We start from the raw sequence: 144,179 nt of genomic DNA on the forward strand, positions 1-144,179 counted from the left end.
TGTATTACATATCATTCACCCATTCACACACTGATGACAGGCTACCATGCAAGGTGCCACCATCAGACTCTAACTAACATTCATGCAACATCCAGTCCACACCGATGGCAAGCCTTCAGGAGCAACTTGGGGTTAAGTGTCTTGCCCAAGGACACATCGACTGCATGAATGTCGAACCACCGACCTTCTAGATTGGAGAACTACCTTGCTCTCCACTACGCCACAGCCGCCCCATTGTATTGGTTTATACTTTCATAAGTAATAGTTAACAATATCTGGGGAATTCCATCATAGGGATATAATAATAATAATAATAATAATAATAATTCATTTTATTTGAGGGCGCCTTTCAAAGCACCCAAGGTCACCTTACAGGGCAGTTTAAAAACAGAAAACATAATCAACAATCATAAAAAACACAAGAACAAGATACATTGTTCTTATACAAGATTATACAAGATAATTGTCATTATACAAGATAATTGGTATGCAAATTATAAAAATGGCAACTATAACTATACAAATCACTGTACAAGAGAGACACAGTTTAAAAATCCCATACAACATGGAGCAGCAGAGATGATTTTTTTCATGAGGCTATACATGATGCAGATGTGGATCCACTGTGCTCTCATCACCACCACCACCACCACATCTGTCCGTCTCTGACGCAGACAGACAGGAACATGCTCATCACACAGAGAGCTCATTGACAGACGATGCAAATGGCAAACTTGGCATCTCTTCCCGTTTCAACGTGACTCTGGTGTCTGCTAGAGGTCCGCCTGCTTTATACAGCGTTTTAAGCTGCAGCTTAGTTTTAAACACCGTCGTGGAAGCAATGCGTGCTGCTCCTTTAGGACTTTTTATGTTGAAGAACTTGGTGAAATAATACCAACAGCCGCCACCAGTGAGAAGAAGGGATTCATTTATATATTTATTTATTTAAAAAGCAAACTGTGGATGTGTAACAGTGCAGTCAGATAGGGTCGAGTGTGTCTCCTCCCCATGCACACCGCGGCTAACCTGGAGACAGGATTAGGACTAATGATCCGGGGGTAAATAATCCCCACGGGACCGTTTGCGGGACGCTAAACCGACTCGTTGTCTCGCTGTGGGATTTGTCCCCCCCCCATCCACCTCTCGGCTGAAGAAGACCATGTCTGTCCGGGGACACTTTGTCGCTCTTTCCAAATGCACACTTCTTCTCTCTCTGAGGATGTTGCTTCTTGTGCCCGCAGGGTTGCCGGTCCGCAGCCAAGGGGACCCTCAATCCGACAACAAAGTGATGGACAACATCACCGTCCGACAAGGAGAGACGGTCTTTCTCAGGTGAGTACCACTGCTTTTTTATTTCATCTCATCTTCTCAGGCTTGTGTCATTGCAATGTTTTTAGTGAGAGACAGAGAGGTTGGATGAAGTGTTGTCTGTTTCATCATCCCGTTGGAATAAAAAGAAGGATGATGGGGGGGGGGGGGTGGATTTCAGAGGATTAGTCTGTGGGAAAACACTCATTTCAGGAGCGATACTCTGTTAATCTTTAACAGCTGTTCACGTGGGATTTGGCGGTTGTAATTGTTGTGTGACGGTGCAGAACTAAAGGTGGAGGAGAGGGAGAGGAGGAAGAGTGGAGGCGGTTTGGTGCTGAGGAATGAAGGGGGGGGGGGGGGGGGGGGGGGGGGGGGGTTTGCGAGGTTCAGTTTTCAATTCAATTCAGTTTATTTTTTGTATAGCCCAGAATCACAAATTACAAATTTGCCTCAGAGGGCTTTACAATCTGTACACATGTGACATCCTCTGTCCTTCCCTCACATCGGCACAGGAAAAACTCCCCTAAAAAAAACCCCTTTAACAGGGAGAAAAAAAGGAAGAAACCTATGGGAGAACGACAGAGGAGGGATCCTTCTCCCAGGATGGACAGAATGCAATAGATGTCGTGTGTACAGAATGAGCAAAGGTGAAAAAAAAAAACCCCAAAATAAAAAGAAATCACACATACTATAAATACTGAGGCCTTTTGAGATGGAAGGACCAGCGATGCCTCAGAATGGGGGATTGTCTGCGGTGACCTTTCCCCTCCTTGCGCCCTCAGAGGCTTACTGGACATAGACGGATTTATGTTGCTTTTAAGCGAAAGAAAATGTTCAGCAATAATCACAACGGCCGAAGGAAGGGGTTTTCTCTGACTCCAGAGTTGGTAAGATGTGCTGTGTGGGAGGCGGAGGGCATGGGAGCAGCGTTAACAGTTAAAGTGTTGCTTTTTCCTTTCAAGGGGTTTATTTTTTGCCTCAAGTCCAACATTTTTGACCATAGGATTCTAAATGTGAGGTTGAGGCCCAATGAATAGAAACAGAATCACTGTGGTCAGCACTGCAGTCAATGTCAGTATGAAACAGACAGTAAAGATATGTTTTGAGAAGACCTCCTGTTGTGTCACCACAACAACAGGAAGTCCTTCAGCATGCAGCCATAACTGGACACCCAAAAATATTATGCATCTTGCTTCAGCAGAATGCCAGATTAGCAGTGGACAGACACAGAGGTGCACGCTCACTCGCTCACAGATGCACGCATAGGGTTATATAAAATAACTTATTGATGATAAAAAAAAACATCAGTAATCTTTGGGTAACATCTAAATCAACTACATTTCTCTTTCACGCTTCTGCAAAAATCAAAAATCAAAAACCTGTCAAAAGCTACACTTGACACAAGGTCTTATTTGACACAATTTACCACCACATTTTCTATTATAATCAAATGCAATTTGTTATATCATGAAAGTGGGCATTTGGGATTGCTTTGTCATAGAAATGCTGATTCATGAATCAGAGTCCAGGGACTCCCATGGTCCTTTGTGTTCCAGCAGGTCATCAGTAAGGTGAGGAGGAGCTCAGTTTGGCAGTAGCTTCATTTACTGGGAGTTCACTCAGTGAGGGGATGAGACAGGGTGGCTGCTTAGGATTCCAACAACAGGACAGCAACACTAAACCAGACCAAGGTCAATATGGTGCTCATCGGGGTTCTTTTATACATAATAAATATAACACTCCCTGTCCTGTGTCAGTTTTACAAGTCTAATGCATAGCAATGCTCCTCACTTTAAACATGGTTAAGGGCCAACTGGGAACAAAACTAATATATAGAAAGTTTGGTGGATGATAACTTCACATGTCCTCTCAAAAGGAACTTCTGTATTTTTCAACCTGGAACCTATCTTCCCAGGTTTTTGAGTCTTAGTGACTAATGGGGACAACAGTTTTTTTAATTGTTCCAGTATTGAGAGAGAGCGCTGCAGACGCTGAACGGGCTGCAATAATATCCTTTGGGGGAATTCTAATGGTCGTCCACTCAAAGTGCTTTATTTCCACTGACAGGCTCAGATTGTTATTTTAAGTGTCCAACAACATTATGGAAATAACCCTTACAGAGAAATACATACAATCAAAAAAAAAATAATAATTCTGTACCTCTCTCTAGATCTAGTCTGTTTATTATTGTGCTGAACTCATGGGCTAGTCTCTTTCTCAAATCTCACTGGAGGTGGGTTGATTTGGAGTGCAGAAAGAATAGCTTAGTGTTATCAAAAATTTAAAATGTTATGGCTGAATATTTAGATGATTCGACAATGTGGATGAGTCCAAATCCTCTTGAGAGATTTGAGAATGAGACTTAAATTCCCCCAAAGTCGCTTAGACTGAAAAACAAGGGAAAATAGAGTTTAGACTGAAAAACACAGCATTTGCCCTCTAAGATCCATCCTCTTGGATTAAAATGTGTATAATCAATACTCACCTGTCATCTTAAGCTAGACTTTATATTTCTTATAAACTCATCATTAACCAAGAACCATAGCACTAGGCTCCTGTAGAAGTACTTGACATTTCCAGTCGAGTACTGTGCTGTCCTGACTTTCAGCCGTCACTGCTGTCCTCCTTCAGGACCATGGACAGCACACTGATGTCCTCTTTCAGGACCATGGACAGCACACTGCTGTCCTCCTTCAGGACCATGGACAGCACACTGATGTCCTCTTTCAGGACCATGGACAGCACACTGATGTCCTCTTTCAGGGCCATGGACAGCACACTGCTGTCCTCATTCAGGTCCATGGACAGCACACTGCTGTCCTCATTCAGGTCCATGGACAGCACACTGCTGTCCTCATTCAGGTCCATGGACAGCACACTGCTGTCCTCATCCAGGGCCATGGACAGCAGACAGCCATGTCCGCGGCAGCAGGCTTTAAGCGTTAGCAGAGGACGAACCAACAATCCCATGTGTCTGCTGTATATCACTCTGTCAAAGCTCATTATATTTTCTGATCAGTTACATATTACTACTGTGTATGTAAGCCGGCCTGCATCATAGAGCTCTTATTGTAGATGGAAGACTCATCACAGTTTTGCTCCAATCCCTATTGGCATGGATTGTTCAGCCATATTCAGGTCAATGGGACAGGTCTCAACATCAATCCTCCAGGCTGAGTAGTAATGGCCGTTTCAGTCTACATTGATGGCTGTACTTTGCTTTCATCTTGTCGGTGAGTGCCCACTCATCCCATCACGTAGGTTGAAAAGAAATTTGAATCTAAAGCGCATGCTGTTATGAGGCTGGATGCTCAACTTGCAATTCTGTCCAGCTGTCTAGTCGCTGAGGATTTGCCCATAAAGTCAGGCTCTTTTTATTTCCAAAGACAAAGGGGATCTTGACAATTGATAACAACTGTAGTTGTTGAGTTAGTAGGGGATTTAAATGGCTTAACTGTTTTTATTTTACCGTTTGTCTAATGTTGATGTCAATAAATTGTACGGATCATGTTTGCAAGCCATTTCCACGTTATGTAATGTTTGTTTGATCCGTAAGACTATTGGCATTTTCAGCAACACTGATATGTTGAAAACTCAAAAGATCATACATTGCACTCAAATATTTGTTGTCCCTTTGTCCAAATTATACCATATGCTCCTGAGAGCTACTGAAGCCAGGACAGTGGACTATCCAGTAGGGGTGATCAGGCTGCCTGCCAGCAAGTCAAGACTCGGTTCTGTTCCAGTTCCCCCACCCAGGACAGCTTCTAATACATCACTGCAGACTCCTTTTCACTCTGTTAATATATAGTCAACTGACACGCTGAGTGATGCCCACAATGACCTTTAGGTCAGCTGTATTTAGAGCACACATAACTGAGTGTTTTTCTACAGGGTAGAGGAGAGACAGCATGACAATTCAACAGCACATATGAAGTACATGGAGTATAAGAGCAAGGTTAAAAGCAGTAGCATACGTGATGCAGGTACAGGCCACCCTCAGTTAGCCCACTGAGCCAATTTCTATTAGCTTTATAGTCCCTGGACAATTTGGATGTATTGCATTTCTCTGTCACACATGGTGTTATAGACGTGAGTGTCACCACCGCTGCTGTGCTCTTTGCTAACAAGCTCCCCGTGCCCTTTTTCCACAACTACCAAAACTGAGGGTGGTATCATTTAAATGAAAGAGAGTCAGAGCTGCCTTTTTCCTTCCTGTTTTTGTTGTTTTCAGGTCTGGGGCCTAATTTGTGGAGTTGATGAATAAATATCACTAATTATCACTTCATCTCTATGTGATCTGAGCTCTCACTCCCCACCTGATCCGCTGCTGAGACCTCCTGTGGAGAGATAACAGCACAACGACAGCATCACAACATGGGCACGTACTGTACATATACAGGGTGCCATATTTGTTGGGGTGTGCGGGGGGTATACATCCTTGCATCCTCTGAATTGTTTTCATCCCCTCCTCAATCGCAATGAGGAGGGGATGAAAATAGGTCATACATAATACCTTAAATAAAATGTATTTTTTAAATGTATATTAATAAACGAGGCAACTTGTAAAAAGTTGCACCCTTTATTTATTTATGTAAAAAATAGGAATTCTAGGCATAAGCAAGATGAAAGTTTGTTGTAGCATTTTCTGACAGGACTTGGCAAAAATTCAACTGTATTCCCTTTTGTTGATTACAAGCTGCACAGCCAGAAGTAGAGAGTGTCTGGAGAAGATGATTTTTTAACTGTGATTCTGTTTGATTGCACCCAGAACTAGATGAGGGTAGTGTTTCTGTCTGATTGATCGAGCTGCAGCTCGCATGACAAAGACCACACCACCACCGCGAAAGCAAATTATGAACTATTTTTCTAAGTAGTGACTGTAAATCTATATCCATAATAAATTGTCTACTATAAAGCACTGTGCTTGAAATAAAACTGACTCTGACTGGACTCAATGAGAAGCACGTTAATTTCCCAAGACTCTGTCCATTCAAATGGATTTGAAAAAGACACATGCTGCCTCTTGAGACTGCGATTAATGAATGTCACCAGAGTGGCCGAGGTGAACCACCAACCTTCTGAGACGCTTATCTACCTGCACAGACTGTGCTGGTCCCAGAACCACACCATGTTAACATTTATTCCTTTCTCTCCTTGTCGCCTGATGAGTACATTAAGGATTCAGGTTAAATGTTTCACGAAAGCGTCTTTGTTCCAAATGGGGACACACTTTTAAAATGCTGTGATATTTGGTTTGCATGTAGAAATGTTATCGCTGTATTCTCACATGTGGTACATCAGTGTTGTGAATGGAACAATTAGGATTTTTCCATCCAGTCCATGTATGGAGCTGAAGCTGCTCTCTAGGGGACATTCATTTTACTCCTTGGATGCCTTGGGCCGAGATTGGAAAGTGGATAATTTGATTTCACAGAGGGATGCTAACGATTCTTTCTGTAATTCCATTTTCTTTCACCTTGCACCGTCTGGCCGAGCTGCCATCCATCAGTCCCACGTTTTCACTTATTGTCTTCACGTTACTGTCCCAGAAAGGGTTTTTCACCGTCAAAATAAAAAGGCTCTGATAGCTAGAATTGCAGCAGAATAGTTATAAAGTCCATTCTAATAGAGCTGTAATATAGCTGAAAGCATGTTTCTCATTTGATTAAACACTGGTAGATGTGTTTTTTTCCCCTTTTCCTTCTTCTCTTAGTGTTTATCACTTAGCCTAAATGGCAAAGAGGGACAGAAGTCAGTCTGAAAAATCATAAATTGCTATCATTCAATATGAAGGATATTGTAGCACATTGCAATGTTGTTCTTATGATTGTTTTCCTACGGTATGTGGATTTCACCATGATTTAGGTGTGGTGCAACTATTTGGGTAGTTTTTACCTCTTTTCTTGCTTTTGTCATCAGCAAAATGGCACAGATCTATTATGAAAGGCAATAGGTTCAGATACAGATGGCTGACATGTAAGCTGTGTTTATTCTTTCAGTCAGTCACACAAAGCAATCTCTAGAATTGATAAGGATATCGCTAAGTAGAACCTTATCATTGAATACATTTTGGGCAACTTTGGTGCTGTAGAAACAAATTGTTAACACGATCATTTTTAAAGGAGCAGTGTGTAGGATTAAGTGTCAAATAGTTGCAACTAACTGACTAAGAAAGTCAACATGATGTATTTGTCACGTAACATATGCACTTAAGTAATACCACTTGCATAGTCATTTTTATCCCAAACCTCGACCTTTTCCTAAACTAAAATTTTGTACTGTGTGCATGTAACAGGCATAATGTTTGTATACTTATTTGGAGATGGTTTATAACGTGACCACGATTAAAGGTACAGTTTTGTAATTTAAGCACGGTAAATCCATGTGAAGCCAGTTGTAAAGGTCAATCATTTCAGTGTGATTTGAAGTACCAAGTCAAACTTCATCTACAAATCTTTATCAAAAAGACAGAGGAGTTGTTTGGTGTTGTATTTCGTGACATTGACTTGTGCAGATGCTCTGGGAAAGAGCTTGGCCTACATTTACAGCCTCTCCGTATTGTTGATGAGAATAATCCCATATCTCCAGTGGATTATAGAGCAAAGACTCGCTGAACTGTGTAACAGTGGCGCTTCATCGTTAGTCATTTCTGGAAGATATCTTTCTTTTCTTTTCGTTTTTCTCTCTGTCTACCCTCTCACACTTGTCTTGCTTTGAAGTGATTTAATTCTGCCTTGAATGCTGTCCAGGAAATTACAAAGCTTCTGTAATGAAGTGTGACTGATTGGACAAGTGCCCTTGTGTGAGCATTCATTTTTCGGCTATCCAGGAAGTTTGAAATGAGTGCTGGGAAGGTTGGATTGCGCAGATTGATTTTCAGAGCCTAAATGGCCAGCAATTTGATGCTTTCTGGTACCCATTCTGTAAAGTTGATAATCCTCTGATAGAGCTGTTGCCCAAATAACCAAGATGTTCCAGTCTTTTCAAACAGCTCGATTTTGCAATTTTGCCACAAATAAACTGCGGGAGGGAGAGAGAGGGAGAGAGAAAGAGAGAGAGGGAGAGAGAGAGAGAGAGAGAGTATAAAATATAGGAATATAAGTAAGAATCATTGTAATTGTGTTATATTTTTACAAAGTATTAGAAATTGTCATAAAAAAACGTAACCAATAACTATATTAATTGTAATTTCACTTGAATGTCCGTTTTCAAAAAAGTTTTTTAATTGAATGCCTTTGTTCACAATGAAACCTTTAATTCATGTATCTTATATGATAATTAATATCACCTATTATTTCATTTTGTTGTTCATGAAGTTGTCACCAGTGCCCGCCCCCTCACCTTTCAGCCAATCACATGTGCTCTTAGCCTCACAGCAGGGTACTGATTTGCTGCTAGCTCCTGTAAGTAATTCTGAATAAGCCAACTAGAGGCTGCAGCCGTAAGAAACAGAGTACAGTCACAGTTATTAACTCCTTTTATTTACTCTCCATCAGGGGTAGGCAACCATTTATATGTGAGGGGCCTTTTTTTAATTCTCTAGTTAAACAGTGTGCCATATCGACATTAAGGTTAACATTAAGTTTAATTATGATACAACATCCACATTTAAATCCCCTACGGATCTGTAATTATATTCCATCCATATAAATTGGTTATATGGATGGAATATAATTACATAGCAACATGAAAAAAAAAAAGACAAACATAAGTAACTTTGTTCAAAATCATTTCAACCATAATCAGGTTTGTAACTATATGCAAGATGGTTGCCATATGGTCTGCACAGTGGTGTGGTTGCTAGCACTGTCTCCTCACAGCAAGAGGGGCCCGGGTTCAGTTCCCGGACTAGACGGCCTCCTGTGTGGAGTTTGCATGTTCTCCCCGTGTCAGCGTGGGTTCTCTCCGGGTTCTCCGGCTTCCTCCCACAGTCCAAAGACATGCAGCTTAGGTTAATTGAAGACTGTAAATTGCCCGTAGGTGTGGATGTGAGGGTGAATGGTTGTCTGTCTCTATTTGTCAGCCCTGTGATAGTCTGGTTACCTGTCCAGGTGAACCGTACCTTCAACCAATGACAGCTGGGATCGGCTCCATCCCCCCAACGGCCCTTAACAGGATCAGCGGTTACGGATAATGAATGAATGAATGAATGGTTGCCATATGAAAATAGCCATATCTTAGTTGAAATGATTAACCCTACCAACTGTCTTTTCTTTGGTTGTTGTAGCCAACATGAGCAGCTCCACACCTTTCAAATAAAGGTGCCGTTGTGAGAAATGCAAATACACTATAACTGAGTTTCTCCACATAGAATCACAAACAATTTTGTATTAACCAGAGATTTGGCCCACATTTTTGGGGGAATCGTAGTCTACTAAAACCAAAACGACGGATAGTCAGTAAGTCTTTATATGTCAAATATTTAAAAAAAATGATCATAAAAATGAACAGATATATATTGTTTTGACTTATTATAGCCATTTATGAAGTTGTTGTATTTCATTGTTATATATTAAACAGCCACCAGCGTGTTTAAATTACTTAAATAATGTGATGGTAGTAAACAGACTGACCCGTGGGCAGCACGAGCGGAAATCTGCTGCAGCATGGCGTCGATTTCAGGAGGACTCCAGTCCTGTCTGGGTATTAGAGGAGGAGACGGGTGGGAGAGAGGTGGAGAGCTCGGGATTATGTGCTTAAGAGATTCTCAGCTCCACCTCCCCTTCAGCGCCAAGATATCAATACTGCAGGGCACCGTGCTCATGCACACACATAGACATAGACATAGACATACACACACACACACACGTACACACTGTTTACCAACACAGAGGTTTATTAGTTATGGACATTCCTCACCATTGCTGTGGGGGATCAGACGCAGGCACAGTGCAATATACAGCTCTCCCACAGAGGTCAGATAATCTGCAAAGGTATGAAAATAATCCATGTCCTTTAAAGAATGAACAAACAAAGTTGGTTTGGGAAAAGGCAAAACAGAGTTTGATCAATAGTGTGAAAACACTGGGACAGAATCCACATTAAATGCAAAAATACCAATAATTCCTTTGTTTCAGCGTTTCAGTTGTGCGGGTTTTCATCTTTTCTATGTCTTTACAGATAGTAAATTCAATATCAGAATCAGAATCAGAATCAGCTTTATTTGCCAAGTATGCGTATCTGGTGTCTGGTTATCTTGGCGTACAGTGTTCTGTAGCGCCTATCAGAGGGGACGAGTTGGAAGTGGTTGTGTCCGGGGGGTCCAATATGTGGCTTTTGGACTGTTGGTGGGACATAACAAGCTATTTGAAGACATCAACTTTAGCTAAAGGAATTGTAACTTGCATTTTGGCTGTTTTTGAGATTCTACGCGCAAAGATTAATCAATTAATCAAGAAAATAATGAGGTCATCTACAGTGAAAATGAATGATTGTTGTTGCCACAATTAAGTTTGAAAATTAAGTTTTTGGGGTATAAACTAAGCAGGTTGTGCTTCTGTTCTACTACACAGAGTAATAGACTGCGGATCATCAGGGATGAGATAAAATCAGATCCATTATCATCCAACTAATATTTTACATTATACACTCTATGTCGCTCAGATAGGGCTAGATATAGAACCTCAATACAAACCAACTGATTTTCTTTTGTATTCACTTAAATAATTAATAATAAAAAGAATAAATAATATATTATTATTATTATTTGCTAATTTTAGACTTTATTTCATTCACTTTGGGATGCATTATATTTTACTATTTATTTTAGGCAATAATTTCTTTCTAGACAAACACATTTCAGTTTAAAATTTAAAGTTAAAGTTAAAATTTCTTTGAAAAATACCTCAAGTTAACTCAGGTGTCAAACAGGCACCAATTTCACAACAATAACATCATACAATCATGCAGTCTATGTCCATTCATGTTTTTTTCTTCTTTGCGCTATTAGTTTTGTTTACAACTGACAGACCACTTGACTTGTATAAAAATACTTTATTTTTGTTTTATTGATGTCATTGGTGTTTTTTATTTATATTTATATCATATTTATATTTACACATATTTTGTCACTACTTCTGTACATTACAGTCCTGTCTATTCTTTACCTTTATCTGTCCAGCTGTGTTGGCATACCAGTTTTAATTATCCTAGTATATTGAATAATAAAGCATACTTTCTTTTGCAGTTGGTCAACAGTGAATTTGCTATATTTCTCTCATATAAAGACATTATATGATGGGCTCTGTCAGTCTGTGTGTCCTGTCCAGAGTCTCCCAGACAACAGCAGCCTGCAGCAGACAAAGCTGAACAGGGCAGGCAGAATAATTAGGATGCAGTTTAACTGGCCTTTACTACGGCTTCACCACCGTGAAATGTCACAGACGGACCATGCAAGGCATTAAAGCACACAGTAATCTGACACGCGGCAACATCGACATCACTTCAGTCCCAAGAAGAGCGCACAGATCAGACTTCCAGCACAAAAATACCATCCTCTCTGACATCAGTTTTACTACAATATGAGTATCTTATCCTGTACGCTAAGATTAGCAGAACAGTCTGCAGCCACAAACACAAACACAAATATATATTTTACCTATCCAGCTCTATGTTTCACAAAGACTCCTGGTTCTTTGACAACATATTTAATCATTTGGTTTAAAGCTTTAGATCCTCCTGTGGTTTGTACTGGTTAACCTGACAATGACACAGCAGGATAAGTAAGAATATTTTGTCAACCTATAAAACAGACATTGGCAGCTGTGTGTCAGTAGAGAGCAATCTAAGGATCGGTGATTCGCTCCCCGGATCCTCTAGTCCATGTTGATGTGTCTTTGGGCAAGACACTTAACCCCAAATTGCTCCCGAAGGCTGTGCCATCGGTGTGTGAATGTTGTATGAATGTTAGATAGTCCTGATGAGCAGGTGACACCTTGCATAGTAGCTCCTGTCATCAGTGTATGAATGGGTGTGAATGGGTGAATGATGACATGTAGTGTTAAAGCGCTTTGAGTGGTCATAGGACTAGAAAAGCACTATACAAATACAGTCCATTTACCATTTACCATTATATATAAAACTAGATGAATCAATATTAACCATTTTTGAATACATATTTCACTCAATGTTTTAAAAAATAATTTAAGGACACTTTATTCAAGTCCACCAAAACAGCAGAGCAAAAAAAAAAAAGGTCCCAGGTCGCCATTGAGGGGTTCCGGACTCAAAACACTGTATGAAGACAGCAGATGCATGGCCCACTGCATGATATTAAATGTTGCCCTAAAAGATAGTGGTGAGTGTTTCAAATCAGTATAAGCAGTTCATGGTAGGACAAGTAAAGTAGGGTGCGATCTTATTGTCTCCTCTATGGGGCCTTTAGTGAGTGTGGGCTCACAGAATGTGTACCATTTTATATCTATATACACAGGGTTTGATGCCAAAAGTACTGCAAGTTCAGAAAAAGAAAAGTGTGCCAGATACACTGTAAAAAGAAAAAGGGTTGCTCTTCCAGGTGCATATGTACTTGCATCTGTGAAGGTTTCCATAAAACGTGTCATTGGATGATAAAGTGCAGCATCAGCAGTAAACATACAATGTAGCTGCAGGATCTGGCATCTCTGTCCCATGAGCGACTGGTGAGAAGGAATGAACGAGCAAATGGGCACATCCGATCGATGCAAACACCTTACCTCTGTTTCCACTCCAAAAAACAGCTGGCGTTTAGGTGGAAAACAAACAGCTTTATTTATTTCCAACCGTAATTGTGCCCAAGAAACTTCTCCTCTGGCTAAAATAAGTTTTTTTACTGACTTTACACTTCAAAGTGGAGAGATGGCAGAGTGCAGTTAGAACAGGCAGGGCTCCGGGCTAAAACTCCAACACACCCTTCATGGCTGATCAGAGACGGCCTTCCTGTCTCTGTGTGTGTGTTTGTGTGTGTGTGTGTGTGTGTGTGTGTGTGTGTGTGTGTGTGTGTGTGTGTGTGTGTGTGTGTGTGTGTGTGTGTGTGTGTGTGTGTGTGTGTGCTGATGGTTATATATCTTTGCCTACGCAGAGTGTGCAAGAAAGTCTACTTTATCTTAAAGGGCCAGTGTTCAGCACTTCCGTGTTCCCTTATCAGAAATGAACTATAGTATTCATAAATGTTTTCATAATCACCTAAAACTAGGAATTGTTTTGTCTTTTTTTAGCATAGAATGATTCCTTCATATCTGCATAGGGAGCTCTTTACTGAGTCCGCCATGTTGCACCGCCATGTTTCTACAGCAGCCCAGAATGGACAAACCAAACAGTGGCTCTAAAGAAAGGCTTTTAAGTTTTGTATGTCACCTGAAGGTCACCATAGTTCTCTGGAAACTGCGAGGAAGTTTGCAAAACATGGTATTGCCATAGACTGTATATAAGAGGTGGACGTATTCTTCATGACGTCACCCATTGGTTTGTGGACTGCCATTTGAAGCCACCATTGTCATTGAGGCTATTGCGACCTTGGATTGGAACCGTGGTAGAGACGCCATATACTACTCTGGTAGAGACCTGTCAATCAGAAGGTAGCCCCGCCCTAAAGCATACTCTGCTTTATGGTCTGTTTGACTCTAAATGGACCATCATTTACTAAATGAACATCATGCTGTATTGAAGAAGACTTGAAACTAGAGATTGAGACCATAAACTCATGTTTACAATGTTTACTGAGGGAATAAATCAAGAGAGAAGTAGAGTCATTTTCTCATAGACTTCTTCTATACAATAGGACTTATTTTTGCAGTTGGAATAATAGCCCCCTGCTGGTCAGGAGAAGGAATGCATGTTTAAGACAGTTCATCAGTGGTTTCACTTTTCATAACGAGATGTTGCCTCCTGGGTGGTAGCTGGCGTCTGCCCTTCGTGGCTCCTGCTGTGGCGCTATTATGGTAAAGTCGCCTCTAAACAAGGCTCCAAGATGCCACCAAAATCCAACACAAAATAATCTATTTTTCCTTAATAATCAGCATGTCCCCTCATACTCATCCTTGCAGGGGTAGACTGTTATGACTGATTAGTTACATTTTAATGAGAGGAAATGTGACTAATATGAGTGTCCTTTCTGTTTGAGTGCCTCCTGTTTAATTTAACTATAAAGTCAATAGAGAAATGGATGTGATGAACACACACTCTGTTGAGGGTTATGGGTGATGGGGAGAGTGGTTAGGAGTGTGTGTTGGGGGAGTGTGGCAAGGTCAACAACAGGCAGTGTTATTTACCATTAGAAAAGAGCAAGATTTATTTGACAGGCAATTTAACCATGGGTGCATAAATATGCAATACACTCAGTGGGTTCTAAATCACACTTATTCAGGTGTAGGGTGAAGGCTGGAGAACATGGTTGTGGGGGATTTACCCCATCACAGAAATGTTTTTACACTGCCTTTGTCTGTTTCAGCCTCACATGTGACTGAATGGAAATGACTCTGATACTGTAGATGGTTGAGATGTGTCTCCTCTAGCTGACTCTCATATTAGGTATGGGTCACACTGCCTGTGTGAGCAGTGCGTGACAACTGCCTCTCCAAACTGCTGCGTCTCTCACGCGGGTCCACAAAGACATGCTGCTGCTGCCAGCCCTTCTTCTACATAGACTTTGCCTTTCATAATGGCCCAAAAGTTTCATTTATTTTAATTATAAATGTAATTTATATTTATTTTAGACAGAAAAAGGTGAAGAAGCGTGTGCTCATTCGTAAATAATAACAACAAACCACAACTAAAAGCTGGCCCTCTATTCACTTATGGAGCTGTGTGCGACTCACTGCATTTTTCCACAAAACTGCACTGTAAATATTTCAGAATAAAACCCTTTTGTCCACAGAACTATGGCAGATGCTTTAATTTTGAAATCAGTAACAGGAAGTGAAGAGTTAAAGGTGACATGACTTGTCGTGGAAATAGAAAAACAACATAGATGAAGGTTGTTCATGTTTCCCCATTTCCTTTTCAGTTTCCATGTAACCTACACCAAGTTAACACATCCATTTTTGTCTCCTAAAACAGACGTTGCCTAAACATAACCCAGTAGAGTTCTTTTAAAGCTAACAAACTAGTTTTGTAGCATTTTTTTCCCTTTCAATTCACAATGTAAACAACCTGATCCAAATTGCAAAAAATACATTTCCCCTCGAGGAGTAATTAAGACTGCAGCTTAGCTGTATCGGAACGGAATTTTGAAACCTATACAAACAAGCTGGAGTCTGTTATTTGTTAGTACAAAGCTGTGTTGTTGTAGCTGCAGGGAAGTCACATCAGCTATGGCTTCCAATAACCAGATCTCCTCTTAAGGTTCATGTCGGTCCATTGAAAGTTTTCATTCAGATGGTCTCGTGTATCTCTCGTGTAGATTCCTCCTCCGTCCTTGCTCCTCAGAGCAGGAATAAGAGCATTGGAACGGCCTTCATCATGGTGCACAGGATAGCCAATTTCCAGGTCAAGCAAGTAGCCGGGCACGATCAAATAAGGGAGTTGGCACGTAACCATGGATACTCATGGTCACATCCTGATCTTTTCTCTTGTGCCATCATCGGACCGTACAAGAAAGCACATAACAAGAACAACATCCACAATTTCTCCTCTTGCTCGGCTCTCTGGTCAAAATGTTTACTCTGCAGAGAAAATAACCCACACACAAGATTATGAATGTGCCATTACATTCGCTGAGCAAGTTCAAGATCGAGCTTATAACGTTAATATTTGAATCATCCTAAGCCTTTCCTGTAGTAACAAACATTTGTCTTTGTCTCTACCATCGCTTTTTTTTTATTCAACACAGTGCGGTCTAATGAACATTACACAAATAGTATGCATGTATTTCTGTCAATGTAAAGTGTGACTTGTCTATGATTAGACAATATCATTAGAATGTTCCTGAATCACCTGTGTTTTTAATCTTTTACTTACAGGTCAAACAATTTTGTGTTTCTGTTAATTTGCTCCTCTCATATTAGTTGTAATTGTTCCTTTTGGCTTCAAATATGAGAGTTATCTTCCATGAGTACTAGATGCTAGTGCACTTGGGTAATATGAAGTGTAGATAGGCGTATGAGTGCGGTATTACTCAATGCTCAACGGAAAATGACCTAAAAATATGCGTTTTACGTCCTCTTTTTAAATTGATGTTTACCAAATGCCAAGCCTGTCGCAGATGAAACCATGCACACATACCTTATATTAACAATGCCCTGGGTGCTTTGTTACAATTAGGGCAGTTCATAAGTTGATGATTTGTTTCCAAATGTAATACAGAATGAAATGAAATGCAGGGAGTCCTAGAGTGCAGCATTTAGTTCAGCTTGCTTCCTTAAAAAGTATCTACAGCCAAAGTAAAAATACGGCAGCCATGAAAAAGTTACCACAGCATGACAAAGAATATAGTTCTCTGAACATAATTTAAAAAGGATTAGGGGTTGTCATTACATCAAGTCTTTAGATAAACACAACTGGTTATTGATGCAGTCAAATCTTTTAGATCAAATCAAATTTTCACAGGTTAACTCATTGCAGGACTTACTACTACTACTACTACTAGTAATGATAATACATTTTATTTATAGAGCATATTTTATAGAAATCAGAAACATTTTAAACAAGTGTAAATTATCACAATTTACAACACACAACATCTATTTTACTTAGAGAGATCTGCGAAGTTAAGTTCTGATTTGGGATTTGAACATGGACATGTTGGTTCAGTTTGGATGCTTGGGGAATGAGTTTCAGAGGGAGGAGGAAGCTATGGATAAGACTCTGTCACTATTATGTTCTCATGTTGCCATCTGTCTGTCACTGTATAACTAAAAATAATGCAGATTGTTGAAACTATTGTATCACATGTTCCTCCTGTAGAGTAATGGATCCCATTAGAGTTAGGGACACTGTAGGGCTGCAGCTAATGATTACTTTTGAGACTCTCCCCATCTTAAGCTCATCAGTTTTCTATCCGCTGTCAAGTCACCAAGGTCCCAGGCTTCACTATAAGTGGCTGAGGGCATAGAGCAAGTCGTACAGGTTTCACAAGGTTGGCAGTATGATCCTTAGCATCCCCTGTCCAGGTGATGAAGTGTCTTTGAGCAATACACTGAAGCCTTAATGGAACCTTGCAATGTGCTGGCTTAACTATTTGGCTCACTGCCATCAGTGTGTGTTAATGGTAAATGAGAGGCAACATTCTAAAGTGCTTAGGATGAGGTGCTACATAAATGCAGACAATCTACCACTCTATGACAGATCAAGAGGAAAAAATAAACCTGTTATGTCCTGCATGGCACCGAATGCTGACACAGCAACCTGTGTCTTCAGTTCTCAGTGCTTCAATAACTGGATTCTAACTGGAGGGAACACATTTGGTATTTTGCGATCATGACCTGTGGATTTTTAATGACTGGTTTCTGCTAACAAATTCTATCCAAAAATGTACTCCTGATTCCAGCCTAACTCTGTAGCTTTGATGGAGTCAACAAAACTTACTTTCAATCAACACATTTTTGATTTGGTGGCACAAAAGGCGACTGTAATTGAAATCTTCACACGTTAAACAGACATGAAATGAAAAGTGCAGGATGATACATGTTGGTAGAGGCACTGGGGCATGCAGTTCTTCATATTTCTAATAAATATTAATAATTAATAACGTCCACAGGGTAGATTAGGGACCAGGTCTATTTCTCTGTCAGTGCTGTATCCCATAATGCATTTTGATTCACCACTTCTGCATGCTGGGCTGATTGCAAAGTGTGTCCTCTCAGACCTGGTCCACAGTTTGACAAGCTGTCAATGTCAATGGAGGAGAGGCATGTCTCTGATGGCTGTACCTGTCTGTCAGAGAGTGTGTGAGTGTGTGGGTGTTTGTGTGTGTGATAGAGAGAGAGACAGGAAGAGCCTGAGAGAAGTTGACTTTGAAATGTTGATTCCTTTTTTTCTATGCACCTATTTGAATGCCACTTGTGAGTGCTATGGAGATCTGTTTGAGAGGACAGGATTTTTATTTCTTTGCCAAAGTCCGGTTTGTAATTTTTGCACGTAAGAAAATGTGCTGTAATTGTTTTGTTATTTATGGCAACCTACAGTTTGTTGCAACATACGATACTTAAATGTGACATAAGGAGTTAACTGTGACATGATTTTAAATGAATTCAAAAGAAAGATTCATACCTATTTTGTCATTATAAGTGGTAAATCTGAAGGTGGCCACTTGAAAGATTGAAAACTAATTTTAAATGTTGTTTTAATTTATTTTCAATAACTTTACAATTCACAGCCTTATATTTTTTTAATTTCCATTTTGAATGACTTTGCTTCCTTGATCAAACCTGAACATGTCATACAACCTGTTTAAAGGCTTCTAAATATATCACTAACAATGTCTGACCCCTACTTTAGCTAGTTAGCACTAGCAGTAAAAAGCATAATTTATACTGTAAGCATGCTGAGCTTCAGGTTGTTCTGACCCCACCAGAGGGCCAGCTGCACACTCATCACCATCCCGGATGAGACTGATGACAAACATCTGGAGTTGTAGAGACGGGTCCCTTGAGGTGGAGTCCTTGGTGTAGAGGGATAAGAGCAGTGGGAAGAGCACACATCCCTGGGGTATGCCAGTGACTGACGGTCCAGGTGCTGGATGGGATTTTTCCAAGCCTCACCATCCATCCACCAGATAACTTACCCTACTTTCTCCATCACCAGATACCCCATCCATCTACATACCTGTTCACTTCCCTTGCCTGGTCATCCACACTAACATCCTCACCTGCATCACATTCACTCAGTCTTTCACAACACATACCGATACAGTTCCATTCAATCCCTACAATCAAAGTTGCCATGTGAAGCACATGCCTTTGTTTTCAAGCCACCAGAACCTGAACCTGACTCATACTTGGACCCTTTACCTCTACCTGCTTGTCTACCTGTCTTTTCCCTGCTCCATTCCTGCTGTACTGTAGACCAGTGCTTTTGTAGCCTCTAACTGAATCACTGTGGTATGAGGTTTAGTTTCTCTCCTGCGTCCCTGTTTGTAATTTCAGATATCTGCCTTGTTTTACTGGATCACTTTCAGCTGCATATGAGCCTTGTTACGTTGCTGCTGAAGAAAACCTAACATTTCTCATAAGAATCCACCTCCCCTCCTTTTCCCCCCGATAGCTTAGGTACGTGGTCTGCTCGGAGGAGTTAGAAGCCCCGGAAGATGTAGTGAAGTGCCTGGGATGTGCTCACGAAACCAGGTTTAAGTGAAGCATGCAGTTTTTGGAAAAGTCTATGTTTTATCTGCCAGAGAGCAAACATTGGCCAGATTTAGACAGACATTAACAGCAGTGTAGTTTGAAATCCCTAAAATGTTTCAACAGCACTCTGGTGAGTTTCCCCTCAGGCAAATCTCATAGTGACAATCAAACTTGGTGTTAGTAGTCCAGGCTACCATTGGCTCCTTAGAGCTGGGGGCAGGGGATAGGGAGGCAACTGCGGGTGAAAAGTTATTGTAACATTCCTTAGCAATTCATTATGCTGACAGAATGCCTAACCTAGCAAGACTGAAGTCACTGCTAGTGGACACTCTGTGATGTTTAATCGCCCTTGCCAAAATGCTGCCCTGGCTAATTAGCTTGTTTGCCTTTATGGAAAGGCCTTTGCAGTGTACCACAGTATAATGTGTGCATATTAAGCTGACATACATTCATGGTTAATAAGTGTACATGGATGTCAGTAAAGTTTGTGAAGAGCGATGACACTTCAGATTGACTCAATGATCCCCAACACAATTGGTTAAGAACATCTTTATTGACACTCTGCAAAAGAGGCACTCAGCTCTAAAGGACCATGCACGTCTTTTGTTGAGTCAAGCAATCTCTCGAGAAGGTGGCGGTGAAAAGGAAGTGATTTGTTTATTTTTATAAATAGAAATCTAGGCATTTCCATATCACAGACGCTCTTGAGACAGCAACTTAACACACTGAGTGCGGCTAGGGTGGGGTGGTGCAAGGGAGTGAACAAAAAAACAGGCAAAAAGCAAAAGCTCTTTTATCCGAACAAAAGTGCAAAAAGCGCTCCTTCCAGCGCTCCTTCCAGCGCTCCTTCCAGTCATGTGCTCTCTCCCTCTCTTTCCCCCTCGTCTGCTTGCTGCAGCCCTTAAGGTCTTCCTCAATCAGGTGGCTTGAACACTCACACCTGGGGGGAGTGGTGAGGAATTCTGGGAGCTGCAGTTTGTAGATCGGCGGCCATTTTGTGGTGTGGCTGCCAATCTCCAAAGGGGATGTAGCACCCATCCACCACCTGGCCGCTTGTGATGCCATAGTGTCTGAGGAAGCTGATGCCCCAGCAGAAACCTTTTCATCATTAATGCCCTCACTGGAGAAGCATTCCGTCCTGCTACTCACACATTTTCACATTACACATATCACTGATATTTTATGGTAAAAATCACAAATAAATGACAAAACATTAATTTGAAGAAAGTTGATCTGGACCTGTTCCTATTGTAGGAAGGGGTGGGTAAATGAGAGTGTATCAAGCCAGGGGGGAAAGACACTGAAGTTTAGCCTAAGCAGCTACAATGTATGCCCACCTACCAAGCTCATAATGTTCTGTTTCTGTTCACATTGTCAAAAGTATGAAAAAACAACATTATGTTAATGTCCGAGGTCATAGTTGAATGTGGTGTTGTACTGGACTACATTATCGAGGTATTTCTAATATTTGGTCTTCCCTATTTACCAACATAATGGGGTTCAGAGGATAAGAAACACCTCTCAATATAATGTAGTCCAATACAACACCATAGGATTGTCAAAAATATAGATTTTAGACACAACTATAGATTCTGATTCCTTGTATTCTATTGAGGAAGGCCAGCCATGGGTTTTGTTGTTGCTCTCTAACCGCTCCTCCCCGTTCTCTGCATGTTTCATTATCTAAATATTTTCTGAGCAGGAGTCTCTTATTTGGTATCATTTGGGATCCACCAGAGGCTTAGCTCTCACCTCTTGTTCTCTCTGTTCTACCTGTATTTAAATATGTATGAGGCATCCATCTTTGTAGAGAATAGTTTTTTCTCCATCTGCCTCACCAAGGTACAGCTTGCAGTTCTTTGAACCATTTATCTGTTGGAAAGTGTAATTCAGGCACACAAGCTCCAAGTGTACATCTTGCACCCCGGTGAGAAAGACCTATTGTCAGGAGGACTGTTGTTGGCGGGCAACAAAGTCAAACCATTTTCATGTTAGAAATAGAGCTTCATCCTCCCGTTGCTCACTGTTGCATTAAAAACAAGCTGGAGACCACCAAAATGCCCAATTTTGAGGCTTCAAAACCATAGTTCACAAACCAATGGGTGACCAATGGTTCAGGGTTACTACGGCCACTTCTTTTTTAAAGTCTAATGATTTGAACTGAGGTCTTGTTCCGGTAGCCAGCTAAAATGATGCATCAGCCCACTTCTATGTGGGGTGTCAGAGACACCAGCTGTACAACATGGTTATCATCACTGGATGTTCATATTTTATCTGTGATTGGAGTTAGTTAGCTGGGAAAGCTAATACGCCTTAGTAATACATGAATGAATTTAATGAAATTAAAAAAACACATGAATAATGATTTCACAGTGATACAAATCTATCAATGTAGATGTGCAGCCTCTAATATGGTAGACCTGACACAAAGGAATGAGCCTATGATAATTTAGACTCAAATATTTACACTGACAAAGGTGTCTTTACCTTTGAAACTGCTTTGATATAATGTTTCTCCTCTCTGGGATTTGGGAGATGAATTCATTAATAGATCCTTCAGTGTCCACTGATGCTACATCTGAGTGGGTTTGTATCAGGCACGCTGTTCATCTACTTTGAGCTGCTGCTTCCAGGTGTGCGATTCCAGAAACGACCACTTACCCGTGAATGCAGTGACTAGAGATAAAAACAGTCTTATATATCTAGAATGCTTGGAACATGAAAGAACAATGAACACATTGTCATTTGTTAAGGCTGCCAGAATGACCATTTGGCATTAAGTTTCCATTAGGCACCAATGTTAAAATCACTTATTATACACTATAATTTTGCAATGGTTTCAGTATTAATTCTATACACCTAATAATTGTTATTCTATTGTTCATATATGTTTATATTTTTATCCTTTTGTATTTTGCTGTTTTTCTCTTGTAATCTTAATGCAACTCTGGCACAAGTATTTCCTTCAAGATTAACAAAGTTCTATCTTATCTTATCTGTTAAAGAAGCCTTTAAATAAGGCTCTTCCATCTATGAAGGGATACAGGTATGAAGACTCATGAGGGTAGAAATCATTCAACTGAACTCAGCCATATGCAGAACGCTGCTCCTGCTCTCACACACTGAAATTGTTTGGCAAACACATTCACAAATTTATGATAACCACTCATAGTCCTCTATACATATGTTTTTTCCATCATTGCTTTGTTGTCCCTACATGTACTACATTCTGTTCTGTGTGCTATCTTGTGTATACATACCTCAGAGTATACTGCTGATGTTTTTTATACTTTGTACTTTACACTGCTGCTGTATTACTGCATATTGGCTCAGGTTATTTTTTTATTCTTATTTGTTTCTATTAGTTCTTGCATTTTGAGGTTGGCATTTAATAATGGCTGGGCAATATGGGCAGAATTTTAAATGTAAAATTTGCATATGCTAAGATGTCATTGACTCAACTTCAAAACATCTGAGCAAGAATAATACAATAAAATCCACCATCTGCAAGGGTGACATTTTCAAAAAAGCAATACAGGGGCTTTCAGGTCCACATGTTTCAACTAAATAGATCACGGTTAGTTTCAGCAGAGAGAGCAGGAACATCTGCACCTGATGTTTGTGGTTCTTGATGAGACATGAGTCCGATATCTGCAAACAGTAGGTTAGCTAGCGTTAACTAGCTGTCATGTGTGTGTTGTATGTGAGTGACACATTTGTGTCTGTCCATGGTTAATCTCACATTCTGCACAGCAAACTGCAACATATTTGGGGTGTCCAATTATGGCTGCATGGTCATAAGATAAGATAAAATAATCCTTTATTAGTCCCGCAGCGGGGAAATTTACAGGATTACAGTTGCATAGGTTTTAGTGCAAACAAGAGACATAGTAAAAGAAAAACAAGATAAAAGAAATTAAAAACAATTATTATAAATAAGCAATAAAAACAATAAAGAATCCACAATAACTGAAATATTGTATGTACAGACAGAAAAACTATTACATAATTGCACAGTGTATTGTATTGCACAGGTTTTTAGTGTCATGTGTCATGTGGTCTACTGGGAGCAGAGTTGGTTGTGCAACCTGACAGCAGCCGGAAGAAAAGACCTGCGATACCTCTCCTTCACACACCGGGGGTGAAGCAGCTAGTGGATGAAGGAGCTGTACAGAGCTGCCAGAGTGTCCTGCATGGGGTGGGAGGTGTTGTCCATCAGGGATGATAGCTTAGCCATCATCCTCCTGTCTCCCACCACTTCCACCATATCCAGTGGACACCCCAGCACACTGCTGGCCTTCCTGACAAGTTTGTTGAGTCTCTTCTTGTCAGCTGTCGAAATGCTGCTGCTCCAGCAGACCACTGCATAAAAAATGGCTGATGCCACCACAGAGTCGAAAAAGGTCCTCAGGAGTGCTCCCTGCACTCCAAAAGACCTCAGTCTCCTCAGCAGATACAGTCTGCTCTGGCCCTTTTTATACAGTGCATTTGTATGATTAGTCCAGTCCAGTTTATTGTTCAAGTGAACACCCAGGTACTTATAAGATTTCACAATCTCAATGTCCTGTCCCTGGATGTTCACTGGTTCCGGAGAACTGTGATTACCCCGGCGGAAGTCCAACACCAGCTCTTTGGTTTTCCCAAAGTTGATCTGGAGGCGGTTCCGCCGGCACCATCCTATGAAGTCCTGGTTCAGTTCCCTGTATTCCCTGTCATCACCGGCGGAAATGAGGCCGACGATTGCAGAGTCATCAGAGAACTTTTGCAGGTGGCAGGTAGCAGAGTTGTACTTGAAGTCCGATGTGTATATGGAGAAGAGGAATGGAGCCAGAACGGTTCCTTGTGGGGCCCCCATGCTGCAGGACACCAGGTCTGATTCACACTCCCGTATCTGCACATACTGTGGACAGTTGGTGAGGTAGTCCAGGATCCATGCAGTGAGGTGGTAGTCCACCCCAGTCTGCTCCAGCTTGTCCCTCAGAAGCAAAGGCTGGATGGTGTTGAAGGCACTGGAGAACATGACTCTCACAGTGCTTCCAGCCTTTTCCAGGTGAGAAAGGCATCTTTGTAGCAGGTAGATGACAGCCCGATGCCAGATTGGTAGGCGAACTGAAGAGGGTCCAAAGATGAGCTCACCAGGGGGCGGAGGTGAACAAGGACCAGCCTCTCCAGGGTCTTCATCAGGTGGGATGTCAAAGCCACCGGCCTGAAGCTGTTGAAGTCCTTGGCCCTCAGGGTCTTTGGGACTGGTACCACGCAGGACGTCTTCCATAGCTGTGGTACCCTCCCCAGCTTCAAGCTCAAGTTGAAGACGTGCTCCACTATCCCGCACAGCTGGTCTGCGCAGGATTTGAGGAGCCTTGAGCTGATGCCATCTGGACTCGTGGCTTTTCTCACCTTTATTTTCTTCAGTTCTTTTCTCACCTGGTTATTTGTGAGGGACAAGTTGGGGGGTGGGGGCTGTGTGCTGTAGGTTGTTGGAGTGGAGGTGGGGTTCTGGTGGAGTGCAGTGTTTTGAGGAGTGTGGAGGGGTCATGAACTCGATCCCTTCAGCATAAAAATAGATAGAAAATCAAGCATGTAACTTAAATGGAGAACAAAACCCAGTACAATAGATCAACCAGACTGACAGTAAAAAGTTGCTCTTCAGTTGCTCCTCCTCAGGTTTCTTCAATTGTTCGCAGGGTAGTTTTTCCTTATCCAAAGCGAGGAACAAAGTCTAGTCACTTTTATATATATAGCACCAAATCATAACAGAGGTTACCTCATGACACTAATAGATAGGGTTTAGACCGTACTGTTTAATTCACAGAGACCCAACATTCCCCAATGAGCAAGCACTAGAGCGACAGAGCGTGAATTGTGATTTGTGATATTGGGCTGTAGAAATAAAATTGACTTCACTTCATTTCTCTGAGCAACAGTTCAATATGAATTGAAGTCATCACCATTCATCGGTAAAAGAAAAACCTGAGTACTCTTTGAATCTACGCTGAAAATCTTGCACAAAGCAAAGATTTGGCATTTGCATTACTCTTGTACATCACAGACTTGAGTGTGTGGGAATTATAAGGTGCACAATGACTCCAGATGCATTTATTTTTGCCTCCTGTCTTTGTGTCAGTGAGCCAGGTCACCATCATGTCTGAAGACAACCATTGGAATGTTCACGATTGCTTTGTAAGCAAAATTGAATACTTTGGAAAATCCTCTAAATCTTCATATATTCTAGACGCCGTGTTTGTGTTTGCTAAACATATATTGTCATGTTATCAGAATGCTGTACACTCACAAGACCGTGGGTGAATTTGATTTGTCATGATGTGTGGATGTGGAAAAAAAAGACTTTGCAAGACCCATTCATGGATCATTATCTTTGAATAGGAGTATAAAAAGACCGCCGGCTCTGACTCATTTGTTTTTCTCTCGACACTCTCTATGTTGAAATAGAGAGTGCTTTATTGCTCTAGTTGTCTCATGAGAGCAGTTGTTAGTTGGAGCAGGCGTTGACTAAATGAGGAATTAACGTAGTGTTATTCCATCACCATTATGTGTTTGTCTTCCCTTTGAAGTTATTTAGGGCCTCTGCGTGTGTGTATTCAAAGCTGTAAGCTGACATCAGGTAAAGGGATCTCTGTCATCCCATTGTCTCCTCTGTAGCATTTCTGTAAAATAACCTTATAGATAACTCGATTTCCTGAACTTTTTCCTTTTTTTGTTTTCAAGTGGCCTACTTTAAGAAGCACTGTTACAATTATGGATAATTGGTATTCATGTCAAGATTAAAATTATTTAATTAAAAATGGTCTGTCGAAAGGAAACTTTATTTTGTTTGTTAATCAAATCTAGTTGGAGGTTGAATTCTTAATTTGGGTGAAACAGTCGGTACCTCAGGCTAGACAAGACATAAAGCAGCCCATACACATTTACCTCAGAAATATGAACATCTTGAACAGTACACAAAGGTTGCTTGGGCCTCATTCACCAATACCTTTAGAAGTTTGTCCTTGTGGATGTGTTTTTAAGAAAGATCTAACAAAAATCTAAATCTTAAACCACAGGATTAAAGGTGTGTGCCACTTTACCCTAGTTAACCGGTTATCACCCTGTCATCCCCATCAAAGGGCCGAGGATTGTGGGGCAATGTGCACACAGAACATGAAAAGAAAAGTTGAGAAAATAGAGTCAAGAATGACCAGATGGAAGTTAAGAGAGGATGGAGCTCCAGACCAAAGTTTATAATATTTAATAACAGCTTAATCAATAATCAAATACAACTATGATAAATTATGTTGAGATAGAAAGAGTGTTTCAGAATACATTTCTGGGAATGATAATTGATCATAAATTATATTGGAAACCACTCATAAATAATGTTAAAACACAAAAGTCTCAAACCATTACTTTATAATATAAAACTAAAGACATGTTGAATCAGAACTCACTGTATCTACTGTATCTTTCTCGTAGTTCCAAACATTGGTGAATATCAGAATCTTTGTTAAAACAGTAGTCGGCAGTATACAGTAGTATTTCCGATAACCAGGCTTGGTTCATGTTCTCTGTGTGGAGCTGCTGGTCTGCTGTTTCTGCTTTCATAGTATACTCATGATGACCTCATGCGGGCGGCTGTGCTTTTAGAGGCAGAGCTGGTTCTCCAGCAGATCAGGAGTTCAATCCTCCAGTCTTCATGTTCTTGGGCAATATACTAAACGATGAATTGCCTCCTGAATTGTGCTGTTGACGTGGGAATGTGAGAGACTAAGCAGTTAGGTTTAGATGAGTGAATGAGCATCTTAGTTTGGAACCTGATCCTGGGCAGGTAGCAGCTTCTGTCGCAGCCTCCGCCATCAGTGTATGAATGTGTGTGTGAATTGGTGAAAGGTGACATGTGTAAATTGCTTTGAGTAAGCGAAAGACTAGGTATAATATATAAATAAATGTGCTATTTATATATGCTATACATATGCAGGCTATTTATCATTGTCCATGAATGACAGTTCTCTTAATTCTGTGCCTCTGTAGAAATAGCCAGTTCTCCAAGTCCTCCAGCTAGCAAAAATAATCAATCAGACTGATGGAAACACTTCGATGCGAGGGTTGAAGGACAGAGGGTGTTGTATGCTCTGTAGAATGTGAAGCCCCCTGAGACAAAATTGTGATGTGTGATATTGGGTTATATAAGTAAAATTGACTGTGATGTGAGTCGCATATGGACTACTACCTCCATCTCTGTGTGACTCTCACAGCTGCTCTGGGGTCAGGGGCGACACTGTAAAATGAATGGGTGGTCTAAGTTGCTTGGATTCTATTTTAATTTTGTTTCATGAATACCCAAGATCACTTTTACGTGTGAGGACTGCAGCCGGAGTCCTTTATTTTTTGTTAAAAGAAAAAATGTGAAATGCAACACCTTTAGTATGACAAATTATTTTAATAAACAAGCCATTTAAAACCATCACACACAATGTCAAGCTAGTACAGTATAGTGCACCAAACAGTGCACCTCTTACAAAAAAACACGCATTAGTTAACTTCAAAAATTGTCCGACCTTGCCCTTCCTAATGCTCTCACCTCTGGTCTACTGCATTGCTCTTTTAATATTACTACCATAGAACTGTGGACAGACCTCAGAAGATACAAAACGCAGCTGCCAGAGTTTTAATAAGAGCAAGTAAAAGAGAGCAACCTCGGACCTATGTTAGCATTGTTGCATTGGCTTTCTGTCTCTTCTAGCATTGATCGTAAATTGTTGTTGGTTTTTAAGGCTCTGTATGGTTTAGCACCTCCAAACCAGGTGGACTGTATGGTAACAGTATGGAGAGGCTGCCTTCTCTTATTATGGATCAGAAATGTGAAACAGCCTGTCCATAACAACATCTGTGAATTGAAAGAAAATCTCAAGACGCACCTGTTTTATGTTGCTTTTAAAAATGTAACTTAATTAAGGTTATTTTTTCTATTCTTTTCATTCCTGCCTGTTTTATGTATTTTAATGCTTTACTACCTACACCCTTCAAAACCCTAGCTGTTATAAATCACCTACATCAATCAATATAGAGTAAATCACTCACTGAAAAAAATCTCACTATCCTAATGTAATACTGACATCATATATGCCAGTGCTTTACTGTTTTTAACCATTCTGTGATATATTTTAACAGCATATTACTGTATATTGGATCACAGTACATGACAGTAGGATGACCAGATTTTAGGGTCATTTTACTGTTTATGCCAGCATGTTACTGTTTATTGCATTTTTTTCCATACATTAAAAAGTTTAAAAACACACATTAAAACAATATTGCTGTCGTTTATTCCAAGTCCTCAGTAATTTATGCTCCTGACTTTGTAAAACAAACAATATTTGGAACATTTGTATTACAAAACTGACAAAGTACTGCATGTTTGGAAGAAACAGTCAATGAAATCATGAATGACCCTGAACTCATTACAATAACCTCAGATGCTGAATTAAAATAGCTTCAAGAACAGTGTCATAGTCTGTTACAGAACTACATCACAGTCAAAAAAATATAACAAGTCATCTATCGTTCAGCCTGCTCTTTAAGCTATGAAGCTGTAGTTGAAGTACGTGAGGTTGGTAGTATGAGGAGTTGCTTAAATAGATAAAGCAGTACAAGAAAGAAAAGATTAGAGGCACACATAAAGAACTTTTCTGGATCTGCAAACTTGGCTCCTTTCATCATGAGGTCTGGACTTGGAACGCTACTCTGTTGCAGAAATTGTTGCATAGATGCAAAGAAGTATAAAGTTATTGCCATTTCAATCTAAGTTCCTCAATGGTGGATGCTGGCGGTTGATGTGGGTAAACAGAAGACAGTATGTAGTCTCCATGAGATTTATCATCTCCACCCCTTTGAAGCCCTGCTGCCTGTAAATGTTTCCCATTCTGTACCTTTTCTCTCCATCGGTCAGCAGCCTCTTCTGATGGGGGCTTCAGCTAAATGTGCAGCTGTAACTATCAGTCGGCCCATGCTGAGGTCCAGCTCCCCTGCTGGATCCCACCGAGTCTTGTCGATACAGTTACAGTCATTTCCGATGCGAGTTTTGCTTCTAGTGACAAGGATTATTTTTATGGTCATATCTGCAAGACTTTTTGGGTACTGCATAACAATGCTCTGACAAACCGTTCTGCACTGAGTGACCTTGGTTTATGTGACACACTCTAATTACATTCATCAGCACTTGTAACACCTGGGTCCGACCATTTGTAATGGGTTAAACTATATCCTGGGGCATTTTGTCCCAAGGCACCTCAAACACGTTATTTCTTATGGAGGCACACTGCTGGCACCTCTTGGTAGTGGGTGTGGTGATGAGCTGGAGCAGGTGGGGGAGCTGGTAAGTGAGGATGAGGTGGATGGGAGTCAGGAGCTAGGACTGGTGGTATGGTCTTCAGAAACAACTAAGACATGAATGAATGTTAAAGATGATAATCACCATTCCCAATAATTATCTATTAAAATGTACAGTCATTATTGGTATGGACCTTAAAATCAATGATTTCACTTTATTGAGCGCAAATAAATTTGAAAATTGAATAAATTCAACATCCCAACAATAAGACCATCATTGTTATGAGCTATCACAACAAACATTTTCTTCCTGTTCTCAGTCCCTTTTACTGACAAATCTTTGGGCTTTAGAGGATCACAATTATAAAAAATTATGTCTGATATTATCATTGTGGTCTTCCAAGACAAACTCTGTGCATCCATACCAAAACATCTGGCCAGAGCTTGGTAAAGATGATACCTCTCTACTAAAGTACCGCACAGGTTTTTTTAAGTTTGCAGTTTTATTGAACATCAATTGAGTATGTTTGCTTACTCAACCTCAAACCTTTATGTTAACAAGTGTATGAGCGGTCCAAAGTGTAAGATGAGTTCATGATAATGGAGGATATAGTGGTGCTTGGGTCTAAGTGGGTGATCTGGAAAAAATTGGTATTCTAGAATCCAAACACTCTTCTGTTAGAACTCCAAAATAGGCTACCTGACCTCTGGAAATACCTGGAGTGCCGATTAGGTTTGTAATCTTCCTGAGCTGTAAAATCAGCTGCTGTACCTCATTGTCAATTTTCAACAAAGAAACGGACAATTGATGTACCTGTACAGGAAACAAATAGATTGCATTTCTGACTGATTCACGAACTGCAGGGAGACTGTGTTGGATCACACTTGCAGGCACTTTTCATACTATAACCCTAACTTGGATATGTAAAGATGAAAGAATGTGCATGCAAATTAGGAATATTTAACATTATTTTACATTTCAAGTTAAATAATGCTGTGTAAAATCTCTAGTGACAGTGTATTTCAAGTAAAACATATCTATCAAAATAAAAAAATTGTATCTCTTTTTCTAGCGTGAACATTTAAAGAACTCAAAGTTAAGTGAAGTTCTTAGTGCCAAACAAGACAGGCTGCTACAACAGACACGCATATGCCCAAGAAATGTTCACATAAGAAAAACACCGATGATTTCCAACTGGTTCTATAGACAGCAGCTCATGACAGGCACCACATACACTCACTTGGCAGCTTAACTCCTTTCAGCATATGCTTTACACACTCCTTGTATCACCCAATAATGAAATAATCTTCTGTAAATGTAATCAATTAAAATGTTATTAATTTGCACTTAACCTGATCGAAAATGTAATTAAACTCAATAAACCCAATAAAACTTGATAGGGCTTCTAGTTTAATGCATCTTTGACCGATACATTTCCAAACATGAAATTAGTTTTTTAATGTTAGTGTTTTCAGTGGACTAACATGACACTACCATCATCAGTTCAGGAAAGAAATGACCCACCTGAAGCCCTTACCTTATCGGTAAAGGACAGGACATTTTATTACATCATTGGTCAAGGTATTACATTATTTGGTTTTATTATATTTTCAATTAGATTAATGCAAATTTCATTACATTTTCATTACAGGCACTTATATATGTGCAGGAAATAGTAACATTATTTGGTACTCATTGTTTCTTATTCACCAGCAGTCTGAATGCATTTGAAGTGTGTTGTAGTTTTTTGACATTCTGCATTCTCAAATGCAGTTTGACAACATTCCTTGGGTCATATTTCAGACACTAAACGCGATGAAAGCATATTTCTCAGCGACACAACAGTTTAAATATATTGCTATTGATATTTTCAGCAAACTTTGGGGTCTGGTTAAATGGTTGAATCACAATATTTTTTGAGCAATATCATTCATTTCCCATTGCTTTTCTATCCTATCTGAATTCCAGCATGTTCTGCTGTAGCAGCTGTGTAAAAGCCCAGCGGTGCATAACACAGACGAAGCAGCCAGAGAGATAATCAAATAATTATAAATCAGAGACGTTATGCTTCGTTATGCTTCCCTTTGAAAAATGCACTGCCTCATTTTTTCCATGACAAATGTAGATTCGATTTTATCCAAGGCTACAGGTTGTCTTATGTATATTTAGCCTTGATTAACACTGTGTTGGGAATGGTTTACGAGTTTACAATTAAATTCCCTGCACAGACACAAGCCTCTCTTTTGAGGTGTATTCAGCCTCTTATTGTGCAGGGACAAAAAACTTTTTCAATACTGTGTCCACATTTGACATTTAATATTGAAACAGAGAAGCTCAAGGAGGACAGACAAATATATAAAAACTTTGATTTTCGAGGACTAAAACAATGTCACTCCTTGCTACATATTATTATTATTATTTTCTTTATTTTATTTTTTTTCTTAATATGATTCATTCAAGATTATCACTTTTAAATAACAGAGATCTATAAACTGCTAAACATTTATAAAAACAAATGAAAGCTGATGTCCGTTGAAACACAGTAAATATAAAAACATAAAAAGTTACACACCAAATTAAAGAGATAGAAAGAAATATCAAGAAACTACTTTTGTTTTACCAGGACTACGCTGTACCACTGACAGTGATTTGAGGCAGTATTTTGCTTTAAATTAATTTGAAAAAACTTCAAGTGTGTGACATTCAATTCAATTCAATTCAATTCAGTTTATTTTGTATAGCCCAGAATCACAAATTACAAATTTGCCTCAGAGGGCTTTACAATCTGTACACATGCGACATCCTCTGTCCTTCCCTCACATCGGCACAGGAAAAACTCCCCTAAAAAACCCCTTTAACAGGGAGAAAAAAGGAAGAAACCTATGGGAGAACGACAGAGGAGGGATCCTTCTCCCAGGATAGATGTCATGTGTACAGAATGAACAGCATAACAGAGATACAACACATTCAATGTATATGACATAAATTATTCATATAATAAGACTACTTATAATAACAGCAGCAATTATTATAGTAGAATTATAATTATGAAAATAGGGATAGTAATGTGATTAATAATAATAATCGAAGTAGCAGTGGGTGTCAGTCGGCTCACAGCAGGAGGCACGACTACGGTCCAGGTACCACAACGATTCATGGAAACCTGCAGAGCGAGAAAGCAAAAAGGGCTTCAGGGTGGAAGTAAAGCTAAAATGCTTAATGGTACAGGTAATAGTAATAGTAATAATAATGGTGGTAGCAGTCGGTGTCAGCAGGGCCGTAGCAGGATGCACGACCACGGTCCAGGTACAGCCACGATTTATAGAAGCCTGCGAAGCGAGAAAGCACAAAGACTCCAGGGTAGAAGCAAAGTCAATAAGCGTAATAGTACAGGCAATAATAATAGTAATGTGACTAATAATGATAGTGGTAGTAGTAGTGGGTGTCAGCAGGGCCTCAGTAGGTGGCACGATGACAGTCCAAATATAACCCCGATTCCTGGGAACCTGCCAGGCGAGAAAGCACAAGAACTCCGGGGAAGAAGCAAAATCAGTAATGTGCATAAATAGGAGATTAATACATAAAGAGGGAGTGAGAGAAGAGGAGAGAGGACCTCAGTATATCCATATCTAGGGGCTGGACCAAGGCACACTCCTTGTATCATTCAACTGTTGCTCTTTGGAAAAACACACACACACACAAAGAAAAACAGTTTACAGTGCTCTTTTCCCCGACCCGTGCAGCACTCCGTTAGGGACGTGGCCGCTCGGCGTGCATGGCCGTTGGCGGGGGGCTGATTGCTTGGCCCCTGGGAGTGCTGCTTGCAGCATTCTTGAGAATTGCTTATTGCTCTTTAACTCCAGCAATGTGAAGAAGAGTCCTGTTGTAAATTAATTCTCATCAATGAGCTGTGGCCTCTAAATGTCTGCTGAGGATGACGTGCTCAGAGTCTCCTGAAACGACATTAAAGAATATTTTGAAAATAATATGGTAAGCTCAGTTTAGATAAGGGACGACATTTGCAAAAGCCATGGTAGTAAAAAGGCTGGTCTGATGATTGCAGACATCATGGATGGATCAGTGGGGAATTGCAGTAATGTGAGTGGGACAAGCCAAGACAAGTAGGACACTCCTTCAGAAAACACTGGATGTAAGAGTAGCCCTCGGGACAGAGAACTGTAATATGAAGGATCAATAGAGATTTACATTTTGTATTTTGAGGTGGTTCACATATTCTTAAAACAGAGAAAGTGAGCTGCTGACGGGTTCTGCTGAAAGGCCAATCACAGTGCAGGCTTGAGCTGCTTCTCCTGGTGCACAACTGTTGTAACCTTAACCACGGAGAAGGTGATAAAAACAGAGTGGTGAGAAGGTCAGCTGGGACTCAGCTGCATGTCGGGGGCTCCATTATCATACTTTATTAGAAGTGATACCTTCCGCTCTTTCAATTGTATAGGGACCAGATTAGGACTTTTTCATTAACCTTCTGTCTCTCTTACATAGAGAAGAAATTTTGGGGCGGTCACAGAGAATTACAAAAATGATCCCTGATAGCCGTCTTATTATAGTGCTGGATTGCCTCTGCCAATCATTCTGCCCTGGTCATTCCTTCAGGATTCAGAAAAAACTGATTAATCCTGAAACCACTCTCTACACAACACATTCTCCGTCCCATCTCGTCAAAGATGGCAGCTTGGTCTGTAGATTGCCTGAAAGTTTCCTACTTGCTTCGCTATATCATATGTAATTTTCTGTGAATACTACAATATAAAACGTGTTTCCTGTTCAAAAACTACAAATGTGGGGAGATAAAAAGTACTACTCACCCATCACTGTGGCTCAGTGGTAGAGCAGGGTCGTCCTTCAATCAGAGGATCGGAGGTTCGATCCCCAGTCCATGTCTATGTGTCCTTGTGCAAGCCACTTAACCCCACATTGCTCCTGTAGGCTGTTCCAGTGGTGTCTGAATGGGTGTGAATGTTAGATAGTCCTGATGGGCAGCTGGCACCTTGCATGGTAGCACCGTCAACATTGTATGAATGGGTGTGAATGGAAGAATGATGACATGAATCGCTTTAGGTGGTCTGAAGAACAGAAAAGCGCTATACAAGTTCAGTCCATTTACCATCTTTTAACAAGTTACGTCTCCAGTCTGATCTAGAACTCACAGCTGATAGGTACATGGTTTGTTTACATAGCATTACGGCGGCTGTGGCACATGAGGTAGAGCGCTTGTCCCGTAACCACAAGGTTGGTGGTTCAAACCCCTCTACCGGCAACATGCCGAGGTGTCCTTGAGCAAGACACCTAACCCCAAGTTGCTCCCTGGGCACTTCATTGCAGCCCACTGCTCCTCCGGGATGGGTTAAATGCAGAGAAATAATTTCCCCATTGTGGGACTAATAAAGGCTTAATTATTATTATTATTATTATTATTATTATTATACATAGGGCTTGCTGCTAGGACACGGCGTCTCTATCTCTGTGGACGGTTCTTGTTGAATTAACATTACGTTTAATTTTCAGTTAATGAAAGGGAAATTGTGTTGCTCCAGTCATGCGATGCATTCAGTGCACATGCCGCAGACACACTTTTTTTTTCAAATATTACTTTCCATATTTGAATTTTTTTTATCTTTTTCACTATTCGAACATATATTGAAATTTTGAATATTCATTGAGAGCCCTAACGCCTACTTGCGTAAAATGGACTATTGCGCTCTTTAAACTACACCAGTGTCTCTGAGCGTCTAATAATGATGTGGATGTGTTTACATTGGAGTTAGTCTGAAGCCTGGTGCGTCTCCTACAGACACTAAAGGGTGCATAGGTGGTAGCACTGACCAAGCATGATTCACCTTCATGATTGGGAGTTACAAATGATTTTGTCAGCAGCCTCATGTGCTGCTTGTCCGTGTTTGCCCTTTCTGTCCCTTTGTAATTTCCCTGCACAAAGCTGTCTTGGTGGAGGCCAAATCTTTACTTTACTTTTAATTCAGAAATGAGAGGTGGTCTAATTGGCTCAACCTCAGGTATCTTGCTGCTACAGAATACTTAAAATAAATGTCACAGCACCAAGACATTGATTTATCATGCTAATATATGGTGCCTGGAATCATTGATTGAAGTAGCACTTACGATCAAAGCTTATATGCTTTTTGGTGGTGTCGATATTTTATCTTTGGAGCAGAGTTACAAGGTTTTCCTGAGCTATTTTAAGTCTCTAACCTGGATCATGCATATATCTGCTGAATAACAAAATGCTTACAACAGCATCCGTTATCCCCTTACTTCATGGTTCAGTGGGTCATTATCACCAGTTCACTGGATTACAACATTCTGATAAGGGTCCACTTGTGTCCTGATAACATGAAAACTTCAGCAGGACTGAAAACAGCATGACAATAATCAATTTATTTTATCGCCGTTATCATAATTTTTAGCAGCAGCCTTTAACTGAATATCAACTCAGCTGCAGTAATGAGCTGAATAAACGGACAAAGTAAAACTTGAAATAAATTCAAGCACGGCACAAAAAGTCCAAATAGCCTCAGAAAACGAGGCTATCAAGTAACGATGGAGCTTTATCGCCACTTACACTGAATGCACAAGTCAGACGGAGTTATCTGTTTTTTAAATGTCAAGCTACAGAAAATGATAAATATAATGGGAAACAAATGAGCTACATTTTAAGCTTAATGCAAAAAACTTTCCTGCTTATGACTTTGAAAATAATTAGTCATGTTTAACGTAAACTGGGACAATTGACATCCACAATGCTTACAGTGTATATTTTCCATGTTAATGCTCAGTGTGGGTATTCTGTAGAAGGGAGGGGCCATTTAAATGTAAGAAAAATGACAAAACTGATTGTTCCCTTTGTAGTGAAGTTATGTAATGCAAATACCATGATTCAGATTTACAAATATGTTGGTGTGTCTGTTTTGTCCAGAATGATTGTACACTGAGACCATAATTAGGCTGATAATGCCTTACCTGTTATACATATAGTGTGTATGGTGTGTATGTTTGATCATGTGAACTTGACTGAAGGCCCCTCCAGTTGAAACACTGCTGTCATTATTGTTGTCTAGCTTGAAGCTCTAAGCTTTGGCTCCAACTATAGAAGACTGTTACGTTTACTTAACAGCTGAATAAAGATAAAACAAATACCCCATCCAACTGCTCAGGTTGGAAACTTCTTTAAGTCTAACTGTCTCTTTTCATACCGAGCAGAAGGATCCTCTTGCAAACTACTCAAACTGCTGTAATAATATTCAATTATAATATAAAAAAATATAATCGTGTAATAAACTGCTTAATGCTTAAAACCATTTCCTGCTTTGAAAGTTATAGAACTGTGAATATGGAAAAATGTATATAAAAAGTAGTACCAGCCGACAGTTCAGCAACTATGCTATCTTTGTATCGACCTCTCCTGTTATGTCATGTTGTGACCATCTTCTGGACTGGATTTGAGGAGCTCGAAATGGCTAATATTGTGATATTGAATAGGAGAGTCCCACGAGTCTGCTGTAATACAGCTAAATGTGAAAAGGAGGGACTTGTGATAAGTTGGGGCTCAAACTACCACAGTATGACCCTGTGTGAGCAATAACACAAATGTAAGACCTAAGGTAACCCTCTTTTCTTTAAAGAGCAGAACCGAACTATACTTATTGGTAGCAAGTGACATACGGTCAGGAGAAGCCTCCCCTGTGCGAGGGCCCTTTTAACATACATTTACATGACTCCTTAACCGGGCTTGTGAACAGTGCCGTGACTCCTAAACCCGGGTACAATACAATCCGTGATTTCTATTCTGGGCTGCAAACTGAACCGGGACTAAACAGGGGTATGAACCCACTTGTGACTCCTAAACAGAAGTATGAACAGAACTGTGAGTCCTTAATCGAAGTGAGAGCTGAACTGTAACTCCTAAACCCGGGTACAATCCAATCCGTGATTTCTATTCTGGGCTGCGAACCAAAACATGACTCCTAAACCTGGGTGTCAACAAACCGTGACCCATAAACCGGGGTACGATCCAAACCATGACCCCTAAATCGAAGTGAGAACTGAACCGGGACTCCTAAATAGGGGTTTGAACCCACTGTGACTCCTAAACAGAAGTATGAACAGAACCGTGAGTCCTTAATCGAAGTGAGAGCTGAACTGTGACTCCTAAACAGGGATATGAACCGAACTGTGACTCCTAAACAGGGATATGAACCGAACTGTGACTCCTAAACAGGGATATGAACCGAACTGTGACTCCTAAACAGGGATATGAACCGAACTGTGACTCCTAAACAGGGATATGAACCGAACTGTGACTCCTAAACAGGGATATGAACCGAACTGTGACTCCTAAACAGGGATATGAACCGAACTGTGACTCCTAAACAGGGATATGAACCGAACTGTGACTCCTAAACTGGAGTAAGAACTGAATTGTGACTACCAAAAAGGGGTATGAACTGAATTGTGACTCTTCAACTGAAGAGACCTGAACTTTGACTCCTAAACCGGGTATGAACCGACGGTGTCTCCCATTTCTGCTATGAACTGAACTGTGCCGGTTCACACTGAAACCCTTAATCTCTACAGTTTGCATACAAATTGTGCAGGTTTTAAAAATAGACATGAAATGAAAACTGTGGTGGTAAATTGTACGAGGCCAGATGCTGTAGCCAGAGTGAGACATCAAATCGGCATCTAGTTAACCTTGGCTCAGTCCTCAAACCTGCAGCATGTGCCTTTATACCTTCAGCTTTGATTTGGCTGTTGTTTGATGTAACCCCCTGACTCCTTTTTCTTCACATTGTTGGGCCTTATCGTTTCTCCTGTAAAATGGGCCAGCATGTGCTGCCGCTTTAATTTCAAGCTTATTAAAAAAGAGTGATGAAACTGAGGGAGAAGTATTAAAGGGTAGAATTAGCATGTGGAGACAATCCTCTGTGAAATTACTGCAGACGAGGGCAGCTAAAGTTACCTTCCAACGTGCACTGTGTCAAGCAGATTCACTGTGTTTACCTGTTTCCCCGGAGCCTTAATTAACCCATCACTCATTTCCCAACCCTTTGTAATCATCGCAACATCAGACAAGCCATCAATTTGCATGCGTAATTGTGAAAAATCTTTTAATTTAGGCTAGCTGATTATTCTGAAAAGAGTTGTAGGGGCAATGTGAGCACTAAATCTACCATATCATATTTCTAAATAAAGTGATTTGTATAATTTTGAAATGGAGGGAAATCTATTCCTCTTCCAAGCTCACAGGCAGCAAACATCACGCTGCCAGCTGTGCTTGCTAATGCACTTGGCAAACTGCTCCCAGAAGAGCTGTGCTTTAGTGTATAGGCTCTACTTCCAGGATGGTGAATGGAGAGACTTAATGCCAGCCTGGGGGCATGCTGTACACTCACAGTTTTTATTATTCTCATGCATGTTTGACGCTTTAACAACTCCTTAAATTTCAATTTGCTCAAGTGACTCATTAAGGGATGTGCACATGATATTATCATATTAAATTCAAAAGCTTGGCAACCTTTTTTTTGTAGATGTTATGTTGGCAATCAATTTTTGATATGAGTCCCTCAAGCAAGAGAGATTACAATGTTTTACACTTGTGACAGACTTCCACAGAGAACCTTCAGTATGAGCTGTGGTGAAGCCTAAATAGACTGTTTGCCTCTGTAGTCAAACTCTCCCTGCGCTCTGCTGCTGTTTCTGTCTTTTTTGGGCCGAGGACTGTCTTGACCAGTGATAACTTGATATAGTATGTTATTCTCCCTGCATCATTTTCTCCATCATGATAAATTGATAGACTGTACACACAAGGGAAATAATTAAGGTTCCACTAATCTATTCTTTGAAGGAGACTGGGGTATCAGTCCGATGTCACCAAACGTGAATTATTCGCTTTGCGTTACTTGCGTGTGTTTACTCACGGGATCATTTGTGTTTAATCGCGTCATTCGTGCTAGATGCGCTGGAGAGGGCGAGTTGCTTTTCTCCATGGAAACATGTTATCAACTGAGCCATTTATTTCGGCCATCAACCATGGAAATATATATTTCTGCTTTGTGCTTTTTGTGGAAATCCAAGATATCCCGGAAAATCAAACGCCGATTTTTTTCCTCGGTTCGTAACATCATCCGAAGGTGCTCTTTGAATTTCACCGAGCTGTGTTCACTGTATCTAGCAAACAACACCTCGGCTGGTTTACTACAGCTGTATGTACCCAGAGAATAAATGTTGCAGTGATTTAAATGCAATAAACGGACAAAAGGGTATAACTACATAAGTACCTACATAAAATAACTACATAATGATGCCGATTTGTAAAAAGTCTGAACTAATTCATTGTTCCTTCTCTCTGCAAGATGACAAGCAAATCACTTTTGAAATAGTTGTTTGGAGCTCAGATTGATTTGTGCTGCTCCTTGCTAACATTGTAGAAGCTCCAACAATGACTCAAAATAAAGTCATAAAGGAGTAAATATGGCATCGTTGTTTTCATGGTTTGTACCATATAGCTTATACAAATACATTTATATACATAGTTTCGTCAGGTCTAAACTAATATCAGGTTTCGTAGAACTCTGCATGAACATAACGCCTACAATATGTATTTCGTCCATTTCTCATTCAACAACAGCAGGACATCAGTTATGACAGGACACGCTGATTGGCTTTTGCAACACAGCGGCACGGAATTTTCTTTCCCCCAAATTGAACAATTTCAACTCGCATTTTTGCACCATTCGCGCTGTACTCACGTCTATTTGTGGTTGTGCATTCACTTTGTATGTAATCTTCTAGCATCGGTGTGAACGCAGCATCACTCCTTCATTAAATAGTTTTTAGTTGATTTTTTTGCTGTGATGCGCAATGAAAATGATGCTCAATGCTGATACTGTACTACCTCTTACATGTGCTTAACAATACATGTGTTTAAGTATTAAAGCAGTGGTAGACTGCTGATGACGTTTCATAAAGGACTCAGGCTTAAGGCTTTAACTAACTAACTGTATCAGCAACTTTACTTTAGAATCACCAGAGCTCTGTGATATTGGGAGTGTTTGAAACTGATGCATTGTTTACTACAATTGCTCACAGCAGGATGATTGAAAGTTCACACTTTATTGATTGGATGAATATTAATGGACTGAAATCTTTTGTACTTTTTTATTTAATAATATATCTCTCAATTAAATAATTTAATCAATTTGTTTTTGGGCAAAGCTACTCTGTATCCAAACAGATCCCTTGGTGTATGATCATCTTCATATTGAGATTATAATATCTGTTGATAAAATGAATAGACTTAGGATAGGATCCCTTGCATTTTCAATATGATGTTATTAAATCTTAGAACATTGCTTGACTTGGAAATGTCATCTTTAATTGCGTCGCTATGCCAAACACAATGAGTCAGACATTTCCATTCCCTGTATCAGCTTTTACATTTCTAATCAGAAATGTACAAGTATGATTCACTTTTATTGGCTGTCAAAATAATAGCAATACCTGTAATACAACCTTCGAGCAGGGTATTTTAATCATAATACAGTGCTCTGAAATAAGTAAGCCCTGATCTTTTGTTGTCAATATTGGAGGACTTTATTCACATGTTTTAAATATCCTGAAGCTCATGACTTGGAAGCGTGTGAAATGATAAATGATTCTTTCATTTTCCAGCATAACACTGAGTATAATAAATGAGGAACATCCTGTTAGATTCCACAATTATGTCTCAATCCCTTCATTTACACAAGTGGATTTCAACCCAGGTGACTTTTATGAGTTTGGACAGTGAATTATGTGTTGCTATTCAACTGAATGACTACTTGATTGAATATGATGTTAATCTCATAAAATGCTTTGGAGAATCCCTGAGGGACTATGAGCAGAGCGCTCTGTAGTTCTGTTCATGCTTTGTGCCATTAGAGGACATCAAAAGCTGACAGCCTTGCACTCACCAACACACTCTGACTGTTATTACGCTTTCATTGTGGTTTTATAATCTTAAAGAAACAGAAAATGAAACCCCTAAATGTAATTGCCCTTACATTGTAGATGTCAAGTGATTTTAAGGGCTTTTGTGGCCCCAGACTAGAGGATAATTGGTCAGATTTGGGGTCAGATTTGTCCCTCCCCATAATTGTAGGGGTAATCCCAAATAAAGGCTGCTATGAACAGATTATCTGCCCAAATGATCCTGCAGTGTGTCGGTTAACTCACATAATCTTATTGTTACCCATTGGATTAAAGCAACAAGCAACAAGTAGCTAACTGGTGTGTGTGTGTGTGTGTGTGTGTGTGTGTGTGTGTGTGTGTGTGTGTGTGTGTGTGTGTGTGTGTGTGTGTGTGTGTGTGTGTGTGTGTTCTTACAATTATCGTAAAACAAAAAAAAAAAGTCGTTATGTTTTTGTTTCCAACGTTTATAAAATAAATTAAGATTCTCAGAAAAATCTCTAGTGTTCAGCAAGTATGAGACAGTTGTGTCAAAAAACACCAACTATAAAAGTATCCTAAAATAAAGTATACAGAAAGTATTTAATTTAATAAAAACTCAAGAACATTGCCCTTTTCTATCCAGAATGTATGAATATGTAAATACTTTTCATGTTTAAAGATGAATTGCTGGACACAAGATGTCTCCATCTCCACTGAAAGACCATTGTTATTGTGTGTGCACTGGAGACTTTGCGTTAGTTGCATACTCGAACATGATCGGCCTTCAAACTGTTTTGTCTCAAACTCCTGTTTTTACGTCCTAAGATTAAGGTGAACACAGAGACACTTCATCCTTTGTGTCAAACTTTGCACAAAAATGATTTTGCAGACTGACGCTCAAACACCACTGTGAAAGAACAATAAACTAAACATATTTTTTATCTTTATGTCACTACATAAACAACAATCTGCATTAAAGCTGCTGAAAAACTATTTTAGGTATTAATTACTTGTATTATAATGTAATTCATTTAATTAATTAATTAATTACATTATCTGCTTAATCAGGATCGCGCTGTATTGCTTTGAATATGTTGGAACAAAGGCCCCCGCCATTATTCAAATATTGATTGGTTGTACATGGCCTCATTATTTCTGTAGTTGATATATAACTAAGAAGAAAACAAAACAAAGCATGCAGCAACAGATGTCAATCAAACTGTGGCTTTGCAACACAACTGTCATTTCCAATGTGATGATTTTCATTGTAATATCTTGACTATCATCTCCACCAAGTGATTTCATCATGCATCATTTTAAAACTTATTTTTAGAGTGAACGCCACACATTCTCAAAACTATACTAGAACACAGCTTAAAATGTCTACTAATAGTTTTTTAACCACAAATCACCAATGTGTTAAAAGACAACTCTTGTTTACAGTCATTACATTACATTACAGTCACTGACTTGAAAAAGAGAAAAGAACTATCATAAGTGCATCTCCTTTCTTACATCACTAAAGCCATGGAAACTGATGAAACGTGTGACTGTAAGTTGAGTTTAAACACTAATGTGAGCTCAGTTCAGCAATCAGACAGTGTGAATTGTGAGCGTTAGCGGTGGATCAGTGAACCAGAGCTGCTGGGACACAGGACGCTGCACTGTATAGTTGGGCAGAAGAAAGAGATACGGCAGCAGCGACAGCCCTGTCTGCACAGTAGAGTACGTAAATCACATGCTGTGAACTGCCCATATCTCTGGGGGTCACATGGTTGAAACAGTGTGAACATGTAAATGTTCAAATAACCTATCAGCATGAATTCAACTTGAAGGTTCGACTTTAGATTTTTAAATGATTTTAATAAAAAAAAAACAATGTAGTAAAATCAGCCAGCAGTTCTACCTTCCTGTGTGTCTGCGTGTGCTTGTTTTGCTGTGGTTCTTGAGTTCAGCTCATCGGCATTAATGACTTAATTATGTCTTAATTTAACCTTACAACAAGGCAATGACAACTGGGATATATAAAAAATGGATGCCGGTGTGTTTCCCACCGGCAAATAAACCATGCACATGACTAAAGGGTGGCAACTCAATTATGACCATAGTGGGGGGGCCTCTGAATGGTGAAAGCCATTCAGCAGTTCGTAAACGCAACAATTTACGAGCATCAGTTCCATCTTCCTTAATCTTAACCGTTGCCAGGGAAACGGAAAACTCCCAAGCTCAAACGTCAGTGTTTGGCAACTGTTGAACACCCTTTGCCGGAAATTCAGTATTAGCTGATAGCTACAGGAGCCGATGATATTAAATAAAAGATTGGGTTGATGGTTTGGAGAGATAAACACGAGGCTTGCAGTGCTTTGTAGTAAACACACTCTGTGCTGTAACAGTACACAGCACCAAAACTCCTCCCACGTACCAGGCAATAAGGGCAGTAATGCAATATTTAAAGTGCAGGTTGTAAAATGTCTGTCATTGACTGTCTCCACCCTCAAGTTCTCCTCTCCCTCCCTTTATCTTACTTTACAGCTGCTGTCAGCTGTCATGTTCTAGTTACACACACCCCTAATGAAAAATAAAGCAGGCTTTTCTCATATAACAACACTAGCATAGGAATATCTATAACGTTGGCATCCAAGGAGCACACTCGATTTCTCAATGATAAGACACTGCAGTTTACATGACATCACGCTCAATCAGATGGAAATCGTCTTGTACTGAGCTTTGTGCGGTGCATCACAGTTCATGAGAAAATTCTAGATTGAAGTCACACCTTCCTCCAGTATATGTTTACTTTGATAATACAGTATTGGGCATTCAAAGCGATAATAAAGATGATGGTTTTGAACAGAAATCTGACGGTGGATGATGGTGGAATATTCTCATGTTGTATATGAGAGCCAAAAACTTTGCTGTCGAGGGTAAATTGCGTTCCTTAGGAAACAAGGGTTTCAGTTTATATTGACCCCATAGCTCATTGTATTTCCTCTTTTGTATATTTATTCCCAGTTGCTGTTGCCGGTCATTGACTTCATGCAGCTCACCCCTTTGTCAAATTGGTCAAATAGTCACTAAATGCAGGCAGAAGGTGATCACAAGCAGCAGATGTCATACTCACTAACACATAGCATATGTTTTGCTCCTAATGTCTACTAGGGCCTGTGTTTGTTATGCACCTAGCATTAAGCACAGTTCCAGTTCCTTTATTTTTGCTGCTGGCAGAAAACGTGATTCCAGGATAGCAGGCTCTCTCTGGGTTCAGTAAGTCCTCAGACCCCTTGGGTTTATAATTTAAAAAAACAGTGGACTGACTGAAAAAAGATTGGTTGACAAGTTTTCAAAGTTGCCTATAGCTTATTCTTGAAGAAATGTCATCTGTGGAGATACGAGGATTTCCTCCTGCAGTGAATGTGAATCTACCCTTGCCTGAGAGGATTTAATAACAGTCATTTCATTGACAGGGGCAGTTGTTTATTATGTTGACATTCAGGATTTTTTAAAGAGCCTCCTCCAGACAGCATAAATACTTTGATCACTGTGATGTGGATTGATATAAAATCATAAAAATTAAAAACACATCACCCCGTGTGTTTTGACCTTCATTTTTATTTGCCGTTGTTGTGAACATCCATTCATTCAGATGGATCCAGCTGCTCCAACACATTGCAACATGAGTCCTGGGGAAGTTATCAAATTTGGCATCTTTATCTTTGTATCTGTTGATGATGCTGCTTCACATTTCTTTCCCTCTAAGAAATGATATTCATAATATTGTTAGTTGTCCATTGTTTTCTCTACTTCAACATGAATGTTCAATTCTAGAAATAAACCTCTTCTAGGATCTACACCAAATTACCCTCAATGTGGAGACATACCTTTACTCTCTTGTCTCGTTGTCGCTTAGTTTAACAGGTCTAAACTAAGTTAGTTACAGTCTGAGGGAGCTGGAAGAGTGAGACAATAGCTAAAAGCAGCAGCTCAAACTAAACAAACCATATCCCGGTGGCATATTTGTAGTGATTATCCTGTAAGGCAGATACAAACTGGTTTTAGTCAGTGAAGAGTCTGATTGGTTAATCTTGGAGTGAGCCACGCTCTGGTGTGTTTCTGAAAGTGACTGACTGCAATGTGTCAAAAAGCACGGCGTCCTCCTCCACTGTAACAAATGCTTTGTCATTTCTGAGGTGTCATCTGCCTTTCAGGGAGTCATTTCTCCTCATGCTTTGCATTCAGCAAAGTTAGCTGTCACATGAAGCCAAACTTGAAAGCGCCTCCTGTCAGCTGCTCCGCGGTCAGCCGTCATTCTGTCTGGATGGAGCAGAGTGAAGTGAGGAGCTCTTGATCACTCGCTGCAGGATATAACTGATGATGCAACTAAAGCTCAGGAAAACTATTCTGGAGTGAACATTAAGAATGAGCAGATGTTTAATGAGAGTGTCTGAATTATGCTCATACGACAACATAATGGTATTTTTGATATTGAAACACATGTTTGGGAAGGCAGCAGGCGCCATTTGTGTTGTTTTAGGGGGCTCACTGAACCTCCTAGTGGCTGTAGCCATAAAAATACATGTAGGGAGCATGGAGCTGTTTTTTTTTTAATGCTCAAACAGAGATATATACGGCAGAGCTTCATCTAGTGGTAGATGTTTGTCATAGCAATCAACAAGCTTTATGGGAAATATAGACTTATTTTTGAGAGGCATTATTTATTACAGTTTGCTACAACATTTGTCAACTCCAACACATCATTTGTTTAAAAATGTGTATTCTGTATATGGTTTTAAAAATCTGTCTGTGGTGAATTTATATTTTTTGTCTAAAATGCAACAAGTAGAATCGGTTCTGGACCTTGCAGACGATTTAGTCCAGTGATGACATTATTTTTCTTTTGTCTCCTAACTCTGGTGCACACTATCATCTGTCTGCACACTTTTGGCCCTCTGGACCTTCCCTGTCTCAATCTCAGTGGCCAGAACAACAGCTTTTTCTTCCTTGGTGGATCCAATGACCCTGAGGCACTGAGTGTAACCTGCCTCCATATCATAATCAATCCTTTACGGTGAGAGCAGCGCCCCAGGACACCTGGGACATGGAGTTCAGATAAATGTTGGCTTTTACTTAGCCTGGGACAAAAAACACAATAACAAATTGTTCACCTCTCAAAGGGTAAAGCTTTGGCATATTGAAAACAGATCAAGAAATTAGTCATGTTTACAATATGAAGGTACTGCCAATTGTCGAGCTTCTGCTTGCCAAAGTGATTCATGGAAGAGCAGCTGCTCCTCTGTTGCACTGGTTCAATGAGTAACACCAGCAGCTACCAATCAAACAACCACTCTGGACTGGTTTTAATCAGCGTTGCAATGGCGCATGCAACAATAGGTTTAAATAAATTACAATATTTGAGTGTCAACAGTTGTTGTGCAAATTATTTTATTATGCTATTGAAACATGCTATGACGTTGTACTCTCAAGGATATAAAATATCATGAATAATATCAAATATATAATCTAAAACCAATATTTCTCTACCCAGATATTATTAAAAATAACACAAAAAAATAGGATTAAATATAGCTGTGATACAGATCTTAATTGACCTTAATAACAACCAGTAACCTTAGTGAGGTTGAACAGTTGATCTGCACAGCTCATGCCTCAGTTTCCCACTGACCTGAGTCAGTTCTAACTTCTTGGAAGTGACGGACTGTTCATGAATAACAAGTGAGCAGAGAAGTCAAGACGCACGGCTCAAAGTCACCACTGAATGGTTGAAATGCCGAATGAGCATCTGGAGTGACAGATGTGTTGGTAGAATCTATTCTAACTTGACTAATGTACAGAGAAAAAGACAGAGAGACCAAGCCTATAGAATAATTGTGTTTTTTTGTACGGTTCTACATGTCTCACCACAGCGTCTGTGGTGGTCTGTGATGAAAAGAAGCCACTGTATATATGGAAGGGGGACAATGAAGGGACCCCTGAACCCTGCTGATGGGACAGTATGGGTGTGTTTAAACTTCTCTAGGCGTGTCTAGCCATCTAGATGTTCTCAGTTGTATTTGAGACGTCTACCATAAAAGTGGATGTAAAGCAATAGTGGTGCTCACAGCATTGAAAAACGCATTTAGGAAATCCCACAGCAACAGTGTTCCTGTTTAGCTGGGGGATCCACAGAATTCACTGTGAACAGCTTTCATGGGGACTATTTAAATGAGATGGTTCAACGCTCTGAGAAACACGTTCTTTGTGTGGAGGCAGAAATCTCAAATTAAACAAAAACATGGCATGAAAGCAGAAAATATGATTTCTAGGGGGTAATTTGGCCAAACCATAATTTAATTAAAAAGGCCCAGATTGTTTGTCATCTTCTTTATTAATGTGGAACGTGCAGAGATGATCAGTGGCACATAGGCAGCCCTCGGCTCTGTGATGTGGCATCTACAGACCAGGCATGGGAAGATTTACTCGTGGCATGACTTGCTCCCATTGTGTGCCACTCATTTCATTCTGGTTCCGCCACAGAGGACACGTTTGTATTAACATTTGCCAGATAATGTAACCAATAAACTGAAGTTCCTAACCCACTAAACAGAGCCACCCACTTCTTTTGTGAGCCTGCTTAGAAAGCTGCCTGCTGCCTGTCCCTGCAGCTGTCTTCTTTCTTTTGATTCCCCTCATAATGGAACACGCTGGTGTAAGACAGATACAGTCAGGTCCATAAATATTTGGACATTGACACAATTTTCATCATTTTGGCTCTGTACACAACCACAATGGATTTGAAATGACACAATCAAGATGTGCTTTGAGTTTAATTTGCAGACTTTCAATCAGAGGGTCTTTAATTTGATGTGTCCTTGGGCAAGACACTTAACCCCAAGTTTACATCCAAATCAGGTGAACACTGTAATGGGTGAATGATATGTAATATACAATTACAACAAATGATATACATGGTCCCCAACAAATGATATACATTTTTTGAAGGGACCAAAAGTAATTGGACAAAGTAACATAATCATAAATCAAATTGTCACTTTTAATATTTGGTTGCAAATCCTTTGCAGTCAATGACAGCCTGAAGTCTGGAACCCATAGACATCACCAGACGCTGGGTTTCATCCCTGGTTCACTCTGGTGAAGTCTTCTCTTGATTGTTGACTTTGACACAGATACGCCTACCTCCTGGAGAGTGTTCTTGATCTGGCCAACTGTTGTGAAGGGGTTTTTCTTCACCTGGTAAAGAATTCTTCGGTCATCAACCACAGTTGTTTTCCTTGGTCTTCTGGGTCTTTTGGTGTTGCTGAGCTCACCAGTGCTTTCTTTCTTTTTAAGAATGTACCAAACAGTGGATTTGGCCACACCTAATGTTTTTGCTATCTCTCTGATGGGTTTGTTTTGATCCTTCAGCCTAATGATGGCTTGCTTCACTGATAGCGACAGCTCTTTGGACTTCATATTGAGAATTGACAGCAACAGATTCCAAATGCAAATCCCACACTTGAAATGCACTCTAGACCTTTTATCTGCTCCTTGTTAATTAAATAATGAGGGAATAACACACACCTGGCCATGGAACAGCTGATCAGCCAATTGTCCAATTACTTTTGGTTCCCTCAAAACGGAGGGACCACGTATAAAATGTCTTGTAATTCCTACACCGTTCACCTGATTTGGATGTAAATACCCTCAAATTGAAGCTGAAAGTCTGCACTCAAAGCACATCTTGATTGTTTCATTTCAAATCCATTGTGGTTGTGTACAGAGCCAAAATTATGAAAATTGTGTCAATGTCCAAACATTTATGGACCTGACTGTAATTACACACACACTCTTCCTTAACCTGACACGTTTATTCTCTAGGAGTTTTGTTTACCTGCTCTAGATACCACTGCTCCTCTTCCTCGGCTTTTAGGTCCACTTAACTCTGAATCGATGTTCATCAGCTGGGGCCAGGGGTGACTGTAAAGGCCTGAAAATTGTGCCTTATTGATTGCAGCCCCCCCCAGACTCATTTAAACTGCATATGGCATTATCAATAGTTGGTACTGACCCAGATTCTTACTATTCGTCGAGCGTGCGTCGGGGGGAGTGCATCGGTGGGGCGGTGTGTGAGACAGCTGAATGCTGGGTAATTACAATGGAGAGTTTTGGAACCCCTGACGATACTGTTTGCCAACAGCCCTTTTGTTTGTTTGTTTGCTTGTTTGTTTGAACTCTCACTCCATGGTGGACTTCTGGGTAATGAGGATGTGATGTAAAATATGAGGATGAATGTGGATCAGCAGCATTAATTATTCTTCATGTGTCTGTTATTTAGTCACCCTTGAGCTTCCTGGATAGAGAGGTGGTCAATATTTTGACTTTTGAGAGTTAAATTTTGAATTTTGTCGGTTTGCAGACAGAACTAGGTATAGGCATAGATATTCCTTGTTTCCTGGTATGACAAGGAGTTAATTTAATTGTTGGGAGGGTTGTTTATTGAGATAGTTTATCACCACCACTGTGGAGGTGGGAAGGTGGTTCAATGTATGGAGGAATGGATGGTCTTTATTGTCCACAAAGGGAAATCTCCTATACTAACAGACAATACATTGATCACATAAAACTACACACCACAATCAAAAAACATGATTATTGAAAGAAAAGCAATGCTTTCTACTTACTATGTGTATGTGTGCGTGTGTGCGTGTGTGTGTGTGTGTGTGTGTGTGTGTGTGTGTGTGTGTGTGTGTGTGTGTGTGTGTGTGTATGTGTGTGTGTGTGTGTATACACAGCATGTTCTCTTCTTCCAGGCAACAGGTTTTCTAGTGGGTTAAGTGACCTGACAGCAGAGAAGCTGGCCCTTCCCTGTTTGTTTTAAATACAGCAGTAGAGTCTCTGAAAGCAGGTAAGGAGGTTTGGAGTTGAGTGCTCCTTACACCACTGGTACAGCGTCTGCTTCGGCATTGCTTGTTGGTGGGCTACAGTCTACTAGTCTTTAACGATATATGCATACTCACGCAGTTTTGGATGTATATATGAGTGTTCAAGGGTTGAAAACATGCCAGTCTGTGCAGAACCAGCCCTGCAGGCTCTGGACTGCCTCAGCGGACCACACATGAACCATCCTCTGATTTCTTCTGTCTGTATGTGGGCAGCAGCTGAGGGTCTGAGGTGCCTACAGGTGGTTTCTGTAGGGATCTAAATGTGGAGTATTAGTCAGAGCAGAATGCTAGGTGGCAATTATCAGAGTGAATTCTGAGATCCAAAGGCTCTACCTTGCTCATAATCCCCTTTAAATGTTCCACTACCACTTATACGGCGGCCCATTGTGCTACCTTTAATGCTTCTATCATCTTTTTTTGCCTCATCTCTCTTAAGTTTCTCTGGCTGACTTAAAGTTGGAAAGGTGAAAATACATTATAACAAGGTCACAGAAGTGATAACTGTGTGATAACGACTTCCCCCACCTATAATGAAGCTCCTACTATAACAATACCTTATATGCTACTTTGCTTCTTGTATCTTTCATTAATGACACTGTGGCAGTATGAGAAGCTGGTGTACATTTATTTTGCATTTAGTTAAACTGTATGAATCCTTTAGATCTCCTGACATTGCTGTGTGTCACTTGCCTTTTACACCAGTTTTATTCGCAGATAATCAAAGCATGCATAACTGAAGAAGTTTAGGCTATCGCATTACAAAAGATCTCTGTATTCTTTTGTTGTCTGAGTCAGAACAGAAACATTTCACACATTGTGCTTGATGAATCCCACAGAGGACAGAAGATTTGAATGTGGATTTAATGTTATTCATTGACGTATGGCTGACCTATTTAATATTCAGCGACCAATGTCAGGGTCTGCTGCTTAAGGTTTGTTTCCTGCTTCAACAGCAGGAGATGAAAAGCATTAAGCTTTTAGTATTTGTAAAAATAGATTTTAATTTCCCCCAAATTTATCATCACAGAATTGAAGTCTGTTCTAATAAGATGTTTTTTGGTGAACCTTCGAAAAGTTATGCACTGTAATATATTTGTGTATACCCCATGAAAATCGATCCTTATCTAATCCATGTAATCATGAACCAGGAAGTATGAATATCGACTAGTTCCGAAGAGGTTTTGTTCGATGGAATGGTCTAACAACATGGACTTTCACCCATGACACCACTGTTTGGGTCATGTGTGAAACGTTGATGTATTCGTCAATTAGCTTCTGTTCCACCGTTTTGGTATGTATTTAAACCCAAACCATCAATCTTTTTCTAAACCTTACCAAGCGGTTTCCTTTAAGGACACAAACAGAAAGTCTATTTTGAAAGGACTCCATATTACTAAAACTATAGACTGAATACAATGCTACAGTCTGGTTGACAGTACACTATTCGATAAGTCAGAGGTAACATATTAAATCATCACTGTAACATATTGTGTTTCAACGTCAATGCACTGCTTTAAATGTGCAAAAGTCAAAGAATAATAATTTAATGTATAAGCTTTATTTAAATGCACATAAAACGTGTATCTGGCCTCCTTTAAATAAGGCTGTACCCTTGACTCATTTAAAATACGTCAAGCTGTATAAAGCCATGCTGTGATGTCCTTATTTCATCTGGCTAGAATAGGTGGAAGGAAATAGACATGATAAACCATTTTTCTTAATTTCTTTTGATATTATGCACACATGACTGCTTGCAACAAATGCAGCATGTGACATTATTTAATAATTAGAATAATTATTTGGCATGGAAAGCCAATAGACAGCAGTTATTTATCGAAACAGGCCTCACTTTAATATAGTATTGTGTGTCAGCTGCATAATTGATAAGTACTAGTCTCAAGAATGCCTTCTGGAGTAAAAAATACCGTATTTTCCGCACTATAAGGCGCACTTAAAAGCCTTTAATTTTCACAAAAAACGACAGTGCGCCTTATAATCCGGAGTGCTTTATATATGGATTAATTCTGGTTGTGCTTACTGACCTCGAAGCGATTTTGTGTGGTCACACGGGCGCTCTGTCAAAATGTTTTAGTACGACTTTGGTAAACTACAAAGCCGCACCGCAGCAGCATCACGGCTACCGTAGTCAGGAGCGTCGCGGAGTAATACATACTGTGCTTCACCATCACATTAGTGTGTGTGTATAAGGACCCAACATGGCTCCTGTCAAGAGACACGCTTATGACGCGGACTTCAAACTCAAGGCTGTCAGTCACGCAGGAGAACATGGGAATAGAGCAGCTGCGAGAGAATTCAACATTAATGAATCAATGGTACGGAGGTGGAGGAAGTTTGACTGACTGACTGTTTTGTTTCGCTTAATGCGCCTTATAGTCCGGTGCGCCTTGTATATGAAAAAAGATCGAAAATAGACCATTCATTGACAGTGCGCCTTATAATCCAGTGCGCCCTATAGTGCGGAAAATACGGTAATAGAATGGTGAGTTGCATATTTGGTGGGACATTTTGTTTTCAAAATGCCTCCTTTGAAACAGATATACTGAAAGTGAAAGCAGAGCCTTCACATATCACTATGAGATCAGCAGGAAAACAGCATTGTTTCTTTATTATGGACATGACTCTGTACATAACAGGCCACTTTAATATTTAACTCTAACTGCACTGCTCTGCCTATTTTTATGTTTACCGTGTTCACATTCACATTCTTCACACGGAAGAATGTGACCTCCATAAAATGGAGCTGCTTGTAAAAAGGATGTCATGCTTAATTCCAGTAGAGTAATGTGGTAGATTATCTGGCCGCACAATTCTTGATTCTTGGCCATTTTTTTTTTCTTTTGGTAGGAATTGGGATCAGCTTTCTTTCAAATTACCGTTGGAAAAGCAAAATAAAGCCTTGAGTCTGCCTCCCATGTAACAGTGACCAAGTAATGGACACTCTTTCCATTGATCCAGCCTGACCTCGCAGATCAAATTATCAACACTCTTTCTAAATATGCAGCTCTTAAATAGACAAACACGTCAGAATCATTGACCTTCACAAATGAGATTGCATGCAAGCCTGAATCGAGATTGCAGTCTGAATGGCAATGGGACATTATCTGCCTCAATAATCTAAAAATACATTCACATGAACAATGTTAATTTCATCAACATTTTGCATATTGTATATTCCTCTTGCAATTCATTGTCTTACTTTTTTTTGTGGGATAATCATGCTCATGCAGTTTTTGAAATAAAGTTCCCTTTATTTTGAGGCTGTCTGTGTGTTATTTAAAGTATGTATGAGATGAGACCTTGGTATGACGATCTAAGAGGAGGGCTGGGATACTTACCTTAATGCCATTCACAGTTGTCCACACACCAACTTATTCTGATGATAGTAACCCATAGACTGCACTGCTCCTGTTCTACACTCTTAACTCTTTGTTTTTCCCAATTTGCCCAAAATGTAGATAGCAGAGGGCACTTTGGGCCACCTCTCCTGTTCTTGCCCCATGCTAGGCAAGTTATTGTCTGATATTAGTGCTTTATTCAATTTAATTCAATTTATTTTCTATAGCCCAAAATCACAAATTACAAATTTGCCTCATAGGGCTTTACAATCTGTACACATGCGACATCCTCTGTCCCGGAACCCTCACATCGGCAAGGGAAAAACTCCCCTGAATCGCGATTCTTCGAAAAAAAATTAACGGAGGACTAAGGCTACCATTATCGACATCCACATGAATATTAAAATCACCTACTATAATTACTTTATCTGTTTTGAGGACTAAAGTTGATAAGAACTCTGAAAATTCCAATAATAATTTAGAATACGGACCTGGAGCGTGGTACACTATAACAAATAGAATTGGCTGTGTGTATGTATTTATGTATGTATGTATGTATGTATGTATGTATGTATGTATGTATGTATGTATGTATGTATGTATGTATGTATGTATGTATGTATGCATATGTGCGTGTGTATATACTGTGTGTACTGCAATTATTTATGAATATATATTTCTCTGTCAAGGACACATATTGTAGATATCTCTTTATTAGCACATGCTGACTGTTTAGCTATAATCATATTGCTTTATGAATGGAAATGAGAATTGTCATTTCAGTGTCTAGATGTACTTGGAGTCACCCCATCCTCTGAACGGAGTTCTTGGTTCCTTCCAGTGCTACATACTAGACTACACAGTTATATACAGTTGGTGTCAGCAGGCAGTTCAGGATGTCAGGTGTGAAAAAGCAATTTAAAGTTTCGACACGAAAACAGTTTATTGGACATCATCCATCCATCCATTTTCATCCTCTTATCCGGGTCTGGGTCACGGGGGGGCAGCAGGCTGAGCAAAGTATTCCAGACATCCCTCTCGCCACCTATGTTTTCCAGGCCAGACGAGATGTATAACCTCACACCCAGAACACGTTAGTGTTTATTTGACTGAATTTGGTACTTTAGAAATGACACCCTCCACAGTTAAAGGGACCTTAGCGTCCCAGTGGGTGGGAAAGGTAGTCTGAGGTTACTTTCAGCGATGGAGTTTTTCTGTAAGTGCATAGCATGAAGTAGGTTATGATTGAGGAAAGTAGCTGGCTACACTGGAGTTAAAGAAGCACACAAAGAGATACATAGTTAGAGAGATTGACAGTCTTTTTCATTTTTGACGGAGTTCACATTGATTTTGTTTAGAATCAGTGATTGTGTGGTGACGTAGCACTGCTTTATCTCTCTATTAAGAGTGTACCAATATGAACTGGGTCGGGCCGTTTCACCTGAAACCTTATATCTGGTTTGAACTAGTTTGGCTTCCATTAGAAGACTTGTAGTAACTTGTATTGCTTTAAAAGAAAACATTGCTTTTAACACAATGAAAGCAATGAGAGACTCTTTCCCTTTAAAGAATCTTTGATGACCAAGCGTAAAAAAAAATAAAAATTAATATTTATTTGATGTTAAATATTGAATTGAAGTCATTTCGTTCTTCCTCTGTGATGTGTGACACAGATAACTAGATAAATCATATTAATATTCCACTTTCTTTCAGTGTAAAATCTTCCCTGCAGTCATGCCCCGCTGCAGTCTCCCCACTGTGAAGGACACACACTGTGGTACTTAAGATGAGTACGCAGCCTTTGCCCTTCTGTCTCCTCAACCCCGATGATTTTCAAATGGAAATCAGCAGACCAGGGATAGACTGGTGGAGGGCCTCCGACCCTGACATCTGACCTGGCTGACCAAATTAACATGTCAGATTGGCAAAAAACCTGATGAACAAACCAGTTTAATGAAAGCCGGTAAGAAAGCGATTCTTTCTGTCTATCGGGCCTGAACCTCTCAAGAAACTTTTCATAGATTTAGCAGTGGAGTTAGTTAACCTTGTCAAGAGTCAGTCCTTTCCCCCACTTCCACGCCCGCCTTAAGTGATGGGCCTCTCATAGCAGCCAATTAGGCTGTGTCATTCCTGGAGGTGAACGGGCCCCGTTTGATAGATCATGCACCACAAGCATGTGGAGGGAGAGGCAGCCAAGCATGCTCTTAGGTCAGCTCCATCCAACATACACCAACCCCCACTATCAGTCAGCCAAGGCTGTGTGATCAATGGGGAGGAAACTGTGTAGCTATTATTTATAGGATCACCACACCATTAGACCCAACTATCCACTTAGCCTTTGCCACTGACTGTTTCTGTGTGCCAGACTAGAGAGAATTGGAGATTGAGGATGGCCAGCCAGCCCATATTGTAGGAATCATTCTTTCCATTTATCTCCATCCACACTAGATTTACTCTGGGCTCCGGTGCCCCTGATACAGCCAGCACACCTGGATTTTAAGTCAGGCAATAGCACACCGTTTACAATCCACCCTCAGTGGGTAGAACCTCTTTGTTGTACACATATTGTATGCTTGCCATTTCTTCTTTTTTTTATTTTAATTTTTTGCAATGCTGTTTGTTATAATGCAACATTATAAGTAAGGTTGGCACACCTAAGAAATGTGGGTTAGGGTTAGGGTTAGGGTTAGGGGTTAGGGTTAGGGGTTAGGGGTTAGGGGTTAGGGTTAGGGGTTAGGGTTAGGGTTAGGGGTTAGGGTTAGGGTTACCCTAACCCTGCAACTCAACAATATTCTCTGAATAGCCCACTTTTTCATTGATATAAATCATATTCATATTAATAAAAGCATACCAATAAAAAACATGCCAACCATTTTGTCTATAAAGATGGTCATACACACACATGTAACCATTCACACATTAAAACTGATAACATATTAGTAATAAGAAAATATTGTTTTATTAATAAAGGAAAAACATAAGCAATAGATTAGGTAAACATTAAAACATATGCATATTCATATCCAAACACATCCATATAAACAAATATCCAAATATCCATACACACACACACACACACATTAAAATAACTCTCAATTACCACTATAATGACAAAAAGAGATGGAGTGCACTATACTTTTCCTGTAGGGATGGTGCAGCAAACATGCTGTATAAGGTAAATGTGAGTTTACTTGACCTCTTAAGGAGCACATCTAAGCTGTAAGTGCCCCACTCTCCCCCTAGAAAAGCTTTGTTGTAAGCAGGTGCATCATCTCCTTTCTTTTTATGTTTGCAATGGCCCCTTTTAATTATTTAGGATGATTGCATCCAAGCTGCAGCCTTGACTAAAGCTCATATCCGGCTATTTCTCTATTCTTTGCTGCTCAGGCCACCAGAGAGGACCAATAAGTCTTTGAGTGCAACATGATATCATACACTGGAATAAAGATTGGCTTGATTTCCTTCGGCAGCACTGATGGTGTGGGGGGAGAGCTGAACAAAACTGCCCAACAAATGAGTGATTTCAAACCCTGCCTGGAAAAAACATGCTCTAAATGTCTCACATGTTTAATCCCAGGATGTAAGGCCACGGCTACGTCGTCTTTTCAATGTGACTTCTGTGAGCTGAAGCACCAGATCCGAACCCAGCGTTGTTCACATATATGCTAACACACTAGACACTTAAATGGGACCTATCTGATCAGATAGTAACTGGGTATATTCTGTGGTTAAAGAAGCGACAGTAAAACGGTGGATAAACAAATTTGATTTCCTACAAATACTTCACAGTAAAAGTGTCCCATTATATTGTTATTTAAAAGCTTTTTTTTTGAAGCAGCAAAATGAGGAAATGTGTTTTCATCAGCAGTTACCTACAGAACTCAGACAGCAGGTCTCAGCTGGACTCCAGACTGGTTCTCCTCCTGTCTTCCTTTGCTCTCCTCTGTAGAGGAACTGTTGTTAGGGTGGGGGAGGAAGATGATAGAGAGCTATGTTTGATAAAGTGTCTGGATTGCGTCCACATGCTGTTCTCACCTCACTGAGAGCTGAGCTCAATGTGAGCCAGGTGACCTCAGCATGAGGTCTGGCTGATTGGAACTCAGAGCGTACACACTTGACAGTGTCATCCTGGCATGAGGGGATCAGATCTAGTGTAACCGTAGCCGTACTGATGTATCATAACTACTTGTTTCAGAAAGAAGTAGCCTTTTTCATCTCCTGCCTCAACCTCATGTTGAACATACGCTGAGGGCATGTGAGTGCATTCAGTTCCCGTGTCCTACTGCTTTATTCCAAACCATTCATTCATATATCCCGATAATGATTTGATGAAGTCAATTACTTCAGAACAATTCTGAGAGTGGAGAACAAAACTACAGAGTCATCAGCAACAGTCACAGTCGAGCTGGATGATATGTGGCATGTGCTCTTGACAAATGACCCAGGCCATGAGGAAACTTTGGAGGTCTAAAATGCCCCAGCGTGACAAGTGAGCTGCACTATGCTTCATTTTTTTCCCCCAGCCACACTAGCCTCCTTGAACTCTGTGACTTCAGTTGATGACAGGCCAGTGGGTATTATTTGCCAAAGGCACCTTCATTTGTATGTGTCTGTGCAGCTGTCCAGAGTCCAATGATTTAGAGCCAAAGCATTTATCTGACTGGTTTTTTTTCTATGTGTTTGGATTCAGACCATAGAATTTTTTTATCTCAAGTTACAGTTACAACATGTTTACATGCGTTAATGCTCATAATCCGCCTTGTTTTTCTCATCCTGGCTGTCCTGCAGCACCTCTTCTCACCCTCTCTCTGAAATGCTCCATTGTAGCGCTTGCTCCTCCCTTCAGAAAGCAAAGTCTGCCCTGATTGGTCAGCTAGCTTGCTCTGTTGTGATTGGTCAACGTTCCGCATGCGGCGGAAATGTCCCGTCTCTTACAAACAGAATTCAGCCCTGTCTTCCAGAGCGGGTCAAAACACTGTTGAAGATGTCCTCGGCGAAATGCAGCGAACACAACATTACGTTTTCGTTGTTCTGCTCTGGCAAAGTGTTACAAATTAAATGTAGACACTTTTCCTTAATTTCATCTGCCTTTGGAAGTCCAAACAAAGGACATTTCCCCTCGCGGAGCACAGCAAAGCCTCTTCTCGACATGACGGCCGCAAAAAAAGCCGGAAGGAGTTTTACGTCACTTCTGTAACATTATGACCTCATAAAGTAACAGAAGTGAAGAAGAGAATTCAATGCAGCCATTTCAGGCAGCTCAGGAGCAGTGTTTCTGAGGGGGAGGGTAACTCCTTTTAGGCTTGGACTTCAGGTTTTACACTCTACGAACCTTTTACATGTAAAAAAATATATATATTACACACTAAAGGAGAGGGGAAAAGTGGAAAAGCATAATAGGGCCACTTTTGAGTTCTTTGAAGTTCGTGAATTACATTAAATATGTATGTTTGACTGCTATCAACTGGCTCGGTAGAAAAAGAGAGAGAACAGCTTATTTTGACATGTGACGATACAAAAGCAAGCATTGCAATGCTTAGGGTAGTTTTAATAGAGAGGGAACTTTATCTTAAAGCAATAAAACTCTACTTTTTCCTTCTTTTGGAACAAATTGTGTATCCTCTGTGGTATTAGTTCTGTGATGTTGTTCATATGGCTAGATAAATGAAGATAAATGAATCATGGCTTCAGATGTGTGCGGTTTATTTGTAGTAAAGGGCCAATGTATTTCATTAAGTCAGATTCCGAGTATTGGTTAAGGTACAGGAAACTAAACATGGTGTATTTCTGTGGCGCAATGGGTGTTCATTTGTTTGTGACATCACGTAATTGCTCCTTTGTTGTTCCTTACTGAAATAATATTTTCTTCACTTCCTGGTTTGGTTTGGGCTCTGGGTTTGACAACAGTTGGTATATTTGGTCACACACAAAAAAATAAGGCCTTAATATGGAGAACTCCTCCTCCCTGAGTGTCAGTAACCTCCTTAGTGATGACAGAAGATAACTTCCAGACTCCTGTTAAGTGTTGGACAGTGCAGGGCTAAACGGGACAAAGACATACGTTTGTGTGCGGTGCAGATTTCAGCACAAGTGAATACAAAATCAACTGGCATCGCATTTAATGCACATTTACATGCACTTAAGTAGCTGTGTTACAGTTGTTTTTCTCCAGGAAGCTGATTTTCTTAAAAGTCATGTAAATGAGAAACCTGCTTAGCATAATCAGGGGAGCGGATTAGAGAAGCCTGATTTCACAGGATTTCTCTGCCATGTAGAGAGGTTACAGGTTATCCAATCAGCTGTTTACAAGTACTCATGTGCAAGACCTCAGACAGATATAGTAACATATATTTACATGCCGTGATCTGTACTGTATTTGAAATAATTTCATCCAAAGTGAATAGACATAAAGTCTGATCTAGAAGTCAAAATGTGTCCGTATCCACAACAAAATGTTTGGATAGTGTAAAACTTTGACACTTTTGCACTATGAAGAAGTGTTCCAGTATGTCTGCCCTGCTTCTCGTTTCACTGCACGCACACGCACACGCACACACGCACGCACACACACACACACACACACACACACACACACACACACACATAAAGAAAAGTCAGGAAGCAGAGTCTTCTGGGACATGGTTTGTAAATAATTTTTGGTGTCGGGGAAATATCTGATTAAGACAATTACATTTTTAAATTCAATTTAATTTGTTCATCCCAATATCACAGTTCACAAATGTGCCTTAGAGGACTGCATTTAGTCAACACATTCTCACTCCAAACTCATCAAACACTGATGCCTGGTCAGCGGCCCTATGCTTCAAACTAGGACGCTCTCGGTTGACCTCTGGCATCAGTTGTAGAGGCAGCGTTGATGTGTAATATTATTATTATAGTGTAAAATTAACTTCTGTCTTCATAGGAAGTTAAAGTGATGACTTAGTTAGGTTTAGGGGAAGACGTTGTTGACGTTTACTTGACCAAGACAGACTAAATTGACGAAAGGACTGACATCACTAGCGAGTGACTGCTATCTTACTAGACTCATGCAAAGCCCCAAGGAAGAGCGCTAGGCTTTGAAGCTATTTTACATTGGGGGCGAAACATGGAAAAACTATTTCCGGGTCAATCATGTGACGCCATGGGACCCAAAAAGACTTTTCTCAATAGACTTACATTGGAAAAGAGACGTCTCTAACTAGACTAACTTTCCATTACAAACACATGAATAGGTCATGAAATACCCATCCACTGTAAGCGTCGAATAAAGATGCTGCTGTGTCTCATTCAGACTCTAAAAGGTTCCTCCGTGGGTCTGTATATGTCATCGAGGGGCGCCCACCAAGCTGAGGTATTTGATGAGTTGGGAGTGAGACCAGATCGACTTAGTACTGACATGCACCAAGTATTACAGTAGCAACCTCTGCCATGTGGTTATGGTGTTCCTGTGGTTTTCATTGATTTTATTAGCACCTTATTATAAAGTTAACTATAAACCCTAACCCTAACCCTTAGGTTGGATGTGAAGTCTTTAAGACTTGCAAGAAAAGTGAGAATACACTTCTACAAATATAGAATAAATTTGATTCTAAATCCTAAATTGTTCTATATCATGAATATAAAAGGTAGAATTCACAAAATACCCTTCAATACTGCTTACTATAAAAAAGCAAACAAGCAGAAGCCAACTATTCATATAGTGTGTGTTATTTCACTGTTCACAGATATGGTAGGCAGGTCACTCAGTACGTATCAGTGAACATGACTTTGTCCCTAAGCTATGAATAAAAACAACGCTTTCTGATATTATCAAAAGACACACGTTTGTTAACTCAAACAATAGTCTTTTAGAAGTTATAAAATCCTTTTGGACATAGTCTACTTTACATTATATTAACTCCCTTTGCAGCAGGAGGATGTTTTTTTCTCCATGACATTGTGAGTCTTTGTCTCACGTCTCCTATTAGAAAGTTTGGTTCCTGTTCATCAGACAAGACCGAGCTATTCGAGAGATAAGCATCGGAGCCTTTAATGAAATTTGGCCAGAGTGGGCTGATAAATGAACTGAGAGATTTCTGCACATGGGCCGGCTACTCCGTGAATCTCCCAAGACTGAAAAATGTCTTTCGAAGTACGAGCCATTAGCAAACTTAATACTTTAAATGAGCCCCTTTCATTTTCTGTAGTTTTGTTGCAGGGGGGGTGAATGGAAGCGCTGGAGTCCTCCAGCCTGTGGTGTCTGATTTATTGCCTTTACTGTACACTGTGCGGAAACGTTTATATGAGACGAGTGGAAGTGCTCTGGCAAATGTGGCCTGATGTGTAGAGCTGTGAGTGTGTTAATATTATTCACAGGGGTGCTTTTATCCCCGACTTAGCTTTGTGTCCAGCTCAATTAAGCAAAGCTCACACACTTTCTCAGACACTGAGCCTCGATTATCATCAGAGGAGCTGCTGGCCACGTCCCACCAGCTGGTGTCCTCGCTCTCTTTAAGGTTTGTGGACGGTGGTGGTGATGGTGGTGGTGGCGGTGGGGGTCTAACTGGCCTATTTTCGTGTCAGTTTGGGACACAGTGGGAAACACCTGGTGCCTGTGTGTGGGTATTTCTTGGCAGTGTCAATTGTTCTGAGGCCGCGTAAAGCCATGGGGAGATAAACTGCAGCAGCGATGTGGTCATGGTTGAATTATGAAACAACAATGTTTCCTTGAGCATGAATAGACTCCTCAAATCTGTGTCCCATACAACCGTCCCCCTATTGTGTCCCTCCATCCATCCATCCATTTTCTTCCGCTTATCCGGGGCAGGGTTGTGGGGGCAGTAGGCTAAGGGGGTTGTTCCAGACGTCCCTGGAAGGTCTTTCCTCAATAAAAGTCTGCAGAGGACCTTATCTAACTACAAATCTCTAACAACGGCCAACTTGGGGCATAGCAGGAGTCGTACCAACAGCTCAGCAGTGACACTACAAGGAAGCAATGCAGTGATGATGAGTTGACTGTTTAAAGGAGAAACGTTTCCTGGAAGATGTCCAAGCTTATGTATTACAGCTATTTATTATTCTCAAGTGTTTATATATATATATAAATGAATAGACTTTTTGCTTAAGAGGCTGCTACTTCTGTTCTTAAAATGGATTTAGCACTTAGTTTAAGAGTTTGCATATGTCATTCCTGTGGGCCACAAATTTTTTTTACACATTAAGATGCTGTTATATCAGTTGTGTGTGTAATGAGGTTATGAGTAATATAATATTATAATGGACATATATCCAGTACTGTGTCTAAGTGACAATTTCTTTGTCTATTTAAAGTCCTTTACGTACTGCGGGGCATTTTTTTGGTGCGATAAATTCACATGTCATTACATTTTTCAAACTGTTTTTTTGTCATGAAAACTTTCACGGAGCGGTCTTGTGAGCTTTCGCACCGCAAATAAAGGCAACAACCAATCACAATGGGAGGAACAGACTTATTCTATGCGTACACTTATATTGAAAACAACTTGGAGGCTCCAAACCGAGAACCAAACTATATTACTCCTTTCAACCTGGACAAAAACAGCACGAACCAGTTCCTCTCTTTCTGTTGTTACCTTTCACAATAAAAGCCCTATAGAAATCTAATTCACACAGATCCTTTCACTAAAGGAAAGTCATAGACTGTCAGATTCTGCTCAGGGTCAATAGGCTTCTGGTAGAAGGTCCTCTGCCTAAGCCAATCAATTGGAACCTTTTATTAAAAAGTGTTGCAATTGTCGAAAAATTTGCATCACTGCCGTAATGAATAATTTGAATGCGAAATAATCCCAGCCGAGAACTTTGCGTCTTGGTGTTAATTATTCTTCACGCTGACGGTTTTGTAAAGGTCTTAAGATCCTAAAATGGTTTCTCAGAACAAAACCACACCTGCAAGGAATTTAACATTTTATCAGAAAAGAAAAATGACCTGGCTTGGTGTATTTTTCATGGCCTTGCACCAGTTTGAATTGTGTGTTTAACGAACCAAGCAGCATAGATGAGCAATCCAAGAATGATTGTTTGTGAAAATGCCAATGATTAATACTGAAGGAGAAATAACGTGTCGTATATAAGGTGCTGAAGGAAGCTCAGCTCCTAAATTGTTAAAACCAAATCCATGTCAGTAAAAGGGGGATGATTTGAAAATATGTGGTATTACACAGAAATTCAATACACATTTTGTCTTACTTTGTTCATATATGTTGGTCATTTTGCATCGTGAGAAGAGTGGGCGAAGTTAGCCTCTACCTCTCTGCCACTGCTATAATCTTTTGTGACATTGATTTATTCTTTTGAAGTTTTTAGCACTGTGGTGCACTTTAGTTAGTTCTTTTCTAAATTTATCTAAATAATCTCACAGACTGAGATCAAGAAGACAAAGGAAAGGTTACCCTGATTGTCATTTGTCATTCCCTCCATCTGTGTTGTTTTTTTGGAAGGCGGTTCAGATGCCCTCAGTCTGAAACAAAGTTGTCCTCATTTGTTCCTGGAGCCAACACTCAGCTAAAAAGACGGGCGATAAGCCAGGGAGAGTTAAAGCAATCTTTTTAATGTATCTCACACTGCATGTCCTTCTCACAGTGCCATGATACAATTCACTTTAGCTCCGTTGCTTCATACTGTACAGTATGTAGGACGTTATCTTATTACAAGAATTCAAGGATCATTTATTGTCATTAGGCAGCACAGGGATGCACAAACAAATGCAGCTCTTTCCCATTTGTCACACTAGAAATACAAAACCAAGGCATTATTACTATTAATTAAATATAGAATTTAAAATGTTGATTAGCTGGCCATACTGGGCAGTATGGAGGCACCTCTCTCAGTAAATAATAACCAGCCAAGCCAAGTATAAATAGTATTTTATATTTAAAAATATTTGAAAAAGATTCTGAATACATTTTGAATGGGCCTATGCAGCTGATAAAATGAATAATAGTATTGTTATCTATAATTTACAGGTGCTTTGCAGCCATAGCTATAGGCTTGTGTTCACATTGTATAGCCAGAGTGCATTGTATAATACTGATAGGACTAATTACCAGACAGCACAGCCCAGTGTTATATTTAATTATTTTCTACAATTTATAATTAAATGCTAACATTCACTTATCTAAAGATTCTATAGAAAATATTCCACTCAATACATTTTATATGTCATTTTGCTCTGTAGGTCTTTTCAATCTTAGACTGACAGATGGAGCGTACTGGTTTCAAGGAGGATGATTGTAGTGGGAGGACTGGTTAATGGTGGCGGTAATGGTTTACATGACTCACAGGCCTGACCAACTCAGTGTGCTTTACTGAGTAAGTCTCTCTCAGTGTACATGTATTCAGTAGGAGAAAGTGAGCATGTGCATGTGTTGATATGAATAGAGCAGATTTGGGGAGGACTCATTCATCCTTTTCAAAAGCCCGGTCGCTTCCTGTGAGCAGGCCTGCCTATACCGCCAAAAAAAAAGCCTGCAGGCGATCATTTGACAGTCGTTTGTGTGATTTGATGTGTTAACTGTGCAAAAGAGACTTTTGCTCCCTGACTGTAGCCTTTAGGCACTGTTTCCTCCAAGGAAAAATAAGCACCTCCTCATAATGGCACCCAGCCTAGAGGGTAAGGCCACATTAGCAGGTAGCCTTGTGAACGTACGGTATTCAGGAATCACCAGTCATTCCAGCTGAATACTAAGGAGTCAAACTGGTTCTACTAATGACGTGTCCATTCACAGTCTCACACCCTGTGATGCATGTCACGGCTCTGTCACGGCTCTGTCACAGCGTGAAGAGCACGTCCCGGTGAAAATACCACCGTGGTGCTTCAAGATGCAGCCAGCAGATTAATTCCTCCCACATGTTACACGGAGACAAGCATGTTGACACAGAAGTGTTTCTCTAATGAATGCATGGATTGGGTTAATTAATGGCCCCATCAGCGTAACTGGTGAGGCTTAATATATCATTGTGATTATGGGGAGACATTAGGCAGCTCAAGTGGCTCTTTTTCCATCAGGTCGTGACAGCGCTTGTTTATTTGCTTTGTTCAACACAGAGACGGGAAACATGAAAACGTATTGTAGCACAGAAGGCATGCACTTATTAATCTCTGTTGTAAACGTTCTTCTGCCGTCTATGTGGCGATATTTGCCTTTAGATGATCATGACAGGAGTGGATTTTGAGTCAGAAATAACTGTTTCCTATGAAGTATGGAATAAAACAAAAAAGAATTCTTGCAAATGCTGGATGTTTCTTTATGTGATTTGATGTCAGTTGTTTCAAAAATGTTGTATATGCTGTATAATGAACAGAACATTTAGTCATTATCTTCAGAGATGCGTGGCGGTGAGATTTAATTTTACTTCTATTTTTATTGAACTCCTCCTTTTAAAGACAGACATGAGACACTGCATTAAACATAATAAAGGAGGTTTGTTTTAAAGGTAATGTTGTTGATGTTATTTAGGATTTATAGTGCACTGGTTGGTAACCTTTCTCAATTTATGAAGCTTGACTCAAGGCTTCTATGGCTGCATAAATCACTTGTACTCGTCACAGCAGAACATCAGTTATGTCGATAGGGATGGATTCATAAACATTGTTCAACCCACATGCTCATTAGTGATATGCAATGTTTTAATTCATGTGTATTCTAGTGGGTCTAGAATAATCATGAATTACGTCTGGAATATTCCAAGCATTTTACTGAAGACCACTTAATACATCACCTTCTCATTTAATTCATTGTAGCATACAGTTCAAAGTCGCACCTTCCACATTTATTTAGCAATTGCAGTGGTGTAACACCATCAATTATTGCAATTTTTCTTTCTTTTTTTCAGTTTCTGCTTTTCTAACTAAATGGCTGCCATAGAAAAACCCTGAAACGTTGTGTAAAATCTGGCAAAACAGCAGCATGGCAACATTTAACACACCGTATACTCCTTATTTATTGTGATTGCACCTCAGAAACAAGGTGTCTGATGGTTACTCTTGCATTAAATGGAGTTAAATCCTTTCCGGCTGCTGCCACAATCATTCACAGACTATCCTGTCCCATTATCAAATCTGTATTCTATCTTTGCATTACATCATGGGAAATGTTCATTCATAAACAAAAACATATATCATCCCTTCACATTTCATTTTCCAAAACTCTGAAACTTCAAGACTTCACATCCAAAAGCCCCTGACCAACATTTGAATGGTTTTATTTTTAATCTATCTATCTATCTATCTATCTATCTATCTATCTATCTATCTATCTATCTATCTATCTATCTATCTATCTATCTATCTATCTATCTATCTATCTATCTATCTATCTATCTATCTATCTATCTATTCATCCATTCATATCACATTTTGTTGGTGTCAGTTAAAGCACTAAATCATGCACACTATATGCATCCAAAGCCTTACTTATGATAACGGATTGCGAGATTGGAGAAAGTGACTGCACAGTCAGACATAGTATTGTGTATGTATTGTTTTTCAAATGATGCATGTTTGTTTCATTGGTGCACACTTGGGGTTACTGCTTCATATACATGTAAATCCCACTCACTAGTTTGACAACTTGTTTCCATGATAGTGTGCTATATGCGTCATCCCATGATGCCATGTAGTCAGTGGGTGTTAAAAGGATTGAGTGTCGCTTCCAGCAACTTTTAGGTTCAGAGAGGTGACGTAGAAATGAAGTGTCAAGACAGAGGCACATGACTGGCGGCTGTGGCGTAGTGGAGAGCAAGGTAGTTCTCCAATCAGAGGGTCGGTGGTTCGATACCCGGCTTCGGCAGTCGATGTGTCCTTGGGCAAGACACTTAACCCCAAGTTGCTCCTGAAGGCTTGCCATCGGTGTGGACTGGATGTTGCATGAATGTTAGTTAGAGTCTGATGGTGGCACCTTGCATGGTAGCCTGTCATCAGTGTGTGAATGGGTGAATGATATGTAATATACTACTGATTGTAAGTCGCTTTGGATAAAAGCGTCTGCTAAATGACTGTAATGTAATGTAATGACTAGTTGTTGACAACGAGCTCTTTGAATCTTGGTTTAGACAGCAGAACAAGCCATCCAAGAAAGGCGGGCTGAAAAGTCCCCTATTTGTCTAAGGGACATTTTCTCAGCTCCTAAAAAAACACATAACAACTTATTAAAAGTAGTATTTGTTTTCGTTTATAAATAATTGGATCAATTAGACCCTAAATAGATGCAAATTGCCATTATGTTTTATCTTCTGAAATTCTCAAAACACATATTGCCATCACCCTCTTTGTATTTTGTCAACCAAGCACACAGCCTATTAAGATATGCATTACATGGGAAACATTTCTTTTGGTGTAGTTTTTCAAAGAGCACACTTCAGTTCAAGTGCATGTGAGTCATTAGAGGGGGCTGTTGATGTATTCAGTGACTGTGTGTGTTGAAAGAGATGAGGGTTGTGCTCCTGGAAGCGAAGCTACCGATGACACAGCATTAAACATTAACCCAATTGATCCACAGTGTAAACAAAGTCTACTCGCGACATCTAATTGTGGAGCAACAAGTGTCATGTATTTTTAATGATCCACTCATTACTGCCAGGAGGCACACGGGGAGGAGAGCCGGGGAGCTGTTTGCTCACGGTTACAGTTTCACCTCCCAATCTCACATCTCCTTTTCCTTTCTTCCTCTCATGCTTTTGAGAGGATTGACAATTTTATTTTGGATTAAATTGTGTTTGCCATCTGTGCACAAGCGATAACGGAAGAAAATATGCTATGTAAAATATTTATCCATTCGTTTTTTATTTACTGCTCTCCAGGGGGATTTAGCTGCTGAGGCATATAGTTTTTATAACAATAAGAACCTACGTCAAACCAGATATTCTTTTTAGTAAGGTCTTAAAATATGAATTTAAGAGAATCATTCCAATTAGACTTCCAGGTGATGTGACACCAATCGATTTAAAGGACCAGTGTGTATGATTAGGATGGTTTATTTGAAGAAGTAGAATATAATATTAATAACTATGATTTCATAAGTGCACAATCACAATCACGAATAATCACGTAGAATTTAGTTTTTTTTAAGCGTAGAATGAGCTCTTCGTATCTAGAAATTGGGTCCTCTGCACTGAGTCCACAGTGTTGCACCGCCATGTTTCTACAGTAGCCCTGAATGGACAAACCAAACACTGCCTCTAGAGAGAGCTTTGTGTTTTTATGTTACTTGAAGGAGGCTGTTATTCTCCAACACAAGTTACATTCAGTTGGTCTGCAATCTGCGATCTCACTGCTCACTGCCACTACTTCCTACACACAGGGCCGTAAATATAGAAGGTGCAGTTTGCATTGGGGCCCATAGAGAGAACGGATCAACCAATCAAATGACAGGGAGTCAGTTGGCTGCTACGTAAATACATCTGTGTTAAGAGAACTCACATGAATTTAAATTTTAAATTTTTATTTTATATTCAAAGTCAGTAGCCATCTATAACAAAACTATATTTCATTGATGATTGCATAGAATATAAAAAAACTCTAGATAAACTTATAAAATAACTAGTGAATAATTTCTTAGTTTCTTTCGTATTTTTGTTTAATGATAAAAAACTATAGATAAACTACTAAAAAAGCGATTCAATTATTTTATTTTTGGGTGGGGGGATTTTTTGTCAAATACAGATATACATTGATGATTGCTGGGTAATATGTATGTTGATGTTGTTGATTGTTAAGTCTCTATTAGATCATGTGATTAGAAAATAGCATACACTTTAGCTAGTTTAGTGCAAAATCTTTCACGACTGACTGAGGCTGAGCACATGGTGGTGTGTATGTGTGTGTGTGTGTGTGTGTGTGTGTGTGTGTGTGCGTGTGCTTCATTCTAGCATCCACTAGGGCCGTCTGAAACTACCTTACGCCACTGCTTAACAGTCTATAGTGTAAGTATAGTGATGATTAAATCTGCATTATGTTGTTAATGAGAATTTATGACTGTGTAGCCTTGGAAACTTTGCTATTGTAGTGTGCAATGCAAAAGTCAACACAAGTGGCACTGGAGCTGCTTTTACTGTCTAAGCCAGTGGTTCTTAACCTTATTGGAGGTACTGAACCCTGCGAGCTTCATCAGTGCATTCACCGAACCCTTCGTAATTGGAAAAATAAAATATGATTTCTTCAAAACATAGGTATATATTTTATTAGTGCACAAAATGAACCATGCATCAGTTGCACACAAAATCACTGTGTGCAAAGAACAAAACCAACAAAACATGAATTTCACACAAAAACATAACTCAATGAATGATTTGCGATCAGGTACGCAACTTCGTACGATGCTGTGAGGATCGGTTTGTCGACAAACAAAACATGAATTTCACACAAAAACATAACTCAGTGAATATTTACTGCAAATCAATGTGACTTTTGCTGTTGCCTTTCAGATACAAGTTCAGAAATGCGCGGCTTCACCTTGGCAAGTGCCACTCTCATATCATTTTCGCAGCAAAGTCTGTTCCTTTTCTTAGTTTTCATGTCCACCATCCTCGAAAAGGATTGCTCACAAAGATACGTTGTAACAAACGGTGTGAGTATCTCAAGGGCTTTCTTGGCAATACGAGAGTATGGTACGATTTGGTGACACCAAAACGTTGAGAGCGTTGTTGTTCCGAAGAGTTGCTGTTGAAGCTGGCTCTGCTGAAGTTCAATGATTTCGTCGAGGCATTCATCGTTTACATCCGCTGTCATCTGCTGAACGCAGCATAAGTTTTAGCTTTCTCCGTGCTTTTTGGGCTACCCAAGCCACCGTACCGTTAGCTGTTTCAATAAATTTTTAATATTATGGTTTTTACATCCTGCAATGAAAAACTTATGAAAACGTTCCCGAATCTAAAGAACCAATCACAAGCCTGCGCGTTCTCTCCCCTCTGTGTACGAGCCTGAGCCGGCCTGACACCGAACGGGCGCTCGGTGTGAACGCACCTTAAGGAATAGACGGTCATTCATTTTTAAAGCGGCGGCTCACTTGACCGCAGTGTGTGTCTGCCGAACCCCTGAGAGTGACTCTGGGGTTCGATCGAACCCAGGTTAAGAACCACTGGTCTAAGCCTTCCTCATCTGATGACTATCGAAAGAACAGCAACCGCAATCTCATATCTTCTGACGTATTCTTTCATGGAGCTCAAAGTGGCAGCACTCTCACTCACATAACATGACTCATGCAGTGTAAACACTGTGCCAGGAAACCTTCAAAGGTGTCACTGACCCTCTTAAATTAAACACAAACCACTGAAGACTGTTTCCATAGGAGACAGTGAACATAGCCTCGACCTTGAAGACGGATAAGTAAGCAGGAGGATTACTGAATTCTTTAAAAGCCACGTGATCAATTTTTCTGGAACATATAGTTCACTAATTTAGTCCTAGTTTTTGTTGCACTTCCGTCTGTGTCAGCAGTCCAACTTTCTCAGTGGTTAATAATGATGCATGGTTACAATAGGACACATTTCACCACCTCATGTCTTTCCCCTGTTCAGAAATTATTTTCAAAAATAGGATTTTGTTTTAAAAAGGAATAACAACTTTTTTTGTACTGTTGCCATGGTAAAACTCAGTACTAGACAACAATAAATCCAAAACCAACACGAGGGAAATGGAGATTAGGCTGAAAAAGGTAGCAATAAAATAAATTGTACTCATCTAAGATATAATATTGAATATCAATAAAATGTGAGTATCAAAAGGCCCATGTACAAGTCACAGAAGATTTAGTAAGTCCACGTGCCCAAATCTTTTCCGTCTCAACTGTTGTGTATTTTAAAACATGTAAACAAAGCTGACATCGGCCATCGCCGTCGCTGTGCTCCTTTAAGTCCCTTCATAAAGCATACTTTATCAGAGAGCCTTTCCTCATTTTACTTAAGTTTTAATTCCCTTGTCTTCTATTTCTTTTGAAAAGTTTATTTATTTTTTCTACTCTTGCCTTTTTCTTCACTATATTGGTTTCTCTACACTAAGTTTTCTCCAAACATGACATTGATTTTGTCTGTTTTTATTTTGCTGTAATTGTGAAGCTCTTTGTAACTTGAGTTATAAAAACTCTCTATAAATAAAGTTTATTATTATCATTACAGAAAGTCTTGCAACTTACAGTACAGTAGGTTCTCTCTTAAAGCAGCTGTGAGAGACCAATTTTTAAAGTGTTTCCTTACCAAAAATAAGGGTTAATGATTATTTATCTTTAATCTCACAAATTTGCCGCCCCAAACTTGACATCCATTCCCAAAATGTACAAGATGAAGACAATCAGTATTTAGCTTTTTGCTGGACATAGGGAAAGCTTGAGTTCTTGAGGACATTGAGGCTGACAGTAGAGATGCCATATACCAAAGAGGTCGTGTGCTGGACCTACTCCAAGAAAGTTTTAAGCTCAGTTTTTACACTTGAGTGAGCATCCATGTACATTACAGCACATGTCCTTGTAAGTCTGCAGGCCACCTTAGAAAGTGACACCAGGAGAGGGAAACAGTGTTCTGCTTCCCTCTCTGGTTCGAGTATGTGCTCTGTTGAACCTGTAACCACAACCATGTCACTGCAGCAAGGTAAGAAGTAAAACCACAGGAGGTGAGCAAAAACAATATGTTTAGGGGATGTTAAATCACTCTTTAAATTATCATATTCTGATTCTATCAGGCAAACCAGAGGTAAGTTCATTGTAAAGGAATGTTACCAGGAAAGCAGAGTTGAGCTCCCACTGTTGTATGACTTATTTATAAAGGTCAACATTTAACGGTGGGAAATACATTTGTAGTTCAGAGAAATTAATTTGCTGTAGCCATTAGAAATGAAAACCCTACTTTGAATCCACTCTGTCATAGTAAATCGATCCCTTGCCAACTCACATTCACTGTGATCCATTATTTTTGAAAACCTTATTGATTACACACACACACACACACACACACACACACACACACACACACACACACACACACACACACAGTTTTTTCTTCTTTCCCTACCATAGCACCACAAATGCCCCAAGGATGCCGTTGACCCTACTGCTGCCACTGAAGTGGAAGTGACTGATGCCGTAACAAAAGCTGTGACAGCGTTAATGGAGCTGAGAGTCTCTCAGTTGCAAAGTGTTCTGCTCTTGTAACATTGCTGCCATTTTAAACTGTTCATTTTCAAATGCCCTGCCATCCTGTACGTCGGAAAATTAGGCTACCGAAAACGAAATGAGCCCAGATGATGAACAGGCATTTGGCAGCCAAAAAGCACAGGTTGTACAAAGTATAATTTTCTTCTTCCTTTGGCACACTCCCTTGTAAGTGAGACTTTCTTGTTTTTCCTGCTGCTTTGGTGCTGCTTTTTCAGCAGGATCCATGGATTTGTCATGGAAATGCAGCAGATGTGTTGCTCTGTGGAAACAGTCAAAGATCAGTGACCCAGCTCCTGTATCAAAGCAGCATTTTGCGACTGCTGAAACCAATCTGTTGTGATTGCAATGGTGCTCGGCGAAGCAGTCTTCCGCTCATTGTCTCAATCACTTCTGAATGTCACAAACCAAGTGTGTGGGCCGATTAACAACAGAAACCTGGAGACTGCTCCAGAGCTGTGTTTGCATATGAACATTGGGTTGTTACCAAGGTTGTTGAAAAATTGTCAATATTCCAAAGCAAGCTGTTAAGATGATTGCTAATAGCTCACATGCTATTAATATTTCCATTTTGATGTTGTATATTATCTTACATTAAAATCCCCTCAATTTTATAACTCAATCTAGGAACTGCAACTATGCTGACAATATGGTATAATTACTGGTATTATTACTTCGAAAAATGCACACAATGAGGATTTGGTAGCAAAGTCAAGACAAAAGGGATTTATTTGGAAGGGATTTAAAAAAAAAAACATTATGGGGAATGTATTTTCAATTATAACCAACTAACTGATATCTTCCTATTGCAGTGTTTTGTGCAGGTATCCTAAGTCAGAGTTAAGGCCTTTACAGACTGAAGACGTGAAATTTGAAACACTCACCTGCTAATTGATGTCTAGTGCTTTTATTGTGACATCTGGTCCACTCTGCCTTTGTCAAGGTTAAAAGAAATAATACAGTTTGCTAGCTCTGTTTTGTTGTTTAATACTTGAACTGTTCCACAACCTGATTTGCTGATGCTTTTATTCGCGGTGCAAAAGCTCAGAAAAATCAACCATGCAAAAACGTTTTGTGAGTTTTGCAATATTCACGTTCTGTGTGAATATTGACGTGTGATTTAATTGCAGAAAAAAGAAGAAAAAAAAACGGCCATGGTGTGTAAAGGCCTTAAGCCTGAACAGACTCATGACTTATGCTCTATTGACTACTCAATTAATAATAAATACAATACCAATGGTTGTGTATTGCATTCTGATATGCAGATGAGCTACCTACAGGGCTGAGGTTGGGCTCCACCACCTGACACACTCTGAAGTGGGTGACCAACATCGATCGTATAATAATAACAAGACCCACCAGAGGCTTCACTTTCTTGTGGAAGCTTGAAAAGTTTGGTGTGACTGGGGGAGTCGAGAGTTTCAGGTGTAGAACATCTCACCGTAAGAATAGCACACATCCTGAAGCTGTTTGATACCTGAACTCTGACGCACAGGCGCTTGTGGTTGTTGAGCCAGCATCTGGCTTCTTAAGAAAGCACTTAATGACTTTATCATATTGTGTATGTTTTAATGTATAAATGTGATGCTCTTGTTCTCCGTATTCTATTAATTTCCATCAACTGTGTTAAAATGGCGATCAAGTATTGAATTCAATTGAGTCCTTGAACTGTATGAGAGAGGGATAATTGATGTGACTTTGGGAATTTGAATGTTTACTTGGCTTGATTGAAAGTAAGAATACTGGAGGTACATTTCACATTCCTGTGGATTCAATGAATCCTGCAGTTCATCCTAAAATAACTGCTGTGGTAAAATCACTTTTTAAGTGCTGTTTTTTTTTTTATCTCTTCACAGGTGTGCACAGGGGGACGTGGTCACACACACAGCATGGCTAAACCGCTCGAGTATACTTTATGCCGGGGAAGACAAATGGTCGGTGGATCCCAGAGTGAGTCTGGTGACCCTCAATCAAGAGGAGTTTACCATCAAGATTGAAAACGTGGACATGACAGATGAGGGGCAGTATGTGTGTGCAGTCCAGACAAGCAGTCGACCGAGAACCACCTCAGTGCACGTCCTCGTCCAAGGTAACACTTATACACTACTTCTACTGCTGCAGCTACTGCTATACTACTAAAGAATAATAATATAAAAAATGATTCAGTTTAACTGAACATATTTCTATAACAAAAACATTCTATAAAGATGTATATTTAAATATCTATCAGCAGAGTATCTATATCTTGTAGTTTGAGTTTGGAAGGTTTCTACCAGAACACTGTAACAAAAGCATGACCTACTGTCTTACAGCACATCCAAACCCTCTGATGAACATGTGATTATAGACAATCATCACACACATTATTTATTTTTTTTGTTTGTTTTTCTACACTGTATGACTGACGGTCGTGTTATTCCTGAGCATCAGCACACGAGGGCATAAGTGAACAAACAGCCTGTGAAAAACAGACGTGTGCTCTCTCTCTTTTTTGAATCTCACTTCCTCATTCATTGCTCCACTGGAGCGATTAGGTGCTAAATGCCTTGCACGAGGAGAGGGAGGGGAGTGTGTTCCTCTTCCACTACGCCAGGTGAGGTTAATGGGGAAGAACCAGATGTGAAGATCCTTTTGGCTAAAATGATATGTGGAGTTTGCGATCAGTGTCCTCACGGAGATGCACGGCACACATAGCATCATGGCGCAGTTTAATGAGATTTGTTCTGCTGATGATCCATGTAGCATGACATGATGCCTATAAGATGCTGTCCTCAACTTTTGAAGAGAGAAAGATCATTTTGGCCAAGTTTGGTTTTCTCTGGCTCTCAATTTTCAGACAGAAATATAACAATAAAGACACGGTTCAACTAACACGACCTACATTTTCAAACCACATTGCTGGTAATTGACTTCAGCTGTCTTTTAGCTTCTGGACTCATCAAAAATGCTTTGTATTGACTTAGGGATGTAGAAAGGTAAAAACACACACTTATTATTTAAGTTTTCTTCAAAGTCTGTCTATTCATTTCATTTACTCAGATTTGACACTGTTAAAATCCTGCTCATTGGCAGTTGCATCCTGTCAGCATCCTGTTGTTTGAAGATTGTTTATATGGCAACCTTGAAGATAGACAGCACCTCTAATCTTCAAGCAACACCTTTAATTTGAGAGACAGAGAAAAGACTCTGTTAGCAATGCCGAGTTCTTTTTAATGGACATAATAGTGCCCTACTCAATATCTTTTGAAGCAACTGATAACAAGCTGTTATATTTCATAGCTCCTTACAAACAAAATCAAAGCACCTTGTCTCGTTAATACTGCTGACAGGAAAATGCGTTTCTCACATTATGCTGCACTGTGCATGATTCAGCACATATGTGAAAATAAGAAGACTCATCTGAGTTGTCATCCTGACATAATGCAAAAAAGAATGACAAACTGTGTCTCAAGGAAGCAATCTGTGCCTCTGCGGTAGACACAATTTGAAAATAAATATAAAACTCCTTGTCTGTTTAACATTCATGAGATAGTATATGGGCCAGACCAATAAAATATATGTACATAGATGCTGGGTACATTATTTAGTCAAAGGACCAGAAATTAGTTTACAAACACACACACACACACACACACACACACACACACACACACACACACACACACACACACACACACACACACACACACACACACACACACACACACCATGAAGGTAATCAGGTAAAGAAGGCATTATATTTTCTTCTTACCTACTTTTAATTATCTAATTTCTTGGTTGTGCAGATTTTGGGAGGAATTTATGACATTGGTTCTTTGTCCTCCTTTGCTTAAATTGTTTTTTTTATTCAAATCTTTGCCCTCTGTATAGTTTAGAGTTATGTGGATGTTTGTGTTTTGCTCCATGTATGATAACATTGTAAGATTGTGAATGAATATTGATAAGTTTGCCCTTATTTACCTATATTTCATAATCTTGTTTCAAATCTCTTGATTGTATATTCAAAGAAAATAAGTCTTCTTTACCATCTGAACGGCAAAGTGTGTGGCTAGATCGAATTGGAAGATCAGCAGTTTGTTGTCCAGCTCCTCCAGTCTGCAAGTGTCCTTAGACGGGGTTCAGTGTGGCAAGACACTGAACCCCGAAAATGCTCCCGAGGTTAGGTTCCTGATGGGCAGGTGGCAGCTTGCATGGTAGCCCCTGCCATCAGTGTGTGAATGGGTGAATGATGACATGTAGTGTAAAAGAGCTTTGAGTAGTCGGAAGACTAAGAGGCCCTTTACAAAAGTGTGTGTTTGCTTGAACCAGCTGAACCAGAGGATAGCATCACAGGGCCGTGGGCTGAGGATTTAAAGTAAGCAGTAAGCACTTTTAAGCACTGACATGACCCTCATCCCACATCAGAGCATTATGGTGTTATGTAGTTCTTCTGCAAAGCGGGGGTCTGGAGACTTTGCCTTAGGAGAGCAGCTAGTACTTAGGGCTCAACAAACACGTGGGGTTACCAATTATCTCCCCTTATCATTTGGTTACTGATAATAATTTGACATCCTAACATGTCTGTCATTCTCAATTAGATGGAAATTAGGAGTTGCTGTCATAATGCATAACTCCCTAGTTTATAATGTTGTGAAAACATATCCTTCAAACAAATGTATTTATTCAAGTTTGTCAACAAAAAATTTAATTTGACATTAATTACATTTGAACACATCATGACAGCGTTATAATTTACCTTTGCCCAATACCCTTTCACTGAATGGAGCTTTAATGCATCATAATGTTACTCAATAGAAAACCTTCCTTACAGCTGTAGGCTCTGTTAGCCAAGCAGGACTGCTCTGCCCACCGGCTGCTAACAGCTAACAGCTAATGTTAACTCTCTTCCTACCCATTTCAACACAGATTATTTAAGTCATGCACACACATATGCACATAGATATGCACGTACATATGCAATGTAGCAGGCAGGTCAGGTCACAGAGGCAGTAATGAGCTAGTGTAAGTTGATACTAACAGCAGTACTTTATAGCTGCACTGAGTACTGAACCAAAATTTGTTCTCAGGGATGATCATGGTGGTGGTTTTATTGAAAGAACCATACTGATTTCAGACTTTTACAAAAATCATTATTTATTGTTATTTGCTATTTATTGTAGGCGTTTGTTACGACTGTGGATCAGTGGAAGAGCAGGGTCGTCTTTCAATCAGAGGATAAGCGGGTCAATCCCCGGATTCTCTAGTCCATGTTGATGTGTCCTTGGGCAAGACACTTAACCCCAAATTGCTCCCTGAGCTTTGCCTACAGTGTGTGAATGTTGTGTGAACGTTAGTTAGTCCTGATGAGCAGGTGACACCTTGCATGGTAGCCCCTGTCATCAGTGTATGAATGGGTGTGAATGGGTGAATGATGACATGTAGTGTTAAAGTGCTTTTCTGTGGTTAGAAGACTAGAAAAGCGCTATACAAATACAGTCCATTTACCATTTACCAATTTTAACATGTACATTCCTGCAGGCTTTGTGTGTCTTGCCGTAGACCATAAGATAAGATAAGATAAGATAAGATAATCCTTTATTAGTCCCGCATGGGGAAATTTGCAGACTTACAACAGCGCAGAGTAAAGTGCACACAAGAGACATAGCAGAAGAAGACAAGCTAAAAATAAAAATAAAAAATAAGATAAAAAATAAATAAAATAAAAAATGAAAAATAAAAATAAAATAAAACAAGTATTATAAATAATGGTGGAATATTCCTCAAAGAAATCAGCAAGCACGGACAAAACCAGTTTGATGTGACATTAACCTTTCCCCCATTATTTGTTTTAAAAAAAAACAGTAGAAAAAACAACAATAACTGAAATACTATATTTACAGACAGAGAAAAAAACAACAACTATTTCAACTACTTTTAACTTTTTTAACCATGTTGACTGGTGCAGACACAGGGGTTACTAGTTCAAACTGAGGTATCTTTAACAGCTAAATCTTCTTCTACATTCTGGATGGTGACTTACGTTATGTTAATGGTGACTTACGTTATGTTAAAGCTAAGTACAGTCTGGTCTTTTTCCTTTCTTCTGCAAACTTACTGAGAGAGTCCTGAAATATAAAGTCATAGGCATACTGAAGCCTCAGCTGAATACGAATGGAAATCTATGGAAATCAGCTTGTGTTCGGACATTGTTTGTGTGACATTAACCATTCGGCTGGCGTTCTATCCAATATAACACCACCTTTTTAATATTCTTTGTAGGGTAATTTCACGTGCATCTGAGAAATGGAGAATTAGGTCATGTAAATGCCACTGTGCTGTCATTTATCACATGCCAGTTAATTCAAAATTCACAAGAACAAAACAGTGAAAGTTATTTGGATATTTTTTCTGTAATGCAAGCCAATATGCAGTATGATTTTAATTGTGTTTAACTAACTATATGTATATGTATGTATGCATGTTTGTGTTGCCGTATAAAGCCATGAGCTCACTGGGCTGTCAGCGCTTTATGCTAACGCTTTATGCTAACGCTTTATGCTAACGCTTTATGCTGCTGTAGCAGAATGTAAATTACACAGCACCTCTAATAACATGATCAATGAGACCAGCTACATAGGCACAGTGGTGTTAAGTTCTTTGAAGGAGATAAGCACTTGTTTGTGGTTCTAAAGAGACCTCATTATATAGAACTGGCTCTCCTCCCTCTCCTTTGGAATATTTGATCAGGAGAGAACGGACGTGTCTGATTCAGATGGATTCATCGATTAATTACAACACGTACGATGTCAGTAGAGAGTTCACCAACAGAAGTTTAGAGAACATTCAGATGGGGTGTTTAAATTCTGATCATAGATTAGTCCTAGACCCGAGATTTTGTTCAAAGGAACAATGAACATTTCTCAAATTTGGGCCTCATTATCTCCAAAACCAAACTAGCAGGAAGGAGTTTTACGTCACTTCTGTAACATTATGACTTCTCAATGTTACGGAAGTGAAGGAGATAATTCAATGGAGCCGTTTCAGTCAGCTCAGGAGCAGTGTTTCTGAGGGGGAGAGTAACTCCTTTTAGGCGTGGACTTTTTACACTCTACGGACCTTTTACAAGTACAAAAATACATATAACACACTAAAGAAGAGGAAAAAAGTGGAAAAGCATAATACTTTTTTTGGTGGACCAACAACCAGCAGGCAGCACTCTAGCAGTTTGGTATGTTCTTCAATTTAAAAGTGTCTTTGCCTGTCTGTGTGGTATTTTGCACACAGTGAACAGCTGCTTTATACTGTATTTAAGGCTTCTCCTTTAGTTCATTTTGTCCAATGTGTTTACCTCTATTAAATTCCCTACTGCTACAAAATAAACCCACACACCTCAGACTATAATTTAGACTGCTAACTCAGAGACACCCAAGGTCTGTGTTTTAGCATTTTTGTGCTATATTTTGAAATGACATCAAAATAAATGCACCACAGCACATGCATTTGGGTATTGGGTACGTTACTCACCAGAACTATGCGAAGAGGGTCAAGGCTTTACTTCTCATAATATATAATAGGCTTTAGGTGCCAGAGACGGCACAGTACTTGTTTGGTTGAGTGCTCAGAGAACCATCATGACATAAGTTAAGGCTTCCTGCAGCTCCAAAACTTCAATATAGTCTTAGCTCACCGTTGCCTTGGTGACAGCTAAGCATGAGAAAAGCGGGTTCATTGAGGCAGCCAAGGAATACTCATACAGTAAAGGTCAGGATATAATGTGTGGGGTTACTGTATGTGTTGTTGCTGCTGCTGCCGCTCTCTACCAAACAACACAGGGAATGAAAGTATTTGCCACCTGACTGAAGCCCATCTTCCACTTCTCCTGTCTTGTAGCAGCTGGTGTAGAAAGAAAACCCTCCAGGAATAGTCTATTACAAGTTTCCTATTTTCAGTGTTTTTTGGAAGCCCACACAGAAGTTTGTCTGTCAAAACACTCACTGTATTGTGAAGTAAGGTCTTCAAATAGATCTTGGCAAAAAAAAGTTATTGTGGCAGAGCCTGAGGATGATGATGTCAGTCTGTTGGTTTAGTTACGAGCAGATATATCAACAAACAAAACAGGTTTCCATGTGGCTCAGTCGGTCTACTGCTCTGGTCCTGACTGAAAAGTCTAATACAATGTTCCTATGCAGTTTGGTACAGATAACCAATGGGTCCAGAGAAGCAAAGACCGGTGACTTTAGCATTCCCCTGATGTTTCCATATAACGCCAACAGCTGGTCAAAGTTTTGACTTATCCTGTGAAATATATCAACATCTCTATCAATAGATTGACATTAATGGTTAAAAGGTTAAAGGAAAAAGCCCAATGACTTTGGTGATCCCCTGACATTTCCTCTCGTGCCCCCATGAGGTTCACATTTTAGTGTTTTTGTCAAATTTATTGAAAAATTTCTGGTACAGAATATAAATCCTCCACACCAGAACCTCTCCGACTAGACGGTCAGAGAAACCAAGGTGATATAAATGAAGAGTGAGAAGGTCTGAGTAGGGCGGGCATGAGGGAGGATAGATGGGTGAAATAAACACAGGACTTTCATATAGCAGACACATGTTTGTATCCAATGTGTAACCAAGTCAACCTTGACTTATTTAACCTCACTTCTAAGTAACTTCCGTACTTTACACACCAGTGTAACAGCGGCCACGTAACACAATTATGCATTGTACTTAACAAATGTTCTTATTTTAGCCCAAACCAAAATCTTCTCCTCGGCCTAACCAAGTTGTTTTGTTGCCTTTACATACCTGCGTAGTTCTGTTGCATAAGTAAACCTTATATATTAAGTACAACTACATTGGAAGATTATTTTGGAAACTGACTGTATGCATGTAACGAGCGGTGTACGTTCTGGGCTACTGCAGAAACATAATGACCGGCTCTGTGAAGAGGATCCACTCTGTTTGTAGACGTAATTCACTCTTATAAGTTGACAGAAACACAATGATTCTTATTTTCTGGTGATTAAACACTAAAGAAAACTCTTGCTAATAAATCCCTCTAAATGTTAGATACTGTCTCTTTAAACTATCGCATGCTATGTACAATATTTTTGTGAGTTTTTCTTAACAGGCTTTTCTGACCTTGTGAAATATTCACGTTTCTTAAATCATGTGTACTTATCTTACACACTCTAGAAACAGATATTAAAGCATATTACAGTCACCCAACTCCACATGGTGACCGTGTCTCAGTGGTAGAGCAGGGATGTCCTTCAATCAGAGGTTCGGTGTTTCAATCCCCGGTTCCGCTAGTCCATGTCGATGTGTCCTTGGGCAAGACACCTAACCCCAAGTTGCTCCTGTAGGCTGTTCCAGTGGTGTATAAACGGGTATGAATGTTGGATAGTCCTGATTTGCAAATGGCACCTTGCATGGTAGCCCCATCATCAGTGTATGAATGGGTGTGAATGGGTGAATAATAATAAATAATAATGTAGTGTTTAAGCACTTTGAGTGGTCGGAAGACTAGAATAGCGCTATACAAGTACAGTCTGTTTACCATTTACCATTACCACATTTCACACACACTGATTATTGTTCACTTTTACTGAAATTCCAATATCATTGCAGCTTTTAATGTAAACTCTCTTGACGGCTATATTCGAAATGAAATGTGAAATGACTGTCATCATGGTAAGACTTTGTTGAGGGTGACACAACAGAGTAAATAGTTTTCCTGTGTCCCTTGAGAGAATTCAGCATTGGATGCACTGTGGAATAATGAGGGAGATGTTTGTCCAGTGCGTTAATATATACTCTTTTCATCCCAGCTACTGGATCCTCATTAATCCAGAAATTGACAGCAGAGTCCATGTTGTTCTGTTTGTATAAACTCTGATCCATGCGGTCAGCAGGCTTCATTCCTACTGTTAATATGTGAGGCCCAATCAATCAATCCCCTGGAACATTTTAGCTGACTCCTCTATATGTGATGTCAAAGGTCAGGGTCAACTGCAGAGCAGCAGCTCCAGTCTCGATAGAGATTTAGTTCTGAGTTCAGCTCAGCAGGGTTGGGTTACGCAGGGATTTGAACTCTGGTTATCCAGCTGAAAGATGAGTGACCACAACACAAGTGATCAGACACTGATCCTTCTGTGTACCTTATCACTCCGATCAAAGATGTCAGTGAGTAGCTCTTTATCTGGCTGTTTTGTCTCACAGTGTTATGAAAATGTGTCCCTGTGACCCATGAATATTAGAGAACACCCGAGAGAGATCTAGTGCTTTACTGTCTCATGTAGAGCAACAGACTGGCTGTGTCACTGAAATATGTTTACTTTGGCTGGGTGAATCACTACCTGAAGGAGAGCTTTCTGTCTGCTTTCTCTTTCTCAGTTTGGTAGATTTTGTGGAAATTGTATCCTCTGCAAACAGCACATTGATGCAGCGGTTAGCACTGTCTCCTACAGTCTATAGACATGCACTTTAGGTTAATTGGCGACTCTAAATTGCCTGTAGGTGGGAACATGAGCGAGAATGGTCAGACGTGTCAAGGATGTCAGCTGGGATCAAATTTAGAAGTGGAAAGTACTCAGAGGAAAAACAACCCATGGGCACGAAGTGCATGCTGGGAAAATAGTTATTGTAGTTGGGTCAGCTGATGTGGCCCACTCACCAACATTGGCTACAGCAGCAGTGGCTTTAACACATCACTCATAGAGGCTACTGAGGTACTTTAATACCACAGAGCCTGATAGCCTTAATATGCATCACAATTCATATTTCTTCACTCAGTCAAATCTGAACACATGGTACACATATTTTTAGATTCGGTGTGACGCACACATCATTATTTTCTATCAAAAATAAACTTGCCTGAGAATCATCATGTTTTTTAATCTTAAGGGGGCAATTTTGCCTGAAGGGTGCCACAGGGTCAGATTTTAAAGACCCCCGCCACAAAACCAGATATGAAATGTTGGCTTTCATATGCTATAATTTGTGGTCTTTGTTGAATAATATAAAATAAAATTGACATTCAACTATTGACTGACAGGTGAAAAACAAAACAGCATCAAAGAAACGACTTCTAATCACTGCAAAAATGTGTTTATCAGAGAAACTTTACAGCAATTCTACAAGTATTACTGCTCAGCATGTTTGTTTTTCTTCACTCAGAATAATTGCATCACTGCATTATTATTTCAAATAACCACCATGGATAAAACATGGTTACATACACACATTACATTACATTACATTACATTACAGTCATTTAGCAGACGCTTTTATCCAAAGCGACTTACAGGAAATGTATTCAACATAGGTATTCAAGAGAACTACTAGTCACCAGAAGTGCATCTCCTTTCTTAAAAAAAGTATACAAACATTCTCGGCAACAAAACATACCTTCTATATGGACACAGACATTCTTTTGGCTGTTAAAAAATCCTGTCAAAGAAAATGTATTCGGGGATTCAGTTCAAAAGTTCAGTTAGTTTTTTCAAACAAACATGTTTTAATTCTGTTGATTGAGGCAGCCCCGCTGTCGCTAATGAACCAGTCTGGTGTTATGATGTTGGGAACACTTGGTTTTCGATAGCCTCGTTTGACTTAATACCATCACACTGTCTGAGCAAACAAGGATAACACTTCTTTCAGAGTGTTATTATTATTATTATTATTATTATTATTAGCAACATCACCCCAAAAATGTTCAAGAACTTCATAACTTGACAGCTTAATTTGAATACATCTGAAACTCAACCTTTTGTTTTGATTCCACAAACAGTGGTTCAGCCTTGGCCTCTTGCTCCACAGCTAAACAGAAGCAACGCTGACACACTTGCTGTATGCTTTTGTCATTCATGAAGGGTAAATGGGGATTAAGCTGACATCCAATAAATTATTCATAGAGATTTTGTCTTACAAACAAGTCTGATGTGACTGAAACAAGTTAAAGCACTAGTGACGCTCTATTCAAGGGATTGTAGTTGATGATCCTAAAATGTCAAAACAGAGATGTGTCCTTGTTGCTTTGAAATGGAAGTGACAAAAAGAGGGCTTGGACTGATCTGTCAGGAATTTAAAAAAATAAATGGATGAAATAACATTTATTCAGGAAAACCTAGTAACTGTGAAGCATCCTGAAGAAATCATCACAGTCATATGCAGTCAACTATGTATTCAGATGTCTTGAGACATGTGTTATTTATATGTCTTAAGACATCAGAGACGTCTTTGGATGTGTTTTTATGATAAGAATAGTGTGAGTCTACAAAAAAATTTGCCCATGAAGTTAGTCCCATCCGAAGGCTGTTAAATATGGAAAATGTAATGTATTAGAACATATTAAATAAAGGGTTTGATAATGGACAAGTTAATCAAGTAATTCATAAAATACCCAAAGATTTGAGATCAGGTTTTTCCTTTCTTTCTTTTACTTTTTCTTTATCCTAAAGATGAGTTCCTTGGTAAAATACTCAAGGCCATAAGTACATTTAAAGAGTTATTGGTCACAAACATTCTTTCCACCTCTCCACACTGGCCATGAAGGACTCCCTTTCTTAAGCAGCTCAGTACCTCACTACTCAGTAACTGATCGTAGTCACATGTCCATGTAAGGTAAAAATGTAGAGTGTGCCTAATCCCGCAATTTTTAATCTGTTTTAAAGCGCAGCGAGAAAAGAGAGAAAAAAGGTGAGAAACTGAAGGAAATGAACAGGGAGAACTGGAGTTTCTGCTGAGTACTGAGATCAGTCAGAAGCTTAGCTGAACACAAACATACAGTTTTCCCACTCCAACAGACATGGTTAATAAGTGTAAATGGCCAACACTGTCTCCTACAAAATTGCATTCCCGTACAACCAAAGTGCATTCTCCGTTTTCGAGGGAAATATATGTTTTCACCAATAATGGTCGTGGGTTAAACCACGTGGTTAACATTGAAAGATAACCTGTTCATGTCCTGCATCATTATTTGTGATGCAACAAATTTGTGATGCATCAAAAACAAATCTTTTCTGGAAAAAAACATGTTTCCCTTGAAATGTAATGGTCATCCAGGTTTTGTGGTATGGAAATGAAATATTAGGAGACCATCCTTGACTGACACATGGTCACATCATTGGAGGAGTCTACACCTCATGCAATGGTAACATTTAGAAAAAGTGTTTATCCTTTGGCTCAAACCAACCACCATTTCGTTTATGTTAAGTGTATAGGTTGCCCTAATCTTAACAGAGTATAGTTGATGTAAGATTGAACCTTTACCATACCTTAGTTGCCATGCACTTTTACGGTAGTAGTGTAAATCTTTAAACGTTAGCATTTGATATAACACAAAAACAGTGACATTTAATGTAACAAGGGGTTTTACAAAATGGCCAAGTACTGATGTTCTTGGGGGAAAAAAACATAATCGGGGGCTTTAAAGTGTGCTTTTTACAAAGTTACACGGGTGGAAGCATCTCCGTCCATAGAGACTTGGCTTGGGAACGGGAGTGAAGCCGGAGGGTACCCGGACGGACCAGGTTCAGAGTGTGGACTGGTAGCTGGAGTGATTCCAGTTTGCCTGCTGGGCACGGCCGAGATACCCGGTATTTACTGAGTTAAATACTGCCGCTGATGAGGGAGAGTGGAAACAGCTGAGCAGATGTGCGGGGAAGGTCAAGTGGCACGGACCAGAGGGTAAGAGATTACTGCAGGGCAGGAAGGAGTGGCAGAGTGATGGAACTGGGACAGGAGACACAGTCAGAGGACATCTGGTGGACAGGTAGAGGATGGTCGTCAACACGTCTGGGAAAGTGGATTTAGGGAAATTCATTAATATATTGAATAAGGACATTCAGTCATTCACGGATTGCAGGCTGATTTTTGTTTCTTGCTCTGGAAAATCTATTAATGATAAATCAACAATATTCCATATAAAATCAACAGTGTGAATATATGTATGAAAACAATGTTTACATATACCACTGGCAGCACAAACACACTGTGATTGAACCATTTATGTTGTTAGTCTGAGGAACTCTGCCGGTACTAAGCAGCTCATTTGTGGGAGGTTTGGTTTTCTATTTTTTTTTTTAATATATATTCTATTATGTAAAGTGTATTCTGAGCTGTGCACAAGAGGACCTTGTTTATAATAAACTGCGATGTAATGTCTATTTGCAGCAGAAATCATAACTTTTGTATCAGTGGGGACATAATATTCAAATAAAACTCTGCTGCTTTAGAAAAAAATATTTTTCTGTGAAATGGTGTTGTCTATTTCAGGAGAGCTGTAGGCTGTCTAGTTAGTAGGGATATGTAACTTGTAGGTATTATAACTAACAATCCTTCTACACTACCTCCTCAGATTTCCATCATTGTTGTTTTTTCTAGCCAGAGATGTTTATGCCATCTGTTGTTTTTTCTAGCCAGAGATGTTTATGCCATCTGTGTGGATATTGTTGACTTTAAAGGAGTATATTTTCTCTCATTATTAGAGCATTTCAGTGGTTCTTTTGAGTTTTTTGACGAAGGCTGGGATCCACGCATGCAGGTTTAAACTCCTGATTGTATAAAAACATCTGTTTTCACCTTTGGCCGGCACTCTCAGTGGACTTGCTAATATATTTTTCTGAACAGAGTGCTGTGTACTATAGATGTGTCCTTTGCTTCTTTTAAAATCACCGTATAAAGATTACCACTGAGCATTGTTAGTTTGACGTCATCTATGGCCGCTACTTGAAATCACTGAGTTGTGTTCCCTCCACTTTTATCTATGGGAAATGCTTTGAAAATGTTTTTTTACAATTGATCGGTTTGTGCTGCAGGTCAACACAATGAACTTGGAAATGGAACCCTTTTTTGCTCACTCTCTTCAGTTATATGTTTTACCGGTTGGTGATAGACATCTGCTGTAAAGTTAGACACTGTTCCTCTCTCATGTACTGTGGATAGTTTAGGCAGTGCCGGAGAGGATTTTGGCCAATAGCTCATTCAGAAGACAGCTTGATTAAGCATCCTCCAGTGAGAAAAAGGCTAGTAAACATTACATTCTCTAGCTGCTAAGAAAACAATACATTTTTGCAGCAGGTGAAATAACCTTAGCCCATTCAGAGAGTATTTGTATTTGTTTGAAGGATAACAATGTTGTTGTTGCTGTGAGCCTTTTTTGTTGCTTTTTTTGGTGTGGTTGTGAATGATAGTTCTCAGAGCCTAAATGTATCCCTGTTCAGGGTGACATTAAATCTGAGTACCAGGATCAGATCCAGCAGTGCTGTCCATCATACTCATGAGATATCATTCCCATGAACAAAAGATTTGTTTAAAGAAACTATATTGCTACGACCCCTTTTCTGCACTGTGTCCCCATTTTTTCAAAACTGCAGGGCCAGAATGAGTAATAACAAGTCAAAGAGGTGCAAGCCTTTAGCAGTTTTCAGGAACAAGCTCCTAACATGAATCTCCCAGCTCACCCTTGCCTTCCTACGTTCACACCCAAGGGCGTAGAATTTGGTACGGACAGTAGGGACATGTCCCTACCAATATCCAGTGACTAGTGAATTGTCACCATAATATAAATATATATTTTAAACACATATAATGCAAAATACAACCACTGTTGTCACTGTTGTGAGGAAGACACCGTCCTTTTACTATCAGGTCTGTGCACGCAAAAACTGGACAAATCACGTCTCGTATTGGTTTTGGATTTCCACCTCAATGAACAACATCACACAGCAGTATCTTTCGCTGTCTCATCCAGAGAAACCCCAAAAGGTCATGTGGTGTGAAGGGAATACCACCATATCAGCAGAGGAGAAATGTAATGCACAGTCTTTAGGGCAAACATTGTGACTCTACTCATAAAATTATGATTTTATCTTGGTAATACTACGTCTTTTTCCTGAGATATTGAACATGAGTCGAAATCTTTCTTAAACTCTTATGAGCTATTTAAGTCCATCCATCCATCCATCTTCCGTTACCGCTTATCCAGTTAAGGGTCGCGGGGGTGCTGGAGCCGATCCCAGCTGTCAATGGGTGAAGGCAGGGTACACCCTGGACAGGTCGCCAGCCTATCACAGGGCAGACATATATAGACAGACAACCACTCACACTCACATCCACACCTACGGGCAATTTAGAGTCTTCAATGAACCTAAGCTGCATGTCTTTGGACTGTGGGAGGAAGCCGGAGAACCCGGAGAGAACCCACGCTGACACAGGGAGAACATGCAAACTCCACACAGAAGGTTGTCCAGCCCGGGAATTGAACCCCGGCCCCTCTTGCTGTGAGGCGACAGCGCTAACCACTACACCACCGTGCAGCCCTATTTAAGTCCAGTGGTTTATAAATGAAGGTGAATAGGGGCCACATGGACATGTAGAGAGGTAAAAAAAACACCAAAGAGGAGGGAAGACTAAATCATGCCTACATGAGTTTTGATTCAATAAATGAGAAAAGTTGATCTACAGGAGCATACATATTTGAAAGCACTACAGTATGTCTGAGAGCTGTACTGCTTCCCATCATATTTTGAATTGTCATCTGGTGCCTGGATCTTGTGTTTTCCACCTGATCTGTATTTTTACATTAAGCTCAGCCTCGCCTCACCTGTTAAATATTGGAAGCTTGCCTTGCTGGGTTTGAGGCTCCACAGCATTTGGTGGAGCTGCTGAAGCCACGGAGCAGCCTCTAACTGTGTCTGTGTGCCGTTAGGAGCTGAGCAGATGGAGTACATTCTCATAGAAAGTGAGTAGCTGGATGTAGGAGTCATTCACCCACAAAGATAATAACTGTACAATGTTTACTTCTCAGCAAAGTTCCTGTTGGTTAATTCATAGCTTGGTCAGTGGTGTGTGCTCTGCTGCAGTAAACCCTGACCCACATAACTCTACATGCGGTAGAGGTGACCCTTTGTTCATCCCTGCCCCTTACTTGTCAGTAGTTGTTTGTTGTTTACATAAGGTTTTGGAATTTAATTGAATCATTTATATCAGTAATTATCTAATTGATGTACCGTATTTTCCGCACTATAGGGCGCACTGGATTATAAGGCGCACTGTCAATGAATGGTCTATTTTCAATCTTTTTTCATATATAAGGCGCACCGGACTATAAGGCGCATTAAGCGAAACAAAACAGTCAGTCAGTCAAACTACATTACCCATGACCGTTAGCGGGTTGATGAGTTAATGATGTGGGACGGGGGAACGCGTGTTGTGTTTTCAGAGCGAATGCAGAGTGTGAAATAAAGCCGACGTTTATTTACTCCGTCCACAAAAAGCCTTTCTCAGCCCTTTTGTTTCCCACACTCCTACAATATATAAAATACTGATAGCCTTGAGTTTGAAGTCCGCGTCGTAATTATGTCTCTTGACAGGAGCCATGTTGGGTCCTTAAACACACACACTGTAATGTGATGGTGAAGCACAGTATGTATTACTCCGCGACGCTCCTGACTACGGTAGCCGTAATGCTGCTGCGGTGCGGCTTTGTAGTTTACCAAAGTCGTACTAAAACATGTTGACAGAGCGCCGTGTACCACACAAAACCGCTTCACGGTCAGTAAACACAACCAGAATTAATCCATATATAAGGCGCTCCGGATTATAAGGCGCACTGTCGTTTTTTGAGAAAATTAAAGGCTTTTAAGTGCGCCTTATAGTGCGGAAAATACGGTACTGAAATTATTCTTGTATGCAATTTCTATGTTGAGAAGGTCAACATGCCCCCTTTAATGTACGCTATGAATCGTCTTATCTGGGTCTTCGCAAAAGCCAATTGCCCAAATAAAAGTTGAAAGTTGAAGTTGAAGAAAGTCTGTTGAAGCCCCTGAGCTATTTGTAGGCAGTCGAGAGTGATGAGCTGCTAGCGAACCAGTTTCACAGACTTCCAGTGGAGAAGAGCAGGAAGGAACATTTCTCCCTCTCTCTGCTTGTTTCAAGCTCAGGAACAAAAGCTTTACTTGTCTTTGGGGGAATAAAAAATGCCTCAGACAAAGCAGAGGGAATTTAAAATGACAATGATTCCATTTGCACATAAACATAATTTCCTTTTATTGATTTGTCTTCCGCAAAAGAGGATATTGACTTCAAATAAATCTGTTTTGTTGCAGGGTATAATTCATATCTTTATGTACAAAATCAACTGCTCTGGTGAAGTGCTTGCATTATTCATTAGAAGCTGTTTTATCAGTGGGAAAAGGAATGGGAAATGTCTCATGAATGAATGTTACTGAAGCTTCTTCCTCATTGTATGAAATGTTCAGCGCATGTCTAAAGTGTGAATCATTCCACCTCTACGCGTCACATGCACTCATCAATGATCCTTCACATTTAAACAGGCAGAAGGCTTTAAGCATGTGCAGCAGAATGTAGATTTGAGCTTGTGCTGCATATATTTTTCCTGAGAAACTAGCTCCTAGATCCCACAAACTAACCCTCCCTCGCCTATTAAGTACGGTCTAGACCAGCTCTATATGAAAAGTGACACTATAGAACTTTTGCTATGATTTGGCTCTATAGGAATACAAATCGACTTGACTTGATCTACACAACCTAATCTCCACCCTCTAGTAAAAGACTGGATGTGTAGTGTTTACATCTGAAAAGTTACAGAAGGAAACTTTAACACATGGAATCAAAAGTGAATGTTCAAACTTCCCTAGTTATGAATGAAATGGTTGTACAACAGCTAGCAGGATAGTGGTTTTGAACAATTTCAGTATATCTATCTGGAGAAGTGATAAAGAGTTTGATGTTTCTTGTAATTTCTTAAATAGGTGTAGACCAAAATGCCTCTGGATGCAATTGATAGACCTGCAACCAATGACGTAACGCTGAGCGACGGCAAAATGTAAACAGACCACGTCTTTTTATAAGATAAGCAAATAGTTAAACCTTCATACATATGATTTTTTTTCAATGTTTTGATAGTAATTGTCCTTTGTTTTCGATGCATTAAAACAGTTAGTGTAAAATAGGTCACAATGAAAATATTTAAACGTAATATTCATGAACATCTCTAACTTGAAAGGAGCATTCGTGTCATGGCTTACAACTTTGAACAGGTTACTTCGGCTATTTATATAAAAAGGACCTAGAGGAGACAAATAAGAAAAAGCAAAAATCAATCAAAACAAAAGAACAAAAAACATAAACCTAATGTGTAAAATGTTCTCATTTATTCCCTTTCAACCTTCTGCAACATTTGTTATTTGCTTTCACAGTACCACCGAAAATCATCAACCTGTCAAGAGACATTGTGGTAAACGAAGGCTCCAACGTCACCCTGATGTGCCAGGCCAGCGGTAAACCCGAGCCTTCCATCAGCTGGAAACTCATCTACTCCTCAGGTAACTTCTTTGTCCTTTAAATTAGCTACATACTGGCGTTCTGCTATATTCAAACCTCACATTCCCTGTGCTTCCTACTTCATTTCTCTCAGTCCTCCTCTCTTCCCCTCATCCCTCTCCGTTTATCGCCCCATCTTTGACTTTGTTTGACCCCTGGTTGATTTTTCGCTTCACTTATTACCCATCATTACCTGTTTCCAGATCATCATTACGATGTAATTGTTCGCAGGAAAGTAAACTGACCCTGTTGTTATTGGACTAATTAATTAGGATAATAGGATGGATGTTCTGGAGGCACTGTGAACGACATTATTAATGCAGAGAACATTACCACTGTGTGGAGCATTATTCATTCACAAGCATGCCATAGCAAGTATGTCCAGAATCGAGATAGTTGCATTGTGGATGCTCACTGTCATTTATGCCATTATGCCTAAACGAATGACCGAAACCAACTGTTATTTTTGTATCACAGTGGGTCCATGCTTGACTTATTCAGGCAAGGGGTTTGCATTCATAATGAGTTACTTTTTGTGCTTTTGTCTGTGCTGTCCTTTGTGCTGAGCCGGGATCTGGGAATTGAAATGTTAATATGACACAAGTGTGACTGACCTGTCTGTAAGGAGATAAGCAGGGAGAGGGGACATTGATTGGCTCCTATTTGTGAAATGCTTCATGCTTGTGCATACATTATTGTGCAGGCTGTGTAGAACAGACTGCTGTTGGACTTCTTTGTTTTCTCGCTTTTGTTTTAGGGAGAGAAAGCAGATGCTTGCTACCCATAACACTATTCGGGTCAAATGGTGAAAAGTCTGGGGACCTTGATATCTACAACTGTGACAGCTTTAAAGAGATATTGAACAGACTGGAGTATCTTCTTGTTGACTCATGTTGACATTCTGTGACTAGGGGCCCATGAGCTCCTACGTTATCTGTGCAGCATTTATCAGCAACAAGTCAGTCTCCAATCCACCACAGGAGACTCTGCATTTGTACCAAATAGGGGCGGCTGTGGCGTAGTGGAGAGCAAGGTTGTTCTCCAATCAGAGGGTCGGTGGTTCGATACCCGGCTTCGGCGGTCGATGTGTCCTTGGGCAAGATACTTAACCCCAAGTTGCTCCTGAAGGCTTGCCGTCGGTGTGGACTGGATGATGAATGTTAGTTAGAGTCTGATGGTGGCACCTTGATGGTAGCCTGTCATCAGTGTGTGAATGGGTGAATGATATGTAATACACTACTGATTGTAAGTCGCTTTGGATAAAAGCGTCTGCTAAATGACTGTACTGTAATGTAATGTACCACACATGTTGTTGTACATTGTAAATTATTGGTGTCTTATGAGATAGCACACTTTGCTTTGAGTGACATAGAGTTTTTAGATACAATGAACCTGTATGTCTAATGAGTAAGTGTTGGAGCACATTGTTCAGCTCTGTCTCTGTGTTCTAGACTGCTGCTGTATGCAGAGCATACTAAGAGAAGGCAGTACACTTGTTCTGGTATATTACCTTAGAATGGAAGAAAACCTTTAACAGAGAGAGTTTTTACAGGACGCAAACATATAGCAGCAGAATACATTTACTTTACCGCAACACAACTGCTAAGAAATGCACAAGGAATGTCACTCTTACAGGTATTGCAATATTAGCGCCACCACTGTAAAATGTGAGGGAGAAAAATAACTTGTTATATTTAGCCCTCTTTTATGTGTAAATCAATCAAGCTTGTTAAATATATCATAAATGATTGGTTACAAATATACTTTCCTGCAACCCCAACAATACACTCAGTTCACCTTGTTCCTTATCTCACATTACCTTGTATCATGGTCCAGCAGTTAAACCTAGAACATCCCGGACCTTACTTAAAAGCTTTGTGGACTTAGTGTATCTTTTCTCTATTCTCAAGTTTTCTTATTCATAAATATGACGACAGAAAGAACATTACAGATACCGAAACTTCCTCAGTTCCTCTAACTTATGCCAGACACACCACTGGAGGAAAATACTGTAGTGAATCCATGGCTCAAAGATCAAGAACTTTCCACAGAATCAAACCGTATTAATGACACTCAGAAAAGCATACTGTGTCTGAAACAATGGAATGAAATGAATCATAGTTAAGGATGGTTTTGAGGTTGTCAGTCAGTTTGTGTTGTCTTTGATTGTCTACCAGATTGTGGCAGATGCCTGGCACTAGGAGGACCACGCTAATGTTTTTTCAGAGGTGAGCTGAGTCTAGACTTAAAGTAAAATACTCATTATAGATGCAATTGATTTCAATTGTTGTGAGGGATTGCAGGCAACTGTAAATCATAATTAAATTTGAATATGTTTCATTAGAGATGAGAGTAACAATGCTGTCAAAAGATGGCATGTGGTTTTCAGATTCAATTCAAGTTCAGAAGTTCACATTTATAAATATCACAAAATAATACTAAGAGACAACGGCAACTGAAATGCTCACTGTGGAACAAACCAATTTGATTAATAAACCAAAGTATTGGACAAATAAAAGTACAAACGGATAATGGTTCTAAATGGAGAGTTCCCCAAATTTCAGACGTCTGGGTATCATGAATGTCTATGCATGGTAATCCTATAGCAGCATTGACTTAAGCATAGTCAGTGTTACCAACTGTATAGAAGTACAGCCTTTAAACATGTCATATTAGTTCACTCCACCAGAGAACTCAAATGCATTTAACATGAAGTATTCCATCTGCACTTAAAGTCCAAGTTGAATATGCCTCCTAACTAGGCGGCAACCTCCGGTTCTGAAAAGTGAAGCCAATGAGGAAGTGTCAGGGGACAACTCCTCTGGTTGCAAAATGAAGTCTGGTTCTATAGAAGTCTATGAGAAAATGACTCTACTTCTCTCTTGATTTATTCCCTCAGTAAACATTGTAAACATGAGTTTATGGTCTCAATCTCTAGTTTCAAGTCTTCTTCAATACAGCATGATGTTCATTTAGTGCATTATAGTCCATTCAGAGTCATATAGACCATGAAGCAGGGTATGCTTTAACTCATTATGACTTTCTGTCATATACTCAGCTGTAAGAATGGCTTGTTGAAGAGATGTTTGTCATGTGATGTTTGAGTGCTTGCCAGCAGAGGAGTGAGGACCGCTGACTCACTGGACGGCGATGATGTGTTCTGTCTCTGGAGAATTTGGTCTTGCTGCTTTATGTGGATAAACATAACACTAGCTTGTGCATTAGAACCATTGTCTCTCACTGGAGCTGATGTGGCTCACATTGCACCTTTATTTTCAACCTTTTAAAACATCAGTACATCAGTACAGGCATGATAGCCTTCAATATTGCTTCATAATCGTTCAGTATGCTTGAATGTCACAGCTTACATATGAACACAGGTCATAGCTGATATAACATTGGATGTGGTCTGATTGGTGTTGTGCAATCCAGATGTTTGTTTCCTGACATTTGTAAGATACTGCTTTGGGAAAGAGGCTTAAAAGTTAAACAATTCGCTGTCAACCGCATGCCGCCAGTTGTGCACCAGGCCGACCAAGGATCTCTGTGTCATTCTGTTCTGGTGTTGTGACCCAATCATGGTGTCGGGTATTGGATGGAGCATACTGAACAAACAGCTTCACCAAGCCCCCATCCTTTTTCTGCACGAGGCTGCAATCTTTGGTGTCCCAGTTGGTCCTATGTAATTTTGGATAAGCCTGTCATCTCTAGGGAGTGCTGTGAGGCCCTAAAGGCATCATTACGCTCCAACAGAGGTGCTTGTTGGATGGTCAAATAGCGTTTGAACCCCTTTACCCCCACACCTTTACAACGTTGAAATTGAGGGGACTGCAGCTGTCAATTTCTCTAACTTTACAAAACCCACAATCAGACATTCACACCCACTTCATTCAGCAACCGGCCAGGTGTGCGTAGCTGAGAAAGGAGCCAGGCTTCAAACTCTTTTTTTTTTCTGTCACTTTCAGTGTGTTCAAAAGAGTGCAACACTGTGAATGCCTTCCAGCAAACACTGAAAATGCGTACTGTTGTCCCCATTTTTAGCCCTTTATCACATAGTGCTGATGGCAGCCTTTTACCCAGCCATGATTGCCAATCGTGTGGGTCGAGTTAATAATATTCATCCCAATATAACAAATAAATGTGTCTTTAAGGGCTTTACAGCACACAACAACCTCTGTCCTTATACCCCTCAATTCGGAAAAAGGAAAATATCCTTTAATGTGGAAAAAATGGTCAAAACCTAAGGATAGCAGACATATGGATTCATTGTAAACATATGAAGTATACCCTTACCTCAAACCTCCCGCTATTTTGTTATAGCATGAGTTTGCGGTCATTGTTTGAAAGTTGACTCCAAACTTTCTTGGTCTGGAAATAACCTCATGATGAAGCTTGTTTTGCACATAGGTAGGGTCCAATCCATCTGTCCAACTATCTACATTATTTGGTACTAATACACCTTTGCTTCCAACATACTGCTTTTCACATCAATATCTCCTGTGTGGTAATAAAATTAACTGAACTTGGTATTTCTGAGGTCCAAATCAATCATTTGAGCGAAGATTCACTGATTTCAGTCTCCTGCTGCTTGACTGTATCTACTTTCTCTTTCACTCCTGTCGGGAGGACAGTTTTACAAATTAACATTGCGTTGCCCAGAAATATAATGACTGTGTCAAACAGTGGGAGCAAAGTGGGAGTGGTCCATAATGTTGCCAAGAGAAAAATCTGACAAATGCAATACAACAGACCAACCCATTATTTATTTACCAATGAGTATCTATTTGATGGCATGATGTCATGTGTAAATTACACTAAATTGGTTTGAATGACGTTATATCTCAGTGCTCAGGTGTTCTAGCTGAAAGTAAAAGAAATAAAAATAGTAGCTGATGAGGAAAAGATGCTCACTTGCTTTTTTACTCTTGAGTGGCCAATCAATAACCTAATTTCAATATGATCATGAACCGAATTGGACTAGCGCCGCTAAAAAGGTTTTACAGCAGGGAAAGCAGTCTCCTCACCCTTTTTGTAATTTTTACTCTTAATTAGGCTACTCTTAATTTTTACTCTTAATTAGGCAAGTAGTGCATTAATGAGTAAAGCAGAGGGGAGAGTGGTCCGACAGAACTGACTGCAGGAGGGGAGGGGGCCACAAGTGTTGCCGAGGTGTGGGACTGAACCACTCCGCTATCTCTGGGAACTATTGCTGTGAAATCTCATTAACTGGATCCAACAGCTGGTTTCATTGCTGCTTTAACTTCTTGGCTTGGATGTGAACAACAGAGCTGTTTTCTCTTTAGACCTCCTAAAGGTGCAATCTTTTATAATTGGCTATAAATACATGTTCATCTGGGAGGAGATTGAGGAAGCTGAGTCATCCTTTGGCCAAATTTGTTTTATTTCACCATGCTGGGCTGGAAACTTTTTTGTGTAAATATGTATATCTTCTGCGTGGAGTTTGAATGTTCTCCCTGTGCCGGTGTGGGTTTTTCTCCAAGTGCTCCAGTTTGCTCCCATGGTCTCTTCCTCTACCGTTTTATGTAGAGGAAGAGAAAACAGAACAACGGCCTTCTTTTGTTAATATGGTTCTTAAATGTGGACTACAAGCTGTAATCATAGGACGCAAGGGCGGCTTACAACCCTAGGGTGCCCACCATTTATTTGTGACATCAATGGTTTGAAACGAGGTTTCTTTGCATCTCTTGCATCTTTCATATTTTTTACATGGTGTGTTTTTCAATACAGCAAAGGCCTTAAATTTAATCTTTGATAGAGACCGTTCAGATCTCAAACTCTGATCTGTATGTCATGTGTATGCTGCGTGACAGCTGGGGAAGTGTGTGTGTGTGTGTGTGCATGTGTGTCTGCATTTGTGCCGCATGGGGCTGCACGTCCACCAAGTCTTATTTATTGTGTAACGCTGAACTTGTTGAGAATCTGTATGTAAAACTAGCTATTTTTCAGAGAAGCAGGCCCATTCAAAGGCATTCTTTATTCTCTGCTCATCTCAGCACTCTTCATGATCAAATGTACGCAGGGACTGGTTGCTTATGTTTATTTATCTGTTTAAAGTCTATATCTGAAATAAAACATTGAAATTCATAGTGAAGAATTTATTTTTGTTTGAAGGCACCGACAAAACTAGAATTCAGGAGGGTGTATTGGCTTTTATTTTAGTGTGGGATGAAAATGTAAATAGACTTCGTTAGCTCGAGAAGCTGTCGTTTTGATTTTCATCATGCAAGATAAAAGAAAACAGTGATTCAGTCTTTCATTTTGTGTTTTTTTTGGTTGTTTTTATCTCAGATTGTTCACTTCCAATGAGCTGAATTTTAGCTTCTATTTTTCAGTAGCCTTTTTCTTATCAATTTCATCTCCAGTATTCGACTGAGGGCCTGATAAGCAAGCGTGGCAAAAAATACACAGAGTCACAAGACAGTCATCCCCCTGACTCAGACAGAGAGCAGCAGAGCAGAGAGGAAAAATGTCCCGGTAGTTGCTGAAGTCCAAACTTGTGTTCCAGTATCTCCCAGCTGCAGAGCAACTTTCCTCCTGCCCAGGGCCATTCAGTGTGAGCCCAGCTATTGCAGGCACTCCGGGGTGTTAAAAAGAGTGAATTAAATAAATAATGATCCTGTGTGTGTGTGTGTGTGTGTGTGTGTGTGTGTGTGTGAGTGTGTGTGTGTGTGTGTGTGTGTGTGTGTGTGTGTGTGCATAAAGATTGATGATTTCAGGCTGGGGCTGGGGCTCTCACACAGCCGTGACCCAGCTCCCCCTCACCTTTGATAGATAGATGGCTTTAGGGGCTTGTGGCGGATCAGAAGTGATCCTCGGTATCTCCCACAGACCACACAACCTGACTGCAAAGTTTGTCAGCCCAGGCGGCCGACCCACACCCAGGTGCATTAAGGCGACCGGAATGAACATGCACACTGAATTTGAATTTGGCATAGGAGCAATAAAGGTTTTCAAGATTTGCACAGGCCTGGATGCTTGGAGAGATTCATTTGAAGTTGATGGAGTTGGTAGTCATAGTAGATTGGTCCCTTTTTGACCCCTTTGAAGGTGAGGGAAATAACTTAAATGCTGCTTGCCATATCAATACCATTTAAGATGTTCATGGCAGCGTTAATATTAGCACCTGCTTAGTTTTTTACTTTTTTTATGCAAATGCATTTTTGTAATTTGATTAGTTGTTTTTTTTTTTTATCAAAGGAAAGTAAAGACCTTTAGTATAGTCTTCCCTGTGAAATTTTACTTTAATTTAACTTCAGCATTCTGAGTCTACAGGTAACACATTAGCAGAAAATGCACTGTTCACCTATTTGTAGACTGCTGTAATGACTCACACATGTCACTATAACTGACACTCCTTACTGGTTGTTATTCCTTAACTCTGCTGTTTGCATTTTGCTGTTCGTGTTCACTTGTCATTATTGCAACAATTTTTTTCCTCTGCTGTAGAGAAGCCTGATTATTCTGATTTTACTCACGTGTTTGCTAAAATAATGTTCGCTGTTTGGGTTTAGCCTGACACTAGCAGCTAAATCAAATAACATCAGATGACATAGGCACAGTGATATTCGTAGAGTGACAATCTAGAGGATGCTCCCATTCTACATGATAGCCTTTAAACATGGAATGTAGCATACTAAAAGCTCCTTCATTCAGTGGGATTTAAGATTAATTTAGAATGTGTTACTTTTTACTTCCAGCAACAGGTGGGCTAGTCAGTTAGCTTAAGGTAAGCCAACATTAGTGTCAGAAAGTAGCTAAAATTACATCTGAGGAAGATGGTAGTGTTTTTACGCGTCATTATCTGCCACAACTGAAGTTTGATCATTTCATACATTGTAAAGCTGAAGGACAGATTTTGGTGACTTTTTAAGTGTAGGTTCCTTGAATGAGTATGTTATGTCTGTGAGGGCCTGGTTGGGTTTGGACCCCAGAGCAGAGACAGTGTATATATACACAACAAAAAGTTTATGAACAAAGTTACCAAAAAATAACACTAAGGGGGCAGTGGAGGCTGGCTGGCTCGCAGCAAGACACACCGGTCTAGAGGAGCGAGCACATGGAGGCACGGAGGCACTGGAGCAAACAAAAAGGGGAGGTAGAGAGACTCAAGATCTCAGAAAAAACACCCACAAAAACTATAAGATCTAGATGTCAGCTCTACCAAATGGAAACGGAATTATCGGGCACTGAGGTGGAGTTGAAGCCAAGCTTATGTGGTCTCATGCTGATGACTTGTTTGAGAACCGGTGTGTCTGATCAGCAGCCAGCCACTTCCTCCTGCCACACACACGTCCTGCAAAAAAAAGGAAAGAAAAGAAAGAACAACAACAAAATACAACTAGGGATAAAACCAAAACCTAACAATGTCCCTTCAACCCACCAAACTAGAAGAGAACATTTTATAGAATATACATTTTATGTTTTTGTAATTGATGCATTTGTAAACAGCAGCAAGTGTCACAATCATCAGAGTAGCAGTAGATTGTCAGGAATTTAGAATTATAGCAAAGCCTTTCCAATATTGAGCTACATTACCTTTTCAGACCATCTACATGACAGGTATCAGACAGCTTTGAAATCTAAACTTCTCCCCTAAATCCAGGTTTGCCAGGTCTGTGACAAATCCAGCCCAACAGCAAATAACACCAGCCCAAAAGCAACCCAATGGACAATAAAAACCAGCCCAATGGCCAATAAAAACAAGCTCAACAGTCAATAACACCATCCCAAAACCAGCCTTACAGTCAATCAAAACTAGCTCAAAACCAGCCCAATGGCCAATCAAAACCACCAAAAAGCCAATACAACTAGTAAAATACAGAACTCAAAATAAGCCCAACAGCATTGTAATATCTACAAAGTAACAGCATAAACGTTTAGTGTACAAATATTCAAAGCAGTTTTTTCCAAGATAGTTATTTTACCTAGCTCCTAAAATGGCCTTGGTTCATTAGATACAGTATATTATAAGAGATAAAATATAATTATTTGAATGTTTAAAAAGTAGATTTTTATTTATAGATAGCATTCATGTCACATGCATGCAAAAAAGGTTGGCTCAACCAGCGGACAAAGAATTCAACCTGCGGCAACACTTCAAAAGTAGCCCCATGCCCTGGCACTACCGCTTACATGGTGGGTGTGGCGTAGTGGAGAGCAAGGTATTTCTCCAATCAGAGGGTCGGTGGTTCGATACCCGTGAGTCGATGTGTCCTTGGGCAAGACACTTAACCCCAAGTTGCTCCCGAAGGCTTGCCATCGGTGTGGACTGGATGTTGCATGAATGTTAGTTAGAGTCTGATGGTGGCACCTTGCATGGTAGCCTGTCATCAGTGTGTGAATGGGTGAATGATATGTAATATACTACTGATTGTAAGTCGCTTTGGATAAAAGCGTCTGCTAAATGGCTGTAATGTACTCCACCCTTTAATTCAGATTTAATGTGGAAATTCATAATGTATCATTTATTATAGAACACGCTGTGGGCTGTATGATGGAAGTAATACCACGAATAACAATAACTCCACCATAAAGACTGGTCATATTATTAAAAACCTGATAAATTGTTTGAGAGATTTTTTATTTTATTTAAATATGTTCAAATTATTGTTCAAAATGCCTTGATGCTTTAGATGTAGTGTTTTTAGTATTTAGGAGACTTCTTTCCATCTGCAGACAGACAATACCAATTAAAAATATGAATATTGATACATTAGGAATCATTGTTCCTAATGTATCAATATAAATATTGTCTACAGTTTTTTTTTATTGAGTCAGCTGCACATGGATTCACTCGGTAGGTGTTTGTTCTCCTTTGATTAAGCGTGAAGAAGCAGAAACAGAAGTGTGATTCATCCTCTCACATTCACTTACATATTCTTCATATCTTTAACTCACATGCTGTATCCTTCCCTTACACAGCTGCTTCTCCTATAGACTAACTGAGATACAAAAGGACTTGTGGCCTGGGAGATTAGTAGCAGCCACGGTTTTCATTTTTCTTTGTATGCTCAAAAATATGTATGCTATTGACGGGTCAAATCTAAACCGTCCTGTCACAACAGATTATATCCGCTGGCAAACCTCTTCAATAGAAGTAAAGCTGCCTTATTGCATCTCAGTAATACATAGAACCCCGAGCTACTATATTTCTATGATTCTTTTTTCCGCTCACCCCTTTTATGTTTGTTCCCTTCAAAGGGGATGTTACATCAAAGGCATATTAAGAAATTCCATATGCCAAAGGCTGATAATCAGTGAAGAAATAACTATATCTATATATTCACCTCGCTCCGCAGCAGCAGCAACAGGATCACAGTTTAAGTCTGGAGCCGCCGTGCAGCAGCAGCCGGTCGCTCTCTTTCATTGTCTTCTCAGACATCTTTTAAATGAACGCTCTTTCTCGCTGTTTGTCTGAGTAACAAAAGCTTTTGTTCCTTCTCCGTCAACACATTTCAGTCCGACTTCCTTTCCCTGTAGACAACCCTGATAACACCATCTCCACTCCCACTCCTTCTTTGGTTTATGTGTGCTATGTGTCTGCCATTCTGCTTCCATTTCTATCCCTCCCATTGCTTGGATTCATTCATTTAAATCCTGCCTCACCATATCCCCTTGTTCCCTCTCCTTAAATGCCTATATCCCTCAAGTATCTGCTCTCCTGTTCTGACCCCCTCCCTTCAAAGTTCTTCCCCTTACCCTGCACACACAAATCTTTCTCTCTTTCCATTTCCTACCCCATTTTCTTCTTTGCCCTTGAGTTTGCGGTTGGCATTTCAGGGACACAGAAAGGGTACATTATCTTCTGCAGGCCTCTCCCGAGACTTCCTGGCTCTTTTTTTTCTTCTTTCGTCTCCCCACCACCTTCTCCTGCCCGGTCTCCCCGATGTCCTGTCATGTGACCTTGATAGCGGTACTATCCCACTAATGACTTGGTCACAAACCCAGCAGTCCTCTTTGACAAAGACTGCAACATTAGAAAAGGCAGCTCACTTCTAGAGTAGAGGTGGACACTTGGAGAAGTAGTCAAATACCTGTAGTCGTGCTGTTGTAAATCACGTTCTTTGTAAACACATACCCATTGAAATGAAAAAAATGTTCAGTCCTGGGTAGTGCTGTGCAGTGGGTACTGAAGTGTCCTGTGAACTCTTTGTTTCTGCTGAGACAACATTCGTTCTCTCTTTGGTACATTTAAAGAGAAGCATCATCCTTTGACACATTGGTGCCAGTTTGTTTTCAATGGCTTCACTTGCACAGTTTGGCAGCAGCACGGAGAGGTTTAGAAGTGCTACAGGACCGACAAGCTTATAATTATTTTTCACTTTTTAATATGCAGGATCATTTATCAAACACCTAACAGTTAAATGAGTGATGGTGTTGGTGAGTTTATGTGAACCAGATGATGGATTTGGAGGGTTGCAAGCTCTGATGCGTAGCCAGCCGAGAGCCTGGAGGCCAGTGGAGGTGGAAAAGCATTGTGTGTAATGAAAGACAACAATATGATAATGATAGGGGGGATGTTTGACACGGAGGTCATGATTTACTACAGAGTGGCATTAGGAAAAAAATACAAGTGATGGAACTGGTTACATCATTAGGGAGTAACAATGGAGAAAGAGGCTAATCTATTGACTGGTTTGAAAATAGATGTGGGATAGTGCTGAGTAGAGTGGATAATGATAATGATAATGTATCATTGTCAAAGTATTCTTTATATACTTTCTTGCAATTTATTTGTTTCAAGATTGATGCAAAATGTAAATGTTTGGTGTTAGAGAAGGACATCCCCTAAAAAAAACCCACAATTTTATGATATCAATGATGATTAACTGAGATATTCTAAGTGAATCATAGTGACATGATAAGCTAGCTCATATAAAAAAAGAGGAAACTCACCGCTCTGAGTCCTACAGCAGTGCAGAGTGATTATTTATTTGACAAACACTCTTTGTGTGTTTTGTGGAGTTTTATTTGGGCTTTCTGGAAAGTTTCTCACCGAGCCAGCGTTAATAAACCATATCTAACCTTTATCGTTTCTCCTGGCCAAATCAACAGACTGTTCCAGATAAAATGAGTAGCCCTGTTTTCAACATTGTTCTTTGCTAACAAAAAATGGATTTAGAAAATATAGAAATAGTTTATCTTTGTAAGTTATGTGTTTGCCTCGGATGTTAGCGGATATTATAAAGTACTTCACTAAATTGAAACCAGATCCATAATGAACAACACATCCTACCCAAACATGATGAACTTGCTGTTTTTCCACTTTTTTTTTGCCAAACAGTGTGAAATGCTGTATTTATCAGTTACTGCAAAGCTAATGTAAAAAAATATTGCCTGCTGGGCAGTGAAATCCTGACACATCTTGTCTCTTCATCAGTTCAACAATTTCAATAACCTCCTTGCTCATTCAACACATGGCCTTTGCTGTCGGCTGTAGCTGCTTCGCCTGTTTGCAACCCAACTCTAAAGATGTACAGTAACACTTTCTTCAGTTTGGAGAGGCTCTCTGTGTTTATTGCCAGGAGCAGTGCTTCTTCAATAAATTGATATAAAACAAGGCTTTGAACATCAACGACGACTGATGATTTTAAAGCAACTTCTCATAACAGCCAACAACATTACTATTAATAGTTGTTGTAGTAGTAGCAGTATTTTTATCCAGCCATCACACAAAGTGGCCTGTATAAAATCTAGTAAACAATATGACTGAAAAGGAACTGGCAGAAGCATAATTTAAGCTACCCTTAAGAAAATAAAATATTAATAAAAGAACAAAAATATTCATCATTCACACCTGTAACCCCCCAAAATAGCTTTATAAAAAAATATTTTGAGTTAGGCATTCTTACAATAATGTTAGCATTGTTCCATAATAAATATACATAATACATCTCCTTTTAATCCTTTTTTGGCTTTTGTACAATAAACTTACAAACATCTCTCAATCATATTGAAAAAAAAACTTTGTGCACAGTCTGGCAGTGTATTTGTTTTAGCTCTGATCATTCAATTTCATTACATGAGATTTTATAAAGAATGGATTTGTGTGATCATAGTAACCAGCCTTATTCATAATACTTAATATGTTGTCTCCATAATTTATGATTGTTAACAACCCCTAATTAAAAGAGTCTTCAAAACTCTGTTAATTTAATCGTCATCGATTTTTAAATCAATGTTTCTTTTTGATTTCCACAAAAAAAAGATATTTATTAACAATAAACTAGGAGGCATGTGGGAAGAAAATGTATAGCTTTTTCACAGTTATGTTTGTCAGTTTTATTTTTGTGAATGTATTTCTTAGAGAAACATTGATTTCATGTGCCGGTCTGGTGGGACAGCTGCTGATGTGAAGCTACCTGCCGTAAAAGAGACGCTTGATGTGAGGACTTTAGGAGCGTGCGTCAGCCTCATCTTGATTAACTCTCCTTAGAGGATTTTAAGTGACACTGTGGTCTCTGATGGCACAATGTAGAATCCTCTTTTGAGGGGGAGCAGAGAAGGAACAGAGTGAAGAGAACATGAGTCCTCTCGGTACTCCTCGTCAGGTAATCAGTGTGCTGGTGAGAACTTCTCTCCATAACTACCCTCCCAGGTGAAATTCAGTGATGTGCCTCAACCCAGCAAAGTGAATCCATGTGCAATGTATTACTGTCACCTGCCTACATCCTGGGAGGAGGCTTGAAGACCATTACATATTCTGTTCTTTACATTGAGCGCTGTATTAAGTGTCTCTGTCAAGCTTGTCAAATTGAGTGGGGGAAAAAGAGTAGCAAGGTTGGCATCCCTCCCACACGTTCATATTGTCACAACTCGGTAGCAGTCCTAGTGTGCTCGCAGACGTGAGAGACAAAAAGGAGCCGAATATGAAAGTTTAATAGACAGTCGATAAAGAGTCGGGACTGAACACAGCATTAATCACCAAGTGTTAACTTCCTCAGAAACATGTCAGAAGCGGCAGAGACAGAATTGGGCACACGTCATGATATTTACTGGTGTAGGTTTTGACACACATGTAGGTGTGTATATTTTTCTGTCGCATTAGATCAGGGCGCTCCAAGAATTAACAGGACCTGTCGCCACTGCAGCTGCTGCCTCTGAACTTAGTTGGAGCTGAACTCCTCTCTTTGTGTTGTGAATACCAAAATAGATTTAGAAAACCAGAATAATTCTTAATTCACTGCATCATAGTATAAATACTTGACTTAAAACTGTAACAATGTCTCTCTGTGCAATATGACTATTACTATCTAGAGGCCACACAGAAAATGGAGGCCACAGCTGTTGGCTTGTCACATTAACTTTGTATCTCCATCTCCACTTCCTTCCCCTTTTTATAGGAGACCTGGTATCAGAGGATGAGTACCTGGAAATCCCTTCTATCTCCAGACAGAGAGCGGGGACCTATGAATGCACAGCCGTCAACGACATTGACACAGACGTGCAGACTGTAGACATCACTGTCAACTGTGAGTCCACAAACATTTTGTATGCTGAAACAATTTATCAATGAGTGTATTGGCAGAAAAATACTATCTTTTCATATAATCATTAAACAATTTATTAAAGAAGAACTGCTGAATATTTTTAGGTTCAAGCTTCTCAAATATCAGCCTTTGCTGCTTTCTTCTCCCTCTCAAATCATTATTATTAAAGTTTTATAATTTATATATTGCAGGTTTTAACAAATTGTCTTCTCATTGACTCAATTTATTTATTGAACCGTTTTGAGCCATTTTTTTTAATTGTAGTGGACCTAGAGAAGACTGTAGTTGAGATATTTTATTTATTTATTTTTATTTTTGAACTTAATTTAATTTGTCATTATCTGTTTTTCCATGTGTTTTCCTATTGAAAGTATTGCTACAATAAATCAAATGTATTTTCTGGAGTCAAGGTGAAGTACGAAGTTATTAGTATTGAACCACTTTTATGTCAAGTGCTGCTGAATTTAACGTTGCGATTGTAAAGGTTTATATCCAATAATATACTGTATGGTAGGGCTAAAACTATTACTTGTTTAATTCATTAGTTGATAGACATGAAATGTATTTGCAACAATGTTGATAATCAATTTATAATTTTCTCATATTTTTCAAGAATTTTTTTTTAACTTTACAACTTCTCAATTATATTAATTACAATTAATCAATTATAATAATGTGCTACTTTTTGGGGGCTTATTTGATGGAAAACTGAAAATCAGTTTTTGATAAAAGGAAAGTTGTGACTTTATTGTAACTTATTATTTTAAGCCATTAATCATTATCAAGAAAATACTTATTTGACAGTTAAGATATGGCTAAATAGTCACTTTGATTTTGGCTCTGAAGGCCACACTTGCTCAAGCAAATACAATAAAATCTATTTGATAATGTAAAGCTTCTCTGCTGCAGGAGATATAGGATGGATTATAACAAATGAATGTTATTATAACATTATTTGATCTCCTATACTTGATCACCCGTGGTCATGGTGTGGATCATCACGGCTTAGAGGAGGGGATGCCATCAACCCGTCTCCTCATATCCTTGACTCGTCCTGATCGCAGTGCTTTCATGTTGTTGCCTGTAGATGCTCCGGCCGTGTCGGAGGGCAGAGACGTCGGGGTCACTCTGGGCCAGAGAGGAGTGCTGGAGTGTGAGGCTGATGCCGTGCCTGAGGCAGACTTTGAGTGGTACAAAGATGACAGAAGGTAATTCGTTTTACATTGGAATTTTACGTGGGACAAATTGAAGAAGCCAGTGTGTGTGTTTGTGTGTGCGCGTGTATCAGTTCTCACAGTTATTGATGGGTATTGATAGCTGTCAGTCATACAGCCATTACGATTACTGCAAAGTGGTCCTAGTCATTAATTAAATAACTATTATTATTGCACTCAGGCCTGTTGGTAACCTGGCAAGTCACTTTGAAAAAAGAAGAACATAAAAAAACGAAATAATTGGCCATGGTTAGTTGCACTCACTGTTTACTTTCTCTCATCTAGGATCTTCAATGGCTTTGATGGCATGGAGATTCTGAATTCTGGGTCTCTGTCAAAGCTGACATTTTTTAATGTGTCTGACGGAGATTACGGCAACTACACTTGTGTCGCACTCAACAAACTTGGGAGCTCGAACACAAGCTTCCTTCTGTATGGTGAGTACCGGAAACTGGTACTTTTATAGTACTACCAAGAGGGAAGTAGGACTAAAATGCTGTAGTTTTTCTGTTAAGTGTATGTTTCAACAAAGGTAATAATAATAGTTCTCTATCAGTGTGATTCAACCCTTTATCCATTCCCTGAAAGCTTTTACATTTGCTGTTCTATAAACATAAAGATTTCCCTATTTATGACTCAAAAAGAAAGTGATGCATTCATGTGCAGGCAACCACAGACTGTTTAAAGTAAACGACAAAGATGAAAGATGAAATATAAGATTTCCCAGTCTTACATAAATCTGTGCCTACAGTTCGTTAAGTTCAGATCATAAATGTATTAAGATAACTTGATACTGTTCGTGAGTCTCTCTGCAGTGAATGAGCCCGTGAGGAGCATTAAAGTTCATCTCTGTCAGAAATGGGGCTTCTTGGGTGATGAGGGGCTAAAGAAGGGGCTCACTGTGTGTGTACACTGTATCAGCAAATGTGTTGATTATCACTTTATCAACGCTGAGTGACTGTCAGCATTAAAAATACTGCAGTGTTTTAGCTTTGAAATTGAATTCCGACACCACCTGAACTGACGAATTGCTGTTGGTGCTATTACCATTTCGAACACTCAAGTATGCAACTGTGCAGTCGCAATGTAAAAGTCTTTTTACTTTTCATGCTTTTCACAAGTGCTGTCAATGATTTGTTGCTGTTCTGTTTCCAATATGTTGCTCTGTTCCATTTGTTTCCCTGGTGTAGTCGTAATTGAACCCACTAGCTCAACGCTATTGCAAGGTTAGTATTCTGCACCAGCATGCACTTCAACTGTTGTGGATGGAAAGTATTAACTGCATGCTGGCATGTGACCAACCGCCGTTTTCACAAACAGGAAGTCCGTCTGACATGAAGAGACAAATCAATTCCTGGCTCTTTGATCATTGTACTGTTTTTGATAACTCTGGTCTCTTCATGTTAAAGTTAATGTGTGGCAGGCAGCAGGAATGGCAAAGCAAACCGCCATATGAATTTCACGTGAACCTTTGTGAAAATGGCAATTGACGCCCGTTTTTTTGCTAACCATGTTTCATTTTCTCCTTTGCAACCCTAACTGCCTCACTGTGTGACATGGCTTCATTTTGATTTTTGCATGCTCCTCTTTCCAATGTAAGTATTCTTCATCTTTCATTATCATCATTTGTGCTTGTGAGATTGCGTGTGTCTCTAGTTATTGTATTTTAACTGTATGTCCTACACAGAAAAATTGTGAAAAGCAAACACAGAAAGCTGCAGAACCTCACTGCAAGCTGACATGTTTCTTGTATCTGCGAAACAGTGATTGCAGATTGTAGATATCTGGTGTAGATGAGCCCTGTGTGTTTTTAGAACAAGCATGTGGAGCCGCGGCGATAAACACCTCACCCATCATGTCATTTAATGTGTCCTTGTGACTGATGGTTGCAGCATCTTGTAAGCAGACCCACTCCATTAACACAACATAATTGTATTAATGGCTTTGATTTTGACTACGAGTGAACGTCATTATTGTAATTAGCCATATGCAGGATTAGGGATAATCCACTGTGGCAGGGTAATTGGATAGATGCCCCAAAGGAAACTGTGGTGAACTCATGGAAATCCAAGGGAAATGAGTAGTCATTGTGTTACAAGCTTCAAAGTAAAAAGTTAGAATGTGTCCCCAATCCTCATACAATGCAGCCATTTAGATGAAACTTGCCTCATCCCTGAAAAGAGCATGATGAAAGTGTTATGTGTTTTAGTTTTTTTCATTATGAAATGTGTTATATTTCAGGTGCATTAAATAGTGAAGAATAGAGTTGACATTTTATTATAATATTTTTATTATATATATATTTATTTTTTTAAGTTGTAGCCTGATGTTTAAAAATCACATGAACCAGTTTTATTAGAATAAGGAGACAAAAATGCTCTACTAGTCTTTATAGTTTCATTTATCTTGTGTGCTGTCACACTCTAAGTTCTCCACATAGTTTACACAATATAAAATATATTAAAGATTTTGTACCGTTGTTAGCCCTTAACTCTACTGACAGAGTCCCAGTTAGAACTGACCAGAGCAAAACTGGAAGTGAAAGCATAATTTTTAACAAAATCCAGTGTGTTTTTAGAGCAGTTCTCAGAACTAAGTGTGCCCTTGTCAAAAATCTAATGACCCCCTTTAGATAGTAGATGCTGACCAAAGGTCAGTGTTAATCCTGCTCCAGACCTGCCATTTTGATTGACACCTTAAAAAACAAGTGCTACTCACAGCACAAAATGTAGCTCACCTTCTGCCTCACTAATGGAAGCTTTGCTGTATCATTGTAATATTACGTGTTGCTCATTTATGCTTTGGGACAAAGACTGATTCCTGTCTCTGGTTTCCTGCTCCGATAATATACTGACTCTATCATAGATGTCTTTTTTAGCAAGAGAAAACAGACCAATACAACTGTATGGTTGATTTACATACAATTTCTGTATGTGAAATAAATATAGATTCAAGCTAATTTGGCTGCATATGATAATTATCGTAAATTGATAATGATGTCAACAATATATGTTTGGAACAGGGATTGAAAACAGAAAGGGCAGTGTGATAGAACCATGAGGTTCTCTATGCCACTGATGTATTGTCTATTTGGCAATGGAGTGCTGCTGGAATGAAACCTAAAACAGGGAAATAAATAAATAAGCATTTTTGACTTCTGATTCCCTCTTTCGGAGTCAATGTTATTTATGCCTCAACTCCGGCGACAGCCATGTCTGCAGGCATTATGTTTTCTGGTGTTTTGTTAGACATCTGTCCATAGACACGTCTGGTCCATTCTCGTGAACGTGATATCTCAGGAACAACTTGAACGTATTTCTTCGTCAACTTGGACTGAAGGATGAACTGATTAAAATCTGTTGGTCAAAGGTCAAAGATCACTATGACCTCTCAATACCCATTTATGGCCATGACTCTAGATATGCTAATTATGACAATTTTACATAACTGTTTATTAAAATCGATAAATAAAATTATAAAGTGATGACATTTTGGACAGACATGGATTTAAACTGCAACCTGGCTTGTTGGTGGAGGGATACAACTGCATGGCTGTAATTCAAATTTTCAATGTGTAATTGGTTAGATGTCTTAAATAGTGTCTGTGGTTGACACAAGCTGAAGAGAATTTCATGTTAAGTTCTCGAAAATGTGTCAGTTATTGAATTACATGAATTTTGAAGCTTTTACGTGTCTTATAAAAGGCGGCTGCTAACAACTTGCAAGTTGAGACAACTAAACGTCCTCTCTAGAACACGAGTCCTCCTTTAGCTTAGTAGTGGTTACATGGAGTCATGTGGCCACGATGTAGATTGTTTATAGCCAAACGTTAGCTGTTTACTTCTGCTGATTGTATTCACTCTTCAAAAAACACAAAAGTGGTGTTCATTTGTGAAGATTATCTTGATGAACAAAACATGTTGCATGTGTAGCGACCAGCTGTCAGAAACATAACATCATCACCACCTGAAAAGAGTTGCATTTTTGTTGGACACAGAGCTTATTTTCAGCTATAATACAAAATCCAGTGGAAAAATTATTCATTTTTTGTCAAGGGAATCAGTTTAATGCTAACTTCCAGGTTTGCCTAAAATGTATGTCATCTCTGCAGCTTTATGTATTGCTTTAATATCGATTGGTTTAACTTAATATTGTCTTAACTCAACAAACAATCAAAGCTCTTATCACTGGGTTAGAGCGGTGCCATCCCCATCCCAAAACTGTCTCCTGATAATTGCATATACTACTAATTTGTTGCATCAACTTCATTTAGTGGGGAAACATAATAGCTTCATGGATTATGTTCAGTGGCAGTGATTTTTAAGTGTTCAGTTCGCTTTTTTCAGTATTCAATTCAATTCAATTCAGTTTATTTTGTATAGCCCAGAATCACAAATTACAAATTTGCCTCAGAGGGCTTTACAATCTGTGCACATGCGACATCCTCTGTCCTTCCCTCACATCGGCACAGGAAAAACTCCCCTAAAAAAACCTTTAACAGGGAGAAAAAAGGAAGAAACCTCTGGGAGAACGACAGAGGAGGGATCCTTCTCCCAGGATGGACAGAATGCAATAGATGTCATGTGTACAGAATGAGCAGCATAACAGAGATACAACACATTCAATGTATATGACATAAATGATTCATATAATAAGACTACTTATAGTAACAGCAGCAATTATTATAGTAGAATTATAATTATGAAAATAGGGATAGTAATGTGATTAATAATAATAATCGAAGTAGCAGTGGGTGTCAGTCGGCTCACAGCAGGAGGCACGACTACGGTCCAGGTACCACAACGATTCATGGAAACCTGCAGAACGAGAAAGCAAAAAGGGCTTCAGGGTGGAAGTAAAGATAAAATGCTTAATGGTACAGGTAATAGTAATAGTAATGTGACTAGTAATAATAATGGTGGTAGCAGTCGGTGTCAGCAGGGCCGTAGCAGGATGCACGACCACGGTCCAGGTACAGCCACGAGGCGATAAAGCACAAGAACTCTGGGGAAGAGGCAAAATCAGTAATGTGCATAAATAGGAGATTAATACATAAAGAGGGAGTGAGAGTAGAGGAGCTCAGCGTATCCTAGGTAGTCCCCCGGCTGTCTAGGCATATAGCAGCATATCTAGGGGCTGGGCCAAGGCGAACCTGAGCCAGCCCTAACTATAAGCGCTATCAAAAAGGAAGGTCTTAAGCCTGCTCTTAAAAGTGGTGAGTGTGTCTGTCCCCCGGACTGAAACTGGAACCTGGTTCCACAGAAGAGGAGCCTGATAACTGAAGGCTCTGGCTCCCATCCTACTTTTATATACTCTAGGAACCACAAGTAACCCTGCATTGATTGAGCGCAGCTCTCTTGTTAGGTAATATGGAACTATAAGTTCCTTAAGATAAGACGGTGCCTGACCAGTTAGAGCTTTGTAGGTAAGTAAAATAATTTTAAATTCTATTCTTGATTTAACAGGGAGCCAGTGCAGAGAAGCTAATACTGGAGTAATATGATCTCTTTTCTTAGTTTTTGTTAGAACACGTGCTGCAGCATTCTGGATCAACTGTAAAGATCTAAGAGACCTATTAGAGCAGCCTGATAATAAGGAGTTACAGTAATCTAGTCTAGAGGTAACAAATGCATGAACTAGTTTTTCTGCATCGCTTTGAGACAGGATTTGCCTGATTTTCGCAATGTTACGTAAATGAAAAAAGGCTGTCCTTGAGATCTGTTTTATATAAGAGTTAAAAGACAGATCCTGGTCAAAGATCTTAACGGTAGTGCTGGATGCTAGAGCAATGCCATCTAGAGAAACTATATCGTTAGAGGTAGAGCGCTTGTCCCGTATAACATGCCGAGGTGTCCTTGAGCGAGACACCTAACCCCAAGTTGCTCCCCGGGCGCTTCATTGCAGCCCACTGCTCCTCCGGGATGGGTTAAATGCAGAGAAATTGATTTCGAAGGTGATCTGGGCCTAGTAGGATAACTTCTGTTTTTTTGGAGTTTAACATTAAGAAGTTACAGGTCATCCAGGTTTTTATGTCCGTAAGACATGCTTGAAGTTTAGAGAACTGGTTAGTTTCGTCTGGCTTAATTGATAGATATAACTGGGTATCATCTGCATAACAATGAAAGTTTACTGAGTGTTTTCTGATAATATTCCCCAAGGGAAGCATATATAAGGTAAATAAAATAGGTCCAAGAACAGACCCCTGTGGAACTCCGTGACTGACCCTGGTTTTCATCGAGCTTTCATTGTTTACATATACAAACTGAGATCGGTCTGATAAATACGACTTAAACCAGCTAAGTGCAGTTCCTTTAATGCCTATTAGATGCTCCAATCTCTGTAATAGGATTTGATGATCAATGGTATCAAATGCAGCACTAAGGTCTAGCAATACAAGTACAGAGACAAGTCCTTTGTCTGAAGCTATTAGAAGGTCATTGGTAATTTTCACCAGTGGTGTCTCTGTGCTATGATTCACTCTAAATCCTGACTGAAAATCCTCAAATAAACTATTGTTATGCATAAAGTCACACAGCTGATTTGCTACTGCTTTCTCAAGGATATTAGAGAGGAACGGAAGGTTAGATATAGGTCTATAGTTAGCCAACACCTCTGGATCAAGAGTAGGTTTCTTAAGAAGAGGTTTAATTACAGCTAGTTTGAAGGCCTGTGGTACATGGCCCGTTAGTAAAGACAGATTGATCATTTCTAATAAAGAATTGCTAATTAAAGGTAAAACTTCCTTAAGCAGCCTAGTCGGAATCGGGTCTAAGAGACAGGTGGAAGGTTTAGACTTAGAAATAGTTAAAGTCAATTGTTGAAGGTCGATGGGCGATGGGCGAAAAGCCATCTAAATATATTTCAGGTTCTACAGCTGTGGATCGATCGGTACTGGTTGAGGGCAGTAGATTATACATTTTTTCTCTAATAGTTAGAATCTTATCATTAAAGAAGTTCATGAAGTCACTACTACTGAGGTTTATAGGAATACACGGCTCAACAGAGCTGTGACTCTCTGTCAGCCTGGCTACAGTGCTGAAGAGAACCCTAGGGTTGTTCTTATTTTTCTCTATTAATGCTGAATAATAGGCTGCTCTAGCATTACGGAGTGCCTTCTTATATATTTTAAGACTGTCTCGCCAGACTAACATCCACATTGGTGGAACGCCATATCCTTTCAAGTTTTCGCGATATTTGCTTTAATTCGCGGGTTTGAGGATTATACCATGGAGCAAACCTCCTTTCTTTTATTAGCTTCTTTTTAAGAGGAGCTATAGAGTCTAGTGTCATTCGCAGTGAGCATGCAGCACTATCAACAAGATGGTCAATCTGAGACGGACTAAAGTTAGCGTAGGAGTCCTCTGTTATATTGAGCAATGGTACTGAATAAAACCCTGAAGAAATCGCTTCTTTAAATTTAGCTACAGCATTATCAGATAGACATCTAGTGTAGAAACTTTTGCCTAATGGCGTACACAAAATTCAAAGGTTATTAGATAATGGTCCGATAAAAGAGAGTTCTGTTGAGAGACAATTACATTTTCTATTTCAATACCATAAACCAGAACAAGGTCGAGGGTATGGTTAAAACAGTGAGTGGGTTTATGTACACACTGACAGAAGCCAATAGAATCTAATAATGAACTAAACGCAGTACTAAGGCTATCATTATACACATCCACATGAATATTAAAATCCCCTACAATAATAACTTTATCTGTTTTGAGGACTAAACTTGATAAAAACTCTGAGAATTCAGATAGGAATTCAGAATACGCACCTGGTGCACGGTACACTATAACAAATAAAATTGACTTTAATGCTTTCCCGCTCGGGTTTGAAAGACTAAGAACAAGGCTTTCAAATGAGTTGTAATTTAATTTAGGTTTAGGGTTTATTAATAGGCTTGAGTCAAAGATAGCTGCTACTCCACCTCCTCGGCCTGTGCCTCGAGGAATATGAGTATTAATATAACTTGGAGGAGTTGATTCATTAAGGCTAACGTACTCTTCATGACACAGCCAGGTTTCAGTAAGACAAAATAAATCAATATGATTATCTGATATTAAATCATTTACAAGTACACCCTTAGATGACAGAGATCTAATATTTAAGAGTCCACATTTAACTGTCCTGTTTTGATGCACTGTTGCATCGGTTGCCTTAACTTTTATTAAGTTATTTTGTATAACTCCTCTTCTGTTGACTTTAAATAATCGAAGTGGCCGTGGGGCAGACACAGTCTCTATAGGGTTTTGGGTGGGTAACTGGGTGGGTAACTGCTCCAAAGGAAGCGCAGAGAAGTGTGAAAGACTGCGACTCTGCTTCTGCTTCCTGGTCTGAACTCTGGGTCATGGATTAGGTCCACTAATGAACTGGGTCAGATTTCTAGAGATGAGATCCGCTCCATCCAAAGTAGGATGTATTAAAGTCAACACTATTTCCCTAACCTTAAACAGTTGGGCCTGCAGTGACAATGTCATTTTCAACATTTGTTAACATGAACACATTAACAACAGGTGGCTTTGTGGACATAAAAGTGAGATGCTGGAGATACATTTAGTTTAAACATTGTACAACTTGCAGGTATAATAATTTAAAAAAATGTTTCCTATTTATAGTGATACACACAATATTAAATAATAATCCTCATTAATATCAAGGCCTCATTATGTTTCTTTATAAATGTATTTGCTTTGGCAAATTGTATGTGAATCCAGGTACTTGGTCCAGAGATTCAGTGAGAGCTTCCATAGGTCATAGTCTTTCTAGATTATCTCTAAGTGTCAGAAAAATAAACTCGACGTTAACGTCATGTGACTAATAGAACCTGGCAATTCATACCTCCAGTTCCCCAGTAATTGTAAACAATACACAGTGATAAGCTTTAATCACAAATTTTGTTCTCTGGTTTGCATGCAGAGAATACAGTGGTTTCACAAACACAACTACAGATTTGCACTGTACAAGTCCCAGTACTCACTTTTGGACTCATGCTAGAAGATAGGCAGTTCATATAACAAGTAGTGATGAAGAAAAGAAAAGATAAAAACCTTCAATGGTGAAACTTAACCAAGTGTTTTATTATTTTTTTTCTGTCAGGACCGAGAGCAGTTCAGGACGGCAGTGGCGGCGCAATGGGAGTGCACTCACACACCTGTCTCCTCTTCGTAGTGCTTCTGCCGTTCCTGCTCAGAATTTGAAGAGAAATGGATTGGAACACAAGTATTGTGTGTGTGGGTGTGTGTGGGTGTGTGTGTGTGTTTTTTTGTTGTTTTTTTTCAACCGGAACCATTAACTGGTGCACAGTGAGTGCATGAAGTATCCTGCTACATAATGATATTGACCCACTAAATAAGTATTAACAAGTTTCATTTTTTTTTTTTTTTTTTTTTTTTTAGATTTCAACAATGTAACAAATGCTTCACATTAAATGTAATTATGTTGGAAATGTTATTTCTAAATTATGTTAGTCTGGATTATCTCTTTTTTACACATAGTATGTCTCAGAGAAAAAAACCCGATTTTTAACTGTGGTGTCTCTTATTCAAATGGATTTGTCTTCATTTTTGCATATTCATCTCAACTCCAGGAAAGGCAAAATTACAGCAAGTATTAGAGGTGAATGTTAAATACCTCAAAGTCAAACCGAGACAGTGAAGCAGGAGGAATTTAGGTTACCCTGAGGCTGAAAGCCTGCTATTGTCATATTTTAATGTATAATGATTATCATTCCGTCTGGTTGTTGAAACATAATTGTTTTTGACCTTCAAGTATTTTTGTTCACAGCATTATAAAGTGATATACTTGCAGTGTGTTATGCTAATCTTTTAATTCTATTTTTTCATTTATGTTTAGTTTTAAATATTTTTGAGAAGGGAAAATATAAAGTTGTAATTATTTAGGACAAATATCCTAGTTTTATGTCTTTTTTTTTTCTTTACCAGTACAGTTTTACACAACAATGGTGTCATGAATAATAATGTTAAAATTATGTAGTTAGAAATGGAGGGAGAGTTTGTTCCACTTGTGTGGAGTCGACGTCTGACTTAAGTACTGCAAATGTATTAATGCTGTTGCTACTTGTTTGAACATCATGCCATTTCTACAGAACACAGAAACTACAGAAAATGGACCTGTTGCAAACCAGCACTGGAGGGTCAGAGGCCACTCAGTCATCATGTTAATCAAAAATAAACACCTTTTGCATGTATTTCGACACCAATAACCCAAAGACTAGCGGCTCACACAGCACTGTGCTTCATTGGATTTCTGTTTTCTAGTCTCAACACTAAACAAAACTATTGTCTTTTCACAAAGAAGAGGGTAAACCTGTTTTAATATGGGTTTAACATGGGGTCATTGGGAAATTTAAAAATTACACATACCTTTGAACCAAAATGTACAGTATGGGGTTTTTGACTGTGAAATGCTCATTCTGAACATGACATTCACAGCTCTTATTGAAATGAAAAGAATTACAGGCTTACAGTATTCGAGCCAACTTGCAATAACAGACAGTTATCAGAGGTCTGAGTTTTAAAAATACTACAACTGCTCTTATTGCTTGATATGTGGCTAACGTTGTCAGAGAGGAGAGCATATGTTAGAAAACAAGGAAAACATATGTGTGTGTTTTATCATGGAAGAGGATCAGCGCAGACAGAGTATCAGTGGTATTTTGACAGGCAGCAAACAGAGGATGAACCTCTGTTACCTTGTTTAGTTGTGAGCTTGAGGATTTTATGCAACAATCAGAAACCTCTCACAACACAGCGGCAAGAATTAAAGCCAGTGATATGTCTTTTTCACTTTTCTCTTGTGTTGGCAAACAATTTCCACCAACTGCCACACTCAGCAGCGAAAAAAACCTGAGTGACACCAACAGAAAACGCAAGGTTTTGGTGTAAAGGCCACTGATTTTTTTTTTTTGCCATGTGGCAGGGATTTTTTTAAGACATCTTGCCTCTCTTGCCAAACGTAAAGCTTTTTGAGTTTGTGGATTCACAAACACAACCGTCTACCGGCTGCACTGCAGGTCATTGGACGGGGTGCAGCACTGAGGGATTTGTAGGATTCCATTAACACAACATCAAACAGGACCAGCGAATTACATCAAATTAGTGTGTGACTGTTTAGCGGCGTGGCAACGATGCACTTCTTTTTATCTGATTGAGTGTTATACCATGTGGCTATTTTTAAATGAACGCGTAGCATAACCAATAATCTCTGCTCTGTTCACACTCACCTTTCCTCCCTTTTTCCCCTGGCCTACCTCAGCTCTGGTGGGGTTGTAGTCCTTCATCCATGTGCACACACCTCAATTTGTCTTTTGAACTCATTTAATCACATTGTGGCTCATTGTGGGGACAACAAGGTCTGTGCTCCTCAAAGAGAAAATAGAGCCAACATCCGAATCCAAACGGCATGAAACAGATAGGACCATTATTGAAATTGAGCAGGGTAATCATCAGCTGAATCTGACGGGCAAATCAAGCTTTGTTTTCACACACAATACAGTGAGAGGGAGAGAGAGACAGACTCTGCACACTATTATTCATCTCCAGCACAGTGATGTTTTTGGAAATGACATGGTAATTATTCCATCCCGGCTTGAATGATGGCACCACTGATCTCATGTCTGTTTTTGCCACAAGATTAACCACATTTGAGACGAACTGAAGTCAGATCACCTCCCAAGGAGGTCCATGTTGGGTTCTCTTTCAGAGGAGTTTGCATGAAGTGGTTGCTGTCAATGTGCAAAACAATCACAGCCACGCTGCTTTGAGTTTCCTTGAATGGTTGGGAAGGGAGCACCTCGTTTTAATAGTCTGCCTGGAAATAAAACTTAATAAACACACACACCTCATTTCTTCTCAGTTTCTCTCTCTCTCACACACCCACATGCAACAGATTTTTACTGAGGTTAGGCAATTTCTTGTTTATTTCTATTGTAGAACAACCAAGCACACGTAAAAACTGCTCATTGATTTTATCTTTTTATTACCTCTGAGCAGTTGCTCAGCAAGTTGCCCAATTATTGAACAACGCAGCAATCACCACTTTAAAGTAATATTAACATGTGGTCACGGGTGTGCATTTGTGTGAGCTGTAATGTTCACACCCTCGCTAACACCACACCCCTGTACTGTCACAATAGTTTTGTCCAGGAGCATCACAGCACTCCACAGGTTTCTGAAAGGACAGGGCAGACAGCTGTATTCCATTGTCCTTAATAGCTGTGGTATCGTCTTTGGATGTCATATCAAATAGAGTATAATTTCTCAAAATAAAACACACTATTATTGAGGACAAACCCAAGTAAGCGCGTACCTTTAGAGCAGATCTGTATAAACCAGCAGGGCTGCTGTCAAAATATATCTTTAGATGAAATGAAAATCATTGCTTATTTTTTCTTCGCATGTAACCAGCGGTAAGGAGGCGATTCAGAGTTGGGGCTGCACTGAGAATGACAGACTAACAACCAAAACTTACGATTCTGACTTGAGATGATCATTTAGAGGAACCCCACTAATTCTCAATGTCAAACAAGCGTATTGTTTATGAGCTCTGATGAGATACGCGGTCACAGTGAAGCTGTGAGCCGAAGAAGCCGAATCGAGCCAAAGAGCCGTCTGATGTCTGATCTGAGGATGAGGTGTTCTGCCTTTTCAGAGGAGATGGAAAACCGTCAGCACCTGTCAGATCACGGCTGGAAATCCCGCTAGATCCAATTCCTAAAGTTTTGGCCTTGGCCGCATGCAGTTTACAGAGAAGTACCATCTTCATTTCCTTGTTCTCAAATCCCTGCTGTTCCAAACTTGTAACAACAGAAGGCGTGTGGAGAAAACCTATCCTGGCTGCGTCTTTAAAGGCTTCATTTGGATTGTTTTCTGACCTGAGGCCTTTTGCATTACTTTGCACCAGTGTGCTCTCTGCACTGGATGCCTCAAGGTTAGACGAGCCGGCTCGCAGAGCAGTTAAATAAACACAATCACATTTCAGTTAGTGAGACAGTGGGATGTTTTGTGTTGCATAACACAGCTATTTGCCATGATAGGGCTCATATAGTTGAAAAAACTCTAATAAGCTCCCAGTTGGCCTTCATGCTGTCCTGTAAGATGGACTCATCCGCCATTCTATAAGACTCATCCATTGTGAGGATTGTAACACCCTGTTTATGCCAAAAAATTAGTTAGAGCTAAATATGGTTAAAACTAACATTGCTTGTTCCTCCCCGTGCTGTTTGCTTCCCACAGCTGCATATGACACACATCACAGTCCGGCAAACAGAACACAGCAGGTGCCAACATACCTGTTTCAATGGGAAATGAGCAACTGTCATAAGTGTGAATAATTAACCATCTCTCAGCCAAACGCGTCAGCAGTCGTACTTCAGTTTCTTTATGCATGGCATTTAAAAAAAAAAAAAGCCTGTGCTATCTTATTAGAGCAAATGCTGCAAACTCCCACCAAGCATGACTTTTAAAACAAGATATACACACTGCAAGTCCCATTCAAGCCAAACTTATAATGATAAAATCTAGCAAAAGAAGAGGATCTTGGAAATACTTCTGATCCACCCCCAAAGTTCAGCTAAGAAACTACACTAAGAAGGCCTGAATACACTTAACTTCTCCTGTTCCAACTCCAGTCAGCCAATTCTGAATCACAGCCCATGAAAGCTTATATTTTGGCAGTAGCGCTGCATAATTATGGTCATATAACCAATTCCATTGTCTGTTTGAAGACTCTAGGATAGCAGGACTCATTCTCTCCTTCTCCTATGGAGCATAACCTTGGCCTATGTTTGCTGAGCTGGAGGAGGAAAAAAAGCTATGGGTGTATTTTATTTCGTCTGTCTCCATGTGCAAGGCAAGAGAGCAGTCTCTGAAGAATATTTGATACCAGTTAAGATAAATGACTGAGCTTGTATTGCACCTATCAGATAGTACTATTCATTTTTAGGTGTTTGTGACATTTGTGTGGTTTGCGTTGGAGTCTGTAAGAGATCAATTTTTGGATGTGAACTTTGGTTAGACATGAGAAATCCAACCTTTTCTTCAGCTGCCAGGGGACTATCATAGCAGACGCATGAAGTAGTCTCATGATCTGTTGGGGTTTATTTTGAATGATTCATACACAGAAAATTCTGCCCTTTGCCTGGTTACAAGTTCACAGGGCTCTCTTCAGATTGGATCATGTCCAAGTGGAGGGGGACCTCATGCTATTTGACTCCCTGCATTGTAAAGGATTGTTGGTTCATATGTATTTTCTTGATGAAAAGTGTGTGCTCATATTTAAGACTGACAATAATAAAATGTTGTATCTTACGATTGTCTGTTTTGCATATTTTGTTGGTGTTTCTTTAGCTGACAAATTACATATTTAGCATACTGTGCTGCCAACAAGCAGAGTAGCCCACAGTGTCATTTATCCAGAAACAACACAAACCTACTGATTCATCAGAAGTCCTGACCTTGGACTGAGCTCATTGTGGTGTATCCACTACATTACCAACAACTGTTAACTGCAGTTCTCCATTACATTACATTACAGTCATTTAGCAGACGCTTTTATCCAAAGCGACTTACAATCAGTAGTATATTACATATCATTCACCCATTCACACACTGATGACAGGCTACCATGCAAGGTGCCTCTAACTAACATTCATTCACATCCAGTCCACACCGATGGCAAGCCTTCAGGAGCAACTTGGGGTTAAGTGTCTTGACCAAGGACACATCGACTGCCGAAGCCGGGTATCGAACCACCAACCCTCTGATTGGAGAACTACCTTGCTCTCCACTACGCCACAGCCGCCTCCAAATGACACCAGCGTGTCTTTGAGCCTGAACACAGTGTATTTTTTAAGGGTTCCGGGACATTAATTATGTACACTCGCAGCAGGAGGTCTGCCATAACTCTGTGATGGTGTCTCTCTTCCTCCAATGTAGCTACATGCAGAAGCTATTTTCCTATTCTAATTCATTCGCTGTACAGATGATACATGCAACAAGAATTTGGAGGTTTCCACTGTTAATTGTCACTGGCAGTGTTGCTTTTGAATAATAATGTAAATTATGTCTATGATATGTAGAGTATTTCAGGTTTTAGCTTTATGAATTCAATTTTTTCAAGCAGTGACAGAAAAATGTCTTTGCAGTTGGTACCACACTGTTCTACTTCAGCTTCGACAAATATTTAATTCATGCAAACATCTGCTCTCTGCAGCTGAGAGTTGTTCCATACACCAGAGACTGAATCCAGTGTTAGAAAGAGCAAACACAGAAATGCACAATGTCAGGCTATTCCAAGATGATTAACTGCATATTTAAGGCTGTATTGCTTTTGTTTCTAATACTAATACTACTATACACGATTAGACTTTTTGTCACTGAAGAACAATAAAACTGAGCATTGAAGGGAGACAGCTGAGCACAAAACCGAAACCACCACCATCTGCTTAGAATTGCAGCAAGGAAAGGGTGTGTTCACACCAAGCATGTTTGAATCTAGAATATTTGGATGCTGCAAACTCATTACTTGTTCAAACGAGAAAGAGGCAAAGTGAAATCCAGCGTTCTGTGCAAAACAAAAGTGGAGCTTGAAGCTTGGTGACCTATTGGCTATTAAAGAGGTTTCTGTTGATTGGTACTAGTTTTGTCCAGAGCCAGGCTACATTAAATAAGATGGTACAAAAAATGCAATAATAGCTTCCCCCACATTGTACTCTCAGGTTCTCTGTTCCATTACAGCACTGTCAGTGTTTTGTAGGTAGTCAACAGCTCAACTAAAATTGAACTTTGTGAAAGTACTGTAAATGTTCTTAGTGTCCGCAAGCTAATACACTGATTGGGGCAATTGCATTGACATCCATTGTTGGCATTGCGAAATCTGATGGTACAGAGCCTTTACCTGAGCCTGATTCACAGTTGGCTGTAAAGTAAAAATAAATTATAAAGCGACAAATTACAACACTTAATATGCATAGTGTAACATTGCGTTACCATTACAGCAGCAGTGCAGAAATTAATTTCAACATGGGGGAAGTTAAGAAACATTTACTAAATCAATTTTAAATGATTAAATTTAACAGAAGCACATTCTGTGTGTTGATAATCCCTAACGATCATGTTTTGGTGGGGACAAAACGTAAGCAGGACGGTGATGCCTTGCTGACACTGCTGTCTAGACAAAGCGTTGTGGGATACAGTTTTGGTGGATGCTTTTTTGTATTCGGTGATGTAGTTGACATTAACAAATTGCAACAGCCATAGTTTTAAAGCACAACATTTGAAGAAAAATAAAATGTGGACCTACTTATGGCGCTAGGTGACAAGTCAGTCAGCATTGTCATAATTTATCCAGAGGGAACATGAATGTGTACCAAATTTGATGGTGATCCAGCTAACAGTTGTTAAGACATTACACTCAAAGCTAAAAGTGTGAATCTCATGGTGGCGCTAGAGGACAAGTCAGGGATTTACGATTAGGATTTGGGATTCATCCTTTTGGAATCTTGAATGTCTCTACAAAATGTCATGGCAATCTATCCAATATTCTGGAACAAAGTGGTGGACTGACCTACTGAAAGACTGACATCGCTATCCCAGGAGCCATGCTGCTAAAGCAGAGCACCATAGCTATTTAGTATCTGTTCAGAACTAGTATGAAAACAAATGTGTGTAAAAACATCCATCATGCCTAAGTGAAGTTAAAGAACTAGACAGTGATTCAATGTTTCACTCTCTTGTCAAAACTCTATCCAACAAGTGAACTACTTGTGAGTTCCGGCAAGTAAACTTTTTTAACCATAGTTCAGATCAAAGTCAACAATCCTGAAGGCTACTCAGTTTCCAATAGTACCGTCCTCAGTAAACAATCTAGGGTCAGCTGTGTGTGAAAAGGCCGCTTGCTGGTGAGGAAGAGTACGAGCCAGAGGTCGTCCTGATTAGGTGGCCCATCTCAAGTTCAAGAAAACTATTTTTCTTTATTTTCCTACTCATGTTTCTGTTGTTAAATTTTTTTGCGGCTTGTTTGTTTTAATGCACAGTTATAAATATTTAACATAGCCATATCCTCCTTACGCCCAACAGAATGCACATCTCTTTTACATGGGTCTGTTGGAAAACAATAAACCAAAGATCAATAACTTTGTTGGTTGTGTTTCATGGCCATAGGGATTTTTTTTTTTACCCATCAGAAATGTTGCCAGTCCAGCCAGTTCACTCATAAGTATTTCATAACTTTCATTGAACTCTATGGGCCAATAGTTGCAGAATGATTGACCTAATGGATTGGTCTCCTCACAGTTGGTGGTGGTCTGGACCAAAGCCTGAGGCTGTGGGTCTGTTGTTGAGACAGAAAAATATGGAGAAATATGAGTCTCAGCCTCCTCTTTAGGTCTGCACATTTTTATTAAATATTAATTGCAATCAAGATTTGGCCTCCAACAATTGAACTAACATGATTGACTGCGATAGTAATGTTTAAAATGTGTGCTCCGCTCATATAAACTACGCTGCAAATCAGGCATCAGCTGTCATGCCGCTGCCTGTGCACTCTGCTGCGGCAGAGCGTGAAAAAAGTACCAAAATGTGAGGCTGCAGTCCAGAATGGAGGAGTGATATAGGCCTACCGTATATTACTTGTTTTTACTGTATGCTTGTATGCAACAGAGAGCTAACAAACATGCACTGAATTTTGGTGAAGAAGAACCTTAATTTAAGTTTAAATTTTTTTAATGCAATTATTATCAACAAGCAGGACAGCAGCAAAGCATGGGAGTGAATGCAGTGCTCTATTGATTTGAATGTGAAAGTGCAATGAAAATATTTTGTCCCTAAAATGTATTACTAACCGTGAGAAATAATTCTGATCTTGATATTGATAATAATAGTGATTGTTACATGTTGCTTGGTATTACTGCTGACATCAACACCTTGATACAGTACCACCAGTGTTCTGCCACTGCAGAGGAAAATATGAAGGAGTAACAAAATATCCCCAGGAAGGAAGCATTAATAGTAATCCAAATACAGAATACATCACAATAGTTTGTGGCAGTGTCAGCTGGCTGGTGGAGACCATGGATATCCATAACAGACTCAGTTATCAGTTTAACCAGTTGTTGTTGAGATATGTCTGATCCTCAAATTGAACAGTAGAAATACGCTGTGTGACAGAAGTGAAGTCGCCCTGACTATATGCATATTCAACTATTCTGCAAAAGTCCACTACCGAAGTATTTGATTGTATTTGTTTAAATAACTGCTCCCTCCAACCAAAGCCCTCGGTTAATGTAAGGTAAGATCATAGCAGATGTAATAAAAAGTCTAGCTATGGAAGCACAAAATAGGACATGTTGACTTTATCAGCATTTTACCAAAAAACACCATGTCCCCTATATCAAGTATTTTTGTAGCCTCAACATAAACTTGATGGACTCCAATCTCTGGTGTCATAGTCTTTTGCGATGTCAGCTCAAATGTCTTCCATTGATCAATCATCCAAGGTAACTTCTTACATGTCCTGGACTGAAAAACAATCTGCCTGTAATCCAGGCAGCAGCTATGTTTTTGTACACTGACAGTATGTAAAAAAAAATTAGTTGGATACGGACATTCATTACTTGGGTAAATAAACCCACGGTCCTGCCAGCAGATACACTGTTAATGCTAACTGTCAGACAGTTGGTACAGTACCCTTAGTTGTCTACAACACCCACTTAGAGGCCCATGATGGACATTTGAGCACTGGAGAAAAGTCTCGCCGTCTACCTTCTAACTCCCAGTTGGAGCCATCTATTCCCTCTCACACTCCCACCACGTTATATATCAACCTAATTAATGTCAAAATGGAGAAAAAAACAATTAAGGATCTGTCTCCAAAAGTTGTTGATTTCTCTCTCGACTCCACTCTCATTGAGGCAAGCAGAAACTCTTAATGGCTGGTAAACATCTTGTGATTGGCCTGATTGTCTCACAGGACTGTGTGTGTGCTGTAGCTGAGCGGAGCGGAGAAGAACTGAGGAAGAAGAGCGCGTCACTTATCAAAACCAAAGACAATAACATCTGTGCTGAAAGGACCAAACTGCAGCTTCCTCCACGTAAATGTAGATGAAATTGAATTTTTCCAGATTCACAATTAGATGCTTTTGGATTTCCACATGTCACTCACTGAGAAAGTGAGACCTTCTTACCGTGCTGTTAAGCACCAATGATGGTAAGGCATCTGCCATGAGTTAAGCCTACAATCCTCTAAAGATGAGAAATAAAATGAATTAAATGACTGAATGAACCACAGGGTTCTAATGAACTGAACATTTATGTGTAATAACTTTAAATTATTAATTCACTATTTCTGCTGTCCAGATCAGATTTGTTCACTTTCAGATCTGTTATTAAAAAGCATGATTCATCCCATTCCTCTTTTTTAATTAAAGGAGTATTTAGCCTGTGATAAGGTTTCAGTGATATTAACGGATTGTCTCCTTCTTTCTTGAGGGGAGGACCTTGTTTTTCAAATCATCTGAATCTTCACATCAGTAGAAACCATGGGTGTCTTATTAGGAAGGCATAATTTATGTCATTGATTAAAAATGTTATGACACCTTCCGCAGAAAATGAAGGTACGACAAAGTGAAAGTCGTAGCTGTCTGAATCAAGTTTTTAAAGTGGGAGTTACAACTTATAATGAGAACAACGTGGTTGTAAGAGAATAACTGCTGCCTGACAGCCTTTAGTAACTAAATGATTTAGTAAAGGAAGAAACATGTCTGCTGCAGGCTGTATGAAACTCAAGTTGATACGTATACATCATTAGTATTGTTCTTTGCATGCTGCACTCTCACAACATTGCTGTGATGGAGTCAGAAAACTGCAGTGAGGATTTATATGGTATGGTTATACATTGCGTACCTTAATACACATACAGTACAAACTGCTTTTTACTGTATTCCATATTGATTCTTTATTGGAAACCAACATGTTGACATATGTGACACAGCGTGGAATCACAAGATAAAAGACTGAACTTGAATAATTTAGCCAATTCTGACACTAAAATATTTTTTTAAATCGGAGTGAATACTTAGATTTTGTGTATGCAACTGGTATTGCAAAAGTAAATCATTGGCATTACACAACAATTGTTTGCTAAATTATACATGCATAACCCCTATTGTGAACTTCTCTGACTGAATCTTTAAAAATTAACCTTAACAAAGGTTATACTAAAATACTAAAATGAGAACTATATAAAAATGAAACCACGTAAAACTATACTATCCTCAAACCATGTGTAGTCCTTTGATTGTTTATTACCCTTTTGTAATACGACTGACACAGGTGAATAATTTGCCATCAATTTAATGTTAGACAGACAAACATGGCAAGAAGATTACATGGTTCACACTGATGATCTGGACAAAGTGACTTTACTTAGAACATGTAAGGCATGTGATTGCTTTAAAAGAAATAAAAAGCAATAAATTAAAAGGAAATAATCGTAACAGTGAAATCACTTCAATGCCAATAGAATTGAGGCAGCAATTTAAGTTAAATACGCTAAAAGCCAAATTAATAAATAATGATTTAGATTTTCCTCTTTAATTTATTGTTTCCTATCATGCATTGAAGCCAAGTCTTGTTCACACAAAATACAAAATGTATTTATTAAAATTGTATTTAAAATGACATCAGCAATAAAACACACGTCTTTTGTTGACATGTACGTTCAAAACATCTGATGTGCCATTTGCATCTTAAATACAACATTTCTATATTGTGTGGGGCAGGCAGTCCGCCACTTGGAAGACTGGGTATCAGTGCATCTTGTTTCACGAGCAGCATCAGCAGGTGGATAAATAAAATGTAATAAATAATGAATGAAATTGAAATATTTTTGATGCACATTGTAGTCAATGTGCAGTTCATAAGTTGCTATAGACATACCAACCAACACTTTTCATCAACAAAAAAACTGGCAGAATGTGAGAGACAAGAAAGAAATTACATCATATTGCCAGTTTTAAGGTACCCCAATTTTACTTTTGAATCTGAATATGTAGAGCAGAAAGTTGCTCACAGAGCTACTCTTGAAGAATCACCTTCCCCCAAAAATGACTGGAAGCCCCTGTGAGACAGGGCATTTGAATCCTGTTGGTGCAGTGATCAAGGCAGATAATACATAACAGAAATGCAGAAATGGTCCACATTAGTTCATGACAACAACCAAAATGAGATTTAAGGTGGCTAACCTTAATAACATTACGGAAATATTTAAAAAAAAATTGTGGTGTGCCTTTTAGTAACATTAAATCCATAGACATTCATATTAGACATTCATATTTTTCTTACTTAACGTTTTGTTTTTTTAACAATCGCCAAAACTACACCGTATATCACAGCCAGAAGCTGTAAAAAGCGTCATTATCAGATTTTCATATTTCCAGGGGTCCTTGAGCACATGATGTTTCACAAAGGGTTCCATCAGAAAAAGGAACCAAAACTAACCTTAAAAATGGGACATTTCATCAAAAACATTTAATTCTACATGTCTCTTCTTCTTCTTTAAAATGTCACTGTCACGATCTTGGTTTTATTTTAGTATGTTTCCTTTTTTTTATTTTTTAAAGGTTGAAGTTTTATGTTCACTTCCTGCCCTTGTATGTTTTCCTGCTCTTGTAATTGTCTGTAATTGTCTGTATTAGTCTTGTCAGCCTTGTTCTGTTCCCTTGTGTTTCTTCCATCTATCAGCTTTCAGCCTGCCCTCATGTCTACCCACCTGTGTCTTGTTGTCTGATTAGTTTCTTGTGTATTTATAGTCCTGTCTTTTGTATGCTAGTTGTTGGTTTGTCTCTTATACACCACAAAACACGAGTTCGAGTTGTCTCTACTTCTAGCCATGATTGTTCTGTTTCCATAGAGGTGCAGGACTTTTATATTGAAGTGAAAATCAAGAACACAGAGAGAAAAATGTGACAGGAGTGGAAAGCACCCTGAAACTGCTTGGGGTTTACTACTATCTACTAAGTTAAACCAGGGGTACATCCCAAGTCTCTTATTTGTCATTTCCTCGCTCCTCGCTTGAAGCGGAAGTCGTTCTGCGCCGCCATATTGACGGCCGTCCCAAAGTTCTTACTTCGGCTCTGAGGAGCGAGGAGCGAGGAGGATCTCTGAGGAGCCATGAGCGAGGTTGCACAAGAGCAGCCTTCCAGGTAGTGTTGTAAGGTCTGACACGCCCCCTCAATTCAATTCAATTCAGTTTATTTTGTATAGCCCAGAATCACAAATTACAAATTTGCCTCAGAGGGCTTTACAATCTGTGCACATGCGACATCCTCTGTCCTTCCCTCACATCGGCACAGGAAAAACTCCCTTAAAAAAACCCTTTAACAGGGAGAAAAAAGGAAGAAACCTATGGGAGAACGACAGAGGAGGGATCCTTCTCCCAGGATGGACAGAATGCAATAGATGTCATGTGTACAGAATGAACAGCATAACAGAGATACAACACATTCAATGTATATGACATAAATGATTCATATAATAAGACTACTTATAATAACAGCAGCAATTATGACAGTAGAATTATAGTTATGAAAATAGGGATAGTAATGTGATTAATAATAATAATCGAAGTAGCAGTGGGTGTCAGTCGGCTCACAGCAGGAGGCACGACTACGGTCCAGGTACCACAACGATTCATGGAAACCTGCAGAACGAGAAAGCAAAAGGGCTTCAGGGTGGAAGTAAAGCTAAAATGCTTAATGGTACAGGTAATAGTAATAGTAATGTGACTAGTAATAATAATGGTGGTAGCAGTCGGTGTCAGCAGGGCCGTAGCAGGATGCACGACCACGGTCCAGGTACAGCCACGATTTATAGAAGCCTGCGAAGCGAGAAAGCACAAAGACTCCAGGGTACAAGCAAGTCAATAAGCGTAATAGTACAGGCAATAATAATAGTAATGTGACTAATAATGATAGTGGTAGTAGTAGTGGGTGTCAGCAGGGCCTCAGTAGGTGGCACGATGACAGTCCAAATATAACTCCGATTCCTGGGAACCTGCGAGGCGAGAAAGCACAAGAACTCCGGGGAAGAAGCAAAATCAGTAATGTGCATAAATAGGAGATTAATACATAAAGATGGAGGGAGAGAAGAGGAGAGAGGAGCTCAGCGTATCCTAGGTAGTCCCCCGGCTGTCTAGGCATATAGCAGCATATCTAGGGGCTGGACCAAGGCGAACCTGAACCAGCCCTAACTATAAGCGCTATCAAAAAGGAAGGTCTTAAGCCTGCTCTTGAAAGTGGTGAGTGTGTCTGCCCCCGGACTGAAACTAGAACCTGGTTCCACAGAAGAGGAGCCTGATAACTGAAGGCTCTGGCTCCCATCCTACTTTTATATACTCTAGGAACCACAAGTAACCCTGCATTGATTGAGCGCAGCTTTCTAGTTGGGTAATATGGAACTATAAGTTCCTTAAGATAAGACGGTGCCTGGCCAGTTAGAGCTTTGTAGGTAAGTATTCTTGATTTAACAGGGAGCCAGTGCAGAGAAGCTAATACTGGAGTAATATGATCTCTTTTCTTAGTTTTTGTTAGAACACGTGCTGCAGCATTCTGGATCAACTGTAAAGATCTAAGAGACCTATTAGAGCAGCCTGATAATAAGGAGTTACAGTAATCTAGTCTAGAGGTAACAAATGCATGAACTAGTTTTTCTGCATCACTTTGAGACAGGATTTGCCTGATTTTCGCAATGTTACGTAAATGAAAAAAGGCTGTCCTTGAGATCTGTTTTATATAAGAGTTAAAAGACAGATCCTGGTCAAAGATAACTCCAAGGTTCTTAACGGTAGTGCTGGATGCTAGAGCAATGCCATCTAGAGAAACTATATCGTTAGATAATTGAATTCGAAGGTGATCTGGGCCTAGTAGGATAACTTCTGTTTTTTCAGAGTTTAACATTAAAAAGTTACAGGTCATCCAGGTTTTTATGTCCGTAAGACATGCTTGAAGTTTAGAGAACTGGTTAGTTTCGTCTGGCTTAATTGATAGATATAACTGGGTATCATCTGCATAACAATGAAAGTTTACTGAGTGTTTTCTGATAATATTCCCCAAGGGAAGCATATATAAGGTAAATAAAATAGGTCCAAGAACAGACCCCTGTGGAACTCCGTGACTAACCCTGGTTTTCATCGAGCTTTCATTGTTTACATATACAAACTGAGATCGGTCTGATAAATACGACTTAAACCAGCTAAGTGCGGTTCCTTTAATGCCTATAAGATGCTCCAATCTCTGTAATAGGATTTGGTGATCAATGGTATCAAATGCAGCACTAAGGTCCCTCATTGTTCATCAGTTATTTGTTTGGACGCTGCAGCCGATCGTACTGATCTGATATAGCTCATCATCACTGGAGTTTCATACCAGAGTGATGACAGATCACAGAAAAGTCAGAGAGAGAGAGAGGGTTGGAGAGTCTGTATGTCAGTAGAAACACTTTTTACATAATTTATTGTCATATTCATTCATATGAGGCTAATAATTCCTGATTGTCAGGTTTGATGAGTTATGTAATTCCAATTTACCCCAAGACATTGAGCCTAATAAATTAATTCCAGTGTTTAGGAGAAACATAATCATATTATGGATTATTTAATAATTACTTCACAATCCGAATTTCAAAACATAGACGTCAATAATTAAAAAATAAGAAACACATTTCGCCGGTACAAATCGGTCCTGCGCTTATGAGCATAAGATAAGATAAGATAAGATAATCCTTTATTAGTCCCGCAGCGGGGAAATTTGCAGGCTTACAGCAGCATAGAGTAAAGTGCACACAAGAGACATAGTAGAAGAAAGACAAGATAAAAATAAAAAATAAATAAAAAAAAACAAGATGACACAGAACATAGTATAAATACACAGAACAGAGTATAAATACTCATTGCAGTTTGTTAAACAGGTAACAGGCTGCAGAGAGAAAAACATTTCTACTCCGTCATTATGAATATTAGTACAGTGATGATTACTTTGTTTCATTATTAATATTAGGACAGTGATTAGGACTGTTAACTGCTGTTAAAGCCTTAAGCGTCTGACCCAGGGTGATTAGGATGCAATTAAGAGCTTTGGGATGTGATCTGACCCAGCTGTGATTAGCGGCCGATCAGAAACAGACGTCGCTTCAAGAGACGCTACAGAGGAAAGAACGTCTAATTTCTCTTAAAACACTCGTTTCCTCTCTCCTCACATGGTTTCCTTGCGTCTCTCCATGCATCCCTGGTGGGAGAGACTAAGACGCTGAAAAGACGTGAGGGAAACGGGGATGCAATTAAGAGCTTTGGGATGTACCCCAGATCTTACTTATTGTCCCCTCTGTGGTTGTGCTAATGAATGTTAGCGAAGGGAGCTTCTTTCCGTCATCAATCAAACTTTAATGAATGTAATGACGTGCAGACCTGACAACAAAATGCCATTGCGGAGTAACCTACGCAGTAGGCCCTACAGAGAGAGAAAGTTGTTCATGCAGCTATTGTGACTTACTAATGCTAGCATGCACCAGCTGTCTGTTAGCGATTAGCTCGCTGGTTGCAATCTAATCGCTACGTAACCAAGCCTCTTGAATCAAATATTTTGCCAAGATGCGCACATTTATTTTGCTGCGCCACTTTCTGGTGTGAGCAGGCTTTTACCTCAAGCATGCTTCTTCTCTTTTGGCAGAAGCTAGCTGCCTCCCCCAGGCTAACATATCCATGAACAGTCTGTCTATTGATCACACTTTTTCCAAACTGATCAACTCTCTGATCCAGCTCCTGATAAGACTGCAAATAAGTCAATCACCAAAATGTTCAAGTGGTAGAGAGTTACTGGGAAGAGTAACTCTTATACAATTACTGAATGTAAAATTGTGTTATCCCTTAATACAAAAGTGTAATGTAGGTTAATTGCAGTAACTATTCGTTACTGACAAATATAATCACATTAAGTTAGCCGCCAATTCGAAAGCCCTTTTTCACACAACAGAAGGAAGAAGCTCCATTGCCACAATCAAAGCTGCAGGCAGCAGCGAGCAGGTTTCAGGCTATACAAAACCGAGCAAAGTCATTTCAGCTGGTTTCATTCTGTCTAAAGGAGTGAGAACAATCACACACTGTTTCCATCATGACAGTGTATGCAGGCTTTCACTACTTGTACACTCAAAGGCATTCTTTTTTGGGACATCTTTCAACAGCTTAATGAAAAAATATCCTACAAATTTGGACATGTTTGGATGACCTTTAATTGACCTAGGTCTTTGTAAAGATGTGGGCCCTACAGTCAGTGACCTCCTTCCTGCAACCGCACATTAGCCAGGGGCAGACTTGGTGGTGGAGTAGCCTTCGTTCCTAACTGGGTTAGCTTAGCTTCCAGGCTCTCCTCTCTCTCCTCCTGGGGTGTTTGATTCAGCTTTCTGTGGAGTTTGGTCAGGCGGGTTCAGCTGGATGGTCGGCCATGGTCAGTTATCGTCTCAAGGTCTGCTCCCCACAAACTAATCCGATCCCAATGATCCCTTCTCAGTTATAGAAGAATGTATCTGTCATATGTCACAAGTGCTCCAGTAATAAAGACAAAAATAATTTTAAATTCTATTCTTGATTTAACAGGGAGCCAGTGCAGAGAAGCTAATACTGGAGTAATATGATCTCTTTTCTTAGTTTTTGTTAGAACACGTGCTGCAGCATTCTGGATCAACTGTAAAGATCTAAGAGACCTATTAGAGCAGCCTGATAATAAGGAGTTACAGTAATCTAGTCTAGAGGTAACAAATGCATGAACTAGTTTTTCTGCATCACTTTGAGACAGGATTTGCCTGATTTTCGCAATGTTACGTAAATGAAAAAAGGCTGTATAAAAGGACTACAAATTATGACAAAACATTGGCAAACTTCATGGGAGCTACCGTCATGTACATGTGCCGCCGTTGCCATAACTACCATGTGGCACTCGCACATTATTTCCAGTTATTGAGCCAAGATTTATATTTCTAGTTCCTTCTAGCTCTCAGGAAGCTGCTGCGGCTGACAACATACAGTAACAAACTGACACAAAGTCCATAGGATTCTGCTCCTTTGGGGCTTACAACCTAATTAAAGGTGTCATTCAGTAATATTGTCTAACAATGATGGACTGTAGAACACACTGAATCTGTGTAGCATATGGTTTTGGAGACCATTAGTTGCATTGCTGTAGCTAATTTAGCCTCCTCACCTGCTGTAGCATTGCTTAAAAAACATTTTTCTTTTAATGATTTATTTAGATTGGTTTGCACACAATATCAGACTGTATGTGCTTTGCGGAGAGACATGGAAGAACAGTGACTCATCTTCCAAATGGACTCTCCCCCTGAAAATATGATTAATGGGCTGACAGCCATCAACCTTCACAGTCCTCACTGCTTTCATCTGAGGCCAACAAATGTGCTTTGAGCAACACAATTCAAAGTCTTAGAAACGATGGCGCTTTAACAGTGTTAATCTGAAAAGACATCCCAACAGCCAATCTTTTGTGCGCACATGTATTTTTATAATATCAAAGGGAACTACTGTCTGGCCCAAATATGAAGCAGTGGCAGAATTACAAAGCAAAGCACATGTATACAGTAATCAACCAATGTGAAGAAAGCTGTATAAATGATATAGGGTTGGGATTTATTTTATTTTATTTGGCTTAGTGTGAGAAAAAACTATGACATAAGGAATAAATTATGCAAAGATGAATTATTTTCCATCTGAAATTATGGAGCTGAGATCTAGAGTTGCTCTATAGGTTACACATAATCCAATGAGCTCTTAAATAAAATTGCATTACATTACTGAGCAGTATTGCATCTTTCTCTGGCTTTTAAGTTCTAAGACAGGAGATGAGCTCCTTTAAAGAGAGTGGACCCTTGAGAAATCAATCAAAAAGAAAGTATTCATTTGCTGGACAATACAAGGTTACACACTGATTTAAATAAATAAATTAACCCCTGCATAGACTTAAATCCAACTGGAAAAACATTCTATTCATCATATTGCAAAAAAGCAGATGAAGTTCACACCCACACTGGCTGTTTTTTATCAGTCCATAATTTAACACTGCTCACATAAAATGCAAGACTACTCCATATCCAGTTAGCAGTGAGTATGCCCAGCTATCCATTTCAAAGCTGATAGTGTACCTGAAAGAAACACTTCACTCCTGAGACCTCACTGCGACCAGGTTACACTCTTCATTGCACACATTATACACGATGAGCTGACATAAGTACACATACCCTACCGGGCCTGCAGTGAGTCCTTAGGGGCGGCATGCCCTCTTGATTGTGTTGACCAATATGACAACTAAGGAGGCGTAAGAGGAGACAGAGGAGGCGTTACTATCACAGGAATGGAACACAGGGAATACAACACCTCTGCACTGGAAGGCGTGTTAGCTTTACCAAACACATGCAGAATGGTGAAAAATCACAGAACGCATGCATCAAACCCCGGAGTCTGCCACATCCATCATTCTGGTCAAATGTCACGTTCTTTGTAAGAATATACATCCCACCATACTCTTCAAATTAAAAAAGTGATGCAAAGCTACTTTCCGAGCATTAAAAAAAACATATTTTACCAAACTCTGTTGGTGGTCTGTAGGTAGTTTACGTTTTATTTGTCCAGATTTTGAGATGCCTGTGTCTGAGATTTCTTCCTCCACCTCAGTACAACTGAGGTGAATGGAAAGGCCCACAGCATTGTGTTAAATGCCCTGCTGTTGTATGTGTGGAAGTGATAACAATATTTGTTAAATCAACCATTTTCCCATTTTGACTTTATATGTATTTAGTTTTCTGCTGACCTTATTCAAACCTGATTTGTAGATATAAGAAAATATAGTCCAAAAGGACTACACAACACCAAATAAGGACATGTTTTTCTTAGGAGAAAATGTTTAATGTAATGATAGAACAGGGACAATAACAAAGTTGATACAGTAGGCTTTCAGTGTTCCTTCTAGAAATAATCATCTTTGGTGCCACTCACTGAATTGAGCTGCATACTATATGGAAAACCTTCAACCAAATCCCTCGTTCCTAGTGTCCCATCACATTCCTCCTCCTATAGCATTCAATCAGCACCACCCCTGGCTTCTGCTCCTTGTCCCCTCTGATGGCTGTAAAGCCTCTAAGAGTTTCCCGCCATCAGTGTCCTCTGCCAGGACAACTGCAGCTCCTAAGCAGATCTCTGCTCCAGACAGTGTCCATGTCCCATAATCCTACATACCAAGCCCAGATGTCAGCTACCAGTTCTCGCCCCCTGCCAAACACACACAGACACACACACACACACACACACACACACCCACCAACACACAGTCCTCCCACCCCCCTCGGCGGCACAGAAGGCTCTCCTATGCCTTTTGGCTTTGTCTCTCTCTCCTTCTCTGTCTTTTCTTCACAGCCTGTTTATTCAAGCAGCTCCTCTGCAACACAATCACAGCTTCACGGCTCCCTTCTCCCAGCCCTCTCTGTTGGACAAGCAGCCCATCCCCTGCTGCCCACCTCTGCATGAGACAAGTTTCTCATGCAAGCAGACTCACCAACCAAACCTCCCACCACCACTTCCTTTTGCCATCTTCACTTCACAGTTAACCCTCTGATGCTCTGTGTTGATACTTGGGTCGGGCAAACATTATTCATATCCAGATAAAACCTCACTCGAGGGTGCTAAAGCTAATTGATCAGTGTAGAAAAAACAACAACAATGTCCCGCTTTCCTCTTGAAATATTACATCAGGTAGCAACCGGCTCATTAGGAACATTTTACAAAAATGAAAAATGGCTGAAAATGTGATGAATGTCAACTTAATGTATAATAATATCATAATTTTACTGTAGGCAGCAGGAACATTTGGACTGGGCACTGGTTTGACTGGTTTTAATTGAGAATTTAGTGTCTTGTCATGGCAATGGCGGTGCATGTAGTTGCAGCGACCGGTAGCTCCCACGAACTTCGCTACTTTTTATTTTGATTTGTTGTCTTTTCCTATACTGGAACAGGTAAGGCATATGGCAGAGATTGAGGCAATGGCCACCCAGGGAATTTTACAATCACACAGCCAAACCAGCCAGACTAAATGCCATCTACAGGGGAGTCAATCTCCCCTGGAGAGCTGAGATGGGAGTTTAGCTAACCCAGCTAAGACCCAAAGCTATTCCACTACCCAGGCGACTCCTAGCTGATGTCCGGTGGTTAAAAATGGATGGATGAAAAGACTTAAGGCTAACACAGCAACAGGAGAGACCGTCAGAGATTGTCGTGCCCACACGGAGACCTGGCTTCGTTGGGGCATCCCAGATCAAGTGCAGGTGGACTCTGTGTTTACATCAATGATGTTTGGTGCTCAAACATTGTCAAAGTTGAAAGATAATTTTCCCTGTCATTTTTTTATTTTATTTTATGATGCCGTCCATCTTATATCTACCCAGAGAACACCAACTTAGTGGGCAGAAAGAAAAAAATGCCCGTTTCTGCAAACCATTGGATGTGTTTAATGTCCACCACACCTCGCACCCATCAGCAGAATTTTTCGCTTGTTGTACTCATAACCATACCACATAACTTTTACTTACTATCGCCAGTAACACTACATCACTTACTCTGACCGAATGTGAAAATGTTGACATCGGTGGTTTGCTGAAAAGTAAACCACCGATAGAACTCCAACATAGTGGGCAACGTTTTTCTTGGTGACTGGGCCGAAAAATTCACTGGTGCTGCTTCATTGTGCAACACGGGTATCCCTGAATTCTTGAAAGAAGCATTCCAGTTCTGTACTACATTTTTGCTGACAATCTGTTATGGAAACATATTATGTAACTGAATTAACCTCCTGCTGTCCTGATCCACCAGCTTGGGTCGTCTAATGTAACTGCTCTACAGTCCAGATGAATAACTAAGGCTGATTGTGTTTTTACTGCACTGGGTCTTATGCTGGGTTAAAAGCTGTTCTGTTTATCAGGTCGGTTAACACTGTCTGTGTTTGAAACATCTATTTAGGAGATTATCCTCTCAAGATAAACAACAGCATCAGTCATTTTTAGCAAATGCCTTAAATCAGGCTTTTATGTTACACTCTGAAGTCCAATAAAAAAGTATTCATTTTAGATGCTTTGTTGCTATTTTTACAGAATTACTTTTCTTAAAAACTAAACCAAATATTATTTTCTTTTTTTTAATTATGTTGCATCAAGGCTTGTCAGGTTGTTTCTTACATGAATCAATATTTATCAGCAACAATAAATAGCAGGCCTCTGGTTAATGACGCTCTCTCATGTCTGGTCACTGTGTTTTTCTCTCAGCCTCTGGAAAGCACTTCCTGCATCTTGCTTCAAACATGCTCTATAAATAAAACTAGTATCATTATTATGATGTTCAAAGGCATGCTCTAAATTCCCAGGTGTATTTCTCCTGCTGCTCAAAGCAATTATTGTTTTCCTTTTGTATTCATATGGAATGGAAGTCAATCGTCAGACTCATAGTTACATTATTGCAGAATACACATGCACTAAAGAGTTTCAAATCAATCTGCAATTAAAATGCATTTGACTTCAAGAGACTGCTAATAGACAGCAGATTAGTAGCTTGTTGCACTTATAAGTCAACAAAATACCCTTGCAGGAACATTACTTCCTACATATTGCATTTACTTACATAGCAACCGCAAATAACTTGTTTGTCCTGCCCCAAGCTCGACAAATAAAATCTACCAAAATAAATCATCAGCGCATATTTTTATTTATTTTTTATAAGAAGAACTTATCATAAAAAGAAAAGGACAAAGTGAAGTCCTTCATAAAATGAACAATACAATATGATATAGACTTTATGTTTAATGTTTCCTAGATCATATACAAGGTATTTTCTCTTCAAGGAGAGCAATAAACCTGCCTGTGAACTTTGACTTTTACTTCAGTTCTGCCAACCCAAAATGTTTTTGTATTCATTGATTAAGGCCAAAATAAATGATTCAAGTTGTTTCCAAAATCCTTTTTTTGCACTTATTACTTTTTGTGGACAAAAGTTTTTGACTGAACACTTTTCTGGGTTTGAAAAACTATGTCCTTTCATTGTTTTTCATAAGACAATAGTTGTGTCCCAATCCAGCGGCTGCATCCTTTGGAGGGTGTATTTGTAGACCGATTGCACCACAGTGCCCCTAACGAGAATCTTCAGAGACATCGGAGGTGTGAGATCTCTTTCAACCCCGACCTTTAAAGGTGATGCACTATTTTGGTGTTAATTTTAATCGAATCTTCAGTATCTTCGAATCTAGGACACTATTTCGAAGATTCTTTCTAATGCAGCCTCCGAGACCGCTCGGTCTAGCCTTCCGAGCGGTCTTCGAAATGAGACGGTCTGGTCTATAGAGGATTTCTTGTTTGCGTCAACAGTTTTTCGTGCCATCACCCTTTTGCTGCTCCCGCCTCCTAGCAACCAGCTTCGTCCTCCGAAGGCTGCAGCCGCTGGATTGGGACACAGCTAAAATGTTTGTTTAAATATGTACTAAGAATAAACAGACGACATTCCCTTATATATGCTGTGAAGGGAAAAAAAAATTAATCACACAATTAGTGTTTTGTTCCCCGAAGATTTGATTGATTGCATTGACAAAGTGGTTGACCATGGTAACGTCATGTTTTTCTTCAACATCTGAACTACCAGCTGCCAATAAATTACCAGAGATGTTGATAACAATTCTTGGAGGAAGCAGCTATTCTAGAGACCTGTCAACACACCAAGGTACAGAACACATCTACTTCCAAAGATCATAATCATATGTCAAGATATTCCTGTACTTTTAACCATTTTGTTGGCAACCTGATAATTGTATATTCAAAGCCCACTAAATTTATTTTTAGTGTAAAGAAAAGGTCTGAAATTCAACAACTTTTATTTTATTCTTCATTTTACCCTGTTAAAGTCTGAATTCAAAACAAATCAGATTTGTTTTCTTTTGTTACAGATCTGAAGTTATCATTTTCCTTCCAGAAACTTATTAGCAACTAAAATCAAATTGTGTCAGTCAGTGAGTATTCAGCATCTCTGCACTGTCACTCCTAATTGCATCCAAATTCTTTTAAATCTCCTTGAGATGGCTGACTTCAAAAGAAAATACATGAATTTGATGGAAACATATACAGTTAGAGATATCATTTTGGAGACACTCACACACATCTGCGTGGCACTGACCCTGAACCAAATTAAAACTGGAACAGTTTCAGACAAGAAAGTCTAGACTTGAGAATTTGTGATACTGCTCACAAATGCCCCCCAGTCCAACTCAATGCAGCTTAAAATAATTTGCGAGGAGAGAATGGGAGAAAATCTGAAATGAGGATGTGCTATGTTGTTGTACACAAGAAGCCCTGTAGCTGAACTAGCTGCCAAATGTCTAAAAATATGAGCAGTTTTGAAGCCTCCTGTTTGGCATTTTGGCCGTCACCATCTTGTTTTTTGCAACCAGTGAGCCATTCTTGAACTGTGGAGGAGTGAGGTAGAGACTCTGTACATGGCTCTGGTAGCCTTAGCAACCTGCCAATCACAAGGTAGCCCTAAAGCATACTCTGCTTTATGGTCTATTTGACATGCTGTATTGAAGAAGACTTGAAACTACAGAGTGAGACCATAAACTAACTATTTTCACTGAGGGAATAAATCTAGTGAAAGGTGTCATTTTCTCAAAGTCGCCCCCTGATGGCAATCATAAAGAATGCAAGTTTAAGGCATTGACTTCAAATTTCAAAACTGGAGGTTGCCGTTCCATTCTATTTTTAATAAAACAGGTTGCCACTTTTACACTGCATACATCAAAGGAAAAACTTTACTCACATTAGGCTGTGGAACTAGAAATGTGGAGTGAGTCAGAGGGTTGAAAACTTTCTGAAGCTGTAAATGAACACTCTGCGGGCGGTGGATACCCACAGCTCCCCAGGGACAGACGACATAGATCTGCCCAGATGCACAAAGCACAGAGGGATAAATCAATGATCAGTCAACAGCAGAGACCAGCGTCACATGACGATATCCTTAGTACACTGATGCAGGAGAAGATTCAGCCATTCAAAGTGATTTTTATTTTTAATGGAGGAGAAGTCTAGATAAACATTAACATTGACCACCACCACCATGGATGATTTATCCTGTCAGGTTGAATAGTGACATAGATGTTAATCAAATTCAAATTCAAAAATTCATGGTATAGGATATCATAAAAAGTCATATTATTGTGCATGATAAAAAATATATAGTATAGAAATCAATAAACTGTCATTGAAAAGTCATAATATAGTGTGTCATAAATAAAAGTCATAGTATGGTATGTCATAAAAAGCCATACTATAGTATTATATAAATAGTTTTATAAAAGTCAAAGTATGGTATGTCATAAAAAAAGTTATAGTATAGTAGGTCTTAAAAAAGTCACAGTAAAGTCCTTCATAAAAAGTCAAAGTATAGAATGTTATTTAAGAATGTATGTTATATTACATTATATACTGTTGTTAAAAAGTCATAGTACAGTAGGCATAAATAGTATTTGCATAGTATGTCATAAAAGGACATCAAAAAGTCAAAGAATAGTATGTCATAAAAAAGTAATTAAAAGTCAGAGTATAGTATAGCAAGTCATCAAATAAAATGCAATGTATAGATTAGCATTAAAAAAGTCATATAGAAGTACATCTTAAAATAATCAAGTTGTAGCACAGTATGTCATAAATACTGTTAAAAGTCATTCTGCTGTAAGTCTTAAAAAGTCATAGAATAATATGTCATTGAAAAGTGGTAGTATAGTGTGTTATAAAAAAAGTCATGGAATAGTATTTCAGAAAGAAGACATGTTAAACTTGTTATAAAATAGAATGCTTTACAAAAAGTCATGGCATAGTATGTTTTAAAAAATCATGATATAGAATGACATGAAAAAGTGTTGTATTTCAATAAAAATCCATAGAATTGTATATCATAGAAAAGTATGCCATTAAAAATTAAAAATAGTATAGTATGTCACAAGAAAGTCACAGCATAGTATGTCAGAAAACGTAATATTATGGTATCGTATTATAAGAAAAAGTAGTAAAATATGCCAATAAAACGTACTTACAAAGTCATATAATAGTATGCAATGCAAAAAGTAATATTATAGTACGTTTGTAAAAAGGTCATGGTGTGGTATACCATAAAAAGTTCAAGCACTGTATGAATTAAAAGTTAATAGTATAGTATGTCAGAAAGAGTCATTATCTAATATTTAAAAAAAATATCATTAAATTATCATTCTGAAGTATGTCTCAAAAGTCATGGTATAGTTTGTCATAAAAAAGTAATAGTTTAGCATGCCATTAAAAAAGTCATAAGGAAGTCATACAATAGTATGCCATGAAAACGTTAAAGTATAGGGTGTTGTTAAAAAATATATTTGTCATAAAAAGCCATAAAAAGTAAAAGTATAGTTTTTCTCAAAAAGTCATAGTATGGTATGTAAAAACTGAGATACCATCCTCTGTCATAAAATGTCATAGTTTAGTATGACATAAAAAATGTAATATATCATTAATAAGTCATAGTATAGTATAGTATAGTATGCCATTAAAAAAGTCATATAAAAGTACATCATAAAATATCTTCAAAAAGTAATGGAACAGTATGTCATGAAAACGTTATAGTATGGTATGTTATTAAAAGTCATTAAAAAGTCAAAGTGTAGTATGAAATTTAAAAAAATCATAGA

The 144,179-nt window shown here is 39.5% G+C and overlaps 1 protein-coding gene across 1 annotated transcript; it reads left to right on the plus strand.

The window, feature by feature from the left end:
- Positions 1–1,159: 1,159 nt before the first annotated feature.
- ntm (neurotrimin) lies at positions 1,160–109,589 on the plus strand. Its single transcript, XM_054625832.1, has 7 exons — positions 1,160–1,332; positions 75,165–75,397; positions 92,511–92,620; positions 106,976–107,126; positions 108,232–108,352; positions 108,644–108,795; positions 109,549–109,589. Exons 1-7 carry the CDS (start codon positions 1,160–1,162, stop codon positions 109,587–109,589), a joined length of 981 nt encoding a protein of 326 aa, XP_054481807.1.
- Positions 109,590–144,179: the final 34,590 nt, after the last annotated feature.

Source organism: Anoplopoma fimbria, chromosome 24 (genome assembly GCF_027596085.1).
Source record: "Anoplopoma fimbria isolate UVic2021 breed Golden Eagle Sablefish chromosome 24, Afim_UVic_2022, whole genome shotgun sequence".
Lineage (NCBI taxonomy): Eukaryota > Metazoa > Chordata > Actinopteri > Perciformes > Anoplopomatidae > Anoplopoma > Anoplopoma fimbria.

Coding starts and splice junctions, on each gene's coding strand:
- ntm (XM_054625832.1), top strand. CDS start 1,160: ATGTCTGTCCGGGGACACTTTGTCGCTCTTTCCAAATGCACACTTCTT. Junction 1,333..75,164: donor GGAGAGACGGTCTTTCTCAG/GTGAGTACCACT, acceptor ATCTCTTCACAG/GTGTGCACAGGGGGACGTGG. Junction 108,353..108,643: donor TGGTACAAAGATGACAGAAG/GTAATTCGTTTT, acceptor TCTCTCATCTAG/GATCTTCAATGGCTTTGATG.